Genomic DNA, 121896 nt, shown 5'->3' with positions numbered 1-121896 from the left:
AAGGATTATCCCAATCAGAATTGCATTCAGAGCCAAATATGGCCAAGAAGCAGCCATTTTTAATACAGTTGGAGATTAAGAAATGTTCTGAGACTGCTCTGAATTGAGATAAATCGATGTTAGATTTAAGTGCCAAATTAGTCTCTATTACTGAGTTCCTGGTTTGTTCCTTTCTATCTTCATGTAATCTGCAATATGAGATCCCTCACCCCATGAAACAGTTCTCACCACTAAATGTGATTGGCAGAAGATAGCAAGAGCAAGTGAGTATGGTTAAAAAAAATTACAAAGGGGCCAATAATATTCACAAAAATATGCTCTAGAGAAACAGGACCTTTTAACTCTCTGAGTAGAAATACCAGCCTATGGTGAAAGGAGCAGTACAATGTTTGAGGAAAACTCTGGTCATTTTGTCAAACAAATTATCTTTGTAGAAAAAAATTATACATTCCTAAAGAAGGAGAACAGGTAGAGAGAATAGAAAATGCTATCAAATAAACAAAATGATGCATCTTATCTTACTTAATGCCTGCCTTTGCTCTGAACTTCAGTCTTGAATGAGAGCAAATACTGATTAGACTTGTGTCTTTGTTTTAAATTCTAACTCCTTGGGTTAGTTTATGACCTTAATGTGATTGCAGCTATAGTCCTTTCAATTCAAACGTAATCCATAAAGAATACACCTTATACAAAGGGTAACTTTTTATTGACATTTTGGAGGACCTGGCTTCATCCGTGAGAGGTGACATACATTAATTACCCTTCTTTAAACATAGATAGCTGTGTATGCTTTACCTTGAGTGGTAGAACAGTGACCTCCACTTGCTAAACAGAGATACGATTTGCAAAAGCCCAAATATTTACTGTTTTGCAAGGAAGACCAGAGTGTAAACCACATTCTTAGTTGATAATTACTGGGCCAGTAGGTTACTGAAGAACAGCCTTCGGAGCTAACTTAGGACAGCCTCATCCATAAAGAAACAAAATCAGTCAGAAATTCAGAACACTGTGTTTCATCTGTTATAAACACAGAGGAAATCCATTTACCAAGATCCCGGAAACCAGTTGCTTAATCATGCATCCCTCTGAGTCAGAAAGCTACCTGACATTCTCCTATCAATACTTTTTCTGGATCTCACCCAATACGTTTTTAAAGTTAATTCCCCATTAGCACTTCATTAATATGGAATACTGCATCATCTCATTAGGGGTATGGAAGACCTCTTCCTCACACTTCTCATACCTTCCTGCTTTGGTAAGCTACTTCTGGCTCTGACCACAGATACCATTTAGGATTTTCCTTGGAAAATTCTCCAAGTAACCCTTAATCAAATATGCACCCCAAACTTCGGTTACGATGACTGCACACTGTCCCCTGATATTCCTCCACTGGCTGCTCAGACTAAATGTTTATTGACTGCTTACCAGGCCCTCCTTGTTCAATCCAATGAACAAAGCAGACAGTGTCTCTGCTGTCAAGAAGTTTCCACTGTAGTGGAAAGAAAGAGGCAATAAATAGTATATAGTATTGATTGGTAATAAAGCCTGTGAAGAAAAATAAAGAAGGGTAGGGGGATGAGAGAGGCTGAGCCAGTGCTAGTTGGGATTGGGTGAGCCTGGGGAGCCCTCTGTGATAAGGTGAGGTTTGCTGGGGTTTAGTGGGGCTAGTCACCAAGCTCATGGCTGGCTCACCATTGCCACCTGCAGGCCCCCCAGGTATCTGGAGGGTGGGTGGTTTGAAGCCAGCATACGTAATTTTTTGATGTAGGGTTGTGAGAGATTTGACCAGCCCAAGGAAACGACAGAGTGAGGGTAGAGTAGAGGAACCCTGTGAAAGTTAGCCCCCAAACATGGTGAAATCCATCTACACGACTGTTGTGTCTGGTATCCCGTGAAAGAACTCTGATGATGTCACTCTCTTCATCAAAAACCTTCTGGGACTCTCTTCTTCTTAGCCAAGAAAATACAAACTTCTCAGACCTGTATTTACTCTTCTCCACAAAAATATGCCCAAATGTAGCTTATTAGGCAGATATGCTAAATCGGATTAAGGTATTGCAATCCCATAAAATTTTAAAACAATATTATAATCATGTAATAATAAGTTAAAATAAATTTTATGTAAGCCTCGTGAAGGTAAGGATTTTTATCTGCTATTACCTGCAGCACTTAAAACAACGCACCTCCTTAATGAGTACTTGTTTAATGAACAAAGTTTATTTTACTAAAATATTACTAAATACTAAATGTTACTAAAGCACTAAAATAAAATATGAAAGTGCAGTTTGAAGAAGAACATATCAATAGTAAAGGGTTTACAAGATTAGTCAGGAAAAGGCAAATTACCCCAGCCTTTGAAAGTGTTTGTCCCAGAGAAAAATCTGTTCACAGTTGTAGCAAAGGAATCAGATATACCACAGGGTGGATCAGGTTAACAGTGTAACACTGTAACCATAGCTACCTCTGCACGAACCACGGTGGTTCTTCTGTGACCCCATCTGAGTAGCATCAGTCCAGAAGAGAGACATTCTCTGTCACTTTTTGACCAAAGGAGACCTCATGGGGCACCCGCGTGGCTCAGTTGGTTGAGCGTCTGACTTCTTCTCAGGTCATGATCCCACCGTTCATGAGTTCCAGGCCCGCGTTGGGCTCTGCGCTGGCAGCTCAGAGCCTGGAGCCTGCTTTGGATTCTGTGTCTGCCTCTCTCTGCCCCTCCCCCCAACCCTCAAAAATAAACAAACATTAAAAAAATCCAGTGGAGACTTGACATGTGTTTTATTTTTGGAAAACAAAAGCAAAACTATGTAACACTTTAAAACAAATCCAAGTTGGAATGATGTCCGTTAAAACAGGTTGGACAAGTCCCCGTGCCACAACACTAGGAAGAATTTCCAAGAACTGCCGATCCATTCTGTGAAGTACAAGGAAAGAAGGCTACACACAAGCCTCTGATGTACTCACACTTGTCTAGAACCTGCTCAGAGGGCCCTGAGCAACAGCACAAGCTTACCAAAATTAAAATACTTGAAGGTGAGAAAATAGGGGAATTTATGAAGTTTGTGTGTTGGAGCTCCGTCAGGCGTTTGCACTAATTTAAGAAAAATGTCTCTAGCACACAAGTCTGGGGTTCACATGCATGGTAATGAAAGCCAAATGACCTTCATCTGCCCCTTTCCTTCGGCTTGTCTGTCCTGGTCCCGTGCTTTAGCCCAGCTCACCCATCTATGTCCCAAGCTAGCACAAGTAAGAGGGGTCATAGCCGACATTTCGGAAACTCTTGCAGGGTTTTGGGTCCCCCACCCAACTCCACTCCTCAACCACAATTTGCTGTTGAGCCCCAGACTGCAAATCTCTGTCTGCTGTAAGGAGTCGCATCAGTGCCTCCCAGCCTGGCTCCCGCACCCTGCTCTCCTTGGACGTGTTGTGGCATCTTTTTTCTCCTTTCAGCAATCCCCACCTGTTCTCCCAAGAACAGGATCTGATGAACACAGATGTGGTAAGGTATGAATGATCTAGACTGAGGTGTTACTTTTACCAAGATGGAAACTTAAACATGAGATAAAACTGAAAATCAAAGATACGAGCTTCTAAAGATAGAATTTTAGGTAACAGCTATTGAGAGAGAATTATGGGATCAAATAACACAAATCAGGCATGGTGGTAGTCGTATAAAGCTATTTAATGACGTACGGACCATGTTTCATTTCTGTATCAAATACTTAGACTTTCTTCTACGTGACTATTTCTTTAAAATGCTCCTCAGATTTTTGTTTTGTTTTATTTTAAAATGCAGATTCCCCAGCCCTTTTCTAGATCTACTGAATCGGAGTAACCCGGGGAATGGACATTTTATTAACAAGCTTCCCTAGATAATCACTATGCTCATATGTAGGAGAACCAGGACTGTAAACTGTACTGGAGAGGAATCACGCCTAATTTACACCAGGAGGTCTGATTTCTGCTCAGCAATTTCAAAGCTCATGTAATTCCTCTTTGTTATGTTTTATACCAAAGGCGTTCTGGAACAATTTGTTGTCGCAAAAAGAATTGGAAAAAACAAAAACAAAACCCCAAAATGTAGGAGTTTCTTCTATGTAAGTTAAAAATTAGAGGAGCGCCTGGGTGGCTCAGTTGGTTAAGCCGCCGACTTCGGCCCTGGTCATGAACTCGCGGTCCGTGAGTTCGAGCCCCGCGTCGGGCTCTGTGCTGACAGCTCAGAGCCTGGAGCCTGTTTCAGATGCTGTGTCTCCCTCTCTCTGACCCTCCCCCATTCATGCTTTGTCTCTCTCTGTCTCAAAAATAAATAAACGTTAAAAAAAATTTTTTTTTAAAATTAGACTTTTGGTAATTCAACTTGTTGATATGTATCACGTTATGAGCATTGCCTCCATGCTGCCACGAGAATGAAAGATAGACTGGCCCCTAGTCCAATGCTTTAACGCGCACAAGAAGTGCTTACACGTAGAAGATGTTCAAGAAACAACTTGGGGAGATTCAGGCACCTTACAGAAATACACTAGAAAGGATTTAGGGAAGGATGGATGAAATGGGGAGGAGTGGGCCAAAGGTAATAGTTCTGGGGAGTAGGAAAGATGGTGACCATGAACATAAAGAGGAAAATGAGAAGGAACTGGTTTAGGGGAGAGGGGGGAGGCCAGTTTCCAACATTTTCCATTTGACCAGTAATGAGACCTCTAACAGCTGATGCATCGGAATGCTAGAGACAGATTTGGGAGTGAGAACTGATGTTGAGTCAACGAGAGACAATGAGAGTGTCCGGGAAGAAAATATGGTGTGAAAATAAAAGGGACAGAACTTGGACCTGAGTTTAAAGATAACAGAACAGAGAATAAAAGAAAGGTCCTGTCCCTGTCTCCTGCCCCAATCTTACAGATATGCCAAAGACTTTCATATATCCAGAATGAAATCCCCTGTGGACTTAATTAAGTTGACCTATTTATCTGGGCCTCAAATGGTTTTGAGTTAAAGAATAATAAACAATATAAACAAAAGAGAACCTTTGCTGTTGGATAATAAGTCCAATAATATGAAATGAGTAGTAGAATAGTCATTTTATTTATTTCATGTTTATGGAGCCAGAAGCAGATAGACTGTCTAGTAAGTTGATTTTGTTTATTGACATTCTCTGTGCAACTAGTCTTCTAATTGTGCTGAATTTCCTGAGGGACTTGGGCAAATCTGTTGGATTGAAACGTGAATAGCTTTAATACAGCATATGTCATTATAGATACCCAGCTTAGGGCTTACTAAATCTAGTGACCAGAGTATGAGGAATTTAGAAATATGCTTTTTTTTGAGGCCTTATTTGGAAGGGAGCTCCTCTCTGATATGTAAGGTAACAGAGCCACCTGCTGGTGAACTTACTTCACCATGAGGCAACAATAGGCACACTTCCGTGGGTATCTATCCACTCAGACCGCCTCATACATTCTTGTAGGTAAATATCCTCCTAACCCATTCCTTTTGTATGTATGTAATGTATTGTCTGGATGTTAGATTTTTCTCCTTTTCTGATGAGGAAGGGGTCGTAAGGTAGGAAGCTGTCATCAGCCAGTGTTGATCACCAGCATTCAAACTGGACTCTTAGGTCAGAACACTGAACACAGAATGGGGGTGTGAGACTTGCCTGGGAGACTCTTTGGTATCAATCTGGGCTCAGTGGAGCTGTGGATTCTAGATGTGTGTTTGGCTGTACTTCCTAAGATCCTTCTTTTGGGATGTTACATAAAAAAGCCAAAGATGGGGGTGCCTGGGTGGCTCAGTCGGGTAAGCGCCTGACTTCATTCAGCTCAGGTCATCATCTCATGATTCATGAGTTCGAGCCCCGCATTGGACTCTGTGCTGGCAGCTCAGAGCCTGGAGCCTGCTTTGGATTCCATGTCTCCTTCTCTCTCTGCCCCTCCCCCACTCGCATTCTGCCTCTTCCTGTCTTTCAAAAATGAATAAATATTAAAAAAAATTTTTTTTAAACCAAAAAATGGCCCCCATATATTGACCCTTGGATTGCTGATTTCTTTACAACAGGCTGGGACCCATGAACTCAAAAGCCTATGGGCACCAAAGCCAAATCTTCATATTTAAAACATATTCAGTCGTTTTAAACACACCCAAAATAAGCATATTTTAAAACTTATTTAGAACTGGCCTGCTTTGCAAATGCTAAGAAATGGCATCCAGCATCTGCTAGCTGTGGATAAAATAAACTTTGTAGCTCTTAAAGACCTCTACTCTGCTGCTGCCCTTTGGAGTTCCCTGATCAGAGGCTCCCAGAGGGGCTGCTGAGAGGCCTCACTTAGACCTGGAAGTCTCCTCTCCCATGAACGTGTCCCCCAGGAGTTCCCTTAGCTTCCCACTCTCCCAGGTGGAAGCCCCTGTGTTGCCATAGCATCCAGAAGGCCCCCCCCCCCATACCATGTCGGACTCCCTTCCCCACTTCCCACATGCAAACCTGTCAAAAGTGTTGCCCAAATAAAGCTTGCTCTGTGCTACTCCCTCCTTGGGGTCTTATCTTTTCCTTGATCAGCCCCAGATGTCTCCAAATCACTATATTGGGCAAGATAGGCCTTGTCTCCACAGGGAGAAAGAAGTGAACTTCAAAAACTGAGAAAAGTCAAGTTGTTTATATGGCCATGGCTGTGTCTCTTCTTTGACTGTTCTTGTTGCCCCTTAGAAAGCAACGTTGTTTCTCGGATGGAAGCAAAGGGGCGCCTGGGCGGCTCAGTCGGTTAAGCGTCTGACTTCAGCTCAGGTCATGATCTCGTGGTTCGTGAGTTTGAGGCTCGCGTCAGGCTCTGTGCTGACAGCTTGGAGCCTGGAGCTGCTTCAGATTCTGTGTCTCCCTCTCTCTGCCCCTTGCCTGCTCACGCTCTGTCTCTATCAAAAATAAATAAACATTAAAAAAAAAAAAGATAGAAGCAAAGAGGGCTTGGAGATATTGGTGTCCCTAGTTGTCCCTTCCCAAAGTGTTCTGGAGGACTGGCCCCAAATGGATGAAAGCTCATCTCTTTAAATACGCTGTGCTTTAAATATGCTGTAAATATTCTCCCCCTCCCCCCCTCCCACTCCCCAGGGAAGAGTTGTCCCAGCTGTAGGCAAAATGGCTAGGCCTTAGTCTGGCTCTGAGTTTGGTCGAGGACCCCTATGTTCTTGACCTCACTAGTGGAGTACAGGAACAGTGGAGATATTAGGAGAGACATTTCGGCCAAGTTAGGCCTGAAAAAGGACATGGAGGCACTGAGCCTAAAGCCCAGGGGCTCAAGTATTGGAAGGTTATAAAAGCTTTACACACTTTCTTGGTAATTCCTTCTCCTTCTGTATACTTGAGTGTATGAAAATAGCATCTCCCCTCCTGTGGTCAGTCAAGGGTCAGACTGACTGTTACTGTCTCACAGCACCACTCAGTAGCTCCGATACCCTGGACAGTTATTTAGCCTCTCTGTGCCTAAGTTGCCTTGTCTGTAAAACAGAGATAATAACAGAACCCACTCCGTAGGTTTGTTGTGAGGATTAAATGAGATCAGAGTTAATTTTTCTTCTAACAGAGGCAGTATAACGTAACAACTGAGCGTATGGATACTGGAGCCAGATTGCCTGGCGGGTTTTGTTTGTTTGCTTCTAATTTTTTTAATGTGTTTTTATTTTTTTTTTAAATTTTTTTTTAAACGTTTATTTATTTTTGAGACAGAGAGAGACAGAGCATGAACAGGGGAGGGGCAGAGAGAGAGGGAGACACAGAATCTGAAACGGGTTCCAGGCTCTGAGCGGTCAGCACAGAGCCCGACTCGGGGCTTGAACTCACGGACCGTGAGATCATGACCTGGGCTGAAGTCGGACGCTTAACCGACCGAGCCACCCAGGCGCCCCTTTATTTTTTTTTAGAGAGAGAGACAGACAGACAGACAGACAGAGCATGAGCCGGGGCAAGGAGGGTGGGAGGTGCAGAGAGAGAGGAAGACACAGAATCCGAAGCAGGCTCCAAGCTCTGAGTGGTCTGTATAGAGCCCAGCCCGGGGCTCGAACTCATGAACCGTGAGATCATGACCTGAGCCAAAGTCCGTCGCTTAACCGACTGAGCCTCCCAGGCGCCCCAACCTGGGTTTAAATTCCAGCTTTACAGCTTACTCGACCTTCTTTATGTCTCAATTTCCTCAACCTTACAGTGGGGATAATCTGGTGGCTCTCTGCCCCTCACCCACTCACGTTCTTTCTCTCTCAAAAATAAACAAACATTAAAAAAAATTTTTAATGGGAATAATTATATTATCCATCTCATAAGGTTGTTTTATTTAATGTGTTAATAAATATAAAACATTTAAACATAAAGCAGCATGAAGAACCTATTTTTGTTATAAAATAAATAAGGCTCTTAGAACAGCTTCTGGTAAGTAGTAAGAGCTCAACAGATGTTAATTCTTTTGTTATTAGTCATGTAACTGCCCAGATCCATAAACTTTATTAATTATCCTACAACAAAGAAAGGATTGGCTTCTGTTTTCTTCCTTTTATTATAAAATTTTACTTCCAACTTAAATTCTTGCTTTTTAAATTCCATCCAGGAGGAGAGCCAGCAGCATTAGACTTGAAAGAATGAGAAGTGCATTACTGGAAACTAAATGACTCAGACATTAAGTGTAAAAAAGGAGACTCACTGCTCTGTCTACCAAAAATTAACTAGCTTGTAAACACCCTCCACGTACTTCTTTGCATCCCTCTTATACCTGTGTAGGAATGTTTGCTGTGATCCTGTGCTCCCAGCAGCCTTGCTCAGATGGTACTTATAGCTATAGAAAAACCAGGTTCTTCGTGGACATGGCTGGAAAAACAAAGCTGGCCTGGATACAATTCTCTAGCTCCTTGGAAGAGAAGTTGGAGGCTACCATAACTTTATCTTGTTGGATTTTTCCTTCTCAAACACAGACTTTGGAAGAGGGTGGGGAATGCGGGAAAGTGGGGGGGTAGGGGGGCAGGGGAGGGGCAGAGAGAGAGAAAGAGAATCCCTAGCAGGCTCCTCGCTGTCAGAGCAGAGCCGGATGCAGGGCTCAGTCCCAGGAACCTTGAGATCCTGACCTGAGCAGCAAAAGCCAAGACGCTTAATCGACTAAGCCATCCAAGTGCCCCAGGATCTTTAAATCATTGGTACAAACTCCAGAAACAGAAAAAAGGAGCAGAGCCAGCAATCCTAAACCATGTTTTGTGGTCATGGTTGATACAGCTCCAGCACTGGGTGGCAACCAGTGGGGAACGAAACCGCCCGGTTGGGCGCACAGGTGGGGTCCGGCCAGCAGAGGGCGCGCAAGGCGCCGTCCACTCCGCCGAGCGGCCCGCCGGGCGCTGGGACTCCGGGCTTCCTGGCGCGCAGCCTGCGGCGGTCCCTGGCGCGGCGACTGCTGCGGGCGACTCTCCCGCTGGGACTCGGGCACCCGGCCACCGGGCAACCCGGCCGAAGCCGGCGCGGGTGATGGGCCGGGATTGGAGAGCCCGCCTCCGATTTCTGGGGAGACACTGAGGCATCAGGTAACCGAGCGGCAGCCTGCGCCCCGCGCTCACTCCCACTGACCCCGGGGCCCCTGGCCACCGCACGCTCCTTTCTGCGCTGCGTTCTCAGAAGAAAAGGCGGGAAGGGAGGCGCGAGGAGTTGGCTGCAGCCCTGGAGGGAGACCCTAGGTGTGGGGGCCAGAACAGGAGCGATGACACTTAGACTCTACCAAATTTAGAGACGCCCAACTGTGCTTTTACTCCGCCACGTGTCCTAGCTTTGCACTGACCTTTCCCCTCCCCGGAGAAAGAGTGGGCCTGGCACCAGCCTTTGCTCAACCCTTCCCATGGAAAGTGCCCGCCTGCCTCCCTTTCCCTTGCCCTGTGCTACTCAGTCCCTCCCTCCTGACCCGATCCTAGTGCCTAATAGCTTCTCCATTAGGAGCTTGGATGTCTGCTAGTTGCATCCCCAGCTCTTCCAACCTTTGAAAATCTACAAAATGGTTCAGAAGACGTTGGCAGCTGTGAATTTGAGGTTCGGAGTGGGGACAGTTAAAACTGTGATTTTTGTACCTTTCTTGTGCCTTTGGCCCCCTCTAAGATTTGCCTGATTTATTAACATCTGAAGTAAAAATATGTTCTTCCTCTTCCGCTTTTTGAATCCTTTTATAAGGAGGAAATCAAGTGATGAGAAGAGGATGGGGAATCAGTTCCCCTTATTCAAGTCCTGACTATAGATATACACTAACATATGATCATTGGGCCTGGGGGTTTTTATGTGTCTGTTTATTTACATATAAATCATCTGGTGACATACAGTGAACATTCTGGGGAGATTCATTTTGAGGAGATGTAAACATTTTTTTGAATAGAAATGTGTTTTGACACTTGGGTCTGCCCTGGTTGCAGTGTGTATATCGTTTGATTTGAGGGCCCTTGTCCCTGCCCTGAAATACCAAACCCTTGTCTGTCATTGTGCCCCCAAATTCTACTATGGATGTTTATTTCTTTTTGTTTACAGTCTTAAAAGTCTCTAAGAGTTCCCCCTCAGAAATCAAAGTTACCAAGGGAATGATGACATCATAATACGTTATTGAGGAAGAGCCTGCTCTGGGATTCAAGAAACAGGGCTCACTTCTGAAGGCCTACGTGCAGTATTTGGCTCTGGGTCCAGTTCTGCTGCTAATTGGCTATGTGACCTTGATTGTTCAATTTGTTTAATCTCTTGGAATCTTGTTTACCTCACTTCAGGGAGGCTGGAACTAATAACCTTCATCTGTTGGCCAATGAGTGCTAAATATGGCAATCAATCTTCGTCCCCATCTTCCTTGACCTACTAGCAGTATTGGACCAAACTGGTCATTCCCTTCTTAAAATGCTTTCTTCTTGAAGTTTCTTGAAGTTTCCCTCCTTCCTCCCTGCCTACATCTTCTCAGTCTCCTTGACTGGTCCTCTTTATCTCTAAAAGCTAGGGTTTGCAGTGTCCCAGGCCTCTTGTTGGACTTGCTTACCTTTAAAAAAAATTTTTTTTTTTTTTTTACTTTTATTTATTTTTGAGAGAGACAGAGAGAGACAGAGCACAAGTGGGAGAGGGGCAGAGAGAGAAGGAGACACAGAATCCGAAGCAGGCTTCAGGCTCTGAGCTGTCAGCACAGAGCCCGACTTGGGGCTTGGACCCACAAACCATGAGATTGTGACCTGAACTGAAGTCGGACGCTCAACTGACTGAGCCACCCAGGTGCCCCTGGACTTGCTTACCTTTTAAAAGGCACTCTCTTGGGGCACCTGGGTGGCTCAGTCGGTTGGGCGGCAACTTTGGCTCAGGTCATGATTTTGCGGTCCGTGAGTTCGAGCCCCGCGTCGGGCTCTGTGCTGACAGCTCAGAGCCTGGAGCCTGTTTCAGATTCTGTGTCTCTCTCTCTCTGACCCTCCCCCATTCATGCTCTGTCTCTCTCTGTCTCAGAAATAAATAAACGTTTAAAAAAAATAAAATAAAAGGCACTCTCTTCCATGACATTTAACATCACTACTTTGATGGACTCCACATTTATGCCTCCAACATGGACTTGTCCTCCTCTGAAATCCATATTAAGAAACCTGGCTGCCTTCTTGGCATCTTCTGTAAAAACCATCTCAGAAACATCATGTTTAAAGCTGAACTTATGATCTTCACCCCCAAATCTGCTGCTTGCCACCCTACCCTTCCCCCAACTCCCCCCACCCCCCATCTTGTCCATCTCAATGACAACCCTGTCTTTCTCTGCTCAGGCCAAAACCCTTGCAGTCAAACTTGCCTTCCACCTTCACTCCAGTCTATACCACTGTCCCTCTAGTTGGACTATAGCAATAGCCTCCTACCTAGTCTCCCTGGTTTTTCTCTTGCCCTTCTGCGGTGTATTCTCCTCATAGCTGCAACAATAATTCTGTTTTGTTTTGTTTCATGTTTTTATTTATATTCTAGTTAGTTAACCTGTAGTGTAATATTGGTTTCAGGAGTAGAATTTCATAATTCATCACTTATATAGAACACCCAGTGCTCATCACAACAAGTGCCCTCCTTAGTACCCATCACCCATCTAGCCCATCTCCCACCCACCTCCCTCCAGCAAACTCAGTTTATTCCCTATCATTAAGAGTCTTTTATGGTTTGCCCCCTTCCCTCTTTTTCACCCCCACTTTCCCTATGTTCATCTGTTTTGTTTTGCAAGAGTAATCCTGCCAGTCAGTCATGTCCTGTGTTGGATGAAGACTGTCCAATGGCTTATCTCATTCAGAGTAGAATCCAAAGTCCTTACAGCGACCTAAAAGTGTGATATATTTTCAGATTTGTTTCTGGCTTCATCTCTTTCTTGCCCCTCACTACTTGCTCACTAGCATTGCTGGCACACTGACCTCTAATATGCCAAGCACATCTCTGTCTTGGGGACGCTTATTAGTGTAGACACTTACTAGTCTTTCCATCTGAAACATTCCTTCTCCCAACAACCCATGGTTGGCTCCTTCACTCCCTTCAGGTCTCTGCTCACTCAAATATCATCTTATCAAAGACACTTACCCTTGATTACTTGATATTCAATAGCCACATTCAACCCTATCCTTCTTGGTACCTCCTGACCCCTCACCTTACATTATCTTTCTCCACAACACTGGCCAGCTGACAAATATTTGTCGGGCTTGTCTCTCTCTCTCTCTCTCTCTCTCTCTCTCTCTCTCTCTCTCTCTCTCCTTGTCCCCTCCGCAGAATGTAAACTCCAAAGAGGGAAGAGATTTGGACAGTTTTTATTGCTGCTGTGTCTCTAGTGGCTAGAACAGAGTTTGGCATATGTCTTAGTCCCTTTGGGCTGCTGTAATAAATACCACAGACTGGGTGCCTTATAAACATCAGACATTTATTTCTTACGGTTCTGGAGGCTGGAAGTCTGAGACCAGGGTGCCATTATACGTGAGTGAAGGCCATCTTCCCGGTCACAGACTTCTGCTATGTTTTCACCTTTTGGAGCTCTGGGGGGCCTGTTTTATAAGGGCACTAATCCCATTCATAAGCTGAGCACTTCCCAGAGGTCCTACCTAACACCATCACCTTGGGCATTAGGACTCAATGTATGAATTTTGTTGGAGACACAAACATCAGCATGAAAGGTTATCGACACAGCTTTATTGAATGAATGAGTCTAAAAGGTGATGTTTGTAATATTTAGATCACAGGGCTAAACTGAAGATCATATTGTGAAGCCATTTTGTATGCTTAGTAGCACACAAGGTAGTTAGAGAAACTTTGCTTCAGACCCAGGTTACATACGCACAAATAGTGTGAACTTCTCAGAAGGTCCATTTTCCATATTTGTGGAATGGACAAAGTATAATACCTTGAAAGTTTATTGTGAGTATCAGGCAAAACATAAGTGTACGTGAAACATTTGACTGTGAGGAAGCTAAAAAACAGCAGTTTTGATAACTTATGTGTGAATGTGTTTTGTAAGCTATAAAGTCACACATATATATATAGCATTAATATTACTGAGGACGTTGTATGCAGTATACTGTAATGAACTTTTCAAAGTGAATGATTTCAGTGTTCATAGCATAATGCAAATTAGAAAACAAAAAATTAGTAGCATCTATACCTCATACCTGTAGGTTCTAATGGAAATGATTATCTGACATCCTATTGTTCCTGCGTAATTTTCCCTTATCCTTTGGCCCCGCTATGCCTAAGAAAGCAATATATATTCTTATCATCTCAGTCTCACAAAACCACGCAAATTCAGCCGCTTAACTCACAAGTAATCCAAGTAATGATCTGGTGAGAAGCTGTCAGATTGCCATTTCTTCAGCATGGTCCTGCCCTATGAGTACTATTTATTTTATTAAAAAAAATTTTTTTTAATGTTTATTTATTTTGAGAGAGAGAGAGAGAGAGAGAGAGACAGACAGAGCGCAAGTAGGGGAGGGGCAGAGAGAGAGGGAGACACAGAATCCAAGGCAGGCTCTAGACTCTGAGCTGTTGGTACAGAGCCCAATGCAGGGCTCCAATTCATGAACTGTGAGATCATGACCTGAGCCACCCAGGTGCCTCTGGTACTGTTTAGTTCACACAATAATAGAACATAGAGATTTAAAGGGGAATATGACATGTCTTTGTGTTATAGTGTAATATAACTCAGGGTCTTGTGGTATAGTGTAGGCCAGTTTTACAAGGTGTATAGAATACAAACTGTTTGAGGACAAGAAGTAAGTGAGTTCCTACCACAAATAGAAGACAGCAGGAAGTCAGATCGCATACTGATTATTTTTTTCATCTTGAGTTATTTTTTCCTTGAAAATCCAAAGGTGTAGGCCGTATTCTTGAGACTGGGTTAGCTCTGACACCTCTAGGGCACAGAAGGTTGTGAGGTGGGGAGACCCTGAGACCCAGGCCCGGTTCTGAATTCTTGTCGTTGAGATTTAAGAATTATAGATTACAGGACTGCTAGATAAATGAAGGCAACTTCAGAGCTTCCCTGGAAGTTCCTAAGCAGTCCTGCTTTGGTTGTGATGTACCCTTTCCCTGGTTTGCAGCCCCCTTCTCAGTAATTTTACAGGCTCAGAATGACTTTAAGAATCCAGGTAATCTGTTAAGCTTTTCCTAGGTCCACACCCCCACCAATCTCACAGCCCCGCCTCCCCGGAAGCCCCGCCTCCCCGGAAGCCCAGCTCCAACAAGGCTGGGTTCTTGAGTGGATGACCAGGGTGGACCATGTGGTCATGAGGACATGATCCCAACGTTTGAGGTCTCAACAAAGTAGAGTTGTCCTAGACCTGCAGTGTGCTTGACATTACATTTGCAGAAGGGATTTCTTCATTGAAGTTGGCCGTGGCCTGGAAATGTGTTTACTTTTTAATGAAGTATAAAGGCTTTGTAAGCACTCACAGGACTGGACCAGGTTTTTTTCATATTTGCCTGGCACAATATATCAGTTATTTATCAATTGTACATAGGTTTATTCCTCAGGAATATCTATTAGTCTCATATTTATTCATCAGGAATTCTGGAATATCACCATTGTTTGAGCTATTTTAGTTTGACATTGACTCATCAATAAATATTTCTTGAGCAGTGTGCTGGCCCTTGGGAATATAAAACAGAATACTACCTATTTCCTGAACCCAAAATAATTTCTATTAGTCTTTATTTATTTCCAGACTTACACCAAGTCCAACATGTTGTTTACCTTAGTTAAAAAAAACCCAGGACTCTCAACAAGAAACGAGAACTTTTCTTTTCTTTTCCTTTTTTTTTTTTGTAAATATAAACCATAGAAAAACAATTTAAGATGATTATTTCTATCTTCTCAACTCTACTTTTTTTTTTAAAGTTCTGATTAACAGTGTATGATTAAGTTCATTCGTTTAGTTGTTCAGTAGACCTTGGGCTCACAGTTTGAGGGGGCAAAGTGGAAGCAAACTCTGACCCCACAGAGTCACAGAGGGTGACTTTAGTGAGGACATCTTGCAGCCCTTGGGGGAGGGTCCTCCAGCGAGGTCCCCTGCTGCTTTGGCTTCCTTTTACCTTCTCTTTGGGCTTTGGGCTGCTTGCAGGTTCCCATCACTGCAGGGCAGACAGACTGACAGCCAGTTCTGCTCCTTCTGGAAAATTTCCACTGTGTTTTATACTTGTCAGATGACTTTTCTCAAGAAAACAGATTTCATGAGCCACTCTCTTTGCTCCTGGACTGTTGAAACCCTGGCAGATATGATTTAAGAATCTGAACAAAGAAACATTTAAAAGTACATGACACTAATTTGCAATGCAGCGTACGTCTCCGTCTTGGATTTTACATCGTCTCTGAAGCCTACGGTGGTCATTTGAGTTATCCATCAGCCACAAAGCAGGCTTTGTCTGATTTTTGTGGTATCCATTTGTTCTTGTCTTCCTTGTCTCTCTTACCACAATATTCCCACGATCACAAATACATCCACTTGTGCCCTGTTTGAATTTCACACTTTTACTAAACATCTTGACATGAAATCACAGAGTGAGATTTTTCTTCCTTCCCCGAAATCACTGATGAAAAGATTCTGTTCTGTGTGTGGTCTATAGAATGGCTCAGTTGGAGACGGGATGCACAATGTTTCAATGGATGGTACAGCTCTTCATCTCAAAGCAGTTGCTGGTGACTTTTCTGAGCTCAAGTGTCCTGGAGAAATCACATAAAATTAATTATAAGACCATTTATCTTTCATCTTTGTCTTTCATCAATTTCTCCTTTTATTTTAATGGGTTTTCTATATATACATCACCTCATGTCTGTTTACTCTTTCATAGTTGTAAAAACCATCCCTCTCTCTTGCATTATATGGGGGAAAAGTATAAATGACTATCTCAGTAATTATTTAATTCGTATTCTTCTTATTTCTTATTCTTAATTAAGAATTAATTTTTAATTATATATTTTATGTATTTACATAAGGCTTTGCTGTGCCAAGGTCTCTGATCTAGTGAAACAGTTTCATCTGTAAAACCTTATAAGCCTTTATAAATTTCCTACAATTTTAGGACTTTCCACATGACAGAATAAAGGATTCTATGGCAGTTAGTAAGAAATTAGAGGCTTACATAATCCTTGGGTATGAAAAATGAGAGATGTGATGTGAAGAAACCTTTAGAAGAAGAGCTGTTTTGAAATGTACTTTCTTACTCGTTCAAACATTAATTCAACCAGCTTTTGTTAAGTGCCCGTTAAGTACAGTGCTGGAGACTAGGGACACCACACTAAGACAAAGCCCCTACCTTTAAACATACCACTGGTTAGGAGGACAACATATTTTATGGTTGCATTTTTCTGTAGATTTGTTGCTTGTTTTGTACTTTGGGAATTGCCTTTGAATGAGGTTTTTTAACAAGGAAGTAATTTGAAGACAAATTATTTTCGAATGAAGGAAGGAGGAAAACTAGAGGCTTGGTAAGAGCAACTTTCTCTTTGACATCTCATATTTACATCATACTGAAAGCTGTGAGGGGCAGCGTTGATTTTCGCCTGAATTGATCATGAGCTTAGAATAGCAAAGAGGATTTTACACTTGATGAATTGGCAATAGATAATTTCTTTTACAAAAAATCCTTTCCATTCGAAGGAAATAATTTCTGGAGAGTACTGGGAAATGGGAAAATCTTCTGCCACTGCTATAGATACTTTTCTGTTTTCTTGTCTTTTCTGTTACCCTATAATAATTTACTTTTCCTTCAGTTAGCATGGTTAAGTATGTGGATTATCATCCCAATATGGCAGGGCTTGAATGTAAAGTACAAGACAAAAAACAAAAGAAAAACAAACAAACAAACAAATTCATTAAGGGAGCTGGCTGACGTTTGATTTCAGCTCAGGTCAAGATCTCACAGTTTTGTAAGTTTGACCCCCACATTAGGCTCTGCGCTGACAGCACAGAGCCTGCTTGAGATTCTCCCTCTCTCTCTGTCCCTGCCCCCACTTGCACTCTCTCTGTCTCTCTCAAAATAAGTAAATGAACTGAAAAAAAAAAAAAGCTCATTAAGATATAAAGGATTCCCTAGGGTTTCCCCAGGTTCTGTATTTGGTTAATGTAAAAGAAATAAGATTTTACTCGTATACTTTTCAATTTTGTTTACATTATTGTTAAATTTTAAAAAGTAAATTACACTTTGTGCTTTACTTCTAGTTTTTCAGCTGCTATAGGGAGACAAGCTGGATTATTTGCTTTTCTATTTTCTTTCAGAAATAACTATGTACCTGCTAACTGCTGAAAAAGTAAAATCGTCTGTAATCAGTTTAATAAGCATGTAACCATACTTTGTGGGATAATTACACAAGACAATGTTTCTATAAGTGACTTATTTTAAGACTTTACAGTGTTAGGTCTTCTCATTTAACAGAAGATGTGCCATATATATATATATGTAATTTGCAATGCAGTGTACGTCTCCGTCTTGGATTTTACATCGTCTCTGAAGCCTACATATATATACATATACATGTATATGTATGTATATATATATATATATATATATACATACATATACACACACATGCAGACTATACTTAAGGAAAGCTTTGTTAACATTATGCTATCATATATAGTACATGATAAATATCTTAGTCCTAACTGTGAAATATTGATTAGGACCAGTGGATTTGATTTCCTTATTTTATTTATTTATTTATTTATGAAATAACCCTCCCCCTTTTTTAAAAGTTTATATATTTATTTTGAGGGAGAGAGAGAGAGAGGGAGAGAGAGAGAGGGAGCCAGTGGGGAAGGGGCAGAGGGGGGACAGAGGATCCGAAGTGGACTTTGTGCTGACAACAGAGAGCCTGATGCGGGGCTTGAACTCACAAATTGTGAGATCATGACCTGAGCCGAAGTTGGTTGTTTAACCGACTGAACCATCCAGGCGCCCCTTGATTTTCTTATTTTAATATTTAAGGCCTAGAAATTGGCCTAAAGCAGGGAATCTCCCAGCAGAAATTCCATTTAGATGAGAAATCCATTTAAATTATTCAGCTTGTTGGAGAATAGCAAAGGTCTTACTATAGCTATGTCAACAACTTTGTGATAGTTTATGTAAATAGCTGCTTTTATTTGGTAGAATTAACTAAAATAAAGTCATAGGAACATAACTAATTATCTAATTTGTGCTTTAAACTATAGTTTGACTACAAATGAGGTACTCTGGAATGACTTCTTCACCTATGATAACTCTTAATCTGCCCTTTTGGTTTCCTGCATCTGTTTCCATAATCTCTCAATTTAGGAAACACCATTGGCTTCTCCTGAGAATTGGTGTAGGAATTCGGTGATGAATGCTCAGGGCATGGATAGTGTTGGGAATCAGAGGTTTTATTACAATTTTGAACCTAAAATTAAGAGATCACAAAGAGAAGTGATCAGTCTGTTTGATTTTTATCACTTTGGGGATAATGAAAGTTCAGTTTCTTTGGAACACTATGTTAGATCTTTCCACTGATTGATTACATTTTCATCTTCACCTGGAATTAGTTCTTTTCAAATAACGTAAATATTGCTATTAATATTTAAGATAACCTTGTAAGTAATTAAAAGATTGATTCGTCTGAACTGTTATCTTTGAGTTAATTAGATGCATTTTATAGTGGATAACACATTTGTTTTTATATTTTAGGACTTGAGCCGTGTTCCTGATTTTATACAGATACCATTGGGGGTATAGCTCAGGGGTAGAGCATTTGACTGCAGGTACCATGGCTCCGTATATAAAGGACATTCGCTAAAATGGTAATTTGAAAAATATTATATTATTTTAATTTAAAATATTTAAATAGCCAATGGTGTTTATATATATTTTTATAGTAAATATTTTAAATATTAAATAATCTTAATTTCCTGTATTCAGCAGCATATCAAATATTAAGAATGAGAAGATATATAGATCTGTCTATCTATATATTCCTATATCTATATATCCTTATTTACAGCTATAACTATATATAACTACTTGACTGATGTAGTCACTAGAAAGTAAACAATTACATAACTTAACATTTGATAGAGCCTTATGAGCCATCTGGATATGGTTCTGAAGAAAGAAGGCAGTTGTCAGTAGATGAAAGAATATTTTAAAACATAGCCCCTGTTAACCCGCCAGCATATTTGGGTTGATTTCCAGTCAGAGAGTTAAAATTGTACTGGCTGTTTACTCTCCTCCCCCTGAGTCTTCTGTGGCACAGGGCACATCTTATTAGGACATCTTCCTGGAGTCAGGATAGAATTTGTAGCTGTGGAACCATAAAATCTGCTGACCATACTTGAACCAAATCCAAGACTCTGGCCTCATTTTCATAGTGCTGTGGTTTATTGTGCTAACCAAGAAAGCCTTTTGCAGTTGGATACTAGGTAACTCGAAGTGAGTTATTAGGTATTACTGAATACCTCTTCTTTAAGTATTAAAAATGTGTCTCCAATTAAAAAGGATAAATCCCTTAGAATTTGTTATTGTTCAAAATATTTAAGCTGAAGAGCTTTGAATAATTAATTGTATGTAGTTACTACGTACACTTTAGTTTTACTGTTGATGCATTTCACAATACTTGAAGAGTTGGGTCTGTATTTTAAAATATGATTGTTATCCACTAGGAGGAGCTATATCCTCTTTTAAAAAGTTAGTTACCCAGAGAAAGAGTAAAGCAAAAAGAAAGCAAGGTGTCAAGCGAGACTTACCCAAGCTTATATGAACCTCAAGTATTGGTGATAAAGATGTTACTTGTATATTATCTTTCACTTTGGAATCATGAAATGTCAACTGATCCACAAAAGTTTATACTGCTCTTGCAGACATGGAGCTAAAACATCATAGGGCAAACAAGAGCCAAGACATTAGTGCTTCTTAGATGAGAGGGTAGAAATACAAAGGTTTAGGGGAAGGAGTTTCCTTCAGCAGAAGTAACAGTTGAAGCTAGGATTGGGAAGGATTTCTGTAAGAGGGATGCGAATGGGTATGAAGGAGAAGCAGGGTAAGTTAGGAAAGAGGAAAGAGGAGGGGTGCTGGAACCAACAGATGAGGGGTGAGGGGAGGGGAAGGGGTGAGCTGTTGCAGAGACCGGGGAAGAACCCGGATGGTGCCATGTCACCGGAACCCTCAGAGGGGGGACTTTTAAGAACATGCTAGTGGAGTTGGGGGAGGAGAGCGGGGGTGAGTTCCGATGTACCTGAGTAGGTAGAGGGGAGTGAAAACACAAAAAAAGTGTTGTGCTTGGTTAGAAAGAGGACTAGTGGGTATGAGTTAGAATTACGTACACCTAATAATCATTCTTTGGCCGGTTAATAGGAGTGGTTTAGCAGATCATTCAAAGCTCTCCAGATACTGTCTGATGACCCTTGTCATTAACCACACATACAAATCCATACAGAGTGTGACACCACAGATGACAACAGACAAGGAGTGGGAAGACAGGGTCTTCATTCTGCCTGTGTCACTAACAAGCTTAATGACCCCACACAAGTCACTTGACCCTTGTGTAGTAGTATAAAAATAAGAACCCCTTCTTTAAGAAGGATACAGACGAATAAAAATACACAATCTAGGGGTGCCTGGGTGGCTCAGTCAGTTAAGTGACTGACTCTTGATTTCTGCTTAGGTCATGATCTCCTGGTTGACAGATTGAGTCCCACGTGAGGTTCCACGCTGGGCACGGAACCTGCTTAAGATTCTCTCTCGCCCTCTCCCACTGCCCCTGCAAAATAATAAAAATTAAAAAAAAATTAAAAAATACACCTTCTTCATAGAAATAAGACAGCCCTCAAAGCTTTGTCCACAGTAGTGGTCACAGCTCATAACTCTGAACGTGTACACACAGTACCTTTAACGGGCCCACTGTGAGAGATGCCAATGGCTCTAGGAAGATAAATCTAATTATAATTAGCAGATCTGTTCTGTCCATGCTCAAATAGTCAACTGATTTTGTGTGTGTGTTCCTGACAGCTAGTGCTGTTATTACAAGTATCCAGGGACCTGCAAACATGTTTGTATTTCACAAGTGGGATTTGCATCTTTCACATTCCATAGGGAGCCAAACTCAGATAGTACTAAGGAAATGGCGCCGGTAAAAAGCATGCTGTTCGCCTGAAACGTGTGGCTTTTCAAATTGAAGGGTTAATAAAAGGATTTCTTTATTTCATTTCTCTTCCTGTTATGATACAGAATGTATCGCCTGCAGCAAAATCCATCAGCTGGAACTAAAATGTTGGTAAGAGTAGAAAGGTAGGTACTGACTTATACTAAATAACCTCATGTTTGTGAGCAGCACAATTTCGGTGTAAACTTCTATGTCCAAAGAAGGGTCCAGAGTCATTTTAAACACTGCCTTCAGTGAATCAATAGATCTTCAATACCACTTCGGTAGTTTATAAACATACTACTAAAAAAGTAACTGCCACGAATGAATTTGCTGCCAGCACTATTCATGGATGTATATTTTTAAAATATTTTTTGAACTTTATTTATTTATTTTGAAAGAAAGAGAATGTGTGTGAGCAGGGGTGGGGCAGAGAGAGAGAGAGAGGGAGAGAGAGAGAGAGAGAGAGAGAGAGAATCCCAAGCAGTCTCCGTATTTTCGGCATGGAGCTCGATGCGGGGCTCGAACTCACGAACCCAGTCACCCCAAATTCGTTGATATATTTTAAGTATGATGTAACATTAGCATGTGACAGTCTTCAGCGTACATGATCCCAGTGTGGTGACAAACATGTTAACTCTTATCCAGGAGAATTCCGCTGTAGACATGTTTTTCTCTTATGGAAAGGAAAATATCCCTAAGGAGATTTTAATCTGTTTAATTTGTTTATAGAAAACCAATATCAATACAGTAATACCTTGAGAAGCAGACCCCCGCCTGGTAATATCAGTTTGACCTTTGTTGCCTAAACCCTGGCTGTTCCCTGTTGTAATAGTAACTGAACACAATATAAAATTTACTTGTCATGTATGTTGCATATATGTTTTATATTCCATATTCCATAATGTAACACCAGATTTCCCATTGGTGACTTAAGAATGGAGCATTCCCAGCTTTAACCTTTGGTGGTGAAGTTGTTTTTTGGCTTTGGCACCACGGGTGCTGTGGGCAGACCTCAGAGTGATAGAAAGTTTCCTCAATACTTTAGAAGCTCTGCAAGGTGATTACGTGCTCTTTTCATGAGTAACCATATGTATGTCACTTCAGCTGGTGCTATGGTAGCTGACACAATTTCAGGTGCTTTGTTTATATTCTTCAACTCTAGCCTGACCTTCTTTTTTGGGAGGCCATAGAGATCACCCTGTAACCATGTTCTCTCCAGTGTTTTGGTGCTTAGCCTGAGGAAACATGCCCACATCAGGAGTCCCTGAGCACATAATTTCTGGGGGGAGAAAAACAAAACAAAACTCATGTATTTCAGGAAAATGTATTGGCAACTTTTATTCTTAACTTTGACTTAATGGGAAGCGTGACTCTTTACTGGACGTAAATTGCCAGGGTCCAAAGCCCACGTGTTTCACCACTCGGCCTCACTCAGCCTTTCATTGGTTCAGGTTCCTTGCCTATAAAATAGGGGTTATAATACCTGCTTTACAGGGTTATTTGGAAAACCAAATGAGACATTGTATGAAAAGTGCCTGAAACAGAACACCTTTTTCAATGCATGTTATTAATTTCTTTATTCCAATAATGAAATGTATAGGATTCTCCTTACATATTACATGTTTTTATGTTTTAGCACATATAATAAAGAGTAGGCTCTCCATGAATAAAAGTTTAACATAGCTTTTTGCAAAATATTTATAGAAGGAAACTCTGTAAAGATCGGTTATCATAGATATGGAGAGTGGGAAGAAATTGCCAGACACCATTAACAGGGTGAGTGTGTACTTTTGGTAAGGTCTCTTCTTTTATGTTCTTTATTTGTCCCTCCCTCCCCCTCTCCCTTCCATCCTACCTTCCTTTGGCATGTAGTTGGACACATGTGGCTTCAAAGCATTGATAAAACCTTTCTCCCAAGTTGCCCAGTAATAGCAGAAACTCAGGAGTGTCAAAAGGACTTTCTCAAGAACCACCATAGTTTTAACCTCCTGGGTCCAGAGTAAAGGAAGCAGAAATTCTCTGAGAACCATAGCAACTACAGTGGTGTCCCTCTGGTATATCTAAACCAATAGCAAGACAGAAAAAGGAGTTCAACTTTAACCCTCAGTGGTTAAAGATTGTTGGTTGTGAGAGGTTCGAAGGATGGGGTCTCCACGTACTTCATACTTTGGTTGCTTTATTGAGCACAACCGGGAAGGTACAGGTGTGTGCCATAGTCTGGGGACACACAGGTAAGTAAACATCTGCTCCAGCCCTTGAGGAACAGATCATGTAGCTAGAAGGGAGATGTATTGTGATCTTCTGTCTGCCTCTCCCTGCACCATGAGCTGCTTGTGAGGTGGGGGTCCTTCTTCTTGCTTCCGAATGCCTCGTGCCTGTCTGTCACAGGGCCTATCCACAGAAAGCTCGCAATAAACAGATCCTGATCAAAATAACTAACTAGTGATTTAGGCCGAGAAACTGAAAGTAGATTTCGGAGTGGCCAACACTTGGCTTGTAGAAAGCCTCCGGTCATTTTTCAATGCCATTCAATTTAACATAACACATATGCCCTACCTATTTCTGTCTCTGTTTAACCACAGATGTTACAAGGTCTAGTGGAAATTCTTCCTCTTGCACCACCTCTGCAGCATTCATGCAGCACTTACTTCATTCCTGGGGCACTTGGTTCCCAGCTAGATGACATAACCAAACTCCCTCCACCTGTGTCCCTGGCTTCTGGTCACAGCATCACTGTACCTCGTTGCCGTGCAGTACATGTTGAGCCTAATGAAAGATGGTGGGTGGATCACGGAGATATGATATCAAGAGAGGCTGTAAAAATGCAGTTAGGCAGGAATAGGATCGAGCCAAGAGCAGACTAGCAGGTGTTTTGAGAGTAACAGTTAACTTCATTTTACATAGAGGAGCTCCTTCAAAACAATAGTGATGAGCTGATAAATAAAATGGGACCTAAAATAAGTGGACATGTTAGTTCTCAAAAACAGTTTATTATTTTTTTTAAGGAAGGGAGGAAGGAAGACATCACAAGGAAACCTTTGTGTCTGAGCCTAGGGTTCATTGTGGGGAAACAGCATCTCCCCTGAGAATCTGTGATTATAGACCTGCCTTCACACAGGTTGGTGTTCAAATGTATACTGCTTTCATAGGTGGGGAAGATTGTAGTACAAGTAATTTATTTGGTAATTTACTTAGAGGAGTTTATGGTTGCCAGTATCACCAAGGCATCTGGCAGAAAAAAAATCCAAATCCAGGATGTCTCCTTAAAAGAGGCTGCTCCAGGGGCGCCTGGGTGGCTCAGTCGGTTAAGCGGCCAACTTCGGCTCAGGTCATGATCTCGCGGTCCGTGAGTTCGAGCCCTGCATCGGGCTCTGTGCTGACAGCTCAGAGCCTGGAGCCTGCTTCAGATTCTGTGTCTCCCTCTCTCTCTGACCCTCCCCCGTTCATGCTCTGTCTCTCCCTGTCTCAAAAATAAATAAAACGTTAAAAAAAAAATTAAAAAAATAAATAAATAAAAATAAAAGAGGCTGCTCCACAGATAAAGCCTCATCAAACCTAAAAGGAGTCCAACATTTTAAAACATATGTAATAATGTCTACAGAATTCATAAATTGGAATGATTCGATGCAGAATGGAATATGCATGTTGAAAATGTTTGAAGAGGTAAACATGGTGTAAATACCTGAGCAAGGAATAAGGAAGATTCAGAGAAGGTCTAGATGGATTTGAATAAAAACCAAATGAACCATTGAATAAAAACCAAATGAATGCATTAATTAAATGTATAATCACTGAAATAAAAACTAAGTGGACCAATTAAACAGCAGACTAGATACAATTAATGGAAGACTAAAGAACTAGAAAATGGATCTGGGAAAATTATCCAGAATGCAGCCCAGGGAAAAGAGATGGAAAATGAGAGAGAAGTTAGAGATATGTGAAAAGAATGACAAGGTTTTACATTCTCCAGTTAAAAGCTCTAGAAGAAGGGGATGTGAAGAATGGGGAGAAGTAATGTCCAAAGAGCATTCTTCAGGGTTGATGAAACATATATATCTGCAGAATCCAGGAGAATCACTCCCAAACAGATTAAACAAAAAGAAATCCGTACCATACATATCGCAGTGCAACTGTCTAAAAACCCAAAACTAATATCACAAGAGCACATAGGGGAAAGGACAACACACAAATGTCAGCAATTATAAACTGATAGCAAACCTCTCAGTAATAAAGTTGGATGCCAGAGATTTGAGATAGTATCCATGAGGTTTATAAATGAATGTCATTCTAGAAATTTGTGCCCAGATAAACTAGCATTATAGAATAAAAGTAGTGCTGATACAATACTGGGTGAACAGACCTATAGGAAAAGATGGGGAGTGGGAAGGAGGGTAGGGTGGGTGATGGGTATTGAGGAGGGCACCTTTTGGGATGAGCACTGGGTGTTGTATGGAAACCAATTTGACAGTAAATTTCATATATTAAAAAAATAAATAAATAATAAAATAAAATAAAATAAAATAAAAATAAAAAAAAGTAAGGGATGTGTGTAGGAGAGTGTTTTTACCCACATTACCTTATGCCTGGAATTACTTGAGACATAATTGAGTCATTGAACAAAATGATACTTTGACGATTTTTTGTTTGTTTGTTTGTTTTCATCACAAGCTTTAATCTGACCTGGATTAAAATACCCATGTCCTGTTTCCCTAAAAGCAGACTAATAAGCAGGGCCCTGGACCTTGGTGCTGATATTCTGATGGAGTGTTGCGTTTATCACCTTTGTTTTACTTACTAACACACAGTTAATTTTCTTTGGCCATTACAGAATATGTTTTCAGATGCCAGTTTGTTGACTTTAAAATATTAAAAGCAAGTTGAAATAAATAAATTGCTTACCTATTTGAGGTTTAATAAGGTCTAGCGTGTCAAAAGGCACACAATGATTTTCTTTAATGTTTATTTATTTATTTTCAGAGCGAGAGAGGGAGGAAAGGGCAGACAGAGAGAGAGGGAGAGAGAGAGAGAATCCCAAGCAGGCTCCACACTGTCAGTACAGAGCCCAACTTGGGGCTCGACCTCACGAACCATGAGATCACGACCTGAAACAAAATAAAGGGTCAGACACTTAAGCAACTGAACCATCCAGGTGCCCTCCACAATGAATTTTAAATCCATTCCATAGAACTGTGATGTTCCATTAAAAAAGCGTGGAATATTTTGTTCTCGTTAACTAAATTATTCAGAAATGGCAATATGAAACTGATTTATAAACTGATTATTGTTGGTGTAATAACTTCTGTACCTTTATATTGGAACTTATGGGGTTTATATTCAAAACTTGGGAATCCTTTAGAATTTTAAGATGATTAGAAAAGTCTTTGCAGTTTGAGGACCATTCTGTATGTCTGGGGACCAGTTTGGCCCTATTAATTTTTCTAGATAGTCATTTTTTTCTAAAATTGGGTGGATTAAACTTTTCCTGGTCAAATTCCCAACTTTTCATGTAACTCCAATTTCTTAGGACCTTGAGGTTCTCTGTTGTAATGTGTTCTCAAGTCAAATCAGGCTTCTCAAGGGTAGTGGAGCCTCTTTCCCTGCACATGGAGAGAGAATGATGATAATTGTGTGATAAAGACAAAAAGGAAGGTCCATATTGAAGGCTTCTTGGATCTCCCTCCTATTCACCCATTCAGACCAAACCCAGTGCACAACTTTGCCATAATGAGTCGTGTTCTGTAGTTTCAAGACTGCACTCTGCCATGAGAGGCAGCTACCAAAGCCAGATCCTCTCACATTGATCCTCAAATCCGTGTCCCCTTTGGTGATTGGTTCTTCCCCCAGCAGACTCCACCTTCTCTTCCTTTTCAAATCTCTTTCTCTCTTGCAGCGTAGCTCTTACTGAAATTGACCTATATTTTCCTCTTTCCTTCCTCCCACTCATAAAGTAGTGTCCTTTGTAATCTTGGTTTTGCAAGTATTTTGAGCAAAGTGTATCCTATGGGTACTCAAGAGGCTGCCAGTATTTATCATTATCTCTTACTAATTGTATGACTTTGGGAAGTTACATGATCTCTCAGCGTCTGCTTTTTCATCTTTGTATTCACATGGGTTATTATGAGGATTAAATAAGAGAATACAGGGGAAACACTTGGCTCAGTGCCTGAAAGACCTCAACAAACATATTAATTGTTACTTGAGATGTGATGAATTTTATGAAAGGGAATGTTCAGGGAGCATAGGAGATTTACAGCTGGGGCCCTTCACTTATACTGAAGGGAACAACGAATGTCCTCCAGAGGAAGTGACCTTTAAGCTGAGACCTTCAGGGTGAATATAATTTGTGATCTGGAAAAAAACAAAGGTTCCAAGTAGAAGAAACCACCTGGCACATTCCAGGGCCTGAAGGCATATGCTGGGGGAATGCAGGAGCTGAGAAGTCCCAAATGGTGGGACGGAGAGAATGAGCTGGGAAGATGGCAAAAGGTGAGCCTCAGAGAAGTAAGCAGGTGCCAGAGGGCAGAGGACTCTGAAGGTCATGGTTAGGATTTTATACTTTACCTTGACCACAAATTAAAAAACACTAAAGAAAGGTTAGAGAAAGGAAATGACATGATCAGTATAAATTCTGAAGAGACCATTCTCCCCTGCATTTGGGCAGGCTGGTAAGAAACACCTGTTGCTTCCTTCTTTAGCTCCAGGAGGAAGTTCAAAACACACAAGGTCCAGTTCACCTGTGGAAACCCTCACCCCAGCCCTGTGCCTTAAATTGCCATAAAATCCAAGTTTCCTTTCCTGACTCTCAAGCCATTTTTGGACCTGCTTGAGAACCTTCTGTGCACTTCCAGAAGGCCTCATTATGTGAGTAATAAACCTCTTCATATGCTCTTGGTATGTGTGTGGCCTCAGAATCAATCTCTACATCTGAACCAAATTCAGATGGTGGGGTTGGGGTGTCTGTTGTGCCTCCTGTGGTAACCACACAATATGGATTATAAATATAAAAACTTTAACATATCTATCTCAAAAAAAGAATGAGATTATACTATGAACATCTGATTTAAAATAATGTACTTTCAACAAGGATGTTATTAAATGTTTTTCACAATATCATTTTAACCACAGTATATTATACTAGTATATGTATAGTACAAATGATCTAACCAACTTACAATTAGACATATGTGTTAGTTATAATATTTTTACTACTGCTGTAGCAGATATCCTTATAGCTAAACATTTGTTCATTTTCTTGGTAACTAAGATCAATTCTAGTTTTAAGTATTAATCATAAGCACGTTCATCTCATTAGAGTAAACATTTATGGAGCACCTGCCACGAGCAGTTATTGGGATCCTAAATACAAAAGACATCAAAATTGTTTTCAGAGAAGTACTCTTACAATAAGGGATTCAGAGGAATATTTGCAGGTTAAAAACTGATTTTTTTTTTAAATGAAGACAGCTAAAGCCAAGAAATGTAGCCTGTATAAAATTTTATAAGGTGTGAAGCTTGCCACAGGGTGGCACTAATACATTTCTATTAAATTATGATATGTTAGAAGTTTTTTCTCTGTTGATCTGTTTTTTTAGTGAATTATAATTAGGTTTAATTTGATATTTTAAAAATTAGTTTACATTAAAAAACACAAGACAGGGGCGCTGGGGTGGCTCACTCTGTTAAGAGTCCGACTTTGGCTCGGGTCATGATCTCGCAGTTTGTGAGTTCGAGCCCTGTGTCAGGCTCTGTACTGACAGCTCAGAGCCTGGAGCCTGCTTCAGATTCTGTGTCTCCTTCTCTCTCTGACCCTGCCCCACTTCTGCTCTGTCTCTCTAAAATAAATAACCTTGAAAACACACACACACACACACACACGACAGCATTTTTAAGAACCTAAATATTATACATCCCTTCATAACCACAGAGCCTGACAGGTGATTTCCGTTGTTTTTGTTTTTGTTTTTTTAATGTTGGTTTATTTTTGAGAGAGAGACAGCATGAGCAGGGGAGGGGCAGAGAGAGAGGGAGACACAGAATCCAAAGCAAGCTCCTGGTTCTGAGCTGTCAGCACAGAGCCCTATGCGGGGCTTGAACCCACAAACTGCGAGATCATGACCTGAGCTGAAGTCAGATGCTTAACCAACTGAGCCACCCAGGAAGCCCCCAGGTGATTTCCTTTTTAAAAAACCAAAAATCAAATTATTGAACATAGTGTATATACACATACACACACATACATATATAAATGTTTATGAATATTATAAACACATAATATTTAGGTTCTTAAAAATCCTGTTTTACATTTTTTTGGGGCGCCTGGGTAGCTCAGTCGGTTAAGCGTCCGACTTGGGCTCAGGTCATGATGTCTTGGTTTGTGAGTTCAAGCCCCGGATCGGACTCTGTGCTGACAATCAGAGCCTGGAGCCTGCTTCGGATTCTGTTTGTCTTCCTCTCTCTCTGCCCCTCACCTGCTCACGGTCTGTCTCTCTCTGTCTCTCAATAATAAATAAATGTTAAAAAAAAATTTTTTTTAAATCCTGTTTTGCATTTTTTAATGTAAACTAATTTTCTAAATGCATGTATGTGTTTGTGTTTTATTGTATGTGAAATAAGAGAGTGAAATACAATTTACAGAGTTGGGTTTATTTTCTGATCTTGTGTCTAACTGAAATTTTAGCTTTTATATTTTATATGAGGGATCCTCAATAGTCCGTTTCTTTGCTCGCCTACACCAGAAAAATTTTAGGGGCAGAGAACTTTTATAAAGTATACTCTACCATTTACCCCTGTTTCTTCTCTCAACCATTCTGAATGCACCTAGGGGGGCATTACTTCCCTTCCTTCTTAATTAGTTCTCTAGTGAGCTTCTGTTAATGACAATTACATTTACATAATTAATTATTATGTCTTTCTGGTAAAGTGACTTCTGTATCATTATGAAATGACCTTTTTATTCCTGGTGATGTTTTTTGCTGTGAAATTTACCATCTGATGCTAAGGTAGCCATTGGTACCTTTTCTTTTGAGTCTTGCTTTTTTATATAATCCGAATTCGCCATCTTGTTATTTGTTACCTATTTGTCTCATCTAACTCTTGGTTCCCCCTTTTCTCTTTTATTTGTTTGAGATTAAAGTTTTTCTTTTTCTTTTTTTAAATGTTTACTTATTTTTGAGAGATAGAGAGAGAACACAAGAAAGAGGGCACCTGCCCTGTGATCTCTAGTCAGCTTTGTCTCCCTAGACTCAGCTTCTCAACTCGGGGTACCTGCTGGGCTCCCCTTGGCTTTCCCCTCCCAGTGTGTAGCCTGGAAACTCAGTCATTGACTCATCTCATTTGTTTTATATATCTTAGGGAATCACTGTTCTTTGTTGCCTGATGTCCACTGTCTTGAACACTATTATTTCATTTTTTTTTTTTTCTGGTTTTTTGGTTGTTTCAGGCAGTAGTATAAATTTGGCCCAGGTCATTCCATCTTGTCCAGAGCAAAATATCTACCTCAAGTTTTTATGAGAGGTTTTTGTTAGTTTCTTTGTATAATTTTTTATTTAAATCTATGCAATAATCTTGAATTGTACTTTAGATTAAGTAGGGAATTAATTACTTTATCTCGAACACATACTATTTAAAGATTCTACCTGTAAATGGATACATTATACATTAAATAATTAATTTTTGTAGGGTTTTTTTCCCTCATAGTTTGGTTAGAAAAGCAATGGCTTTGACTTATTAACACCTGGAAAGTAAGTCTAATAATGCTAGTTGTAATTTTACTCCTTTAATTACATTATAGTAAAATTTACTAAACTTAAGCTTTTTATAAATTAAAATATATCTGGTAGGTCATCTTCAACACATTTTAAACTGAACATAATTGCATTTCTTTAATACTGTGGAGTTAAAAAGCTAAAGAAATATGTCTCATACAAAGATTCAAGAAATTTTATGAAACAAAGTTACAATCATTTCTTGAGTGCCTACTATGTGAGAGGAACTTCACAAAATTATTTTTTATACTCACAATTAATTTATTAGACAGACGTTGTTGTCCCCACTTGAAAGATGAGGAAATTTACATACAATAGGATTATATAACTTGCCCAAAGTTACAGAGGAAGTAGTCACACAAGCTGGATTCACACAAGCCAAACAACTAAAACCCAAAAGTATTTTATTATCCTATGCTGATTAAACCTCTTCACTTTGTAAAGAGCTTAAGATCTTCCAAACTTTAGGAGAATGAGTTTTAATAATAGATTTATTGATAAGTTTTAGTCCATTAGCATGTCAAATAGTAATATCTTATAAATTTTGCCTCCTATCCTATAAATAACATAATGACAACTTCATGTCACATTTCGACTCTGATAATAACTTAAATTTTGAAGCACTTTGCAATTTTCATGGCTTTCACGTATTTTTATCTCAATTAATTATCATAACCACACTGGTTAATGCATTAGCCCCATTTTGTTCAAAGTCTATCACTTGGCTTAGGTTCCCGTGATTCTTAGACCAGTATTTTTTCTATTATCCCAAGCTAGCCTTTCTGCATCATTAGATTATTTTATTAAAACAAACAAAACCAAAGTGGCACCCATGTAAAGTAACCAAGTTTTTTCCCAATTTTATGACAATACTTCCAAAAAATAAGGTTTGATTTTTATATTTGGGAAGGTATTGAAAATTTTGCTTACCATATTAGTGTCATTTTCTTTTGTTTTGCAGCCTTGCAGTACACCTCACTGAATGTGATGCTCAGAGTATTGGTGGAAAATTCATAAGTTGGGATTGGATGCCAGACTGGTAGGTTATCAACATATATATATATATATATATATATATATATATATATATATATATATAAAGTTTATATAGCATTTACATTTTAGAAATTTTATTATGTGTTTATTAAATTGTATTTCATTATTTTCTTAATTTATATTGTTTATTTGCATTATATATTGTTTTCATTTTGTGATACACAAACTATATATCCTAGCCATCATTATCTTATTAGGATCTAGAGCTAAGTTTCAAGAGAATTCTTTTTGGCACCTTAAAAATCGTATTTCCCTAAGATAATATACAATATTTTATATTACTATTATTATGGTCTCTGGTTTATTTATTAAGCTGACCTTTGTACCTGTTAATGAGTTGAATTGTGTCCCCCAAAGATATGTTCAAATTCTAACTCCTAGGACCTTAGAATGTTACCTTATTTGGAGAGAGGGTCTTTACAGAGATAGTCAAGTCAAAATGAGATCATTACAATAGGCCTCAATCCAATAGGATTGATGTTCTGATAAAAAAAAAAAAAGAAATTTGGACAAAGAAAAAGACACGCATAGAGGGAAGACAATGTGAAGACACACAGAGAGAACAACATGTAGAGACAGGACTGGAGTGATGTATCTATAAACCAAGTAACACCAAAGATTGTTGACAAACCACCAGAAGCTTAGAAAGGAAAGGAAGGATTTTCCCCTAGAGCTGTCAAAAAGAACATGGCCCTGCTTGTCTACACCTCGATTTCAAACTAATAGCCTCCAGAACTGAGAGAGTACATTTCTGTTGCTTTAAGACACCCAGAGTTTGGTACTTTGTTCCAATACCCCTAGGAAAATAATACAGTGCCTAAAATAGAGTCTCTCTGTTTAAGGACAAAATATACTAAATATGTATTACTGGAACCTTGTATAAATATATATCTAAATATACACTGGAACCTTGAAATACCAGGACCCTATTCCATCCAGGGCTCTGCTGTGAGAAGGTTCTTGGTCCCAACTCTAAGAAGCTCCTGCAACAAGAGCCAGCTTACCAATGTGAAACTTAGAATACATAGGCTTTTGCCTCTAGTAACAATTAGGGATCTATACATGACATTCCAGACCCCAGTCTAGACATTGGTCTTTCCAGTCTTGTCTCCCATTCTTTCTCTGATCCTTGTCCAGAGCCAAGCAGGTGCTATCACTCTTCTCCTCCTCTTTGGCTGTCATATGGTACCAGACTAGTAGGAAGCAGTAAATACATGAGGGTTACAAGCAACAATGGGAAATGTGTCCTTAGCCCTTTACTCATATTTATCTGTATTTTATCTCTGCGAATGATCATTTGCTTTTGCAGTGTTTGCCCCTACTTGGTAACAGATGACTTATCTGATAGTTTTTGTTTGTTTATAATTTTATTTTTACCTCAAATTCATTAGCTTCTATTAGAGACTTATACATTTCTTTTGGTGATGTGGTCAGTCTCTTACTGACCTAGACTCAGGTCTCTTCCATGCTCTCCCTTATCTCATCAATCATCAGTAAGGTCAATTTTTACTCCATAATATCCTTCATTTTCTTCCTTTTATATTCATCCAAATTTTCCAGTTTTCTTATCTAGCTTCTAAAGGCTATTGTAGAATCTTATGTGGATTCTGAAGGCTATGTAGATTCTCAAGACCATTAGCTGGTCTCCATGCCTCTTGTTTCCAATGTAACAGCTTTGCAACTGTAAAACAAATAGTTGAAGTACAAGAAATCTGACTTCTTAGATTTTATCATCTTGGTTTTATCTTTTCAACCAAATTATAAACTCTCTGAGGGCGTGGATCTTTGCATTCCTACAGATTTATCAGATGCACCATTCAGCCCAGAATAACAATGAGAAAGCATGAACTTTAGAGATATTGCCTAGAATCCTGGTTCTACCACTTATTAGCTCTGTGAGATGGGACAAGTTACTCAACCTTTATGTTCCTCAATGTCACTCATCTGCAGAGTAAGGAAAATGGTAATATCTACTCTGAATGGATTATTATGGAAGATGAGTGAATAAAGCACTTAAAACAGTACCAAAAATGAATAGTAACTTTTCAATAAAATGTTCATTATCTTATTGTCTTACACTTCGGTGTTCACCAAATATTTGGAGACTAATAAAAGATAAGTTGCGTTAACACAAGAATAGAAGCACCTATCTGAACCTATTTTATCTGAACGTGTGTTGCACCTCTCACTTAAGGTGGTGTAGTCCTGAGTCTTGTTGAGTTCCATGAGTATAAAATAAGGGTAATAATACCTACCCATAGGATTGTTGTAGAGATTACTATAAATAGGTTGCTGTTGGTCAGGGCTGAATCCAGTGTCTGACACACGGTAAACGTGTAAGTAAATGGCACCCAGGACAAAGAGTGATAATGGTAGTATTAATAGTAGTGAGGCAGCAGTAGCAGTGATGGCATGGTAGTAATAATAGCAATAATGGTAGTAACAGGAAGAAGCAGGATTTTACTTAGTTTTTGGTGTGTATGGAACATATCAGCAATTGGAAGTAGCTTGGGGGTTGTGAGGAAAAGGCGAAGATTTTCTTGACAGTCCAAGAGAGGTGATGGTTGAAGTCATGGGAATGGATGCGGTGCCTTTGAGTGTGAAGAGAACAGTACTGGGACAATCAGGGCATCTAGGGAATGCAAGGACAAGGGGAAAGTTGAGGATCGTGGAGAGAGTATAGTTCAAATTCTTACCCATCAAATCCAGAGAGTGTGGGAGGAAGAAAACAACTTGTAAGGTGGGAAGCTGTGAGTAGAGAGTGCCAGACAGTAAGAGAAAGTAGTCAAGGAAGTCAGTGACCTGCCTCGGCTCCTATTACAGTCATTTCTCAACCATTTCCTCATCTTTCCGTCTTACTCAGAATTATCTTCCCTTTAACAGCTAAAAAAAATAAATATATACATACGTTAATGAAATTAAAAACACTATATTTTAATGCTATGGCTGAATGCTATGGTCCATTAAAACCAATTGGCAATACGTCATGAAGAAAATATGGACATGCTGGAGAGAAACAAATATGCTTTTCATTTTAAGAAGCAAATTATGGCCTGAAAGTTATATTGTGAAGCTGAGGACATACATTTGACAGGAGAAATTGAGAAAGCATGGAATGTGCCTTTACTCAATATATTTGGAATCCTTTGCTGAACTCTAACATGTACCAGTGCTTTAGAGAAAGAAACATTTTTTTAATTGGTGAACCCAAAAGTTATGTCCTAAATTTTATATATATATATATATATATATACACACACAAATATATATATGTATATATTTGAACACATATATATGTTCGTTGTGACTTTTTCTGAAAATTATTTTCTAAGTATTTTTTTAAATATGAAGGTTTTATCAAAAAGCAATTTTTGCTTCAGCAATTCAGATAATATTGATTAATGTCTATTTGATTTCGATGTTGTCAATGCTTTAGTCAGTTTGTTCCAAATGAAACATATTTCTCTTGGCTTCCTGCTTTTGCTGTAAACAGCCCGAAAAGCAATTACAAATTAAAAATCATCCCTATTCAGGTAAATAGTAAGATTATATTTATTTATTATTTCGATATTTCTCTCTTTTTTGTCTCTATATACTGTTTTTAAATATATTGTTTAAACAAAGTATTCAAGGGGCGCCTGAGTGGCTCAGTCGGTTGAGCAGCTGACTTCAGCTCAGGTCACGATCTCACAGTCTGTGAGTTCGAGCCCCGTGTCGGGCTCTGTGCTGACAGCTCGGAGCCTGGAGCCTGTTTCAGATTCTGTGTCTCCCTCTCTCTGACCCTCCCCCGTTCATGCTCTGTCTCTCTCAGTCTCAAAAATAAATAAACGTTAATAAAAAAAAAAATTAAAAAAAAATAAACAAAGTATTCAATACAATATAAATATAGCAACTATTATACCTAGAACAACCAAAACTGATCTATAGCTTCTTCTCTAAGAACAGTTCCAAGGATACTATCTTAGACACCTTCCTTATAATGGTTGCTGTTGCCATTAAGTATTGCACATGGCCTTTTAAAATTTATACTTTTTATTTATGATACTTAAACACGCAGTGGTCATAATGCAATATAAAATAGCTTCAATTAGTATACATATTCTTTTTCCACTTCAATCTTTAAAAAAATAATAATAAACTCCCAGTGAACCTTTACCCTGCAAATGACCTGATATGACATATTTGAACTTGCAGTGAACTTTCACATGAACTTTCAGTTATCCTCTGAGAAATATAACAGATGGAAAATAGGCAGATTTTTCAAATATTTTTAGATGCAGTGCTTGGACATGTTTAACAGAGACAACAAGGCCGACTATCTCTTTCCAGTGTTTACTTTGCTGACTTTATTGTACTGCATGCTGTTTACTTACATTATATGCATGAATTAAGAGGTTCAGTTATAGTTCTGTTTGACCAGCATCTTGATTTAAAAAAAAAATTTTTAACGTTTATTTATTTTTGAGAGACAGAGACAGAGCACGAGTGGGGAAGGGACAGAGAGGGAGACACAGAATTGGAAGCAGACTCCAGGCTCTGAGCTGTCAGTACAGAGCCCAACGTGGGGCTCAAATCCACGACTGTGAGATCATGACCTGAGCTGAAGTCGGAGGCTTAACTGAGCCATCCAGGTGCCCTGACCAGGATCTTGATTTTAAACCAGCACTTGTATATGTGTTTAAAGATGAGGCTAAGAGGGTCATAAAATATAACAAATTGCGAGAGAACTTTATCGAACTTATTGAAATAATACTGCTTCAAATCATTTAGATATGAGGGACTTTCAAGGATCTATTTCAGATTTTAGAATATGAATCAGCTATAATGTCTTTCACTTTGAATGGTTTGTAGCTGGAAATTCAGTTCAAAATATACATGGTTTTTGAACAGTTATTTGGGAAAGGAAGAGGAAAATTAAGGGAGCACTAGCTATTGTTTATAACTGCTATGGTATGAGATAGTCTCCTTGGAGGTATTTAATCTTAGCAACTCTCTTCCCTAAGTAGTTATCTTATTCATTTTGCACAACAGGAAAGGGAGACAGAGAGGTTGCGTAACTTGCCTGAGAAGACACAGCTAAACTGGGGAATTAAATCCGGGTCTCCAAGACTTTCAAGTCCTTTCTCTTGCAACAAGTTTGTGCTCCCAAGAACGAAATATTTTGTTTGGTCAAATGAATGCTAAAGATAAAAGTGTGATTATGCTGTAATACTTCTATAATCTTTGTTTTGAGAATTTAAAGAGTTTATTTCTTTGTATTTGTTGCATAATATTGCTAAATAAGTTAGGTATACAACTTTCAGACTGCTCTCAGTGATATAAAGATAGTAACTGAGACTTTTGCTTCTCTTGAAAATTTCCTATTGTTTGCAAAAAAACTATACATCTATTACATTTACCAAATAATGCAGGCATTTATATTATTTATCCACTGATATGCATCTCCTTGCTTAGAATCAATTCTTATTAACACCCACTTTATTCTCAGACCGTAATTTATTCATCCTGAATAATGTTTTAGATGTAGTTTAGTTCAGAGAGAGATTATACTTAATGGACATAGATATGTATAAAGTAGCGCACAATTGCATTTATAAGATCAGAACGTGAACTGTATTAAGCTGTAATTAGTCCCTCTTTCCTGACACTTCACTTAGCAACAACAATATCATTGGTGAGGAAAATAAAGATCTTTCCATTTCACAAGGATGTACTCAGAAGCTTGAAGGACCTGTTGTGATCTTGTCAGTGACATAGTTTAAATGGATAGCAAGTTAGGGGCACCTGGGTGGCTCAGTTTGTTAAACATCTGACTTCAGCCCAGGTTATGATCTCACAGCTTGTGATTTCGAGCCCCGCATCGACATCTGGGCTGACAGCTCATAGCCTGGAACCTGCTTTGGATTCTGTGTCTCCCTCTGTCTCTGCCCCTCACCCCACTCACATTCTGTCTCTCTCTCCCTCTCTCTCTCTCTCTCTCTCTCAAAAATAAATAAACATTAAAAACCATTTTTTTTACATGGATAGCAAGTTAAAGTAAGTTGTTACTCATTTTAAGGGAATTTGTAATACATTCCTTTCTTTAACTTTTTAGCTCATTTATTAAAAACAGCTTTTAATGAAAAGTAATGAACAGTTTTCATATTAAAATAAGTGATCCTGTTTTTCTCTCCAGTGTTTAGGTATTGAAGGTAGTGTAGGTTCAAGGAGCAAAAGGTCTCTTCCTTCTTCCTTTTACAGCTGATCCTTCAACAACATGGGTTTGAACTGCACTGGTCCACTTACACATGGATTTTTTCCGATGAATATAGTACAGTACTGTATATTTTCTATTGCTTATAATATTCTTAATGATATTTTCTTTAGCTTTATTTATTGTAAGAATACAGTATATAACACACATAACGTACAAAATATGTGGTAATTGATTATTTTATTAGTAAGGCTTTAGTAGGCTATTAGTAGTTTATTTTGGGGGGAGTCAAAAATTATACGTGGATTTTTGATTGCGTAGGGAATCAGTGCTCCTAACCCCTGTGTTGTTCAAGGGTCAACTATATAAGGTCTTTTCTCTTGTGTTATTTTGTTATTTGTTTAGAGGTCAGGTGGAAAGCACATAAATTTCCCTCTGTATGATAGGGTGATTTAGTTAGGGATAAAGTTATGATTTCCTGTAGAAAGTAGGCAGAAAACATGGTGGAGAGATAAGCCCACGACTATCTTTGATTTCTCGATATTAGTTAAGACTAATTGGTATATGTAAACTCTAAAACTTACATTTATAATATTGCAATTCCTTAGATTTAGGGTAATCATTATCTGTACAAAGCTAGTTGTGTATGGTGGCACCACGATTATAAAACATCATAGAGAAGGGCTGTGGAGTAGGTATTGAAGTATCAATATAGAGAATATATATCTGTATATTAAAAATAATGTTTCGTTTTTTGATATGGTATGTCCAAAACTGTGATATGTCCATGACAGAAAACATAAAATTTAGGCATACATGCTTTTTTATCTTCTTGCTTTCAAATAAACTCTGAAAGCTACAAAGTGATACAACCTCTAAAAATAAAAGTGTCAAATTTGGGGGCACCCGGATGGCCCAGTCAGTTAAGTGTCTGACTCATGATCTCAGCTCAGGTCTTGATCTCAGGGTAGTGAGTTCAAGCCCCGCGTTGGGTTCCATGCTGGGCCTACTTAAAAAAAAAAGAAAAAAAGAAAAATACAAAGTGTCAGCTTAGTTTTTACATTAATTTTTTAATTAATAATCTACATGTGTACTATTTAGGATTTTTTTATTGCAAGTGACAGAAATGTAATTCAAACTGACATAAAAAGGAGTGGCAGTCACATGCAAACTTGAACACAGATTATATTGTATACCGTTTTTGCCTCTTTTTTAAATATAACATTAGGAGCATTTCATCATAATTAATTTTACTTTTTACCGTTTTTTTTATTTACTTTCTTACATTATTTCAAAAGTGCTCTATAGCATTCCATTATCTGTGTGTATCATATTGTATATTTATTTTTACTTTTTTTAACGTTTATTATTTATTTTTGAGAGACAGAGTGAGAGGAGGGAGGGGCAGAGAGAGAGGGAGACACAGAATCCAAAGCAGGCTCCAGGCTCCAGGCTGTCGGCTGAGAGCCCAATACAGGACTCAAACCCATGAGCTATAAGATCATGACCTGGGCCGAAGTCAGATGCTTAACGGACTGAGCCACCCAGGCGTCCCTATTGTAGTGTATTTAAATATTCCTTTCTTGTTTGACATTTAGATTGTTTCCAGTAGAGTATTTCCAAAGTCTCTGTCCATGTAGAAGAAAAAGCTTGATTGGAAGCTTAACAGAAATAAACTTTAAAGCCCCAAAAATATTTCTCTAAATTCAGAAATGTAATCTTATACCCCCCCCCCTAATTTATTAAAGCTTTCACTTGACTTCTATGAAGGTCATTATTTCATATTAGAAAAGATAACCTTATTTATGTATGCACTCAGAATAGATACAATTGTTTCCGATAATAGTTATGTGACCCATTCTAGGGCATATTATTGTTGGCATAGATTAATATCATTGTTTATATTTATAACCTTGTCTTAGCAGGTAAGCAAGTGCTTGTTACCATGATGATTTCAGAGCAACTTCTGTCTGCACAATGGAAGGTCCAAAAAGCAACTAAAAAGGGAAGGAGAATACCTGAAAGTTTTTTGAAAAGGTTTGCACATGAAACAAAATGATGGGTTTTCCAGTCTATTTTAAAGCACATTAGCGATCAGATTATTTCACAAGGATCGTTATTATAATGACTTAACGTTTTCCCCTAATGTGTCTATATATTCACTCATCACGTTATGTATTAAGTGGAGAGTGACCTGCCCCAACAGTTTTGTAGTTTAGTATGCTCAGATAAACAAGTTTTAGTAAGGTTTTATGGATATTAGCTTCTTTCTCTTAACCTAGAGATGATGTTTAGAAAGATAACAGGTGATAGAATCAAAGCAACAGACCCTTTGACAGGTCAAATGGTACATCCGCCTGTTTTTATCTCTGGAGGAAACTTCATTTGTCCTAGAAATTTCTCTTTAAACATATCCAAATAAAGAAATATTATAATTTTGTGGCCAAACTTAATTATTTAACAATTTTTATAAAATTTTTGATGCTAGAACCAAATCATTTACATGTTATTTACACTAGTGATGCTTCCTACCATGTAAGTACCCCCAAATTATTTCATTTTTATCAATAGTGGTGATCAAAAACATTTAAAAGTAAAAAACAACATAAACAGGAAACTGAGTGAAAATAACCTGTGATCCCTTAGCAGAAAGTTAGAGTGTTTTTAAATTAAAGATTTGGGGTGCATGGGTGGCTTAGTCAGCTAAGCATCTGACTCTTGATTTTAGCTCAGGTCCTGATCCCAGGGTCATGGGATTGAGCCCCATGTTGGCCTCAGTGCTGAGCATGGAGCCTGCTTGAGATTCTCTCTCTCTCTCTCTCTCTCTCTATTTCCCTCTCTCTCTCTTCTCCTGCCCCTCTCCCCCACTCACTCTCTCTCTCTTGAATTAAAGTGTTTTTTAATTAAAATTTAAGATAATTACAATCTGCATTTTTAAGGCTATCTATATAATTAATTAGTTAACTAGTTCTCTCTTTCAACATATGAGTCCCTTACTACATAGCAGTGACTTCTGGGCCCTGGGTATATAGCTGTGAGCAGGACAGACAAGGTAGCTATCCTCATGGTGTTTAGTAATATGGATAGACATTAAACTAATAACCCACAAATAAAGAATTGAAAAGTACTTTGAAGAAATATTAAAGGGTATTATGAAAAAGAATAACAAAGAAGCATAATTTCGATTTGGCAGTTAAGGAAGGTTTTATTTTATTTTTTTATTTTTTTAAAGTTTATTTATTTATTTTTTAATTTTTTTTAACGTTTATTTATTTTTGAAACAGAGAGAGACAGAGCATGAACGGAGGGAGGGTCAGAGAGAGAGGGAGACACAGAATCTGAAACAGGCTCCAGGCTCTGAGCGGTCAGCACAGAGCCTGACGTGGGGCTTGAACTCACGGACCGTGAGATCATGACCTGAGCCGAAGTCGGACGCTTAACTGACTGAGCCACCCAGGCGCCCCTAAAGTTTATTTATTTATTTTGAGAGAGAGAGACAGAGCACACCAGTCGGGGAAGGGCAGAGAGAGAGAATCCCAAGCAGGCTCCTCACTGCAAGCGCAGAGCATAACGCAGGGCTTGAACTCACGAACTGTGAGATTATGACCTGAGCTGAAGTGAAGAGCCAAGACCCGGATGCTTCACCGACTGAGCCACTCAGGTGCCCCAAGGAAGGTTTTATTAAGTGATGTTTGAACAAGGCAACCTGAATGATGGGTGCCTTCTTAGGCACCTACATAAGATAAAAGGCATGAAAACACAGTTATATGTCACAATATCTGGCACATATTATTCAGTAAATATTGTTGAATGAATGAATGACTATTCCAAAAATCAGAAAATAAAGCAAACGTTAAAACGGGAAGTGTAAAACAGTATTTTAAAAGTTAAGTCAAAATCACAGTTGTGCAAATAAATGTAAATGCCGTAGACTGCTCAATTAAAAGATAAAGTCTCTTAGAATAGATTAAAATCAAAGTTCAACTAAGTGTTATGATGCACAGTGAAACCAAACAATGCAAGAAAGTTGGAAGAATCAGTAAGCAAGGAATAAGAAAAAGAAGGACAAGGAGAAGGTAGGGGAGAATGAGAAGGGAAAAAATAAGAGGGAAATGATATTGACAGTAAGGTAGGATTCAAATGGCATAAAATGTATCATTCACAATGAAGATAATGTGGTCATGCCCTTTCATGTGCTAAATAACAAAGCATTAAGACATTTACGTCTCTTTAGATACCTAAAGAGAACGAGATACACAATTGCCACGGAAGATTTTAACAGATCTTCATATTTATTGAGTTAAATGATAATGTTTATTTATTTTTATTTATTATTTATTATTAAATAAATGATTAAAAAGAACACAGAATATTGGGATAATACAAAAATTGAATTAAAAGCTACAGACAGAACATTCTCCCCCACACAAGACAAGTATGTACCTTGTTTTTAAGCATCCTCAAAGCTACCTTAATCTGTTTCAGAAAGTAGCAATTTTATAGACCACATTCTTTGATCATATGTTCAATACACCAAATTAATAACAAAACTTTCAAAAACAACCAAACCCCAAAACTCTAGTCTCTAAGAAATGTCAAAAGTACTCGTACCCTGTGGTGCCAGAGTGGTGCAGTCGGTTAAGTGCTTTGGCTCAGGTCATGATCTCAGGGGTTCGTGAGTTTGAGCCCGGCATCAGGCTCTGCGCTTGGGATTCTGTCTCTCCTTCTCTGTCCCTCCCCTGTTTGTGCTCACACGTGTGCTCTCCCTGTCTCCCAAAATAAATGCATAAACTTAAAAAAAAAAAAGTATTTGCACGTGTAATTATTGTATCAAGGAGAAAATCTTCGACATTAGACTGTTTAGAAAATAAAAGACATTGAGGCTATGAACATATCAAATGTTGTGGTTTGAAGCTAACGCTATATTCAAGAGTGACTTGATAGACTTAAAGGCCCCAGATTGCCCTAGGGCTTTCGCTGTAATTGTTGTTGACATCCAAAAATGGGTGACCTTGATCAAGAACGAAAACTAAGGGAATGTTGGAATGGATCCACTGTAAATTCATGAATACTTTTTTCTTTTCCTTCTCTTTTAATGATTCTGATTTTAAGAGAAAAAAAAAATCTCATTTGGTCCTTGAGCACGTGCCAACCTCCCTTTTTTATCATGGAGCCAGCTCGCTATCGGCAGGCTCAGACGGTTCCACCAGAAACAGTATTTGGCTGGAATCTGGTAATGCTTGTTTTCACTTTCTTTCTTTCTTTCTTTCTTTCTTTCTTTCTTTCTTTCTTTCTTTCTTTCTTTCTTTCTTTCTTATTACTGAAGTATAGTTGACAATGTTACATTAGTTTCAGGTGTGCATCGTAGTGATCCAACAATTCTGCACGTTACGCAGTGTTCGCTACCCTCAGTGTAGTCATGGTACAACATTATTACGGTATTTTTGCCTCTGTTCCCCATGCTGTACTTTTCAGCTCCATGACTTATTTAGTTTATACCTGGACGTTTGCACCTCTTAATCTCGCGTGCTTATTTTTATCATATCCTTTGCTGCAGAACTCATGTTTGAAGACGCTGGTGTGGAAAATTAGAGTGGGGTTCGTCTTCAAATTTTAGGATATGAAGAAACATATGGAACATAAACAAACAAATTTAAATGGAGTAAGTAAAATACAAGATTTCTTATTCCAGTGTAAAAGAATTGGTTTTGAATATTCTTAATCACTTATGTATGAAAGCATTTATTATAAAGACCAACCTAGCTAAGTTTTAATGGGCTATGAATTTTGGGTTACTTCTGTTTTATAGTGTGTATTGTTTTTAATCGATTGTTCTATAACAAGCTCGTTAATTCAATTTGAAATTTCTGTATGCCTATGGCAAAACTTTATTCATTTCCTTTCTCATTATACCGTTACTGGTGTAGCTGTTATGGTTAGGCTCTCTGGGTGCCACATATATGGTTTTCTTAAAAAGTTTTTAGAAAGCTATGAATATTTAAATTTTTAACTTCTAGCTAGTTAGTACATGTTGTTCCTTAGCAGTAAAAACAAATAATGTTCCTTCCATTCTTGCTGGAAAATTTCTAGCTATTCCCTAGAAAAGGAATCAGAGATTCAGAATTGTTTTTTGCTTACACTGAAAGCATTCAACATATAAAGTATGTCAAAATCTATCGTGAGCACCCATTAAAAATCAATTGCATTAATCTAATACAAGGCATTTTGAGATTTTTTTTTTTTTGAGAGAGAGAGGGTGTGAAGGAGTGGCAGGAAGAGGGAGGAAGGGAGAAAGAGAGAGACAGAGAGAGAGACAGACAGAGAGAGGCAAGGCTCAAGCTCACCAGATGCGGGACTCGAACCCACGAACCATGAGATCATGACCTGAGCCAAAGTCAGAGGCTTAACTGACTGAGCCATCCAGGCACCAAGATTAGTTTTTAAAATGTAAATGACCAAATTAAACAAAATGAAGTATGGTCAATGTCTCATTAAATTATGGATAATTAATTAGACCTTGCCTAGGAACTTTCTTTCCCTATCCATATATTTATTCCAAGCAACACTATTATAGGTGTGTCTTATATAAACTTTCTAATTACAAGTTTAACCCTTTTGAATAATTTTTTAGGACTTTTTAACTCTGACAGTCTTATTCACAAAGGTTTGACCATATTATTATTCTGGATTATTTGTAGATATCTTGGTGTCTAGTGACTTCTGTCACTTAAGAAGTATTAATCAAAGATGGGAAAGTATATGGGAAACATCAATTACAGCGTCACAGTAACACTAACTGAGAGGGTAGTGCGTGGCAGGCACTGTTCCAAGTGCTCTACTTGTATTTTTTTCTTTTTTAAAAGTTTATTTATTTATTCTGAGAGAGAGAGAGAGAGAGAGCGAGAGCAAGCACGAGTGAAGAAGCAGCAGAGAGAGAGAGGGAAAGAGAATCCCAAGCAGGCTCCACACCGAGCATGGAACTCGATCTAATGACCATGAAATCATGACCTGACCCGAAATCAAGAGTATGATGCTTAACCCATCGAGCCACCCAGGCGCCCCTACTTGTATTTTCATTTAGCCCTCACAACAACAGTTTTAGGTAGATCTGTTAGTATTTCTATTTTATAAATGAGGAAACAGATGCAGAGAGGTTGAATAATTTGTCTCAGGTCAAACAGCTAATGAGGGGCAGGGCCAGATTTTGAACTCCCTGCAGTCCAGTTCTAGCTTCTGCACTTTTAACCTCTAGGAGCAAGAGTTTCATTTTAGTGTAGAATCAATGGAAAAGATCTAAAGCTTCTGTAACTGAATTATTAAAGCTTGAATGCCATAAAAAGATAATTTATTAAATTTTAAAAAAGAAAAATAATATTGTTCCTTATAATCCCAGATATGTTAAAATAGTATGGTTCAATTGTCTGTGTTACAATCTTTATTGACACTCTTCTCTATTTAGGAATTTTCTCTTTTGTACAAAATAGAAAGCTCAACAAGATGTTGGCCAAATATTTTATTTTGACAAAATTTTTAGAGAATTCTTAGTTGCATAATTTTTGCAGTCTGTTATTCATTTCATTTTATGAAGCCCCACTCCACTCCCCAAATGCCAGGAACTCCTGTGTTTTATTTTGTAGGCTAGCATGTGGTAAGGTTGGGATTTAAACTTAGGGACTATTTAGAATTATATGGGAAATTTCAGGTGCCTGATAAAACCCAGAAGCAGGAAGCAGGTGTCAGAGTGTAGTTATTTCACTCTACCTAGGAATATGTGCTCTATGAGTGGCTAGGTGGTTTAACTGACATATATAATTCACTGAATTAGAATTAGTGAATGTAGAACTTAAAATGAAAGGTTATCGTGAAAGCCAACTTTAAAACATTTTTAATTAATTGATTCGTTTTTATTAATTTTTTTTGAGCATGGGCCACACACAATGTTATGTTAGTTTCAGGTGTGCAAATGGTGATTCACCTTCTCTATACATGATGCTATGCTTACCACAGCGTAGCTGCTATCTGAAAGCCAACTTTTAATCTGTTGTTTGGAAGGTGCTTTGTATTAAAGGCTGCTTGAAAACAGTACATGTGTCTATTTTTCATGATGTATCCATAAAGCTCAATTTAGTCACATAATTAAATTGTCAAACAGATTCATTAAGTTGGTTTTAGACAGAGAAATTGATAGTAAACATAATGGGAAAAGTAGAAGTTTACTTTAATTATTGGTCATTAAAATAATTATGTCTCGTATTTGTCCTTGAAGAAATGTTTCACATCTGATGCCATATTGTTTCATCATAGTAGCTCTGTGAAGTAGTTAGGAAGCTGATATGATCTTCATTTGACTAAAAAGGCAAATTAAGTTGTGGGGAAATGAACTGACTTAATGAAGGACAAGCAGGTCTTTAGAATAACAGGCAGAACTAGACCTTAGACTTCCACTCCTTTCTAGTGACCTTTCAGATGACCACACGTTTCAGAGAAGGTCATTGCTAAATCCTTAAAAGTCTCAAGTAAGACATTGTTTATTTATATATTTATGTATTATAACTCTGTTTCAAACTAGGATAACTGACTCATTCTATAATAAACTGTCCAATGGCTATAGATCATGTATGATGTAGATGTCCTTTAAGAGGAATTGAACTATAGCAATGATACACATATCATTTAAAATCATCTGTCATGTGAAGAAAGTAATAGGCCTCAATTAAATAAAAGAGATAGAAAATGGAAAAAATTAAAGGGGTTTTTCAAATAGAATTTTAGCGATTTTTTCAAGCTATCATTCCCATGTGTCAAGTTATATTCCTAAGATACAATTTATTATTAATAATTTATGGAGGACCAAGAGTGTTATCGTTTAATAAGGTGTTTATTTTTGTGGACAAGCATGGCATAATTGGGAAAACCTATAATAATAAACTCTTTATAGTGATCATGCAAATCAGAGATAATTATATGGTCCAGAAATATATCTTCTTTCATGGTATGCAAATATAGGCTTGTTTCATATTTTGCAGTAGACATCTGTTAATTTCTACTCTTTGTTAATAGGGTCCTGGAGAAGTAGTCCTTTGACTTTCAGGACATCATAAACAGAAGAAGGCATTAGAAATTTTTTCAAGAGAAATTGCACAAGCAGGGCCTGCCTGGAATGGGTAAATATGCATATTTTTACAGTTAAAATATGTACATATATTTTACAGGTATAGCTGTAAGAACCTCTTACTTTCTTATCACTGACATCAATTATAATATTCATTATTTGACCCTTCTGAACTTGGCAGTGTATGCCAATGGTCAAGCCATATTCATAGCCCTTTTGCCTTTGAATACCTTTAAACATTTGTTGCGTATATGCCCTTTCTCATAATACTTACTTAAAGTTTATCAAAAATTTTAAAACATCGTGATGTTAAGTATGGGCATATATTTGCCCATTATGTGTATGCCAAATGATGGATTTAGGTTATAGTCCCAAACAAAGCAACCTGGTAAAGCTCATTTTGGGTTTGCTCTGCCGAAGCAGCACACCCATCCTGTGTCCCATTTCCCCCACATCAGGATCCCATTTCCCCAGAAAACGGTCTCTTCTTTCTTAGTACCCTCTGAACAGGTCTCAGGGCGACCTGTGCCATGCTACCTCCAAGCATACAGGATTTCTTTCCTCTCTTGCTCTTGCTCTCCTCTCACAAGTGAAATAGACCTGCTGTGACCACAGGACCAGGCTTCTCAAGGCTTCAGTTTTGCTAATGCAATGAGCTCATTCATTCATTGGCACATTACATTTGAAACGCTTTGAATTCCTACATTTTGCATATGGAGAAATTGAGGCGCAGAGAGGTGAAGTGGGGAACATGAGAGAAAATAAGAACCTTCCTTTGGCTTCCAAGAAGAGAAGTAAAATTTTCTAGAAATGTTAGTGTCATGGGGAAAAGTTCTGTTCTATTTCCACTTCTTTCCTCATTCTCTACCAATGTTTAAAAATGGAGGGGGAAATGAATTTTGACTAGGCAAGACTTACATTTTAAAATTAAAACAAAGCAAAAATCGGTAAGTGGGACTACATTAAACTAAAAAGCTTCTGCACAGGAAAGGAAATGATCAACAAAATGTGAAGGCAATCTATGGAATGGGGGAAGTTATTTGCAAGTCATATTTCTGATAAGGGGGTAATATTCAAAATATATAAGGAACTTGTACAACTCAATAAAAAAAAACAGTGCAATTAAAAAATGGGCAGAGGACTTGAATAGACATTTTCCAAAGATGACATATAAATGGCCAATAAATACATGAAAAGGTGCTCAATATCACTAACATGAGAGAAATACAAATCAAAACCACAATGAGGTATTATCCCACACCTGTTAGAATGGGTATTATCAAAAAGACAGGAGATAACAAATGATACAGAAAAAAAGGGAATCCTTGTGCACTGTTGCACAAGGGAATGTATATTGTTGCAGCCACTCTAGAAAACAGTACGGAGGTTCTTCAACAAATTAAAACCAGAACTACCATATGATCCAACAATGCCACTTCTAGCTATATATTCCAAAATGAAATCCCTATCTCAAAGAGATATATGCACCCTCCCATGCTCATTGCAGCATTATTTACAATAGCCATGGCATGGAAACCATCTAAGTGTCCATCAACAGATGAATAGATGAAGAAAATGTGGTTGGTATATATACAGGATGGAGTATTATTCGGCCATAAAAAAGAAGGAAATCCTGTCATTTGCAACATCGTGAATGGACCTTGAGGGCATTATTAGTGAAATAATTCAGATTGAGACAGACAAATACTAAATGGTTTCATTTATATGTGAAATCTAAAAACACTGAACTTCTAGAAACAGAGACTAAAATGAAGACTGTCAGGGGCTGAGGTGTGAGGGAAATGGGGAGATGTTGGCCAAAGGGCACAAACTTTCAGCTATGGTACGAGTAAGTTCCAGGGATCTAACATACAACATGGTGACTATAGTTAACAATACTGTATTGTATACTCCAAAATGGCTATGAGGGTAGAACCTTAAGATTCTCACCACCGTAACAACAACAAAATGGTAATTATGTGAAATGAAAGATGTGCTAACTAACCTTATTGTGGTAAGTGCTTCACAATATAGACATAAATCATCATATTATCCACCTTAAATTTATACAATGTTGTATGTCAGTTCCATTTCAATAAAGCTGGAAAAAATTAAAACACGTTATGGAAATGGAGGCAATCAAAAACCATTTCAAAGTGGTATGAACTTTGGGAAGGAGTTTAGGAATTCTGGGGATTGCTCTTAAATGTCCTCATTCTACATCCTTTTTTTTTTTTTTTCTCTTCTAGTGGAAAGTAGGGCACACGATAGTCTATTTTTCCGAGGCACAACATGGGGACAGGTCGACAAAATTTTACGTCATGCCTATTAAGAGTTTCCAGCTTTCCACTTTCAGTATCTGTGCCTTCACTGCTCAAAGCCCACCTTCAGCAACCCAGTTCCACATCTGAGATTGCAGCACGCCATTTCAAGGTACCAAATTCTGTTTAGGTGAAGCTTCTTGGTCTCAAACAGAATTCTAGCTAGTTTAAGTGGAAAGAGATTTATTGAAGGATATTAGTGGCTCCCAGAATCTTGCGAGAGCCATAGAACCCAGTTTTGGGTCTCACTCAGTCAAAAACAAAACAAAACAATCAGGCAAAAAACAGTGGTTTCAAACGATGCATGAATGGGTAAAAAAGATATGATATATATATTATTATTAATATGTTCTATATTATTATATATTAATATATTATATTAATTAATTTATTTATATATTATGTATTAATATACAATACATTATATTCATTAGTATATTAATACATTATATTATATTAATTAATATATTGCATATTATTAATTATACATACATATATATATATGTATATATATATATATATGTATATATAATGGAATAATAGCCATAAAAAAGAATGAAATCTTGCCATACATGACAACATGGGTGGGCCGTGAGGGTATTATGCTAAGTGAAATAAGCCAGACAAAGACAAATAGCATACGATTTCACTTATATGTGGGATCTAAAAACCAAACAAATGAAGAAACAAACAACAAAAGAGAGAAACAGACTTATAAATACAGAGAACAAACTGGTGATTGTTGACAAAGGGGAAGGGGTGGGGGATGATAACGGGTGAGGGCGATGAAGAGTTACAAATATAGTTATAAAATAAATAAGTTACAGGAATGCAAAGTACAGCATAGGGAAGGTTGTAATACACTTATCATGGTGAGCATTTCATAATGTATCTGATTGTTGAATAACTGCTGTACCCTTGAAACTAATTTAATACGATATGTCAGCTACACTTCAACTAAAAAGAAAAAAGAAAAACAGTGGTTGTAGGGAGCCTGTAGGGCACCGGGCAGGTAGGACACTAAGTGGCAGTGAGCCTACTTCATTGTCTCAGAGGAACCGCTTGGCCACACCACTGTGCTCTCCAGAAGAGACAAGCTCCTGGCATGCAGTGGCCACCTGTCGTTGCTCATTTCTCATCCAAGTCCTGGCTAGATGCCTCTGCCTGCCAGGAACTCAGGCCACCTGCCTGCACCCAACTGCAAGAAGACTGGGGAATGTTGGTGTCAAAATGAGAGAGAACGAGCCAACCTGCAGAATCTGCCACAGTTTTCTGCGTCCTTACAAATTCATTGTGAGAATTCAGGCAAGGTATTTAACCTCTCTACTAATCCATCTTCCTAATACTTAACGTGAGGATTTTGGACGCCATGAATTCCAAGAATCCTTACAGTAATACAAATCTGTCCCTGAACTAGTTAGAACTCTGGCTTCTAGTGATAGAACCTTACATGAACTAGTCAAAGTCAGTCCATGATATTTGTTGACTCTTATAACCTAGATGTGAGAAGAGTAAGGGTGCAGTTAGCTTTAGGGGTGTCCAGCTCCTCTGGCCTCTCACTTGCTCCCCTTTCTGTGTCTTTATGTTATTCTATGAAGACCAGTTTCTTTGGGAAGCTGGAAAAGCAGCCAAGGCTTGTATCCAAACTATCCTGAAATCATAAAGGAAAAGAATTCTTCTCTCCCAGAATCAGTTTCTAAAGTTCCGAAGGCCTTTTTAATTAGCCACGCTTGGTTTGTATGCCGACTCCTGTGGCCAGAGGAGTGGAGTCTTTAACCAGAGAAGACACCTCACACAGGTATGGCCATCAGATAATTTGTTCTGAGGCAATCAGGCACCCAGTGTGACCAGGGCAGAGTCTAAGAGCTAGTGTGCCACAATTTGTGATGTGGGATTTATTCATTTGTTTTCATTTCAGATACTCCAAATGAAATAAAATTCAATTATTTTTGTGAATCTCCATGTTGTGTGGGGCTTGATAAGAGATATGAGCACCACATATGATTCAGAATCTGCATTCAGGGAACTTAAAATTTAATGGTAGAGATCAAAACAAATAGAGGCACATGAAGTCCTGACGGTAAAGAAACAATATAATGGCTTTAGGGAAAGATCTGAATCCTAAAGCAGATGAATATGGAACTTGAAGGTCATATGGAAAATAGTTTTGCCAGCCATTTTGACCCAAATCATATTCCCAAGCCAAATACAATTGGTATTTGTATATTAAGATCATCCGATCTTATGATCAAAACTTCATTGGTGAAAAAGAAATGTATATTTTTTCTTGAACTTTTGGCCTTTATCTTTTTTTCTTGGATGTTGTCTATGTTGGTATATAGACAGCCTTTTCTTTTGGAAAGTCACAGAATTGTACCGAAATATATTTTGCCTTTAGCAATAAATGTGATAGTATGGTTCTTTGGTCTTGTGTTTTCTGAACATAGCTTGTATAAAAGAAAAAAAAAAACAACACCTATTTTGTCCCTAGACTCAAGGAATAGGTAGCTCTCTCTAAAATTTATCTGGACTGAATTTTGCATGTTAAATTGTATTATGTTGACAATTAGATTGTTGGAAAAGTGTGAAAAGTTGCAGTCAGTCTGTGTTTTGGTTCATCATACAAATGAACTTCTTGGTTTTATAATCTGAAGCACATGCATATTAAGTAGATAAAATTAATTGCAGTAAATCCTGGCAATAATCCGGATGTTTCAATAATGTCACATTGTTAATTCTGAGTTTACTTGTAACACTGTTGCATAAGGGTCTTACTTTTACATTTTTAGTTTGGTTGGCCCCTGCTTCTCTGATCATTAATTTCATTGATTAGATTTCATGTAATCAGATTGTATACTTCGATGTCATGTCAAACTTTTTTGAATGCATTTTGCACCCTTTTCACTATGGGCAATCTATATAGATTTAGGTAGTGGTTTATATATATTCTGTTTATTTCTTTCTTGGAATTTTTATTGTAATAGGCAATAACCAATTTGTATGCTTTAGTGATGACCGAGGATCCCTCCTTGCTTTTAGAGTGGATATATCCATACCAATAATATTTTTAGCGATTACCAAAATCATTTTAATGACTGTTTACTCCAGCATTTATGTCCCTTTTTCATTGTAGGGTAAATGGTCCTTAAAACTAAATGGGAATCTTTAACATTCCAGGGATTTAACCCACAATTTTTGATGAACACCAGTGCTCTAAAAAGAATTGCTGTCTTGGTGTAAATAAAAATCAGAATCCTGGCATTACAATCTAATTGAGAAATCTGGAGAGACAAGTTATTAGAGATCAAATGTGCCCTCATGGAGCAAAAGAAAACAAAAACAATGGCAGTGAGGAGTTGGGGCACCTGGGTGGCTCATTCGGTCAAGCATCTCACTCTTGGCTTCAGCTCAGGTCATGATCTCAGGGTTCATGAGTCCGAGCCCTGAATCAGACTCCATGCTGACAGTACAGAGTCTGCTTGGGATTCTCTCCCTCCCTCCCTCTTTGCCCCTCCCCTGCTCATGTGAGCTCTCTCTCTCTCTCTCTTTCTCAAAATAAATAAGCTTAAGAAAGAACAAAAACAATGATAGTGAGGGGTATAGGATGTTGTGGAAAAATACAGCAGGAGCACCCAACCCAGTCTAAGCATATCAGAGCAGTGGCAACTTAAACTGAGAATCAAAAGATTCCTAGGAGTGATACTTAGCCTTGTGAAAAAAATTCTAATCAGAGGAAACAGCATGCGTGAAAGTCCAGAGGTGAAAGAGAGGTTGGCAGTTCTGGAAAAACTAAAGTTCTCTTCAGCTGCAGCACAGACATGGGGTCAGCTCGGGGAAGAGGGGTTAGGAAACCGATGCCAGGAGAGGCCTAATGTGGGATAAGATTAGCAAGACTAAGCAGAATGGGCGGATCACAGACCTCTATGAGGCTGAATTCCCAGGACTTACTGTTTAACTAGATTTGAGAAACAAGGAGAGAAGGACGTGAAAGATCATTCTGGGTTGGACCCTGGGTGGATGGTGGTGCCACTCACAGAGGAGGACCCTGGGGCAAGAAGCAGGTTTGGGGGAGTCTGTGGGACTTTTCAAGACATCTAGGCTGCCAAGGAGATACCAAGGAGGCATCAGTGTATGTGTGTGTGTGTGTGTGTGTGTGTGTGTGTGTGTGTGTGTGTGTATATTTCATATCAATGTGCAGGGGATTTGCAAATGACTATCCTTTAAGATAAGCTTACAGAGATCTCCCAGAAGAGGCAATAAAAACTAGAACAGAATGCTTTTAAAAATTCAAGGAAAGAAAGTATTTCCAAAAGGATTGAATGGTCATGGTGTCAAATGCTATACGGAGGTCAAGTAAGATAAAAACTGAAAAATTCCCATTGGATTTTGCAATGAGGGTGCTGTTGGTGACCTTGGCACAAACACAGTCAAGCCGGGGACGAAGCCAGATGCCCCGAGTTGAGGAATGAATAGGAAAGAAGGAAGTGGGAGATAGTGAGTGTAGACAGCTCTTTTAAGAAGAATGTTAGTGAAAGGGAGGGTAAAGATAAGGCAGTCACTAGAGGAAGATGGGAGGCTGGGGGACACTTTAATTTTTCATTTAATATGGAGAGACTTGAGCGTGTTAGACACTGACGATGTAGAACAATTAGTGGAGAGAGAAACATTGAAGGTACTGAAGGGGGTTGCAATCAATAGAGAGAGGTCTCTGGGAAGGTGGAAGAAGAAGATGGGATGCACAGTACTGGATAAGGGGTCTCTTTTTAAAAGAGGTGGGCTCATTGTCAGGAATGCTTTCCATTCAGGCAACAGAACCTCAGCTGCTGATAGTGCCTCACTCAAGCAGAGGTTTATGTTTTCTCACGTGAGAATCGGTTTGAGGTGCACAACACGGGCATGGCTTCTGTGTCAATGGTGTCAGCACTGAGGGCTTGACATCACCTTATTCATCTTGGCCTTTTCCTCTAGGGCTGTGATCAAGGCCAGACAAGAGTGGGCAGAGGCGATGTTGGCTGCACCTGGTCCTTTAGTCAGGAAGTGTTGCCAGAAGTTTCTGGGAGACTTCTGCTTATGTCTGATTGGCCAGCACTGTGGGGGAGGCTGAGAAAATTTTCTTATCCTCCTGGTTGGAGAAGTCAAGGGACGAAGGACTTGGGAGTGGCAGTTGGACCAGCCAAGTGGCAGTGTCTACCACAGAGCAAGTGCAGATTTTGTTGTTGGGTAGCGTGCAGGTGAAGGGCTTCCTATCTGAATTTCTGTTTTCTTTGAAGTTGGAAATAAATCCATCTGCTAGGAGAGTAATAGAACAGGTGAAGGTGGTGAAAATCGGAAATGCCCCTTTGGACAAGTGGAGAAACTGGGGACTGATGAAAGTCAGTGATTGATTTCAGAGCAACACCGAGATTCGATTCAGATTAGAGACGATGGATTCATGGGACACAAGACTAGAGGAAGGTGTGGCTGCTCAAGGACTATTCAGTGTGTGACCACGGGGCAATGGAAATGTTATGTGTCACTGTTTAGTACACTTTTGATGCATATAAAATGATTGTACCGTTTAATCATTTTTACTTTGAGGGGCTTTTCAAATGTTTATTTTTGAGATGGTGGGGAGGGACAAAGAGAGAGGGAGATAGAGAATCCAAGAAGGCTCTGCCCTGTCACCACAGAGCCCGATATAGGGCTCGAACTCATGAACCATGAGATCGTGACCAGAGCTGAAGCCGGACGCTTAACCGACTGAGACATCCAGGTGCTCTGAGTTGTTTATATGAAATTCGTATAGTTTTCTTTTTAAAAATTCTTTATTCATTCTGTAAAAGCCATCACTTAACATGTTTTAGGTATGTCTCATATATTTCTGTGGAATATTTTTCCATAGCTTTTCATTTTGAAAATTTTTGAATCTATAGAAAAATTGAAAGAGTTGTAAAATGAACATCCTTATGCCATTCACAGACACTCACTAATTAACATTTTCCCACGTTTTCGGTCTTTTTCTTTTTTTCTGTTTCTCTTTGTCTCTTTCTCTCTCTCTACACAAACACACTTTTTTTCCCTGAGCCCCTTTGAAACTTTGAGTTGTAGACAATAAGACACTTCAGCTCTAAATACTTCAGCATGTATCTCCTGGTAATTGGGACATTCTCCTACGTAACCACAACAGCATAATTTTTTGCCTCTTGGAGAATTGTTAATATCATCAACTAGTCTTCAGTATGTTTTTATTTCCCACTTGTCCCCCAAAATGCCTTTCCACCCAGTCTGAAAACTATATATTTATTTTTAATTAATTTAATAGATTCTGAAGTGCCCTTTAGCAGTAGGCTTAATGTTGAAATTTTGTTGCCATCTGAAAGAGGCCAACTTAGGGGACTTAGGGCACAAAAACATTAAGGAGCCCATACTCAAAATGATCTTTAATCTCAGTTTTAAATACTATTGAAAGCTATATTTATATTTCCAACCACAACTCCTTTTTCAGCTAGTAAATTCCTGTGTTCACCTGCCTACTCAACATTTCCTCTTGGATGCCCCATTAGTACCTCAGACCTGCCTTGTTAAAAACCAGGTTCCTGAATCTCACACACTCCCCAAACCTGTGCCTCTTAATAGTCTCCTCCCCTCAGTTGGGCAAATCTATTTTTCTAGTTGCTAAGGCCAAAACCCTTAGAGTCAGCCCTGACTCCTCTCTTTCATAAGCCACATCTGACCTAGAGACAATTTCACTGACTCCAAATTCAATTCAAAATTGAAGGAAAGACATCGCTGACGATGTTTTATAATGGAATCCTGTCCATTATGAATTTTTTTTGTGTGAACCTAAAAAATGATTTGTCATCTTGGTATATTAGTATTTTTATTGAAAATACAGCAGGAAGCATTAATGGCCACTGTTGATATTCCCAACATTCTGTGCTTTCCCTGATTGTAGCCTATTCAAGCCAGAGCAAAAAAGAGATAATTAGATTATGTTACTCTGTGATCTTTTCCAATTCTAATATTCTGTGATTAAATCGTGCCAATGAGTAAAGTGCTTTTAGAGAAATCAGATTATTCACATTTAGGAAAAAGTAAGTGGTGCTTTTTGTTTGCTACTACTAGTTTCCTTCTTAACGAAAGTGCATGTAGGAAGTATTAATCCTCTTTAAGCCTCCGAAAGAGCCCTATCAGTGCTACTTCCAGGTCTGACCACAGTTTACCATGTCCGGTGCTAAACTCCAACCTAAATCACTGTCCTCTCTGCCTTACATCATTGCAAAAGCCTTCTAACTTCCCAGAGTCACAGTTCTTTGCAATGCTCTGCATCTTGTCTCCACGTAGCAACCAGTGTGATCTTGCCATGGCGGTTTCCCACTGCCATTAGACCAGAATAGAAGCTCCTTCCATGGCCACAGAGCCTCACCTGTGGCACCCGTCCATTCCACTGACCTCACCTTCTACCTCTCAGCCCTCATTCACGGCTTTTTTTCTGCTCCTTGAGCTTGACAAGCCCAGACCTCTCGTTTATACTGCTCTATCTTGACGTCTTTCCTGGAAAGCTCTATCCTGACATCTTCTGATAACTTAGGTATCAGCTCAGATGGGACCTTCCCAGAGAGGTCTGTCTTTATCACCACAAATGAAATAGCACCTGCCCTAGTTGTTCTCCAGTCTGTTACTCTACTTCTTTGTATCATTAAAACTTACCACTATGGGGTGCCTGGGTGGCTCAGTTGGTTAAGCGTTTGACTTCAGCTGAGGTCATGATCTCACGGTTCATGAGTTTGAGCCCTGTGGCGGGCTCTGTGCTGACAGCTCAGAGCCTGGAACCTGTTACGGATTCTGTGTCTCCCTCTCTTTCTGCCCTCTCCTGCTCATGCTCTGTCTCTGTCTCTCAAAAATAAATAAACATTAAAAAAAATAAAAAACAAACTTATCACTACCTGCAATTATACTATTTATTTATCATGCCTGTACTGACTCTCTCATGTAAAATTAAGCTCTGAGGTCTGGTTATTGTTACCATTCAGACCAACTTGCCGGCACTAAGAGTAGCCTAGCTCATGTAACTGGCACAGTATCTTTAAGTGCAATAAATGGATGAATGAATTAGGTGAAAATGACAACAAAAACAAAAATTACAAGACTGTATCACTCCAAAGGGCTAAACTTCACTTACAGGGAACCCAGTGGATATCTTCAAATCCTTTTCCTCATTTGTCATGAGTTGAATGTATAATTCTAAGCACTTATTCTTCAATATGTCGGTTAACTCTTGTAATAAAATAGTTCCATACAATTTCTTATCCTGATGCACATTAGCAAAAATTTTATAAGGTGAGAGTAAAAAGTCTAGAAAAAGCCTGAAAATAGATAATGGCCAAATATATATACATATATATGTGTGTGTGTGTGTGTGTATATACACACATACACATATATATACACATATATGTATATATGTATATATGTACATATATGTATACATGTATATATGTGTGTATATATATGTGTGTGTATATATATATACACACACATATATATATACGCATACACATATATATGTGTGTGTGTGTATAAATACACACACACACACACACACACACACATATATATATATAGTTTTTGGGTTAAACAATAAACTGAGAGAATAAGCTTTAGAAATAAATGATCTGGGGCGCCTGGGTGGCTCGGTCGGTTAGGCGGCCAACTTCGGCTCAGGTCATGATCTCGCGGTCCGTGAGTTCGAGCCCCGCATCGGGCTCTGTGCTGACAGCTCAGAGCCTGGGGCCTGTTTCAGATTCTGTGTCTCCCTCTCTCTGACCCTCCCCCGTTCATGCTCTGTCTCTCTCTGTCTCAAAAATAAATAAACGTTAAAAAAAAATTTCTTTAAAAATAATGGCAAACTTGTATAGGCCATACTGATTGCCTATATTTTTGGTTGTTGATACTACTTTAAATATTAATTTGACACTTTCACATTTCTTCATTTCTATATGTTTTATTTGTGAACAATCATAAAATCCCATGTGACTCAGATAACGGGAATATGCAATAAGGACTTGCTGTTGGGGACTTTAGCAGAGTTTGATAACAATAAAGTATTTCACTAATAGGAAAAGAATAAGACAAACCCTCTGTTGACCTTTGTTTCACATTAAAATGACCGGAGTTTGACACCAAAATGACAGCTGGTTAAAACAGCTTGAGATTTCAAAGTGCTTGAGTATATATAAATATTATGACTGATCTCATAAGTGTGTTGGAAAACACTTTAAGAAAGGTCCTTGGCTTAACAGTTTGCTACAGTCTCCTCTGTTGGTCAGAGGGAAATATCACACACACACAGCCCACCAAAGAAAGTTTTATGAACTTCTAGATTTAAAGAAATAGAATAATTAAAAACGCGTAGTTGAAAGTCAACAGAACCAAGGCTGGAGATTAATACTTTGAATGTAAGTTACTAGTTTGTACACAAACCTAGGATTCATATTCCTGAAGTTTGGTAATAGGACAAATACTGCTCCAGATTAACTTTCTGTGATGAGATGCCGACAGCAGTAGTATGTGGAAAATTCATCACTAAGATTTATTTCTGTCACTTCCTCTTCTACGATAGAACATGTTAGGACAAGGAGAACTCGCAGGGATGAAAAGATGTCATGGACAGACCATTCCTGCTCACAGGTCTCACGGCATTCCAAAAGGCACATCTACTGGCAACTCCTTAAAATTGTCTCAACTTTATTTTTAAAAATCTTGAGCAAACCACTGTTTATTCTAAACCTTATAGCGACTTGGATTCTGTGCAGTTTTCCGTGGGCAAGAAACATTTGGGATGACAGGAAAGAATAGGAAGCAAGAGTGATAAACAAAAGTCAGAATGATATAGTTTGTTAGTGGACAGAATAGATTAAGATTATCAGTAGTGCAGAGTTCAAGCAGAAGCTTTCCCATGAGGTTTGTAACATTTCTAAAAGGCATTAGCATCAATTAGTGAAAAATTAATTCAGGACAGTGGAGGCTGACCAGAGCCATGTAATCAGGGTGGGGGTGCAAGTTTGAAGCACAGAGAAGTGTCTATGCAGATCTCCAGCAGGTGGGTAAGGGAAAGAAGAGGCAGAAGGCATGGTTGCCATAGGTTGAGGTGAATAATTTCATTTCCGTGTTTACTTTTTAATTTTTAAGGGGCGTCTGGGTGGCTTAGTTAAGCGGCTGACTTCAGCTCAGGTCATGATCTCAGGTTTCGTCGGTTCAAGCCCTGTGTCGGGCTCTGTGCTGACAGCTTAGAGCCTGGAGCCTGCTTGGGATTCTGTGCCTCCCTCTCTCTCTGCCCCACCCGTGCTCTCTCTCTCTCTCTCTCTCTTTCTCAAAAATACATAAACTTTAAAAAGATAGTACATGCACATGGTACAGAATTCAAACAATGCAACAGAGAATTGATTGAAAATTAAGTCAGCTTCCTACCTCAATTCCCAGGTCCTCAAACCCAGGTCCCCGCCAGAAGGTCAACACTTTCTTGTAAATTCTTCCATTCTCTATGCACAGACAAGCATTTATATATATATATATATATATATATATATATATATATATACACACACACACACACACATATATACATATATATATATATACATATATATGTATATATATGTGTGTGTGTGTGTGTATATATATATATATATATATATATATATATATATATATACACAATTCCTTTTTTAAAAAATGCCAACAATAGTATTACTTACAGCGCCTCCATTTTTCACACAAGTCAAATTATTCTAAACCTTGCTTTTTTAACCTAATTCCTCCTAATTTCCTCAGTTCCTTTTAACAGCCACATTATATTCTGTCCTATGGGTGTGACAGTCTCCTATGATGTACATCTGTTTCCAGTCCTTTGGTCCCACAAACAGTGCTTCAGTCACTGCCTCATACATATGAAGTCATCTCTTTTCTATATTTCCACTGAAAGATATTAGAATGGGGCTGGAAAAATCAGAAAATAAAGTTGTCCTAATTAGATTGAGATACTGAGGACAGGCTGATTTATTCTGGGACAGAAATTACCATGAGGTGGTACTGATAAGAGAGTAAAAGTTAACTTAGATTAATTGATCTTCATTGCCCATAAACTGATTTGAGGTGAATAGCAAATGCTTTTTGGTACATTAGTGTTACTCTTCTTCACAAAATGCAAAGTTCAAGGTTGGAGTAAGTACTCAGTGAAAGTGAGTAAAGAGCAAATATAATGATGACCCATGTAAGACCTGCTATTCTTTTAAGGAAAAACAAGCTATTGTTGAGCAGATATTTTCCCCCAGCTTCAACCAGTGATTTCAAAAACTATTGGGGCACCTGGGTGGCTCAGTTGGTTAAGAGTCTGACTTCAGCTCAGGTCATGATCTCACACTTCGTGAGACAGCTCAGAGCCTGGAGCCTGCTTCGGATTCTGTGTCTCCCTCTCTCTCTGTCCCTCCCCCACTCATGCTCCCTCTCTCTCTCTCTGTCTCTCTCAAAAATAAACATTAAAAAAAATTTTTTTAAACTTTTAAGAAAATAAAAAAATAACATTAACATATAAACATATAAAAATAACAATAAGCATGTTGAAATTTGAAACCTCACTACAGAACAAAGAAATGAAAATGAAAAGGACATCCTTTCTGTTCAATCCAGAAAAAATTATTGTTTAATTACAATGCACAGTGATAGTGGTTAAATAATTAAAGATCCCTCTGCATGGGAGACCATCTTCTTACAGTTTAAAATATATTTGTAATTTTAAAAATACATAAAATATTACAAAAATAATTTTGAAATAAAATATTTTGAAGAATACTGATACATAAATTTCACATTGTAATGTTTAAAGTCTATGCCTAGAATTATATATATAAGTAAATCTATGATACAGACTCATGTATGTCAGAGAGGGAACACCAAAAAGAGATAACAGTAATGATCTCTGAATAATGGGACTGTGGGTTTTTGTTTACACTTTTTTGCATTTTCTAAATGTGCTACTGCAAGTCCTTGTATTTTAAACAAACATTTACTTTTTTAAAAGATTAAAAAGTGTGGAAATGGAGACATAGCTTATTTTTAATAAGAGCTTTTCAAATCATGTATATTCCTTTTCCCAAAAGATGTATCCTTCCCGTGCTTAGATTTATGGAACAGTTATGGAAATACTTGAATCAGGTCTTAAGGAACTCACATTATAGATTTTATGTTTCGGTCAAGCAGTGTCACGTTGAGATTCAGTGTGAGTGATCTTAAACCCTTCTCCCACTTCATGGAGGGAAAGCCTAATACAGGGGAGGACTGCCCTCTCCAGCCTAGACCTGCCCTTTGAGCTTCAGCCTTGTTACATCCAAATGCCTCCAGGCACTCTGCTGGCACAACCTCACATTCTTAAAATGTTCCTTCTTAACATGACTTCCTGGGCTTCCCCCAGTCTCCTGTCGCTTCCCAAACTCCTCCTTCCATGTCATTGAAAACCCAGAGAGTCATCCTTGACGCTTCCCTCCCTCTCCTTCTCCACATCCGGTCCGTGGCCAGATCCCATAAACTCTACCTGCACTGTATGCTGTGCCTCTGCCCCCTATTGCCGCCTCTACTGTCACCTCCCCTCCCCCACCCCCAGCCACCTCTCTCAGGGCTTACCGGAGCAGCTGTCATTCTCGCCCCCTTCCAGTCGTTCTCCACGTGCAAGGTAAATGATCTCTTCTCACCGCAAGACCAATGCAAACTACAAATTTATCTGATTGGCAAATTTCAAAAATGTTGATAACACATTGTGTTAGCAAGGAATAAAGCATAATAGGCACTTGAACATTGCTGGTGGGAGTATAAATTAATTCACTCACTTCAGGCCGCAATTTGGCAATACCTATCAAAATTAGTATCTTATAGAACCTTTATGACCTGCCTGTTTACTTCTGGGAATTTATCCTTCAGGTGTCTTACAGAAGAGCAAAATGATATATGCCTGTGCATATTCCTTGTGACGTACATATATGTGTGTGTGTGTATGTGTGTGTGTAGCCTAAATGTCCATCAATGGAGAACTGATATAAAATTAGGAATTGTAGGGGCGCCTGGGTGGCGCAGTCGGTTAAGCGTCCGACTTCAGCCAGGTCACGATCTCACGGTCTGTGAGTTCGAGCCCTGCGTCAGGCTCTGGGCTGATGGCTCGGAGCCTGGAGCCTGTTTCCGATTCTGTGTCTCCCTCTCTCTCTCTGCCCCTCCCCCGTTCATGCTCTGTCTCTCTCTGTCCCAAAAATAAATAAAAAACGTTGAAAAAAAAATTAAAAAAAAAAATTAGGAATTGTAGGTCCATACAATAGAATACACATACATAGCTTTTGGTTAGCTCTAAATGAGATGATGTGATAAGTGCTCCAAGGTGGTTAAGGAAATAAAGCAAAATGCAGAAGAATGTGTATATAACTATTTTTGTTAAAAAAAATAAGTTGGAGGGGAGGCGGCACAATAGGTAATTGTGTTTGGTCTCAGACAAACTGGGAACTGGGACCAAACTGAGAACTAGGTGATTGTAGGACAGGAGTGAGAAAGAGATGATTTTCAATTGCTTACCCTTTTACTGAACTTGATAATATATATAGTTTACGCATTCAAGAGGGAAAAACATTTCTTTTACAGAGTGATCTTTAATGAGTCAAAATATGGGCATATGGCCCCCCTGCTTAGCATCTTGCTGCGAATTCCTTTCCATTTAGGATGAAACCCAGTCCAGGATCATATGTCTCTGTGGGGGCCAGCTCCTGTCTGTCTCCCCAGAGAGCCCCTGGGGACTTCTTTCCTTGCTCCCCACACTCCAGCCCTGCTTTCAGTTGCTCTAGCATGTCATGTCATGTCCTTTTTTAACTCAGGAATAAGACAGCATATGCACCTTTGTTTATATCTCACTGCTGCCTGAAATGCCCATTTCCCTTTTTTCATCAGTGACCCACAGAGAAAAATGCTCCAATCTATGTTAGGTTCCTTTACTAGTCTCTCTCATAGAAGGATGAAATCACATACTTATCTGTGTGGATTTCAGTTAGTGTCTGCTCTGTGTACCACTTTTTAATTTTATCAGATGGGGGGCAATCAAAGAAAACATTTTGTTGAGATTCAAGAGATCTGAGTTTGGATCTTACCACTGTATAACTGTGGCGTTCAGCAAATCACTTAACTTCTCTGGGCTTGAATCCTCTCATCTGTAAAGTCAGAACACTAGACTAGTTGATTTCTAGGGCCCTACTATTTATTAGGATGCTATGAGGATATTGTATAAAGTGAAATGCACATAAACATTGAATGCTGGTGCACTCTTTATATAATGTGAAATACATCTAAATAATGCATGCTTGGATAAAAGAACTTTAGGTTAAAAATGAAAGTTTAGTTAACTGTTTTCTTCAGAGTAATTTAACTTTTTGATTATTTCCCACAGCATTGTTTCTTGATTCCTTCTTTAACTTTTACAATTGTGTCAAAAGCTAGAGATCCAGGTAACACTCAAAAATGTACTTAATGTACAGATAGGATATGCTTATATGCCAAACCCTAATTGTCTTCTTATAATACTCTCCTTGCCATGTTTTTATATGGCATTATTTTTATGCAGTGTCTAATTTATTAGATCATATAACTCTTTTCTCATTCCTCTTTTTGTTTAAATAATAAATCCACTAGATGGATTTATGAATAGAGAGAAAAGTTAGTTCCTTTTTCTACTTTATAGCTCAAGTTCAACAATTCTGTTTTAAGAAAGGAAAAAAAGGGGCGCCTGGGTGGCTCATTTGGTTGAGCGTCCGACTTCGACTCAGGTCATGATCTCGTGGTCTGTGAGTTCGAGCCCTGCGTCAGTCTCCGTGCTGACAGCTCAGAGCCTGAACCCTGCTTCAGATTCTGTGTCTCCCTCTCTCTGCCCCTCCCCCACTCATGCTCTGTCTCTCTCTCTCTCTCTCTGTCAAAAATAAACTTTAAAAAATATGTATTTAAAAAAAGAAAGGAAAAAAATTTCTGATTACATTTCGGTTTGAGGAGCAAGGGAAAGATGTCCCCAACAAAAAAAACACAACCAAAAATTGATTTTCTGCAATTTGAAGGTTTCTATTAGCTATTATAATTGTTAATTCTAAAAACTGGATATATAAATTAGAAGAATATGCTAAATAAATAATATTTGATTCAATACATGTGATTAAAATTATTTGCCTTCTTATCTCTTTCAGCTTTCTCAGTTGTAATAATAACTTCACTCTATTCCATAGAAATTTTTGATTGTCAAATTATTCCTCCATTTACTGATTACTACTTATGAATTCTGGATATTGTTTTCACCTGGATTTTCTGAAAAGCTAATAAATAGCACCCTATATTACAAGTTAATTCTGTGTTATAATGGACCACACTGGGGTTATATTATAATTTATCAAACCCTTATATTTTAAGAAGGAAATTGTCTTAATTATTTCTTTTCTCTTTAGCACCTGATCTGATGGCAGTGGGTTGAAGGTCATCCAAAAGTGTAAGTTTACTAATGATATGCTAAAGCCAGTCTTTTATATATTGTTCCCCTCGGCATAGTTTTCTGGGTAGAGATGAGAGCAGAGCAGGTCTAGGGATCACAGGCCTATCGTCCTGACACATCTTGTTCATTAACAAGATTCATGAGGTGCCTCTGTGATTCTTGAACAGTAGGCTGGCCTTATCTGAGAATCCCCTGAGCTAATCCTGGGTGAATCAGACAGGTGAATTGGTCTTTGAGGTTAAAGTTCTCATGAGATAAAAGGCTTTTAAAGTTGAACTAATAGTTGCCAACCACTAATATACGTTGGGGGAAATTTGACTTATTGATAATTAAGGGGGACTAATTTGGCTTCACATAACAAAATTAGAGGAAGGTGACCACTTCATTTAGGATAGTCCCTCCCTTACCAGAATCCCTAGTTCAGTTTCTCCTGGTAGTTCTTTCTGTTTGTAGGAAATGAAGCAAATTCTCATACATGAGTGGAATTTTCTAGCAGCTTTGTGCTCTATTCTTTCAAGATAAGATATATGTTTAGATTACTGGATTCCAGTATGCATTTGTGTCAGTTTAATTAGGAATGCACGGCTTCTCTTTTTGTTTAAAAGTCAGATAAAGCAGAAAAAGAGCCTTGAAAGAGTTGGCTTTCCTGTTTATTCGTTTCTCTCCACTCTCCTGAGCCCTCTGCAAGAAGGGTTTCAGCCCCCACCGATCCTCCACAACTGGCCTTGCCAAGGTCTCCCACAACCCTTACTTTGTTTCATACAAAGCTCTGTTATTGTCATCATCTTATGTGGGCCCCAAGCATAATTTAATGCTGGTTAGTCATGCTTTTCCTCTTTTAAATACTTCCTTAACCTAGCTTCCAAGGCATTAGCTTTTCCATGGATGTCTCCTACCTTGTTGGCTGAGAGCTCCCTTGGCTAGATCTCCTTCTTCCTTCCTGACTTCTAAACACTGCATTGCCTTATCACAAACCGTGAAATCCTGACCTGAGCCAAAATCAAGAGTCGGACACTTAACCAACTGAGCCACCCAGGCGCCCCTTCTAGCTTCTCTTACTCCCCTGATGATCTCATCCTGTCTTTAACCTTTCAATACCACCTATATGCTAATGGCTCTCAAGTTTATTTCTCCAGCTTCCTTGTCTCTCTTGACCCTCAAGCTCCTATACCAACTGTTTACTTAACAACTCCATCTGGATGCCTAGTAAACATCGCCAGCTTGACATGTCCCATGCTGAACCCCTTCCTGCCCCCAGCCAGCCAGTTCCCTGTCTTCTCAGGGAACTGAGTCAGTGGCAACTTCAAGCTAAAAACCTTTGTGTCATCCTTGACTGGTCCTTTTCTCGCGTCTCCTATACAGTCCATCAGCAATAGCTCCGTGCTTGTGTCTTCAAAATTTGTCAAAATTCTGACCACTATCATCACCACTGTTGCCACCCTGATTCCAGCCACCATCACCTCTGGCCTCAATTAATGCAATAATGTCTTAACTGGTCTCCCTGTTTCTACTTGCCACTATTATCTATTCCCCAAATAGAGTGATCCTTTAAATATGTAAGCCAGCTGATTTCTGTCCTTTATTCCAAGTCCTTAAACGCACCTAAGGTTAAAAGCCAAAGTCACAGGCTCTGCCCAATCTCTGATCTCCCTCTTCTCCCACCCCCTCCCAGGCACTCATCCCCCCCCCCCCGCCCCCCCCCTCAGCTATCCTGGCCTCCTTTCCAGGCTGCCTCAAGGTCCTTGTACTCTCTCCTCCCTCTGACTCAACTGCTCATGGCTCTCTGTCTCCCTCGCTTCAAATCTTAGCTCAACGGTCACTCATTCAAAGAGAACCTAACTACCCTGTTTAATATTGCCTAAAATCATTTAACACTTCTGCTCCCAGCTTCATTTTTCTTGAGAGCTTTATCCCATCTGACTTACTTTCTATTTTACTGTTTATTTTCTTTATTAGTAATACTCTGGGTTCTCCCCTGCCACCCTCCCCAAAACACATACTCAAATGTAAGTCCTTTGAGGGAACGAAATTTTGTTTTACATGTTCACTGTTGTACCCTTAACACTGGAGGAGTGCCTGACATATAGTAGGCCCCTAACAGATATTTGTAAAATGAGTGCATGATTAAAAAAAGGTTTGTGTTACTGGATACGCTTAACTAGTGGGATTGAAGCATTCTGTTTATGTCTAAGAGTTAAAACTGTACTATCATGAATTTTGGTATGTTTGGTTGACTATTCAACCAACATTAATTGAGAATCTTCTCTGTGCCAGGCACTTTGACACTAACCTTAGAGAGGTAAGCAAAACATTACCCCTTGCTGTTAGAAGCTCATGAAAGACCTTCCATTTAAATTTTTATTTTGCAATATTTATGGGGCGCCTGAGTGGTTCGGTCGATTGAGTGTCCAACTTCAGCTCAGGTCATGATCTCGTAGTCGGTGAGTTCGAGCCCTGCGTTGGGCTCTGTGCTGACAACTCAGAGCCTGGAACCTGCTTCAGATTCTGTGTTTCCCCTCTCTCCCTGCCCCTCCCTGACTCGTGCTCTGTCTCTCAAAAATAAATAAATGTTAAAAACATTTTAAGTTTTATTTTGCAATATTTAATATCTACAAAAATGACACAAAATAATGTATATTCTTTGTATTAAAATATATAAATAATAATGAATCTTTGTTTGTCCACCTTATATCTGAAGAAATAAAACGTTTTAAGTGCAGGTAAGCCCCCATTTTACTCTCTCCAACTGCATCTCTTCCCTTGCTGCCAGAGATAACTGCTCTCCTGAATTTGGTGTTTATCGTTCCCATGCATTTAAAAAATATTTTTGCTACATATGGATCCCTAAATAACACATAGTATTATTATGTTCAATGGCAGGTCTTTTATACATATATATATGTGTGTGTGTGTGTGTGTGTGTGTGTGTGTGTGTGTGTATAAAAGGTTATATATGTGTATATAAAACTATATATATATATATATGCATATATATATATAGTTTTATATATATATGCATATATATATATACATACACACACACACACAAATAATTTGTTGTCAAGTTTACTAACATACAGTGTATATACTGGGCTTTTGGCTTCAGGAGTAGATTCCCATGATTCATCTCTTATATACAATACCCAGTGCTCATCCCAACAAGCGCCCTCCTCAATGCCTATCACCCATTTTCCCTGCCCCCATCAACCCTCAGTTTGTTCTTTGTATTTAAGAGTCTCTTATGGTTTGCCTCCCTCTCTGTTTGAAACTATTTTTCCCTTCCTTTCCCCCCATGGTCTTCTGTTAAGTTTCTCAAATTCCACATATGAGTGAAAGCTTATGGTATCTGTCTTTCTCTCACTGATTTATTTCATTTAGCATAATACCCTTCAGTTCTATCCACGCTGTTGCAAATGGAAAGATTTCATTCTTTTTCATTGCTTGGTAGTACCCATTTTGTATATTTTATATATATATATATATATATATATATATATATATATATATACACACACATATATATGTGTATATATATATATGTATATATGTATGTATATATGTGTGTGTGTGTGTGTGTGTGTGTGTCTGTTCATGTCTTCTGCCCATTTCTTCACTGGATTATTTGTTTTTCGGGTGTTGAGTTTGGAAATCTTTATAGATTTTGGATACTAACCCTTTATCCGGTATGTCATTTGCAAGTATCTTCTCCCATTATGTTGTTTGCCTTTTAGTTTTGTTGATTGTTTCCTTTGCTGTACAGAAGTTTTTATCTTGATGAGGTCCCAATAGTTCATTTTTTGCTTTTATTTCCCTTGTCTTCAGAGATGTATCAAGCAAGACATTCAAATGTAGGTCTTTTGATTTTCTCAGTGTTATTTGAGGGATTCATCTGTGTTGATACATGTAAGCGTTCATTTCCATCACTATATATAGCATTCCAGTTACTTTTCCATTCCCCTTTTAATGAAAACATAGGTTGCTTTCAAGTTTTTGATATTATAAACATTGTTGCCCTAATATTCTAAACCAATTCTGTCCAATAGAAATTTGGGTACTGATGGAAATATCTGTACTCTACAATACTGTAGCCACTAGCTACATATGGCTACTGAACACTTCAAATGTCAATGTGACTGAGGGACTTATTTTTAATTTAATTTAATTTTAATTAATGTGGTTAGTGACTACTCTGTTGGAGAGCAGTTCTATACTACATTTTTTTTTTATCTCTTTGGATGCATATGAGAGTTTATCTAGTGCAGTAATTCTCAGTACTGTCAGACCCAACGTGCTCTTCTTATAATAAATATATTTTATTATTAACAAATATATATAACAAATATATCACCCCATTAACTATCTTGAAATGAAATTCATAGATAATTAACTCATCTACACATTTAAAACAATCAAATGTAATGCATTTACTGTGAAATAAAGTAGAAATATAAGAAAACAAACTTTAATAAAATAATTGTATTCAATATGTCAATGGCTACAAATACACTATAGTATATTAGGAGACAAAATGAAGTTACCTACAAATGCAGACTCATAGAATCTTGTGATATTGGAAACTCAAAACTCAAAAGTGGTGTTGCCATTGGTGATGTGAGCAACGAGGTTCTGAACAAGACAAAATACAATCTTCACTTTTCCAGTAGCTGCATCCCTGGAAAGTTGATATATATTAAAATCTTACCAAAAAATACTTGGTATTTATATCTGAAACAAAGTTGTTATACTCTTAGGTAATTATAAACAGACTTTTCATCTACATGAATCCTCTACTAGGCCTTGTAAAGTCATGGAGGATCCAGGACAGTTGTTTTTGTTGTTGTTGTTGTTGTTGTTGTTGTTGTTGTTGTTGTTTTTGTTTTGTTTTTAATGGAACTATCCTTCAGGTTACAGGACATAGAGGATACCTGATCCCCACCCCCTACGTGTGGTAGTAAGCCTCCCATCACTATTATAAACAAAAATGCCCCTTCAGGTGAGGCACCGTTGGTCTCATCCATTACCAGATTCATCCAGTACCAAATTACTGGATGTTAAAATATGAGCATCTTCAACATTATTTAATATGTACTTGTTCTCCATAGTAACCTCCAGTTACTGCCAAGTTCTCCGAAGCGTTAGATCAATTTACAGTCTCACCAGGAGGATATGAAATTTACCATGTTTCCATGTACGTGAAGTATTAAACCCCTAAACCTATTCTTGTCCTAGAGGATAGCTTTGTTGAGCTCAACAGTTAGCTATTAAAAACTATAACTGACCTATGCCCTAACCCTTTGTATACCTCACACCAGAATAGGACCTCTCCCACCTCTCTGAATAAGCCCAGAACAGCATACCTACTACGTGAATGCAATTGTGGTCTCTTCTGCCATTTTCCCAAGGGGTATAGCCAAGGCTCAAAAAGTTCCTAACTGATGCTAGATCCTTTCCACTGACCCCAAGCTATCTATTTCCATCTCCTACCAGCCCCTTCTTCAAATTCCAAAAGGATCTGGTCATAGGTCTCTGGGAAGTAAGTATTTGAGCTTAAAAAAAAAAAAAACAACAAAAAACAAATGGGGCTCCTGGGTGGCTCAGTCAGTTAAGCATGCGATTCTTGACTTCTGACTTCAGCTCATGTCATGATCTCATGGTTTGTGGGTTCAAGCCCCTCATTGGGCTTCGTGCTGACAGTGAGGAGCCTGCTTGGTATTCTCTCTCTCCTCTCTCTTCCTCCCCACCCTCCAAATAAATAAATAAACTTAAAAAAAAAAGTCTTGAAATCTGAATCCCTGGTTTTATGGAGCAAATGTAGATTGAGGTAAATGGAGCCAAGTTCATTACTATTAAGGAGTGATAATGGCCTGATCTTTACAACTCTGACTATAGCTATAAAACAATTTTTGTCATTATAATAGCAAAGTAGTCAACACTCAGTGGCTGACAATAACAAACATTTATTCTTGCACTGGTCACCTTCAGCTGAGCTGACATAGACGCATCTGGGGTGGGCAGCTCTGCTCCAAGTTGCGAATTGGTTGGCTATGGTGTGGGTTCAGGTCTGCTCCACCTTTTTCCTTCTGGGGCCCAGGGGAGAGGCCAACCAGGGCTTGCTTTTTTGGCAGATCACTGGAGCACAAGAGCATGAGTCCACCAGTCAAGCATATTTAGAGCTGCTATTTCTATCACACCTGTTGATTTCCCAGTGGCCAAAGCATGTCATATGGCCAAGCCCAAAGATAGGAAAATATACTTCATTATAAGAGAGAGGTGGAGGAGGGCTGAGTATTTGCTGAACAATAACCCAGTCCAGTGCAAGGTAGCAGCCCTTTTTTGTAACAAGTCTGTGATTACTAGAACAGTTCTGCTTTCGTGACCACCACACAGCAAATATATCGAAACCAGTATCAAGAATTAATGGAATAACAACTAGAATTGAAGTCCTTTTGTGCATGTGTACATGTACATGCTCTTTCTCTCTTTCATATCAAGCACATACTCGCTGCCCATGTAGCCATGTTTTTCTTGCTCCTTTTTCAGTGACAGAGGACAGAGCGATTTGGTTTGGAGCATGGCCTCAAGTGTTTCTCCTTTGCAAAAATTGGGAAAAGTAACCTCCTTGGATCTCCTTCCACCTTCCACCAGCCCAATCAGAATCAACTCTCTCCAAGTACCCCTTTTCTGAAGCACACTGAATTTAAGAAACTTTTTTGTTTCTCTCCCTTAAATTAGCCAATTTAATAAGTGAAAACGATAGTCCATATCTTCACTATAATGAGAATCTATGTAGTTAGAAAAAGAGATTAAAACTTCTTTGGCTTTTAAAACATCTAAGAAGAGAACTGGGAAATAAGTTGTAGTACGTTATTTCAATGGAATATTATACAGTAACTAAAATTTACTGTATAGCATTTACTTTTTGTAACTGAATACATTATAGCTAACATTCAACAAGATGTGTGAACCTCACAAATATAATGTTGAATTAAATAAGTAAAGAACAAGAGAATATGTATAAATTCCATTTATATATGAAGTTCAAAAAACAGGCAAACCCCCCCCCCCCAAAAAAAAAAACTAGTGTTTGGGGATGCATGCTTAGGTGGAAGAACTATAAAGAAAAGCAAGAAAAGGGCACTTTGATGGCTCAGTAGATTGAGCGTCCAACCCTTGATTTTGGCTCAGATCATGATCCCAGGGCAGTGATATTGAGCCCTCTGTCAGGTTTCACACTGAGCGTGGAGCCTGCTTGAGATTCTCTTTCTCTCCTTCTGCCCCTCCCTCCCACTCGTGCTCTCTCTAAAAGAAAAAAAGAAAAGAAAAGTAAGTAAATTATTTTCATCAAAGTGGGGATAGTGATTACCTTTGCTGGGGACATTAATTATTGGGAGGGGGAGAAGGAGTCTTCTCAGTTGCAAGCAACAATCCATTTCTTGACATTGGTGGTGATTACATGGATGTTGACTTATCAAGTCATCAGAGCTATACATGTCTGTTCCTTGAAATTTTTTCTATAAATATTATATTTCACTGTAGAAATGCCTCAGGATTCCAAGATATTTGGTCTCATAAACTTAATCTCACATGCCATAAAATTTAATAACAGACTTTGTCTCTCGTTTCAACTCTTGGTTAATTCTGTCCACAAACTTTCAGTGCCTTCCCTGTGTCTGTGTTCCTCTTGATAACTTTTGTGGACACATTGTCTGTCCACATTGGATAGGTAGATTTCTTTCTGACCCTCATATTTGTGATTAAAGTTAAATGTTAGATCACATCAAAGCCCATTCACCTTTGTCCATGTCTAGTAATTGTGCCCTAGCCACCTACACTTCTTTTAGGTACTCATTTGGTCTTAAGAGAGACTGAATGAAGACATGTGCTGGAGAAAATCCATAGGTAGTACTAGAAAAACAGTTCAACTTTTAATGACTCAGTAATGCTTGGTTTTCATGTATATAAAGACACTTCTTGATAAAAAAAAATAAAATCTCAGTTCCTTGGTAGGATCAAAGAAAAATGCAAATAAGAAACAGCTCAGTATATATGGTCAATAAGAAAACTAGATAGGGTTGCCTGGGTGGCTCAGTCGGTTGAGCTTCCGACTTCGGCTCAGGTCAGGATCTTACGGTCTGTGCGTTCGAGCCCCGCGTCAGTCTCTGTGCTGACAGCTCAGAGCCTGGACCCTGCTTCAGATTCTGTGTCTCCCTCTCTCTCTGACCCTCCCCCGTTCATGCTCTGTCTCTCTCTGTCTCAAAAATAAATAAACATTAAAAAAAGAAAAAAGAAAACTAGATAGAGGTAGGTCAGGCATGATAAGTGAGCAGAGGTTCCTCTTTTCTGGGCCCCCAGATCTGTAAACTTAATGTTTATTCTCCCTTCTTTTGTATCATATCTCTAGATCTCCTGTTTTACAACCAGTTTTCTTACTGTATCTCAAAACAAGGTTAAGGTAAGAGAGACTCCTTAATCTGCTACCACAGTATCTTAATTACACTTTCACACATAAGTGTTTTTGTGAGAGGTTAGTCTTTACAAGCCTTTTCAACTCTACTGTTTATAATTGTTCATGGGTGTGAATGGGGACTGGGTCACCCTAATTACCTGATTGTTCCTATTGAGTGACAGTTAACCCTCCCCATGAGTTGGATCTGTTAACTCTAGACCAAGTATATGACTACCGAGATAGACAGACTGCATGCTCTTGCATCTGAATTTTTTTTCCTCAGGGCTGTAAGATCATATTGGATATTGTCTCGGTTATTCACTTCTAAAAATATTGCATTTTGCCAATCATCTGTAGTCTAGGAATCAGGATAGCATTCACAGTGACAATATACTGATAAAAATATAAATCTCTCTGATAATTTTAATTAAACAGAATAAACCAAAAGGAAAAAAAAATAAATGTTTCTGAACCTTCACACATCAAATATAAAACTTCAGAAGTCATACGTACTCCTGAAAACACTGAGTTTCTTTAAAAAGTGATTGTCAAGATGGGGCACCTGGGTGGCTCAGTCAGTTAAGCATATGGCTTTGGCTCAGGTCATGATCTCGTGGTTTGTGGGTTCGAGCCCCGCATCAGGCTCTGGGCTGACAGCTCAGAGCCTGGAGCCTGCTTTGGATTCTGTGTCTCCCTCTTTCTCTGTTTCCGCACGCCCCCACCCCCACTTGTACTCTGTCTCTTTCTCTCTCAAAAATAAATAAACATGAAAAAAAATTTTTTAAGTGATTGTCAAAGTAATCAAAGTCCTTCTGAATTTCTTAGAAAAATTAGGAAATTTTGAAACTAACATTTATTGCTAATAAATGATATGAAGGGAGGGATCCTGTCTATCTTATTCACTTCTATATCCTGGGACATAATGCCTGGCACATTGTAGATGTTCAAAAAATCTTTTTAAATGAATGAATGAATGTTCAGTGTGGGTTAACAACATTATATATGTGATCTCATTTAATCTTCACAATAATGCTATATAGATGAGGAAATGGAGTCTTAAAAGGGAAGAAAGGTTGCTCAAGGTCACACGACCAGAAAATGGCAAAGATGGGAATCAAACTATAATGTGCCTAATGCTAAATCTAACATTTGTTCAGTGATGACACACATTTTAGCAAAGACTTCCAGTTGCCTACACGAACAGCCATTTCTCTCCTCATCCTTAATTATAACTCTAATTTTGTTTTAGTGTGCTTTCCCTTCAGGTGACTCAGTTATATCCTGATGGGATTGGTCTAAGCCAAAATAATGCCCCCATTCCCCATGTCTGTGACCAGTTTAGGGGTTTGGAATTTGATCTGGCTTTGGCCCATGAGATTGGAAGGAACTATAGTAAGACCTTGGATTGTGAGTAACTTGTTCTGTGAGTGTTCCACAAGATGCGCAAACATTTCTAATACGTTTTAACTTGATAAACGAGAAATGCCTTGCAATACGAGTAGTACATGATGCCAACTGTCACATGATCACAACCGAGCCAATGGTTCTTCTCTCTCTCTCTCTCTGTCCCGCTGCGGGATTGTGGGTGATCGTCTCCCATGCTTGGGTGCTCTGTCTCATGCTGCAGTGATTGGCAGCAATGAGTGATTTTTCAGAATATTGGAAGGTGCTCACAACGGGCACTAGTGTATTTTTTGTCACTTCAAAGCACCTATGGACAGTCCCTTGCTTTTCCATACAAGAGTAAGCTCAGGAATGCTTTGCTTCATTCGAGGTCAGGCTGCCTGCAGATATAGACCCTTTCCTCTGCTGCCTTATTGCCTGTTACATTAAATACAGTACATGACAAGAGTTTATTAATGCTGTACTGTAGTCAACATCTGTGTGAGCATATACAATGGTCCCCATGCAGAAAAAGGTTGAAAAGAAAGGCAGTAAGAAGAAGGACATGATTATGGTGGAAGTTAAGAAAGAAATCATTGAGAAGTACGAATGAGGTATGTGAGTGGCCGAAATTGCAAGATTTTATAAGAAGTCTATGTTTGTATCTCCTCTGCAGAGGAGGAGGAGAAAAAGGTGAAGGAATCCCCCACTTCAAATGAGATTAGGGAGATGTGTCAAATACGGGAACAGTGCAAAATTTTGTAAAACAGCACCCCCCGAATAAGGCTCTGGCAGTGAGAGTAATTAATCTGTTTAATGACAATGCAATGTCATGTTTCCATGAAATCCTCAAAAGAAGGAAAAAGCAAGTGTCATTGGATAGGTTCCTTGTTAAAGTTGCACGAAAAGAAAACAATTCCACTGAGCCAACAGATAGCAGTGATTCTGTTAGTGATCATGAAAGTCGTCCTACACAACAAGCTTCCTCTTTCTTGTCTCCCTCACACTGGCCGTAAAGGTTTTTAAAGGTAAGTGCTGGTTAATTTGTTTATTTTTTTGTATTTTGTATTTTGTTTACTATTTTGTATTATATTACAGTATTGTAATTTAAAAAAAAATTTTTTAATGTTTTTTATTTTTGAGAGAGAGAGACAGAGTGCAAGCAGGGGAGGGGCAGAGAGAGAGGGAGACACAGAATATGAAGCAGGCTCCAGGCTCTGAGCTGTCAGCACAGAGCCTGAAGTGGGGCCTGAACTCAATGAGACTTCTTCGAGCCATGAGATCGTGACCTGAGCTGAAGTCGGCGGCTTAACCAACTGAACCACCCAGACACCCCATGTAATTGTTTTAAATGAATATTTTTGGGTTGTGGAATGAATCATCTGAGTTTCCATTATTTCTTTTGGGGAAATTCTCTTAGATACACAAGCGCTTTGGATTATAAGCATGTTTCTGGAATGAATTATGTTTGCAAACCAAGGTTGTACTGTACTGTGATGGTAGGGATGGGGGAAGGGTTCTGGAAAAGGATTTTTGTTGCCTTTTTAACAAAGAAATACAAGAGAGAAAGACCTTTCTCTATTAAGCGTTGATATATGGGGATGTGATATGTAGAGCTGCTAAATCCATCTTGCCTCCAGAAGAGCTAAAAGACAGTCTTAGGTGTTTAATATATTGTTGGGCTTCCAGTAAGTGGTAGCAATCAATCAAATTCTCGGTTTTGGTGAGCCAGTTACTTGAGAGCTTGAGTTGCCAGCTACCTGGAGTGTCAGTCACTCTGTAATACTGACCCCGTCAAAACTAACTCCACTAGTTTTAAAAACCCGTATTCCAAATGGATGTATAAAATGAAATGCTACTGTAGTTTTTACCATTATTTTATGGAAATGGGATGTCTTTGCTTATTCACTAATCCATGAACCATTTACTGGTGCCAGGAACATGGCGAGTACTTAAAAAGAGATAACACATAGAAGAACAAAGAGAGACACCCAGGCAGCCTACTCAGGAAGAGGAAGGGTCAGGGACGTCTCTACCCCAGAGTTGACGAGAAGTAACACTTGAAGTGAATCGTAACAGATCAACAGGAGTTACCCAGGTAGAAAAAGAAGAAAAAGGGCAATCCTTCCAAAGGAGGTAGAATATGAGATGCATGAGGTCTGAGAGAATATGGCACATTCAAGGAAGGACAAGTAACTGAGTGTGTAAGGTGCAGGCTGGAAGAATCGGGAAAGAAGTTTAGAGAGGTAAACACGGCCTAGTCACAGAGGGCCTTGGGGTCAAGCTATGGGGTCAGTCCTCCATCAGGAAGCAGTAGGGAGTTCCTGAAGGGAATTAAGTATGTAGGGAACATGATGGTACTTGAATTTTTAGGAAGATTACTTTGGTAGCTGAGAGGAGAATATTTTGGAGATGGTAAAAGAGATGGGTAGAGATGATGAGAGAAGAAATCAAGCAGAGCTTTTAGATTCAAAAGATATTTAGGAAGTGGTTTAGGTGGAACTTGGTGACTTGATATGAGAGAAGAGCAGGGGAGCAGGAGGTTTGCAAAGAAATGCAGGGCTCGCGAGGGGAATGGCGAACTGGGCTGAGAAGTGAGACCATGAGTTAATGGTTCCTATACATATGGTTGAGTGATTTACTTAGTGTGGTGTTAGAAGCAAAGAACTCTGAACTGATCCACATTTGGGTAAGTATTGCAGAAGGAAAAACAGAGCAAGAAGAGTGAGAAGCTGAAGATGTTATTTAAGAGGTTACAGTGCTGAACCAAAGCAAGATGGCAATGGAAGCAAAACCAGAAAAAAGCACGTGACACGTGGAGTGAGTGGGATAAGACTTCAGTCACAATCCTGATGGATAAGCAGGCATTATTGGAGCAATGAGGATAATGGGAGTTTGTGGTAAGAAAGTTGAATGGTATGGTTTAAGATCTTACAGGTGGAGTAGCTGCAGGTACTAATAAGGAAAAGGGGTGAGTTGTCGATATCTGTGTGGAGATGAGGGGCATTGCAGACGAAGAAGCCAAAGCACTGGGTGTTGGAAGGGCCATCCACATGAACTCTGAAGACAGCAGGATTATGGCAGATTTGGGGTAGAGAGAAAAATCATAGGCCATGCTCCAAAATCTCTGATACTAATCAGAGAGTGATGAGAGGAACAGCAAGTGATGGAGGTTAGAAAATTTGAGAGGCACAAGTTTCAGAGGAAGAATTTTGACAGGAGATTGGCAGAATATTGAATAGGCAAGTGGTAATTGTTATTTAGCACCTACTGTGTGCCAGGTTCTGTTCTAAGTACTTTACAGATACTAAGCTCATTTAATTCTCACCTCTGAAGTAAGTACTATTATTAGCCCCCATTTTACAAGTGAGGAAACTGAGGCTCTGTGACATTTAATATCTTGCTCAAGGTGCATAGTCATGCTTCCACCCAGGTGATTTGGCTCCATAGTCCACACTCTTAACAATGTCATTGTACTGCTGATTCTTTTGAACAAACCCAGCCAACCCCTATTGTTAGGTGGAAAGTTCAGGAACAAACAACCTCTACTTAAGGGTGTAGGAAAGAGGTAGTGTTTGTGGTAGGAAGCCATTCAAAAAAGGCAGAACATGACTGGTCCTTGATAGCATCAACTTCTTTATGTTTTCCAGAGTCTATTTTATTTGGCATTTAAACATAATAGTATGCCTTTGAACTATGGGCTAATACATAAACTCCCTCAGACATTTTTAGAAGTGGCAGTAGACTTTTAAAATAAATAGCTACATTAATATTAACTGTAAGGACTCAGTTACATAAAGGAATTAATTTTGCATCTTGCAGAGAACTGAGATACATTCTGAGAATGGCAATGAAGACAAGAAAACATGTAATCTTGAAAGATACGTGGTTCTAGTTTTTTCCCTGGTGTTACTAAGCTTTATAGCAAACCAGTTTATTTGAGGTTCATGCTACTTTTTGGAAGAAATACTCCCATTTTTCTTTTTTTAATTTTTGTTACCTACCAGGCGCTAACATAAAAACAAAGAGCCCAAGAATGTTAGAAGGCATTATAATCCAAAGGAGAAGCCTATTTTGTTTGGCTTGTATGAAGTTCTATTTATTTTCTTAGAATTAAGGCCCAAAGAATCTTGAATAAAGTGCTAATCCTACAAAGCACTGACAAAGCAGCTTCCTTGTTTTACAGCGCTGCTACTCCTCATGACAATTCTGGCTCTAAGAAGTGTAGACATGAGGAAAATACGGATTTATACAAAAGGAAATTTATGATGTAATTATAGAGAGAGATGGAGAGAGAGATGGAGAAAGGGAGTCCCAAACGGGTTCTACACCATCAGCACAGAGCTGGATGTGGGGCTTGATCCCACAAACCGTGAGCTCATGACCTGAGCTGAAATGAAGAGTTGGATGCCCAACCAGCAGAGACACCCAGACCCCCCTAAATTCTTTTCCTTTTTTTCTTTAAAATTTTTTTTTGGTTAATGTGTATTTATTTTTGAGAGAGGGACAGAGCCCGAGCAGGAGAGGGCAGAGAGAGGGAGACACAGAATCCGAAGCAGGTTCCAGGCTCTGAGCTGTCAGCATAGAGCCTGACATGGGGCTCCAACTCACAAACCATGATATCATGAGTTGAAGTTGGATGCTCAACTGACTGGTCCACTCAGGCGACCCCCTAAATTCTTTTCTCGAATTAGTTTTATTTCTAGTTTATTTCTAGGGCTTTGTTGTTGTATTTTTTCAAATTTACTACCATGAGTGAATAATTACATAATCATTCTATATTTTAATCTCTTTTGCATCGAAAGTAATGCCCCCTTGTTGTGATTTTGTTTGTCCTTTCTGGGTTTTTCTCATGATCTAGCCTTGCTAAAGTTTTGTTGTTGTGGTGGTGGTGGTTTTTCATTTTTATTATTCATTCAAAGACTAATACCTGGGTTTTTAATTTAATTATTGTATATTTACTTTTTATTTCATTAATTTCTGCTCTTGCCTTTATTACTTCTACTTTTTGTGTGTGTTTTGCTGATCTCTTCCTAACTTCTTATGCTGAGTGCTTAGCTCATTAATTTTCCATCTTTTTTCTTTTCTCATATAATGAGTTAGGGCTATAAATACTTCTCTTAGTGCTGTAATGCCAACATTCTGCATGTTAATTTTATGTTTTTTTTATTCTTTTATGTTCCCTTTTCACTCATGAGTTACTTGGATTTTTTGTATATTTTAAAATTTCCAAATTTTTATGGTTTCCACTTATTTTGTTATTGGTTTCTAATCTAATTATATTATGATAAAAAATAATAAATGATACTGGGGTTTTTTTTGAAATTTGTTGAGATTTACTTTATAGCTTAGTATGTGGTTAGTCTCCTAGATATTTCTTGTATGCTTGAAAAAATGTGTATTCTCTAATTGGCAAGTGTAGATACATATATGTGTGTGTTCTCTAATAGGCAAATGTGTATACACACACACAGACACACACGCACACACACACACACGCACACACAAGTTCAAACTTGCTGATATATTGTCTAGATCTTCTGTGTTCCAACTGATTTGATTTGTTTTGTTTTCCTTTTTGGCTGTTTGAGCTATTATTTGCTAAGAGACTATATTACAATATCATAGCATAATAGATTTTTCAATTTCTTGTTATAATTATTTCAGTTTTTCTCTCCATACTTTGAAGTTGTGTTTTTAAATGCACATTTCCAAACTTGTGAATTTAGCCTTTTGTCATTATGCAGAAATTTTACTTTTATATCTGTTGATGCTTTTTTTCATTAAGAGAGGAAATATTTGCAAAAAAAACCTGTCTGATAAAAGATTGTTATCCAAAATATACAATGAACTATTCAAACTCAACAATAATAAACCAAACAACCCAATTAAAATATGACCAAAAGACCTTAAAAAACACCACACCAAAGAAGATAAACAAATGGCAATGAGCATATGAAAAGATGCTCAATATCATATGTCATTAGGGAAATGCAAATTAAAACAATGAGATACCAGAACACTGACCACACTGAATGCTGGTGCGGATGTCTGCAACAGGAACTCTGTGTTGCTTCTGGTGGGAATGCAAAATGGTACAGCCACTTTGGAAGACAGTTTGGCAGTTACTTACAAACTAAGCATACTCTTATCATATGATTCAATTGTGTTTGAATCAATGTAAACAATTGTGTTTCTTGATATTTACCCAAATGGGTTGAAAACTTATGTTCACATAATATCCTGCACACAGATATTTATGGCAGTTTTATTCATAGTTGCCGAAACTTGGAAGCAACAAAGATATCCTTCAATAGGTGAATAGATAGGTACACTATGGTCCATCAGACAGTGAAATAGTATTCAGTGCTAAAAAGAAATGAGCTATCAAGCCATGAAAACACATGAAGGAAACTTAAATGCATATTACTAACTGAAAGAAGCCAATCTGAAAGGCTACATACTGTTATGATTCCAAGTATATGACATTTGGCAAAGGCAAAACTATGGAGACAGGAAAAGATCAGTCAGTGGTTGCCAGGGCTGAGTGGTGGGGGTGGGTAGGGATGAATAGGTGAAGCACAGAGGATCTTTAGTATTCTATATAATACTATAATGGTAGATACATGTCATTATACATTTGTGCAAACCCATAAAATGCACACCAAGAGTGAACCTTACTGTAAACTATGAATTTTGATTTTGGTAATAATGAACCACTGTAGGTTTGTTGATTTTTAAAAATGTACCACTCTCGTACAGGATATTGATAGTGGGAAGGCTGTGTATGTGTAGGGGTAAAGGATATATAGAAACTCTGTATTTTTTTTGCTCAATTTTACTGTGAACCTAAAACTGCCCTAAAAAATAAAGTCTGAAAAATTAACTGTCAGTTCGGCTGTCCTTTAATGATAATGAGTCTTCTCTTTTCTGGCTTCTTTTGTCTTTGGTATTCTATGATTTCACCATGTTATGTTATGTTCACCATGTATCCATTCCTTCTTACTTTGTATGGAATTCATTGGATTTCTTATATCAGAGAATTTGTTCTTTCATTCTTTCCAGAAATTTGTAAGCCACTATCTGTCTAAATAATTTTCTTTTTCCTTTTTCCTTTCTTCTTTAACTCCAAATGGAAGCTTTGAGACTCTTACTCTTCCCCAAAATAAGAATCACTTGTTAGAGTCACTTCATCTTTATCAAAAGCCATAGTATAAATATATTCTGTAGAGGAGTTTCTGGACTTGCCCTTATAATCCACCTGGACGATGACCTTCCTGAATTACCCTCGGTTGTGAAAAGACAATTGCTTAGAGTTTTAAAAAATGCAACAACACAATATAATGTTTTACATTGACGGATTCATTGGTGGTACTCAGGGCAACTTGATATTTAGCAATATGGCCAAGTTCTCAATTATCTGTAATATCACTGAAACTTGAGATGATCCAGTTTTGTTGGTCATGGACAATGCTAGAATGTTCCATGATGGAAAAGGGGTGGGTAGTGTCACCAGTCAATGCTATCTACAGATAGTTACTGGAAATTTCGGCCATCACAAATTGATAACTAGTTTCTAGAACTGCCAGTGTATAGCATGAGTATAAAACTAATATTTAAAAGTGATTTACAATTCAGATTTATCATTTGATTTTAAAAATCCTCCTTTTCACTCATTAATAGACAAGATGACTAATCTGCTAGTCATAGGCCACTGTGAAGTCATAAAAAATAGAGAAATGGATAAGCTGATTCATAGCTAGTGAAGGTCCCCATCTGGAAATATTTGAAAGATTATCAAAATAAGTATTCAAATGCCTCTGATTTGGTTTATTTCTTAACATTTGGAAAGAACATATCCTGAATGAGAACCTGCAGGTAAGTACCTAGTAATTGCATTCAGTATGGCTGCATCTATTTTTGCCAGATCACCTGGTAAAGTGAGTGAAACCTGTTATTGCCAAAGATCTCAGTTTTACCAAGAACTTGCAATAGCAGGAAGCACGGACAAGCTGTGAACCCTCTGTATGCTAAAATAATAGTGGCACAGTGTAATCAGTAATTTTTGCCTTGGTAACCTTGAGCAAGAAAAACTAATCAGCAGTTTTAAGCAGGCTGGACAGGATGGGAGGAGAGTGAAGATTTTTTTTTTAAGATGGGACAGCTTGAAGGTAAAATAGTCCTATCCCAGAATATATGCAGAATACCATGCCAGTTGATATGTATTGCCTACCTACTCTGAAACTTGGTTCCAGTTCTCACAGCACTTACATTGGTCATGAACAGGAACAAGAGTAATTGCAAGGGCAGCTTTGAAAAATAACAAATAATAAAACTCTTAAGTTTAGTACATTTACTGAGAGCTTGTATGTTGCAGGCACTGACTGTGCTAGGCATTAGGACACAAAGAAGAAAAAGACATGGCTCCACCCTCATATAATCATGTAAACTAATGCAGTCATATAAATCAGTCTGAGACATGCTATTCTAGATTTCCCGTCACAGTATGAGTTGACTGTACGTTGGTGTGTGAGCCAGATTTACCACACCCTGATTTAAAAAAAAAAAATGAAGCTGACATTGCTTTTGACACAGAAAGCTCCTTTGTAAGGTGCTGGCAGTTGAGAAAAGGTGTGCCTCACACCTGATTCAGTTCTGAGACAGGGTGAGGAAGCTGGAAATGCTTTTCCAGGGAGACTGTACTGATGAGGCAGCCATCAGTCATCAATCCAGAAGAAACAAAGAGTCTTTGATTTAGTGTCAGCTACAAGGCCATACTTGTTTATGCTTCATCAACTTCGTCTACCCAGACTACCAGATGGAGTTCATTGCCACTCATTCCTCACCAACAGCAAGCAGAAGCAGGAACTGCTGAGAGAGAAATGCTTGTGCAGAAGCAGAGGAGAAGAGAAGCTAGAAGAAAGTTACATGGTTTTTGTTGTTGTTTTTTAAACTAAGAGATGACAAACCATATGCTCCATGTAGTTCCAAAAAAGCTTCAGAAACAGAGCTTCTAAGGTGGGAGTAAAGAACTGACCAGTTAATATTCCAATTAAACTAAATTATAAGCACAAACTTCCTTTTTCATCAAATCTTTTTTTCTCATTTCCTGGTTGAAAAATGTTTTTTTCAGGTTGCTGTCCACATTAATGAAGAACACGTTGAAACCTTTCACGAAGATCTCATTTTTACACTGGACACATTGGCTTCACCAAATTTACCCAAGATAGGTGATGACCTAAAGGTATGTTCATTTTCTCTATCTGATATTTTCTGCCAAAGCTGTTGTTCTTTCTATTTTTCATTACTTATTCTTTCTTTTTGGTATCTACAAAGATGATATGGCAGGTATGTAGGATATTTTGGCAGGAAATACTAATGTGGTTGATTTGAGGTCAGTGCGTGGAAATACCTGGATATGACATACAGGGCAGAGCTGGGGGTATAGTTCATGAAAAATACTGACTATAATAGCTCCTCCTCTTATCCGTGGGGAATATGTTCCAAACCCCCTGTGGATGGCTGAAACTGCGAATAGTACTGAACACTTACGTGTACTATGTTTTTTCCTACATATACATACCTATGATAAAGTTTAACTTATAAATTAGACACAGTAAGAGATTAAAAACAACAATAATAAAATAGAACAATTGTAACACTATATTGTAATACAAGTTAGGTGAATGTGGTCTCTCTAAAAATCTTACTGTACTGTACTCACCCTTCTTGTGATGATGTGAGATGATAAAATAGCTATGTGATGAGATACAATGAGGTGAATGATACAGACTTTGTGAAGTAGCATGAGGTACTACTCACTACTGAAGACAAGTTGGAAAGAGGATCACCTACTGCTGGATGCTGGGGTTGACCACAGGCAACTGAAACCATGGAAAGCGAAACCAGAGATAAAGGGGGAACTTCTGTACACTGAGATTAATGGAGAAAATGATGAGCCTATAATTCGACTTGGTCTCCCTTCTCTTTCTTTTTTTCTTTTTTCTTTTTAATTTTATTTTTTAAATTTACATCCAAATTAGTTAGCATATAGTGCAGCAATGATTTCAGGAGTAGATTCCTTAATGCCTCTTACCCATTTAGCCCATCCCCCCCACAACCCCTCCAGCAACCCTCTGTTCTCCATATTTAAGAGTCTCTTATGTTTTGTCCCTCTCCCTGTTTTTATATTATTTTTGCTTCCCTTCCTGTATGTTCATCTGTTCTGTGTCTTAAAGTCCTCATATGAGTGAAGTCATATGATATTTGTCTTTCTCTGACTGACTAATTTCACTTAGCATAACACCCTCCAGTTCCATCCACGTAGTTGCAAATGGCAAGATTTCATTCTTTTTGATTGCCGAGTAATACTCCATTGTATGTATATACCACATCTTCTTTACCCATTCATCCATCGATGGACATTTGGGCTCTTTAATACTTGGGCTATTGTTGATAGTGCTGCTATAAACATGGGGGTGCATGTGTCCCTTTGAAACAGCACACCTGTATCCCTTGGATAAATGTCTATTAGTGCAATTGCTGGGTCGTAAAGTAGTTCTATTTTTAGTTTTTGAGGAACCTCCATACTGTTTTCCAGAGTGGCTGCACCAGCTTGCATTCCCACCAGCAATGCAAAGGAGATCCTCTTTCTCCGCATCCTCGCCAACATCTGTTGTTGCCTGAGTTGTTAATTTTAGCCATTCTGACAGGTGTAAGGTGGTATCTCATGGTGGTTTTGATTTGTGTTTCCCTGATGATGAGTGAAGTTGAGAATTTTTTCATGTGTTGGTTGGCCATCTGGATGTCTTCTTTGGAGAAGTGTCTATTCATGTCTTTTGCCCATTTCTTCACTGGATTATTTGTTTTTTGGGTGCTGAGTTTGATAATTTCTTTACAGATTTTGGATACTAATCATTTATCTGATATGTTGTTTACAAATATCTTCTCCTATTCTGTCAGTTGTCTTTTAATTTTGCTGATTGTTTCCTTCACTATGCAGAAGGTTTTTATTTTGATGAGGTCCCAGTAGTTCATTTTTGCTTTTGTTTCCCTTGCCTCTGGAGGTGTGTTGAATAAGAAGTTGCTGCGGCCAAGATCAAAGAGGTTTTTGCTTGTTTTCTCCTTGAGGATTTTGACAGCTTCCCGTCTTACATTTAGGTCTTTCATCCAATTTGAGTTCATTTTTGTGTATGGTGTAAGAAAGTGATACAGGTTCATTCTTCTGCATGTCCCTGTCCAGTTTTCCCAGCACACTTGCTGAAGAGACTGTCTTTATTCCATTGGACATATTTTCCTGCTTTGTCAAAGTTTAGCTGGCCATACATTTGTGGGTCAATTTCTGGGTTCTCTATTCTGTTCCATTGATCTGAGTGTCTGTTTTTGTGCCATCTCTTCTCTTTCTTGATGAGAGATCCAAGCAAAGGCAAATGTTATTGTTGCATAAGTCAAGGATATTTTTGCACAAGTGGAAGGCTAGAGAAATAGCCTTTCAGAAAAATGATCTTGGGGTGCCTGGGTGGCTCAGTTGGTTGAGTGTCCAACTTCAGCTCAGGTCATGATCTCGCAGTTCATGAGTTTGAGCCCCACTTCGGGTCCTGTGCTGACAGCTCAGAGCCTGGAACCTGCTTCAGATTCTGTGTCTCCCTCTCTATCTGCTCCTCCTTTGCTTGCACTCTGTCTCTTTCTCAAAAATAAATAAACATTAAAAAAATTTAAAAATATTTCAAAAAAAGAAAAATGATCTTATCCTAGGGAGGGGAGGAGATCTAACACTCTAATGAAGGTAGGAAGAGCACAAAAAGATAGTGATTGTCATGGAAAATTGTCACCAATGGAACACTTGAATTAGAAAGAGAGGGGCAGTTTTGGAAAGCTCATCCCACCTTTTAGAGATTTAGTTTCAGGAAACTAAAATAAATGTGCAAAGTAAGGACTCCCTGCATATTCAAAGGGTTTACCTTATATCTACCCATGTGCTTCTTGGCCCAATTTTAATTTTTGTATGTTTATAAAATTTGTTTTAAGGATAATTCAAAATTGAAGATTTTCCCCCCATTTGCTGGGAATGGTTTTCTTACTAATTCATTTTAAGGTGGTCTTACTGGATTTGCTTCTTCTTTACCTTCATCTTGGTGAACTGTATTTATTACATGATTCTGTGCATTAAATTAAATGCTGTTCAACCTTAGTGAGTATCTGCAAAATTTTGGTTTCCCATGAAAATGAGACGTGGATTTAGAGTCTGACAACATCATCATAAAAAGAAAAATTCTGAAATATTCTGCTTTCCACTTGCTAACTGAGGCTGTAGATCTTTAGATTTCTAACAAATTATGCAGGTACATTCATTTAGAATGGTGTGAATATCTTGATAAAAAGAAACAATAGGCCCAGTCCAAAACCTTTGGGATGCAGCAAAAGAGGTCTTAAGAGGGAAGTAGATAGCAATACAGACCTACCTCAAGAAGCAAGAAAAGTCTCAAATGTACAGCCTAACCTTACACCTAAAGACACTAGAGAAGAAATAGCAAATAAAGCCTAAGGCCAGCAGAAGAAGGGAAATAATAAAGATTAGAGCAGAAATAAATGATATAGAACAAAAAAACCCGGTAGAACACATCAGTGAAACTGGGAGCTGATTCTTTGAAATAATTAATAAACTTGAAAAGCCCTAGGCAGCCTTATCAAAAAGAAAAGAGGGGCGCCTGGGTGGCTCAGTCGGTTAAGCAGCTGACTTTGGTTCAGGTAATAAATTTACAGTTTGTGAGTTCGAGCCGTGTATCAGGCTGTGTGCCGACAGCTCAGAGCATGGAGCTTGCTTCGGGTTCTGTGTCTTCCTCTCTCTGCCCCTCCCACACTTGTTCTCTGTCTCTCTTTCTCTCTCCAAAATATATAAACATTGAAAAAATTTAAAAAAAAAAGAAAGGACACAAATAAAATCACAAATGAAAGAGGAGAGATCACAACAAACACCACAGAGATACAAACAATTATAAGAGAATATTATAAAAAATTATATGCCAGCAAATGGGGCAATCTGGGAGAAATGGATACATTCCCAGAAACATATAAACTACCAAAACTGAAACAGGAAGAAATAGAAAATATGAACAGATTCATAACCAGCAAAAAAATTGAACCAGTAATCAAAAATCTCCCAACAAACAAAATTCCTGGGCCAGAGAGCTTCCCAGGGGAATTCTACCAAACATTTAAAGAAAAGTTAATACCCATACCAGGGAACCTGGGTGGCTCAGTCAGTTAAGTATCTCATTCGGATCTCAGCTCAGGTCTTGATCTCAGGGTCATGAGTTCAAGCCCCACACTGGGCTCTGTGTTGGGCATGAAGCCTACAAGGAAGGAAGGGAGGGAGGATGGAAGGAAGGAAGAGAGAGAGAGAGAGAGAAAGAGAGTTAATGTGTATTTTTTTTAACTATTCCAAAAAAATTGAAATGGAAGGAAAACTTCCAAACTCATTCTATGAGGCCAGCATTACCTTGATTCCAAAACCAGACAAAGACCCCACTAAAAAGGACAATTACAGGCCAATATCCCTGATGAACTTGGATGCAAAAATTCTCAACAAGATACTAGCAAATCTAATTCAACAGTACATTAAAATAATCATTCACCATTATCAAGTGGGATTTATTCCTGGGCTGCAGGGCTGATTTAATATTTGCAAATCAATCAACGTGATACACCACATTAATAAAAGAAAAAATAAGAACCATATGATCCTGTCCATAGATGCAAAAAAGCATTTGACAAAATACAGCATCCATTCTTGATTAAAAATCTCAACAGATTAGGGATAGATGGAACATACCTTAACATCATAATGGCCATACACAAAAGACCCGCAGTTAATATCATCCTCAATGGGAAAAAACTGAGAGCTTTTCCTTTACAGTCACGAATAAGACAGGGATGTCCATTGTCACCATTGTTATTTAACATAGTACTGGAAGTCCTAGCCTCAGCAATCAGATAACAAAAAGAAATAGAAGGCATCCAAATCAGCAAGGAAGAAATCAAACTTTCCCTATTTGCAGACAACATGATACTCTATGTAGAAAACCTGAAAGACTTCACCAAAAAATTGCTAAAACTGATACACAAATTCAGCAACATTGCAGGACACAAAATCAATGTACAGAAATCTGTTGCATTTCTATACACCAATAATAAAGCAACAGAAAGAGAAATCAAGGAATTGATCCCATTTAGAATTGCACCAAAAACAGATATCAAGGAAGAAACTTAACCAAAGAACAAAAAGATCTGTACTCTGAGAACTATAGAATACTTATAAAAGAAACTGAAGATAACACAAAGAAATGGAAAACATTCCATGCTCATGGATTGGAAGAACAAATATTGTCAAAATGTCTATACATCCCAAAGCAATCTACACATTTAATGGAATCCCTATCAAAATAACACCAGAGCTAGAATAAACAATCTTAAAATTTGTATGGAACCACAAAAGACCCTGAATAACCAAAGTAATCTTGAAAAAGAACGACAAAGCTGGAGGCATCACAATTCCAGACTTTAAGTTATATTACAAAGTTGTAATTATCAAGACAGTATGGTACTGGTACAAAAACAGACATGTAAGTCAATGGAACAGAATAGAAAACCTAGAAATAGACCCACAACTATATGCTCAGGGAATCTTCAACAAAGCAGGAAAGAATATCCAATGGAAAGAAAGACATTCTTTTCAACAATTGGTGTTGGGAAAACTGGAGAGCAACATGCAAAAGAATGAAAGTGGACCACTCTCTTATGCCATACACAAAAATAAATTCAAAATGGATGAAAGACCTAACTATGAGACAGGAAACCATCAAAATCCTAGAGAAGACCACACAGCAACCTCTTTGACCTTGGCTGCAGCAACTTCTTACTAGATACGTATGTCTCTGGAGGCAGGGGAAACAAGCAGAAATGAACTATTGGGATTTAATCAAGATAAAAAGTTTCTGCACAGCGAAGGAAACAATCAACAAAACTAAAAAGCAGCCTACAGAATGGTAGATATTTGCAAATGACATATCTGGTAAAGGGTTAATATCCAAAATCTATAAAGAACTTAACCAAACTCAACACCCAAAAACCAAATAATCCATTTACAAAACGGGTAGAACTTGAACAGACACTTTTCCAAAGAAGACATCCAAATGGCTAACAGATGCATGAAAAGATGCTCAACATGAAAAGATGCTCAACATCACTCACCATCATGGAAATACAAATCAAAACTAGGATGACCTACCACCTCACACCTGTCAAAGTGGCTGCATTTAACACAGGAAACAACAGATATCGGTGAGGATGCAGAGAAAGGAGAGCTCTCTTACGCTGTTGGTGGGAGTGCAAACTGGTGCAGCCACTCTAGAAAACAGGATGGAGGTTTCTCAAAAAGTTAAAAGTCGAACTACCCTACACCAGCAATTGCATTACTAGGTATTTATCTGAAGGATACAAAATTACTGATTCAAAGGGGCACAGGCACTTCAATATTTATAGCAGCATTATCAATGATAGCCAAATTATGGAAGAAGCCCAAATGTCCATTAATTGATGAATGGAAAAAGAAGATTTCATTGTATATATGCATGTATACAATGAAATATTACTCAGCCATCAAAAGAATGAAATCTTGCCATTTGCAACGACACAGATGGAGCTAGAGTGTATTATGCTAAGCAAAATAAGTCAGTTAGAGAAAGACAAATACCATGTGATTTTACTCATGTGTGGAATTTAAGAAACAAAACAGATGAATATAGGGGAAAAGGAAAAAAAGAGAGAGGGTAAGGCAAAACATAAGAGACTCTTAACTATAGAGAATAAACTTAGGGTTGCTGGAGGGGAGGTGGGCAGGGGATGGGCCAAATGGGCAATGGGTATTAAGGAGGGCACTTGTTGCGATGAGCACTGGGTGTTATATGCAAGTGATGAACCATTAAATTCTAGTCCTGTAACCAATATTACACTATATTTAACTCAGTAGAATTTAAATTAAAACTTTGAAACAAAAAATAAAATGGAAAAAACAAAAACAAAACCCCACAAGCACAAATCCTACATGGTAGCACAGATACTCATGACCATAGAGAAGAGAAACACTGAGACTATGGGGTGTCAGGCCCAGTGTCAGTCCCTGGCAGAGTGGGGGATGCAAAGCCTCCCTTGAAGTTAACACTTATGGGACTCAAACTCATTTTGAGTCAGTGTGTGTTTTACATCTGTCCCCACAAATTTGTCCTCTGATGAAAAAACACATCGTTCCAAGGCAGTTGGGTTGGGACCAAAGCAGTAGGGACACACATAGAAGTCAACCAGCAGAGCATGGAGACTGGAAGGAGTACAGAAACCCAGAGAGAGCCTCACAGACATTCCTCCCTTCCCAGGGCCAAGATTCTTTCTTTTTCTGTAAAAATGTTGGTGTAGAAAGAAAGAAGGAAAGGGAAAGGATGGGAAGGGAAGGGATGGGAAGGAGAGGGAAAGAAAGGGAAGGAAACAATTGGCCCAAAATGGAGTCACTTTTGCTAAGCTCAATCAAGACTTAATTCCTAATCTAATTGCAGTTTCAATCTTTCCCAGGAGTGGAATTTTAAACCAGTCTGTCTGGAAGGTCCTGATCATTACTGGTGAGGTAATCTTGATAAGACCCCTGCCTTCCCCTACAGGAAGGTAACTTACCTGAAATAATCCATTCTTTTAACTTCCTTATCCTGCCCTCTTTCTGCTTATAAAATCCTCCATTTTGTATAGCCCCACAGAGCTCCTTTCTTCTTACTAGATGGGTTGCTGCCTACTTTATGAATCACTGAATAAAGCCAGCTGGATCTTCAAATTTAGTCAGTTGAAGTTTTTTTAACAATTCAACTAATATTGTCACTAAATCTCATTTTTACTATAGGTTTTACATAAGTGGAATTTCTTGTAAAAATTGTTTAATTTTGAGAGAGAAAAGAGAGAGAGCCCATGAGCAGGGGAGGGGCAGAAGACAGAGAGAGAGAGAGAGAGAGAGAGAATCCCAAGCAGGCTCTGCACTGTCAGTGCAGAGACCAACGTGAGGCACGATCCTACAAACCCGTGAGATCATGACCTGAGCCAAGATCAAGAATCAGACATGCAACCAACTGAACTACCCAGGTACTCCACAAAATTGGAATTTTTTAAAGCAAATATATGTATTTATGCCTCATAAATGTTAAGTGTTCCTAGAGGTCTAAAGAAACATGAGGTGTATTCAACCTAGAGTGCTAAGATTCCTCCAAAAAGGGATTATCTAATTTTGACCAATGAAGTTGTTCTATGTAACTTCCATGTCAGAACAACCACATTCCATATGACCATCTTTTAATTTTTTTATATATCTTTTCAATTTTCTTCCATTGGTAGATCTACCAAGTGGCTCGCTGACATATCACTTAGAAGGTCTGGCCTATTACAACAAATGGGACAAAGGTAACCCTGCAAAATAGGCGTTTTTGCTTAAAAAAAAAAAAAACAAAAAACATTTATATATCTAAACTTGATTTCAGTCATTTAGTATGTTTTCATTTGGATTTGAACAAATAAGGTTTTTGTTCACTGTATTGGTTAAGTTATATTAGGTTGTTCAGTGCTGTATAGCTTTTACTTTTTGACATAACAAAGAAAATTCTGTGCTTAAAATAAGCTGTGGCTCTCCATACATGATAATTAGTTTTTGCAAAAGTATTCATATTTTAAACATTCTTGGGGCTAGAAAATCCAGTCCTATTTTATAGTATTTTGATGCACATATTCTATGAATTAATTGGCCTTTGCCAAGAGCTGCCTTTCAATCTTCTTTTTCCTAATGTACCTAAATAGTATAATACTTCATTATATCACCATATTTCTGTTTTTCCTTATTCATATATATTTTCTTTACTTATGTATTTCTATTTTAATCTAATTTAATTTTATTTATTTATTTATTTATTTATTTATTTATTTATTTATTTATTTTTTGAGAGAGAGACACACACAGAGGGGTGGGGGAGGGCCAGAGGAAGGAGCAGAAGGAGACAATTTCATGCCCAGCACAGAGCCCGATGTGGGGCTTCATGCAGGGCTTGATCCGACTATGGTGAGATCATGACCTGAGCCAAAATCAAGAGTTGGAGACTTAATGACTGAGCCACCCAGGTGCCCCATGTATTTTTAAAGAATATCTCTTCATCTCCTAAAACTCCTTTCTTCTTTTTTCCTCTCTAGAAATTGCTGGATCCTTTCCTTCTCCTTAGAATGACTTTCCTGGTTCTTCTTCCTTTTAACCTCATGGAATGCCTTTGACTCATCTCTTTATTGAAATCCCAAGAATAACTAGAATATGTTTTAATAAATGCCTTTTAAGTAGACTATAAAATCGTTGTCCCTTCATAAAAATATATGTAAAAATCAGAGTGGACCTAGATCTCTATTGTCAAGTGAGTTTCTAATGCAAATGTACACATTCCTGTTAAAGGTGCCTGTATCTGAAATCTTTTAAACAATGACTCCATTGGCGCTTTGTCTACACTTGCCAGCTATCTGGATTATGGCCACAGCCAGTTTATATACTTCACTTTCACCATTACCTGTTGTATGTATTTGAGCTATTTGAGCTGAGGTGACTAAAAGGAATGGATTAACCAGCTTTTTATTCCTGATGATAAAAGAGAAGTGTTTGCATTCTCAAAATAAATTGAGACATTTATATCTGCCATCTTTCACTCAAAAAATATTTAGTATCTTCCATTCCCTAGAACATCAGTTGTGGGCAGGAATAGAACAGCAAGCACATTAGCCAAGGTCCTTGATCTCTGAAATGTAGCCTTTTAAATAAACTTAATATCCCAATATCCTTCCTTTGATTTTACATCAGTCTTCTGTACTCTCTTGGCAAGTTGCCGTTTTTTATGCAGTTACATGCCTAGTTTCAAAAATTAAAGGAATGAAATAAATTTTCTTAGAATTTCATAAAGCCCCTTGAGATAGCCAGAGCAGAGTTGCCAGATAAAATAAGGAATGCCTTGATGTGGTTTATATGTACAATGGAATACTACTTGGCAATGAGAAAGAATGAAATCTGGCCATTTGCAGCAATGTGGATGAAACTGGAGGGTATTATGCTAAGCGAAATAAGTCAGGCAGAGAAAGACAGATACCATATGTTTTCACTCATATGTGGATCCTGAGAAACTTAACAGAAGACCATGGGGGAGGGGAAGGGGAAAAAAAAAGTTACAGAGAGGGAGGGAGGCAAACTGTAAGAGACTCTTAAATACTGAGAACAAACTGAAGGTTGATGGAGGGTGGGGCAGAGGGCAAAGTAGGTGATGGGCATTGAGGAGGGCACCTGTTGGGATGAGCACTGAGTGTTGTATGGAAACCAATTTGATAATAAATTATATTTAATAAATAAAATAAACATCAGTATCTCAAATATAAAATAAAATAAAATAAAATAAAATAAAATAAAAAAGTAAGGAATGCCTTGTTAAACTTGAATTTCAGATAAACATAAATAGACATTGTATGTCCCATGCAATATTAGGGATGGCCTGAATTTGACATACCTAAGGATGACCTAAATTAGAGAAACGGACATTTGGAAAGCCAAGAGAATGATACTCACCACCAGGGGATTCCCTTCAATGGCAACAATTTGTCCACTGTATCCTCCACATCCTCTACCCCCACATCCATCCCCATGCACTACACAATATTCCCATAGAATCAGATTAAGATACTTCAAATTAACTAGTCATCTTGATCAATCTTTAGCATATGTGCTTATTAATATGATGTCTTGTACACAAATAGGCATCACAGCATGGTACCCTCTCTCCTACCCACACTTAAAAATATTTCTAATTATTCAAGCCATGGATTACTTCCAAAAGATTCTGCACCAAGAACAGCTGGAAGGGAATTTAGTAATAAGGTGTGGTTCAACTTAAGTGATTGGATCACCATGTTTATATCTGGGGCTCATAAGTAGTTAAGGATATTTTGAATCAGCAGATCAATAGCTTTTATTTTAATTCTAGGACTTTTATCTTTTGCCCACATTATAGGAGATATGAAAGGCAGAATACATGATTGTTATCCTTCAAAATGAACAGTCTTACTAAATTGACACTCCTTGTACACTTGTTGAATTGACAGGATTTGGAGCATCTACAGGTCAGTATGAGACCCTTTGATATAGGCTAAATTGGGTGGTCCAAACACTAAATCTAGGAGATGGGAGAGAGGTGTGTGACATGAGTTAGGGAGAAACTTGATATAAATCGTATGTTGGCCTTTCTCAGTGTCAGAATCTTAAGTGAATCATATGCCAGAGAAGGTTTATTAATGAAATGCAAGTATCTTTGGTTGCTCACTCTAAATGAACTATAAATAGTCCAATTTTCTTAAAATTAAGGAGCTTTATAAGAGTATAAGAAATATATTCAAAATATGAATAGCATATACATCTTAAAGCTCTAAATTACATATGAATTGTTTGATATGACTACGTTATGTTTTCTTTAAGGATGATTAATATTTTTAATGAAAAACTATACAATTAAAAAATTTTTTTTTACTATTTATTTATCATCGAGAGAGAGAGACAGAGCACGAGCAGGAGAGGGGCAGGGAGAGAGGGAGACACAGAATCTGAAGCAGCTCCAGGCTCTGAGCTGTTAGCACAGAGCCTGATGCAGGGCTCGAATTCACAAACCCTGAGATCGTGACCTGAGCAGAAGTCAAACACTTAACCAACTGAGCCACCCAGGTACCCCTAGACAATTTTTATTTTAATCAGTTTACCATTTCATTATTATTTAACTTCTTTTCATTTTCTGATAGCTAACTTTTAGAAATTCGTATACCTTAGCAGCCTAAGACCAGAGGATTGCAATAAATAGATTAATTTATTTACCATCCAAAATCAACAATAAGAACAATTAAAGCTAAAGGTGGTATAATAGATGTTCCTACTACTATATAAATAATCTTTTCTGTAGTCTTTGATTTTGGAAAATGTTCCTTCTTAAATGCATTCTTTATTTTGGTTCATTGGTGTTTTATGCCTAGAAGTGACAGTGAGGCTATACATTATGTTTGGCATTCCGTCAGCCCCAAGTAAAGCCATTTGTTATTACTTCACACTCTACGTGGGTTTTATCAAAAGTCTTAGCCTGTTTTAGGTGTTTGGATATATCAGATCAGTAGCTATTAGAGCCCATCAGTGCCACCACACTTTGATAAACAAGGTGAGAAGGCCAGGCATTGCAGTTGGAAGGTTTATGCAAGAGTTTGGGGAAGACAGGCAGGGACCAAAACCAGACAGATCACCATCAGTGTTTTGAGTGGGAGTGTTTGAAATGGGCTGGGATTGCAACCTGAAGGATCACTCAGGCAAGGCTTAATTGAGAGCCATGACCCAGTAGACTGGGGTTACAGTAGGGCAAAGCTATTAGCAGGTTGAAACCCATTGGCTTCGCCTTCCCCAGGGAAGCCTGAGGTCATGATCAGGCATACTGAGGATTTCTTAAGGAACAGCCAGATAAGCTGAGGTCTAGCTCTGAGATAGTACTAAATATCAGTTCCTGTAAATTATTTTGGTAAGCTGTATTTAACTTGCCTTTTCTCTGTCTGGACAGGTACAAGTCTTCCATAGAAAGCTTTGCTACTATGTCAGTATTTCTGACTATTGGGGCAAATCAGCAGCTGTATTTTCAAACTCCCAAGACCTGAGCCATGTTTGTGTGGGATAGCAGTGCTCTTCCGGGAGACCTTGGCAGGAGCTCTCTTAGAAGCCAGGTCCTCTGATTTCCTTTTAGCCGCCTTCATGGGACTTTTATTCTCGTCCCTCCCACCCCTACATTCTGGGCCAAGGGCCAGGCTTATAAAACCAGGCTTAGGATCAGGATTTAGACAAACATTGCTTATAAAAATGTCTCTGAATTGCAATAATTAGTCTCCTGTGCAACTGTATTTGGCTTTAAAATGCTATGTGTGATTAGCAATTGCTGTTACTAGAACTAAATCTATGGAGGTTAGGTTGGGGATGATATAAATATTCTCAACCAAGGGAGTAAAATAATCTAGGAACGTTTCTTTTACTGTCTCCTTTTAAAGCTTTTAAAACTATTGGACTCTGAGCTCAGGTTCCTAAGTGTTACTGGGGAAGGCTATATACTAGTGTGATTTGATTCTGCTGTAGAGTCAGGCTGTCTGATGTCAGCTAAATGATTCTCCACCCAGAGCATTTAGAAACAAATGAGGCTATTTTGGGTTATCACAATGACAGGGGAGCAATTCTGACATTGAGTGGATGGGAGCCAGTGATGTTAAACTTCCTACAGTGCACATGATAGTCCTGTACAACCAAAAATTACCCTGCACAGAGTTCCCATAGCACACTCATGATTGACAAATACTTGTGATCTCTAGTTGATTCCTAGTTGCATTGCCACTGGTAACTGTACCAAATTATTTGTTTTTCTCAAAACCACTCAGTTACCTCCCTCATTTCATATTCTTGTTTCCTCACTCTTCATTCAACAAAAACTTAATGCAAATTCCCCGTTTTCCCCTTACTATTTTCTCTCTGTGCCCACCCTGTTCTCCTTCCTGCCCTCTCAGCAACAGGAGTCTTTTGTCTCCTTTCCAAGGATAAAGACAGCTTCACCTAAGGCTTTGGTCCCTTCCCATCCCACCCTGCACCACCCCATCCCCAACTCTTGTCTCTTTCATTTTTAATGCCTTGCCAGTCCTTTCTTCCCCTTAGAAAACTACTTGAGTTTTTCTATCCTAAATATCAAATAAAAGCAAAAACAAAACTCTTAAACCTGGTACTTACCCCTTCACATTAACATTCCACTTTATTTCTTCCATGTAGGGCCCAGGCTCTATGAACCATTTTTCACTCAGTGGTTCTATTTCTTCACCATCTACTGGCTCCTAAAACCTTCATAAAATGATTTCTACTCCCCCAGTTCTGCTCTCCTGAAGGTTACCTCAGTGGCCTGTTGCCAGACCACTTGCTCTTCAAATTCGTTGGATTTCTTTGCAAAATGGGATCCTTGATAAACCACATATTAAAGATCATTCTTCCTCACTTTTCTTCAGTTTGCCTCTTGATTGTTCCCAAGAAGACTAGGGCCCGCCACACCATATGACGTTCTTCATTTTCCTGTACTCCTTTTTAGTATTTTCCTATTTTCCTTATTTGTATATGTCCAAGACTCTGTCCCATTTAGGGGGCTCCTTTCCGTCTTTGCTTTCCCATACACTGAATGTAGGTGTTGGCCACCCTCCACTTACTGTCCTTAACCTTCTTCTCAACCATGTGAACAATCTGCAAATCTACTAACACACCTAGCCATAACCCCACTCCTCAATTTCAGGCCAGACAAAAGTTACCTGACAGATAATTCCACCTGGCTGATCCCCTGACACTCTCTAAATTTAAAATAATAACAAAATCTAACACATTCTGGTATATTTCTTTGATAGCACTTTAAGCTTGGTGGTCATTTTTATAGGTGACTGTCTTCACTACCAACCTGGGAACTCCTTGAAGACAAGGATGGTTTCTTACTTAATTTTTGCTCCAGTATCTGGTGCTTTAAAAATGTTAATTGAGGGGTACCTGGGTGGCTCAGTCAGTTAAACATCTGACTCTTGATTTCGGCTCAGGTCTTGATCTCACGGTCATGATTCATGGTTGGTCATGAGCTCGATCCCAGCGTTGGGCTCCATGCTAAGCATGGAGGCTGCTTCAGATTTTCTCTCTCTCTCCTCCTCTGCCCCTCTCCCACCCCCTCCCTCAAAAAACCTATTTATTAGATAGTAAAGAAATTGATGAGTGAGTGAGGACTTGAGGTTCCTTAGAAAAGAGATGTGTCTTTCAAATCTGTAGTCCAGTGCTGGCCTAGTGCTTGGCACATAGTAGGTACCAAGCAAATATCTTGAGTGAATCTATCTTCTCTTCTTCCAGAATCAGCACCTTCTATTTTCTTTCCTATCGATGTCAATGATATCCACATTTTCCTACTCAACCAAGTTGCAGACCTCAATGTTCTCTGATTCTTCCACAGTCACTAAATCCAATGAATCACCATGTCTGGTAAGGCTCCCTCAAAGATTTTAAATACTCCTTTTTACAGGCATACCTTGTTTTACTGTGCCACACCTTATTGCACGTTGCAGATACTGTGTTTTTTTACAAATCGAAAGTTTGTGGCAACCCTGCATGGAGCAAGTCTGTTGGTGCCATTTTTCCAACAGTATTTGCTCACTTTGTGTTTCTGTGTCATATTTTGGTAACTCTTTCAATATTTCAAACGTTTTCACTATAATTATGTTTGTTAGGGAGATCTGTGATCAGTGACCTTTCATGTTGCTATTGTAATTGTTTTGGGGCACCACGTGCCCACATAAGACAACAAGCTTAATCAATAAATGTTGTGTGTATTCTGACTGCTCCATCAACCAGCCATTACCCTATCTTTCTTCCTCTCCCTGGGCCTCTCTCTTCCCTGGGACACCGCAGTGTTGAAATTGGGCCAATTAATAAGCCAACGATGGCCTCTAAGTGTTCACGTGAAAGGAAGAGTGACACTTCTCTTACTTTAAGTCAAAAGCTAGATATGATTAAGCTTAGCGAGGAAGGTGTGTCAAAAGCCAAGACAGACTGAAAGTTAGGCCTCCTGTGCCAAACAGCTAGCCAAGTTGTGAATGCAGAGGGACGAGTTCTTGAAGGAAATTAAAAGTGCTACTCCAGTGAACACACGAATGATAAGAAAGTGAAACAGTCCTCATGCTGGTATGGAGAAAGTGTGAGTGGTCTGGATAGGAGATCAAAGCAGCCACAACTTTCCCTTAAGCCAAAGCCTAATCCAGAGTAAGGTCCTGACTCTCTTCAGTTCTATGAAGGCTGAATGAGATGAGGAAGCTACAGAAGAAATGTTGCAAGTTAGCAGAGATGGGTTCCTGAGGCTTAAAGAAAGAAGCCGTCTCCATAACATCAAAGCACAGGGTGAAGCAAGTGCTGATGTGGAAGCTGCAGCAACTTATCCAGGAGATCCAGCTAAGATAATTCACGAAGGCAGCTATACTTAACAACAGATTTTTCAATGTAGACTAAATAGCCTTATACTGGAAGAAGATGTCATCTAGGACTTCCATAGCTAGAAAGGAGAAGTTGGTGCCTGGCTTCAAAGCTTCAAAGGACAGGATGACTCTCTTGTTAGGGGCTAATGCAGCTGGTGAGTTTAAGTTGAAGCCAGTGCTCACTTACCATTCTGAAATCCTAGGTCCCCTAAGAATTACACTAAATCTGCTCTATAATGGAACAAGAAAGCCTGGATGACAGCACAGCTGTTTAAAATGTGGCTTACTGAATATTTTAAGACCACTGTTGAGACCTACCATTCAGGAAAAAATCCTTTCAAAATATGACTGCTCATTGACAATGCACCTGATCACCTAAGAGCTCTGATGAAGATGTACAATGCGATTAATGGTGTTTCCATGCCTGCTAACACAACATCCACTCTGCAGCCCATGGATCAAGGAGCATTAGACTTTCAAGTCTTAGTATTTAAGAAATACATTTCATAAGGCTGTAGCTGTCATAGGTAGTGATTCCTCTGATGGACCTAAGCAAAATAAAGTGAAACCTTCTGGAAAAGAGTCACCATTCTAGATGCCATTAAGCACATTGTTGATTCATGGGAAGAAGTCAAAATATCAATATTAACAGGAGTTTGGAAGAAGTTGATTCCAGTTCTCATGAATATGACTTTAAAGAGTTCAAGACTGCAGTGGAGGAAGTAACTGCAGATGTGGTGGGGACAGAGAGAGAATTGCAGTTAGAAGTGGAACCTGAAGATGTGACTGAATTGCTGTGATCTTATAGTGAAACTTTCACAGATGTGTTCCTTCTTATAGATGAACAAATAAAATGGGGTTTTTTTGACATGGAATCTACTCCCGGTGAAGATGCTGTGAAGACTGTTGAAATGACAGCAAAGGATTTAGACTATTATATAAACTTAGTTAATAAAGCAGCAGCATGATTTGAGAGGACTGACTCCAATTTTGAAAACTCTACTGTGGGTAAAATGCTATCAAACATCAGCCCAAGCTACAGAGAAATTGTTTGTGAAAGGAAGAGTCAATGCAAACTTCATTGTTGTCTTAATTTAAGAAAGGGCTGCAGCCACCCTGACCTTCAACAGCCACCACCTTCATCAGTCAGCGGCCATCAACATCAAGGCAAGACCACCAGCAAAAAGATTATGACTCATTGAAAGGTCAGATGATGGTTAGCATTTTTTTAGCAATGAAGTATTTTTAAATGAAAGTATGTACATTGTTTTTTTTAGACATAATGCTATTGCACACTTAATAGACTACAATATAGTAGAGAGAATGAGAGGAAGGGCATTCCAAGTTCAGGGAACAGAGAGAGAGAATTTGCAAGTAGGAAATAGGAATCGACGAGTCTGAGGACCAAGTGGTAAAGCTTGGACTTTACCATCCCCAGAGTGTAGGCTGTCCTGTCCCAACTCCATGTTTTGGATCGCATGATTTCTTTCTATCATCCCGCTCTTCTTCCCATCCATCTTTCACCACCAAAATACTCATATCTACCCTTATAAATCCTAGCTCAAATAATTCTTCCCCTATGAACTGTCCTTAATTCTTCCAGGCAGAAAGAATCTCCTTTATTTTTTCAACCCCTTCTGCTTTCCTTTGGCCTGTGTGTCTCTCAATCTTGTATTAATGTTGTTGTATCCATTTTCTGGCACCATCAGTTCCTTGAAGTATAGGGAGTATGTTCTACCTTTGTGCTGGGCACCACGCACACAGTAAATGCTCACTAAATATTTGTGAGCCTTGGATCACTCTTTTAAAAGAGTTTTAGTATCAATTTGTAAGCTAGTATTTCATGGCAAACAAAATCTTTTTTTTTTTCTTTCCAGAATATCCTTTCAATAAGAAAATATCTTTAGTGAAAGTGATCATTAAAACGACTTCTTTTTTGAGAGTTTTTTTTTGGGGGGGGGCATTTAAAATACTTTCAGTTATTAAGTTATATCATTTGGGGTCCATTTTATAATTGGTATTAGAATGAATTTTTGAGAATAGAAAGTAAAAGCTACTGGAGGAAAAGTAAAGAGAAATTTCTAATTTAATTTATGAGAATTTTAAGGATTATATTAAGATTTATTAGTTTCTAAAGGTTTACTTTTTTATGTTTAAATGTTTATTTATTTTGAAAGAGAGAGAGTGAGAGAGGGCAAGCAGGAGAAGGGCAGAGATAGGGAGAGAATCCCACGTAGGCTCTCTGCTGTCAGCACACAAACTGTGAGAGATCATGACCTGAGCTGAAATCAAGAGTCAGATGCTTAACCAACTGAGCCATCCAGGCACCCCTAAAGGTTTACTTTTTAAGTTAGTTTTATGTAGGTGGAAAGATTCAGTCAGCTGTTTTTTCACATACATTGTAAATGTCACTTATGAATAGTTATGTAATTAAATAAAATATTGCAGGACTAGTTACATTTTTCAGGTTTCTGAATTTTTTTTGTTTTGTTTTAAAAAAACAAAACTTTTGCCCCAAAGAAATTAATTTGCATCATAACAGAGGTATTTAGTCAGAAAAAGCAAACCTTATATATTCTATTGCTTTTCAGTTTATTTCAGTGAATATTCAGTATTTGAATAAAGCAATAAAGTACATTTCTTAAGAGTGTAATAGTTCCTTAAATATTCAGCATTAAGTTTATTCTTTCTTTCTTTCTGTCTTTCTTTCTTTTTTTATTTTTTTAATTTTTTTTTTTTTACATTTATTTATTTTTGAGAAACAGAGTGAGACAAAGCATGAGCGGGGGAGGGGCAGAGAGAGAGGGAGACAGAATCTGAAGCAGGCTCCAGGCTCTGGGCAAGCGGTCAGCACAGAGCCTGATGCGGGGCTCAAACCCACGAACTGTGAGATCATGACCTGAGCTGAAGTCAGACGTTCAACCGACTGAGCCACCAGGCGCCCCAAGTCAAGTTTATTCTTGTGTGTCAGGCACAGTTATAGATTTATGCCCACATATGGCTTTCCCCAGGACATGGTTATTTTGGACCACCTAAATCCACCCACACTTTAAGTATTTAAGCAGATGTGATATATTCATTGATCTGTAAAGATGCTGATAGAAATTATCCTTACCCTGTCACCCTATCCCCTTTGTTATTTGTAGGATGTCCTGAGATTAGAGCTATTTGCACTAGGGACTAAAATACTAATTACCTTGTGTAATTCCAATTTAGTACTCATTAAAAATCTTCCCTAATCAATTGGACTAACTAGCACCAATAGCATGGGTCATTGAATTTAAACATTACTTCAGTTGTGCCTGCTTCAGCAGCACATATACTAAACATTACTCCAGAATACAATATTTAAAATAATATGGCATTATCAATATTTGGATAATGGAATCTATACTTGAAGAAACAAATCCTAGGAAATGTGTAGACCTAGGAAAGCAATTTCTGATTCTGTTAACCAGAGAAGCATATGGCTACCACATGGCTTACCTTCTGGTCAGTAATACAGCCAGCCACACACACACACACACACACACATGCACACACACACAGGGTGTTGCAACTTTTCTGAGAACAAAGAGCATGTTTCGTCATTCTGCCTAATAAACTCATGTTTCCTATCGGTACCAGGGAACGCCACACAAAGCATGTCTTTGAATATCTTTGAATGCCTTCATGCTTAGATTGGTTCCTAAAGGGTTGGGGTTTTCTTGGTATAACATCATTTCCTCAGTGTGTACAATCACAAGGAAATCATGAAAGCTATAATACATTAAATTTAAGATTTTTATTTTCTGGATATGTAGAATTGGAGCAAAATCATATCCTTTTCTTGGGGCCATCTGGTAACCTCACTAAAAAGGAAAAAGTAAATATGTTTCTAGTTGCTTTGAACAAACCCATATGCTGCCAGTCGTTACTAAAACCGGCCAATGAGAGAGTTGAATTTCACTAGTGTATTCTGAGATATACTCTGATCATCCTGTAGTTTCTATAGCTAGATTCTGGGCGGATATATTTTCTTTCTTGTATTTTCATTTCATACTTTCCAAAGACAATCTATAATCAATTGATATGTTCTATTTTTCTCTATAATTCACCAATAATAATTTAGCCAAAACAAACAGGAAATTCTCCTGGAAGTCTGATCCCTAATGAATTCTGAAACTAAGCTCAGCATATTAAAGGAAGTAATTAAGAAGGCACCCCATTGTGTTTAGATATGCTGGGTCAGCCAAAACAGGATTTTTCTATTTTTATGAGCTTTTGTCAAATTTAAAGTATGTTACATTTTAAAACAAAAATTTAAAAGAATTTCTCAGTAGCCTTACTACTCTGTAAATATTTTTTAAAATTATTCTTCATGTAATGTAAAGATGACTTTTTGAAACAAATGGCCTAGATGTGCCAGTAAAAGTACCTATTCAATTTGCCAAAAAAAAAAAAATACCACAAGTATTTTCTAGTTAATTGTGTGCACACATTCCGTATAACATAGCGGCCACGTACTAACCATTAATTGTGAAGGACTATAGAGGTCATCCGGTTCATCACCTTACTTCAGAAAGGACTGATCCTGTATTACCCCTGGAACATGGTTGGTTAATGTGCTTTTATTGTTTTTTTAAGGTTTTTTTTTTTTAGGTTTATTTATTTTTGAGAGAGACAGAGCATGAGCGGGGGAGGGGCAGACAGGGAAACACAGAATCCAAAGCAGGCTATAGACCCTGAGATGTCAGCACAGAGCCCAAGGTGGGGCTTGAACTCAGAACCGCGAGATCATGACCTGAGCCGAAGTTGGACACTTAACCGACAGAGCCACCCAGGCGCTCCAGCTAATGTGCTTTCTTATCTCTTGCTCTTACACTTTGTTTTTTTACATTGCAGTCCTAGTCCTAACCCGCCTTTTCATGGTGCTCATGGTTTGCCAAGCACTGCTGCACTTTTCACACTGGTTCCTCTAACCCTTCTAGCGGCTCCCTTGACTAGCGACCGCCAGACTTTTTCTTTTGTTCTCTTGCTTCTTACTGAACTCAACTCTGACTTTAGATAGACTCTCCTCTCTTTCTTCTCATATTCTCGTGTTCATACTTCCTTCGCACTCTTTTTCTTTTTCTACCCTTGTCCCCTATTTGTGTCACTGCATTATCTCCTGCCATTTTTTCCCCTTCTCCTTCTATCACCTTTTTCTAGCACTTTCACCTATCCTAAAAATCCTTAGCTGGCAGTCTTTGCTGGGTCCTGAGCTCTCAAGGTAAGCAGAGGGAGTGCCTAGAACTCCCAAGCCTGCACCACCCACTTGTTCCCATCCCTGTTGGGGGCAGAAGTCTAATGGGCTCGCAGGCAGCAATTGCAATCATCAGTGCACAGTGCCAGTTTGGTCTGGAGATAATCACTCAATCAGTTACATTGCCATTCAGATTAGCAGTCTTGTGAGAAATAAAAGCCCGCCCTCTCTGATGAGCGTTTCATGTACATTCTTCCCAGCAAAGATCTTTTAAAGCAGTGTTTAAGAAATGTGAGCTCGCATCAGTCACCTGGAAGGCTTGTTAAAACAGATTGCTGGGGCGCCTGGGTGGTTCAGGCGAAGTCATCCGACTTCGGCTCAGGTCATGATCTCGCGGTCCGTGAGTTCGAGCCCCGCGTCGGGGCTCTGTGCAGACAGCTCAGAGCCTGGAGCCTGTTTCAGATTCTGTGTCTCCCTCTCTCTCTCTGACCCTCCCCCGTTCATGCTCTGTCTCCCTCTGTCTCAAAAGTAAATAAACGTTTAAAAAAAAATTAAAAAAAAAAAACAGATTGCTAAACGCACCCCTTTCTGCAGTGGAAATTGGACATCGGCAGTTCTGGCTGACCGTGCCAACACTGCCTGTCTGCAGGTCACTGGTGGAGTAGCACTACTGCTCAGTTCTTTTCAATTTTCTGATCACGAACTTAAATGATTCTGGCTCATTTCAAGGCCAATTACCTGTATTCTTCTTCCTTTGGAAATGATTTTCAGACAATCCCCGGGGAGTGACTTTCGGTCATGACGTTACATTCTTACGGCTAAGGAACACAAATCTCTTCAGCTTTTTACAAAATGTATGCTGTAAATCTGTTATCACTGTTAATTGCCCTCTTCCATTTCTCCTACCGGTTGTCTGCACCATCCTTGGGTTGCAGATAGGCAAAACAAACTTAATAGTCTATACGGTGTTTCACTTGAAAAGAGACTTGTCTAATTTAGACTTTGGTATGTGGATTAACTTCTGGTTTCCGTGTATTTTATTTATTTATTAATACACATGTATATCGGTGTGTATTTGGCACCTGTGAATAGATGGCACCAACACGTACCGTGCAAAGTGAACTAGGATACAAAAAATTTAACCCATGCATCTAGCACTCAAGTTGCTTTGCAACTCTTTAGGGATATAAAACAAAACAACAATATGACAACAAAACAAACAAAATCCCAGTGAAATAGAACTTTTAGAACTGGAGTGGACCAAATAAACATCAAGCCTTGAGTAGCAAAACAAAATTGAAACAGTAATTCAAGGGGAAATGGTTGAGTCAGTCATGCTTAACTGAAAAAAGGGTGACCCTGATAATGACTGTTCCTTTGAATATCAGTACCCATACAAATATATTTTCTGTCTAGGCCATCACTTGATATATGCCACCTTTTGTAATCATTGGTTGTATATGTCCTGTCTTCAACTACCATTGATGGCCCTCCAAGACCGAGATGATGTCTCATGCATTTTCATATTACCAACACTTAATATAGCATAAGTATGCGTTTCCAACTTACTGTTGATTAAATAAGGGCAAGTGGACACAGGACATAAGCTGGTTGGCAAATAGAATGGTCATTGAATCAGTTTTGTAAAGCTTACTAGGTAATTTCACATCAACCATATTAAAGATCCTTCTAGGAGGCACCGTCTAAGCCCAAGCACAATGTCCTGCGTGTAGAAGGACCTCACTACATCAGCTCATTCAATGGGTATTCCTTATTTATTAAAAGTCTAACTGACCTACTCAGGGTCTTTTAGCACTTGTTAATTTACTTTTTCCTCCTGACAACCTAATGATACTGGGCAGGAGGTACAGCACACAATTAAAAAATAATTTACCTAAGGTCACAGTAGTTGAGCCAAGATTCAACCAGGGAGTCTCCCAAGTCTGTGCTTTTGATGACTACACTGTATTATCTTACCTCTCAAAGCATGCCCATCACAGTCTTCATCTCTGCAACAAGGTGACACTCTCCCTTGCATTATTTCTTTTCGCAGAGTTGGACATTGTTGCTTCCAAGGTATAATGGGATGTGTGGTACGTGTGGGTTTGAGGTTTCACTTTGATCTAGCGCTAGCTAATACACTTAAAGTGATTCAACTTTTAAAAACAGGAGTTAATCTTGGCCAACATTTCATCCTTCTTTGAGCTCCTAAAGGACTTCATATTATTCTCTTGTCCAGGAGAATATTCTCTTGTCTCTTGTCTTCCAGGATTATTATGGAAGACTGGTATACATCCTGCAGGGCAGAAATGTTTGTTCAGTAAATCAGGAAATAGATAAAAGAAGTCTGGGGAGAATTCCGGATCCTCCTGAAATTCACGAGCAGACTTTTCTTTTTGAATGTAATCACAGTAATTATAAAAGTATGGTTAATAACCGTTCTTACATAATTTTCCATTTTTTCATTAAGCCCACATTCCACCTGGTTATGTGTACAAGGAAAAATGGGTCAAATTTATATTAACAGTCATTGACTTACGAGGGAAATAGTAACCTAGGGCATGTTCTCTTATTTGAAATTAATCTTTGCTTGAAATTACACATCTAGACATTTCTCTTAAAAATGGCTTTTGAGTAATAATGAATATACTTAATACTATGTAAAATTGGTAACTGAAATTGCACAGTGAAAAAACAAATCAAAGGCTAGTTGTTTCAATTCCTCAAGGTAAAGTTTAAGAGGAAATGAAAATTCTCCCTAATACCAGTCTTCTGATTAACATAATATATGCTACAAAATGAACAGTATATGAAGAAAATGCAAAATTGTTTTAAATCATTGATGGTGAATCTATCTTCTGTCTGTCTTATTGCTATAGCACATATTGAATGTGTAAATTCTCGTATCAGTGCCTATGCAATCAGGATATTCTACTTCCGTAATAATTTTATTTCTTATCCATCCTTGCATAATTACAATTACGTTCATTTTTCCACGTTATTATTCAAGAAATTAACAAAAACAATGCTTAAAATATCAGGAAAACATCTTGTTACTAGATGACAGTATCTATACTACATCCAAGCAATTCAGCTGCCTTTCCCTCTTCATTTAATTTCCCCATTTCTGCTTCTCCTTTCACAGATACACACTTTGGTCACAATACTCTGTTTCACACTGTCCTAGACAGTGTTACAGTGTTGATCTTCTCTGAATTACTTCCATGCATGTATACATAAATATTACATATATATATATATGTGTATATATATATATATACATCTTATATATATCTATATATATCTATATATATATATATAAGATATATATATATATATCTTCTGTCCAGTGCTCATTAGGCTTAGAGCGTGGGAAAAATAGAGATATGTACTAGTAGTACATACTATTAATATACATGTTTGTTTGTATACATATCTATATTTTTCCTATATATATGTATATAACAATCCATTAGAACATACTATTAATATATGTGTTGTTTGTATACATATCTATATTTTTCCCATGCTCTAAGCCCAATGAGCACTGGACAGAAGATACAATTCTTATATCTGTCTTGTCATTAGTAAATCTTCCCTGGAAACACTCATGAACTGTCTGTTGAGATATTCTGATTTCAGCGTATACTTTGTGGTATATGGTCTGGTCCGTGCTCAAAGGCTAATATTGCTTGAAGGCAAAAAATTTTAGGGGGAAAAGTATGTCTTGTTGGCATCCTCATGACTAACACAATATATGCTGTGGGTAGACTTCCTGCTTTCTACCACCGATTTTGCCTCCTGGCAAACAGTTTTGAATTTTAAGGCTGATAGCAGTATGCCAGTGCCAGTGCTGTAGCAGAGAAACTGGAAAGGTGTTTCTGTACTTTAAAACACAGGTTTCACCGTGGCATAAGGCATCTTCAAACTAATTGTCAATGGAGCAGTGGGGAAAACCAGCTGAGGATTGGTGGAAGCCCATTGCTGATACGAAGGGTATCATTGTCATTGCTGACACTTGGGAGGACAGACCAGTAACTGTAAGGATGGCGGCTGGATGAAACTATGGCTAGACTTTAATCAGAGTGTTAGGAAGAGGGATTGCTCCTATACAGCGCTGGACGTGCTTGTCCATAAGGACCATACTATACCTATCCTGTAAAATGCTCTTCAGTTAAAGCCGCTATTGTCGAGGACATGCTTTTTACCTTTCATCTGTCAAAGAATGATAGAGACAAATCCAAAGAATACACGGGCCAGTTTGAAGGAGCTTCCACAAGACAAACTTGAAATAATATGACCGTCAAAATAAATAACATATTAAAGGATTATGATCGATGGAATAAAATAAGAATACAGCGAAGTCCAAAATAATGTCAATAAACAGGGGAGAATGGAAAGCTTTTCCTTATGATAGAAATCTAACTTCTTACTGTAGAAAAAATGATGAAAATTGAAAAAAATTACCATTTGGCAGGATTTTGGATTCCTGGACCCCATTTCAATGGGGCAGGATAGGGATGCAGTTTTCCCTTAACACCAACAGTTCTCTGGACACCAACTCCAAATGGATGTCCTACAGTTCAACCTATTCTGACACCATCTACCTCGAGATAGCAACAGCTTGCTGGTCATGGGCTCAGTTCTACAGGACTTTTCTTCTCTACCCCCACTTCAGATGCCAGTCTAAAGCACAGGTTGTTGTTACCTGTACTTCTGGCTGCCTGGTTATAAATCAGAGGTTCCCATTATTCCCTCCTTGGGTTTGATGAATTTGCTAGAGCGGCTCACAGAACTCAGGAAACCCCATTTATTCACCAGATTGTCTATCTGTTATAAAAAGATACAACTCAAGAACAGCCAGGTAGAAGAGAGGCATGGGACAAGGTATGTGGGAAGGGGCACGGAGCTTCTCTGCTACATCTCCCTACATGGCAGTCTCCCTACATCTCTATGTGTTCATTAACTTAGAAGCTCTACGAACCTTGTCCTTATGGAGGCTTCACGGCATAAGCATGGTTGATTTTTTTTTTTTTTTAATTTTTAACGTTTATTTATTTATTAATTTATTTATTTATTTTTAATTTTTTTTTTAACGTTTATTTATTTTTGAGACAGAGAGAGACAGAGCATGAATGGGGGAGGGTCAGAGAGAGGGAGACACAGAATCTGAAACAGGCTCCAGGCTCTGAGCTGTCAGCATAGAGCCCGACGCGGGGCTCGAACTCACGAACTGAGAGATCATGACCTGAGCCGAAGTCGGCCACTTAACCGACTGAGCCACCCAGGTGCCCCTAACGTTTATTTATTTATGAGACAGAGAGAAACAGAGCATGAACAGGGGAGGGTCAGAGAGAGGGAGACACAGAATCTGAAACAGGCTCCAGGCTCTGAGCTGTCAGCACAGAGCCCGACGTGGGGCTCGACCTCACGAACTGAGAGATCATGACCTGAGCCGAAGTCGGCCGCCCAACCGACTGAACCACCCAGGCGCCCCAAGCATGGTTGATTAAATCACTGGTTTTGGGTGACTGATTTAATCTCCAGCCCCTCCCTCCTCAGCGGAGGTCAGGGGGGTAGGACTGATAATTCCAACCCTCTAATTACATGGTTTGTTTCTCTGGTGACAACCCCTGTCCTTAGGTGGTCTAGGGGCATTGCAAAAGTCACCTCATTAAAATAACAAAAGATACCTGTATTGCCCTCCTGGCTTAAGAAATTCCCCAAGGTTTTAGGAGTTTTGTGTCAGAAATGGGAGGAAGACCACATATATTTCTTATTAGAAATCACAACCATCTTAGTAATAACTGATTCAGGCAAGAATCATCCGTGGATGCTAAAACTGGTAGAAAGGTAGATATTACCAGGATATGTAAGTAGTCTCAACTGAGCAATGTTATCACTAGCATCAGTTCTAAGCATCTAAGCATCAGGCTAAGACCACCAGGAACACACCTGTAGTCGAGCAAGCTGGGATTATTGTTGCAGTAAGGAACAACGCACACCATGAGAAACCATGGGACGGTTCAGTGAAAGGAAGTTAGAAGGGACTTACAGGATTTGGGGGTGGTTAGGTAACTCTGGAGAGCGGTAAAGAAAATGGTTCTGAATTGGAAGCTGTCAGGAAGTATGGGTAATTCTATCATTGGGTATCTCAGGAAATCATATACAGAAGGAAGGAAGACTAGACTGAAGCTAGAGCCATAATTGGCAAAGCAGCCACAGGCATACATATTACCCAAGATAGAGGGAGGTTTGGCCATTAGTGCAATGATGACAGTGTTCATTGTTTTGTCTGTGTTCAGACATGATAATGGAGGGGTCTTGTCACAAGGTCCCAGAGTGGCCTTGACTAATATTGATATTCTGGGAAACAGTTTCTGTTCAACACAAGAGCACCGAGGCCCAGCTCTGAGTGCCAGTGCATCTCCTAGCAACACCAAGGCCTAGATGGTGGCATTCTCAGACAGCAGAAGTCAGGGACTGCTTTTCTTTTTCTCACTAGTAACCCATTAACCAGAACCAACCAAATCAACATCACGTGCCTACTGATACGAAAAGGAAAACAACATCACTCTTGGGGCATTCCTGCCAAAAATACATACCTGAACCTAATCAGGGGGAATATCAAACACAAACTGATTGATAGGCTACAAAAGAGCAGGCCTGCATTCCCCAAAAATGTCAATATCATGAAAGAGATTGAGAAATCGCTCTAGATTAGAGATGAGCCAAACATACCAGACTGCAATCTATGAATTGGAATTTTCTTTTGCTATAGCAGACATTACTGGGATAATTGGCAAGTCCTAAATAAATCTGGAGTTTAGATGATTGTAGCAGCATTAATTTTCTGATTTTGATAATGATACTGTGATATTTAGGACTCTTTTAGGAAGCACATTGAAGAATTTAGGGGTAAAGGGGCATCATATCTACAAATTATTCTCAAATAGTTCAGAAAAAAATGTGTGTGTGTATATGTGTGTGTGTGTGTGTGTGTGTGTGTGCGCGCAGAGAGAGAGAAAGGATAAAGTAAAATTTGGAAAATCTGGGAGAAGAATACATGAGAATTCTTTATATAACTTTTGCAACTATTTGTAATTATATCAGAAGTTAAAGAAAAAATGCCTTCCCCTTCCCATTTACCAGTGCTTTTCTTTTTTGAGTAAATGTTATCTTGGTTGATGGGGGATTCAGCCTTGGTGTTTTGGTCACCACATTCTTGAGTGAAATATCTATTATATGCATATTTACATCTAAATCTCCTTTCTTAATTTTTTATGGCTATTATAAGACAGACAGGGGGTTTCCTTGGGGGGGTAGCTAATTCCTTTAGCAGTCCTTACATTTGGTAAAATGTATTATAATTCATCTTTTCTTAATTCCACAGATATGAATTGCTAGGAACATATGCATTCAACTTTATTTTGAAAAATTGTCTTGGCGGTGGAAGCACCGCCTCATTGAGAAGTGATCCACGGGTAAGCATCTAAACATTGCATGTTTTCTCTTTTGTGTCTTTCTTCCATGTGCTGTTGACATTAGCCTGTATCAACAATATTCTATAAAACATAGCATATACACTAATACTACAGGGCTTTCAGTTCGGAATGAGGAAGAAAATAGGAGTGAAGTCTTCTTGGATAACTTAGTGAGAAAGTTATCTTCATTATGAGTGTTGCTTAGAAAACTATCTCAAGATTTAAGAAAAGAGTTCATTTAGACTTAATCTTGAAGCTAAAGAGTATTTGGTCTTCCATAGATTAAGGAGAGCCATTATTTGAGGTAAAGAAAAGTATTATTTTATTATCATTGTCGAGAACAAGCTGAAGCCACCCACATACCATGGAACTGTGTTGAAATATGCCTGGGTCATCCTAAGAAGGAGCTAAAGTCAGTTAACTTAAGCTCAGTCCAATGTATCACTTAGCCTTAAAATTTTCCTATTACTTTGTAATGTTGCTATGTTTAGATCTTCTTAATAATTGACAACTAGTGGTGTCTCTGTAATTTTGAGTAAAAGCGTTGTTACAATATCTCATTCAGTGGGAGTTTCTCATAGGTTCTCACATGTGAATATATATATATGTATATATGTATATATATATATATATATATGTATGTATATATATATGTATATATATATGTATGTATATATATGTATATATATGTATATATGTATATATATATATATATATATGTATATATATGTATATATATATGTGTGTGTATATATATATATACATATATATGTATGAGTTGCCTTACTGAGGACTCCACTGTATCAACCTCACTCAGCATCATTACTTTTGTCAATAACCTGAGATTTGGCACAACTGTATATTGATTGATTGATTTTTAATTAGAGCGCAGGAGTAGGGGGAGAGTGGCAGAGGGATTGAGAGAGAGAGAGAGAGAGAGAGAGAGAGAGAGAATCTCAAGCAGGCTCCATGCACAGTGCAGAGCCCAACTCGGGGCTTGATCCCACAACCCTGGGAACATGACCTGAGCCAAAATCATGCATCTGACTGAGCCACCCAGGCACCTCTTTCTTTTCAATTTTTTTCTTTTTTGGTTTTTGTTTTTGTTTTGAGAGGGAGAGATCAGCTTTGGTAAAGGCAGTTCTCAAGATGTGAAGGCCACTTGCCTGAAAATCACCTGCGGTGCTTGTTAGAATGAAGATTCCTGCCTCCACCTCAAACCTATTCATTTGGAGGCTCTTGATGGGAGGCTCTGAAGCTATAAATAGGGACTTTGAAGTTCATTCAGAAAGATGACTCTTTGCCTAAGGTAATACAGTCTTAAACACAGAACTAATTTTGAAATATTAACCAATGGATTTAAGGTTCTTAATTAATTAATAAGTATAACTTCATAAATAAAATGGTAAATATAATTATTAGATAAAATTTAAGTGGGAGTTTTATTTAATGCCCACTGTGAACTCAGAACATTTATGAATACTTAAGTTTTAATCAAGGATGATGGATTTCTAGATAATGTTGCCAAAATGAGTTTTTTTAAGTCACATTTGTGGTCAGTAATCTTGGCAATAAACTTTTTTTACAATATCAATAATTATTCTTTCTTATTTATTCTTCCTGAATTTGGCATTCTGAAAAAAGAACAATTGATAGATATTCTACATTGAAGGTTTAAATATGTAGAGAAAAATCTTCAAGATTTCTTCCATTTAATCTATACAGCAAAATACTTGGTTAAATTATACTCACTTTTTAAAAAAAGACGAAAGGCAGAAATTGTTATTTGAAAACCAAATGGTACAGCCATAAAGGACATTCAGTAGTCCCCCCTCATCTTCAGGGGATAGTTCCCAGTCCCCAAGTTTGCAGATAGTTCTGTGAAAACACAGATACTACCAAACCCTATATATACTATGTTTTTTCCCATACCTATGATAATGTTTCATTTATAAATAAGGCACAGTAAGAGATTAACAATAATAACTAATGATAGAACAATAACAATGTACTATAATAAAACTTATGTGAATGTGATCTTTCCCTCTCAAAATACCTTATTGTACTGCCCTCACCCTTCTTCTTGCGATGATGTGAGATGATAAAATGCCTGCATGCCTACATGATGAGATGCAGTGAGTTGGAAGATACAGACATTGTGACGTAGTGTTAGGCTACTATTAACCATCTGAGGACATGTCAGAAGGAGGATCATCTGCTTCCAGGCTGTGGCTGACTATGAATAACTGAAACCAAATGAAGCAAAGCTCGGATAAGGGGGTGGGTACGGGATAAAAAAAAAAATCTGGTCCCTTTCATCAAAAGTAAAGACAAAGGCTGGGAGATCCATAATTTAAGGAAACAAAAAAGAGTTTAGACTGTCATATTTGACTTGGCAGTGAGGTGTACAGGATGATTACCTCTAGTTATTGCTCAATTGAATTCCAGAAAGTTCAGGAGGTGAAAAGACAATGAGGGTCACCAGCAGGGAAGGTAATGGATACTGTCACCCCTTCTGTAGATGAACGGACAGGACATGAAGAGTTGAACCAATTTACTATAGGTTGGAGCGTCCAATGCTTGATTTCATCTCAGGTCATGATCTTGCAGTTCAGTAGGTTCAAGCTCTGCATAGAACCTACTTGGAAATCTCTCTCCCTCTCTCTCTGCCCGTCCCCTGCTCTCTCTCTGTCTCTCAAAATAAATAAATAAGCTTTAAAAAAAAGTTATGGAATTTATTTTATTTTTTTAATTAATTCTGTGTGATTCAAATTCAGTTCCACTCACAAGCTTTTTTTTTTCCTAAGTAATCTCTACACCCAGTGTGGGGCTTGAACGCACGACCCCAAGATCAAGAGTCGCATACCCTGACTGAGCCAGCCAGGCGCACCCCCCACTCATGTGCTGTCCATGTAAAGAATGGGTGTGAATAAAATGCAAATAATCCGACTTAATGGGATGTCCTAGCAGAGGGCAACCAGGATAAAAAATCAGTGAACTTAATTCAAACATAAAGGTCTGTACCTACAGAGAACACTGGCAGCCTGGTGCTTAAAGAGAGAGCTATCCACTTGGACTTCTTCCAGTTAAGAAATTTGAGACAATGTAAAATCAAATTTCCCTTTTTTTTTTTTTTAGTGTTGCTTAAAGTATTTAGTTATGAATCCGCTTTAGCTGAATCACACTGAATTTTGTTTTAGTGTGGAGTGGGTTAAGAGTATGTGTAATTACAAATATACCAGAATGGTACACTTACCTCCCTTCAAATTAAGTTTAGAAATGAAAGAGATGTTATTCTTTTCAAAAACATAGCAATAATATATATTGCTACAAAATATCGATGAAACTGTGTTTATATCATTTAAAGTTTCGGTAGGATTGAACATGTGTAATCAAAGGAGCCACTGATTGCCAGGACCAACTGCTTCTAAACTTTTGCCCCATTTTTCCTGTTCTTCTTGTGTAATTACTGCTTCACTAGAGTATGAGTGATTTCTTTCTCTCTTTTTTTTTTTTAATTCAATGAGGCACTGCATTGTTTAAACAGTTAAATAGTGAATCCTATTAAGATTTTCTAAGTACCAGACAATAATTCATCTTCTGTTTCCGGTAATTGCTCACTGTGAAAATTCACCAAGAACCACAGTTAAGACTCTCTGAAGGGCCTGAGTAATTTGATTTTCATAGGCCCCAGGACCATTCACACTTGGAGGGTTTAGAGAACATGTCATTCTAATCCAGCTCACGACACTTCACAGATGAGGCCTTCTAGGCCCCAGGAGTCTCCGAGATCTCACACACCATCAGAGAGGAGTATCTGAAGCTAGCCTGATACTAAGAAAGTTCTGCATTCTTTAAAAAAAAAAAAAGGGGGCGCCTGGATGGCTCAGTCGGTTGAGCGTCCGACTTCGGCTCAGGTCACGATCTCGCGGTCCTTGAGTTCGAGCCCCGCATCAGGCTCTGGCCTGACAGCTCAGAGCCTGGAGCCTGTTTCAGATTCTGTGTCTCCCTCTCTCTCTGACCCTCCCCCGTTCATGCTCTGTCTCTCTCTGTCTCAAAAATAAATAAACGTTAAAAAAAAAATTAAAAAAAAAAAAAAAAAAGAAAGTTCTGCATTCAATTACCTGTCATTATATCCTTAGAATGTCTAGCATTTACAAAGGATTTTTGAAATATAGTGAATAGGATGGCATTGATCCCCAATCAATTATTATTATTGTTATAATTGCCAATGCTGTCCTGCTTGGGGAACAGCAATACCTCATTTCTTCCTCTATCATGGGTACGATTACAGTGGTGGCATTTCAAATATGTGGCCTTTCAAATATGTAGCGCAAGGCTATTGTTACATGTGCTTTTGTTAACAAACCTGGGTTACCAAATACGCATATTTACTATTGCCTTACAATGATAAGTTAGAATAAAAAGGAAATAAGATGAATTTATTAAGAAGTAACGTGACTTGCCATTTATTATTTGTATTTTAAAACGCAATATGCTTTACATGTCGTGGGGCATCTCGAAATTCTTAGTCATTCCTCGGTATGTCATTTTATCATTTCAAACATGGACGTTTGGGGGGTTTGTATGTTTTGAGAGGCATCTTAAAACAAAAGACTGGTCTTTACCTTTGTTTTTACGGATTATAAAGGACTTCACTGGTGGTGAGCAGCTGGAGGAGCAGAGCTCTGACGAAGCTTCCAAATCTCCCAAGTGTGATTCGTTCTCTCTCTGCCCGCTGCCTATTGACTGTGCCTCTGTGGGCGCACTCAACGCCCCAGCTCTAAACGTGCCTGCTTTCTGCTCCCCACTGTGGCTCTGGGCCGAGTCCTTAGCAGGGGTCTACGAGTAAAAGCATGTCCTTTGTCTATACCGCATTCTTGGGTGACTGTGGTATCAAAGCAGAAGGGAAAAGCACCTCTGTCCTTGTTTCTCTGAAGAATAACACATACGATATTACCGATGATGCATTGTGTTATGAATCTCCATGCAGTGATACAGTACGTTCAGTACATTTGATTGTGTTTAATCCTCTAAACATTCCTTTGAAATATTCCCGTTTCAGAAAGATGAAATCGAGGCTCAGAGGTGGCAAGTGACTTGTCTGAGTTCATTTAGCTGTGAATGGCACCACACGACCCTAAACTCAGGATTTTTGCCTCCTTCCTCTATGTCCCAGCTGCCTCAACCTGTTGTTAATTTATGTGAAGCCTGGATTTACTTTGGTCGTGATTCTTCATGATATTAAATGCACATTCTTTGGTTTTGCTCAATGTTATTTTATGGTTAGCACAACAAACAAACAAACAAACAAAACCCCTAAATCCTGTCTGGCTGGAACTGCGACCTTTCATCTTTGTAAGGACAATAGGCAGGATTGAGGCCCTCATAATAAAGTGCTAGCCAGCCAGGAAGGAAGCTGGGGAAGTCTTCCTCCCAGGAGGTAATTGATTCCTAACACCCTAGGTAGCACTGAGTTTGAAGGCTCCATGAAAAGGTGTCTGCTGTTTTCTTCTGCTTCCAGGGGGATGTGCACAGAGCCTTTATTCTCCCCACTCCCTTAGAGTTAGCCAGTGAGGGCCTCTGTGTCCACTGGGCCAGACCTGAGCATATGTAAATGAACTGAAGGCAGAGAAAAACAAATGTTATTACCTATGTGCCCCCAAATGTAATAACCTTAAAAATGTAAGAACAACAACAAACTAATTCTAAAGGAGGACAATAATTTTAAAACAGGAAGTTTAGGGGCACCTGGGTGGCTGAGTCAGTCAAGCCTCCAACTTTGTCTCAGGTCATGACCTTGTAGTCCCTGAGTTCCAGCCCTTTGTCGGGCTCTGTGCTGACAGCTCAGAGCCTGGAGCCTGCTTTGGATTCTGTGACTCCCTCTCTCTCTGCCCCTCCCCTACTCATGCTCTGTCTGTCTGTCTGTCTCTCTCTCAAAAATAAACATTAAAAAATAAAATAAAAAATAAAATAAATCTTAAAAACATAAAACACGAAGTTTAGAAAACCAAATTTATCAGGCTTAGGGGCCAGGGGAAAGAAGGTGTAAGAAGTAGGAAGTCTGGGATGACCTAGGTTTTGCTTCTGACTCTGTGCCCTTGGGCAAGACATCAAACACTCATGTCTAAGGAAGGTATGGGACTTCGTGGCCACTCAAGTGCTGGGGCCTTCCTCGTGAGGGAATACTAGTAACCAGAACCTTAATCAGATCTTTCTCACTATTGCAGTAAAATAGCTGATGCTAAAAATTAGACCCCATGGCACTAGAGAAGCAGGGAAATGAATTCAAATTCAAAAGAAAAGGTGTGAGATCTAAGTTTAGGGTTAGGTATTTCATTGAGCTGAGCACAGCACCTGACATATAGCAGGCATTTAATAAGTGAATGGATGACAGGTGGATGGACGGATGGAAGGTCAGTCCTTCCCTGGTGGTGATGGACCTGGGGACAGAGAAACCTGTAGTCGAGTCCTGATCCACATCAACACAGTGAAGGAGGCAAAAGTATAGGCCTTAATGTCTTCCTGTGTAAAATAAAACCGAGATGGCACTTCACAAGGTAATGAGGATTAAGTGAGAAAATGCTTAGTTCAGGTCCTAGTACGTAGGAAGCACACAATTTTGTGATCAGATCCTCTAAGGACTTCTCTGAGGAACAAAAAGGCTCCAGGAGCAAGAAGTGTGCAGGTCGGAAATCTGTTAGCCTTCCAGGCTTCCGCTGGACTCTGTACCTTGTCTCTTGAGAGTGAGACCTCTTTCTCCTGGGACCCACAATGAGATCAAGGACTCTAAGATGAGGCCCAGAAGTTAAGTGGGCTCTGTGAGCCCCAATTTCAGCCTCCTTTGCACAGAAAACCAGCAGAGTCTTGGTCTGTGCAGCTGGGAGAAATGGACCCAGGCCTGAGCACTGCGGGTGGGGCTGCTGTCAATGTCCTTTCTGCAGGAGGATGGGGAAGCAGTGTCTGAGGTGAGGCTCAGTTGACCTTCCAGTGAAGTCTATGTGTTGACCAGGAAAGCCTCAGCTCTTTCAGAATTCCTAGGCCAGACCTGGCAACACATTTGCATGCATTTAAGATATCTCATGGAGACTTGTTGAATGTAGCTGACTTTCATAAAATCTGGAAAACAAGAGGTCTTTCCAGCAACCCATGGGGATGTTCCTCGCTCTAAATGAACAGTTTCTGGTTTAGATTTCTCTTGGGCCTTTCCTTCTAAGAGCAGTTTTTCCCCCATAGTTCAGCTAAAATTGATGCAGGCAGAAGAGTATTAGTGGGAGTGTACCTATTAGCATACAACCATATATGTATTGGTTATGTGCCTCTAGGAAGCAATCAAAAACTGGCTGCTCAGCCACAAAAATATATACAACTCAGAGAAGGGTGAGGGTTGCCTTTTGTAAGGTGAGGTCACCATAGGGAGGTCATATCCATTGGGCCAACAAGAGCTCATTTTAGGACGCTGTGTTTTTTCGGTTGAGAAGCAGCCTAATCTTCCCTAACCATTCCCAGTTTAAGAGGTCTGAGAAGACTTCAGAAGTAAGACAAAGGAAAATGTTCTACAGTCTCCTCGGGGTTACCCAAGGCCGAATTCCCGCAGGCGGGGCAGGGGAAACGCAAATCAGCGTGGCACTCTCTTTCACAAAACCTCCAGAGGGGATGAAGCCATTGAAGGTCTAGGGGTGATTTCTCCTTAATACATTTTTGCTCTTAAAGAATATTCTGTGGAGCCGTCAAACAGCTTTCCATACTTCTGTCTCTGCAGATTCCCCAGGTGGAGACGGTCGTAGGCCTTAATAAGCCGTATTAGTGACCACCAGAGACGGAAATCGCTAATTACGAAGTCCCCTTTGATCTCCCCCAGCCGTTTGGTTCCCGACACTGGAGGTTCAGGCATCTATTCTTTCTTAGAACTGGATGCGACTAGCGAGCCTTAGAGTCCGACCTCAGGCCTGCAGTTTAACTTATGCGCCGAGGTCTGGATCAGATTTTTAAAAATTTCCAGACTGCCCAGATTTTAAAACCAGCCACAGAGCTGGTGTGCGGCTGGAAGCTAACCAACGCCCAAGTGTCTGATTAATTTCAGTAAGTACCTCCGCGCTTTAAATTTTGGGGGCAGAGTGGGGAAATAAATTATTTAAAATTTCCAATTCACTGCCTTTCTCCCCTTCTCCATCTTCTGCTTTCAATTCGTTTGTGGGAAATGGAGTTTTCTCCTCTATGCTGGGACTGTAATGTGATTCGGGATCACTTGTGAAATGAACAGAAGTCACTACCGGCAAACGGGACCACTGGGGCAGAACGCTGACGGCAGGCCGGAGGTGAGAGCAAAGGCTGGGCCTCCGAGGATAATTAGAAGCCAGCCTCCTCCCCGCCTGGTCTCCGTGGCCCCCCTTCATCTTCCAGGTAAGATGAATGGCCCTTCATCCATCATCCACAGCCCAGCCACCTCCCCCAGGCAAGCGGAGAATCTGCTACCCTAAGAAACCTATTAGCCCCGAATTGGGCAGCTTTGTGGAGCCAACCGAGGCTCTCTATTGTAGCCTTTGTCTGCGGAATTTAAGCATTTACATGACGCATTAGCACGGAACTCCGCGCAGGGTCGGAACACCGCGTGCCAAACCTGGCGCGGACCG

At 38.7% G+C, this 121896-nt stretch overlaps 1 long non-coding RNA gene across 7 annotated transcripts; it reads left to right on the top strand.

The window, feature by feature from the left end:
• Positions 1-9363: 9363 nt before the first annotated feature.
• On the top strand, positions 9364-118530 carry LOC122217769. Of its 7 annotated transcripts, none has more exons than XR_006201667.1 (16): positions 9364-9534; positions 19151-19263; positions 21686-21745; positions 23307-23378; positions 28298-28463; positions 32328-32405; positions 40541-40652; positions 44173-44277; positions 47676-47779; positions 49977-50160; positions 65540-65580; positions 84546-84656; positions 92837-92902; positions 95524-95632; positions 113173-113263; positions 118329-118530. It is a non-coding gene; the product is annotated as an uncharacterized LOC122217769 (long non-coding RNA). The 7 variants fall into 7 exon arrangements; XR_006201668.1 differs by having other exon boundaries at positions 40538-40652; XR_006201670.1 differs by lacking the exon at positions 118329-118530 and adding an exon at positions 114377-114623.
• The last annotated feature ends 3366 nt before the right edge of the window (positions 118531-121896 follow it).

The sequence above is a fragment of the Panthera leo genome, chromosome B1 (assembly GCF_018350215.1).
Source record: "Panthera leo isolate Ple1 chromosome B1, P.leo_Ple1_pat1.1, whole genome shotgun sequence".
Taxonomy (NCBI): Eukaryota; Metazoa; Chordata; class Mammalia; order Carnivora; family Felidae; genus Panthera; species Panthera leo.
Note: the sequence above shows the minus strand (reverse complement) of the source record. Positions and strands in the feature narration are given on the sequence as shown.